The sequence below is a fragment of the Lampetra fluviatilis genome, chromosome 7, assembly GCF_964198595.1.
Source record: "Lampetra fluviatilis chromosome 7, kcLamFluv1.1, whole genome shotgun sequence".
Classification (NCBI taxonomy): domain Eukaryota; kingdom Metazoa; phylum Chordata; class Hyperoartia; order Petromyzontiformes; family Petromyzontidae; genus Lampetra; species Lampetra fluviatilis.
In genome coordinates, this window is record NC_136281.1 from 9,991,548 (window position 1) to 10,135,726 (window position 144,179).

Below are 144,179 nucleotides of genomic sequence, written 5' to 3' on the forward strand. Positions count from 1 at the left end.
CAAAAAAAATTAATGACTCGCAAATTACTCAATTGGAATACACAGCAATCTTTGCCCTCTACTGTGAACATTTGGAAAGATTGTCCTGCAAAAACATATTGACACTCAGTGAAGCTTTCCTGGGTAAAAACAACTAGAGTACAGAAATAAAACATATCTTCATATACACCGCCATTTTAAGCACATGAGTAGAATGGTCACGGTTGGATTGCTTTGTAGTCAATAGATGTCCTATTGAGCCAGTTTGTAGAGATTAGTTCTTTGAAATCATAGCAGCATATGGTAAATGCATTACCAAAATAAAGAGGACAATGTAAACCGCGTTACATTTGTGAAAATAGATAATTATGCGCCAGTGTCTTGGGCCGAATCATAATTTCGAACACGATGCTTAACTAAATTGTACATAAAATGCATCTTTTAATTGAATCAAGCAGCTTTTTTTTCCCTGAGATAAGAAAATGTCATCAAACTGCCACGAGGCAATTAATTGGTAAACACACGAGCAGATTGGTTTCTTCACACTTCTCTCCTCATAACAACGTTTAGTTGTCTGCAGAATGTATCACTTCCTTGCATGCCATCTCCCCTGTGTCTTTTAAGACAACCCTACCCAAGACATACTGAATATAATATATACATTTTCACAACTTTTAAACATTTAACCGTAACTATCGATTCGTCCAGGTGGCTCAGTGGTAAAGCGAGCGGCTCGTGATTGCAAAGTTGTGGGTTGACTCACCCCATCATCTCTCCGAGGTTTATAAAAGGAGTACCACCTTGTGGGGAATTCAACAGTGGTTAACCGATGCGTGAGCACTGTGTCAATGCTCATTTGAACAGTGAATCACTTTGATTTGAATCTGAAATGTTGATTATGCAGAAAAAGTATTGGCTAACAACTAAGTATTTAATGCTAAACTAGGTACACATTGATTCATCAATTAAAATTGATTTGTAGCTGACAGTATACACTTAAAATGGTGTGTGAGATTAAAAGTATGCAAAATATATTGAAAATAACAAAACTATAAACGAGGAAGAAATAAATTATAAAAGTTACAAACAACATGATATGAAGGTGACAAAAGCTACATGTTTTTTTTTTATTGAATACTAAATCCAGCAAATGTGTGAAATATCTTATTTTAATTCAGATAGCCCTTTTAAACAAATAGTAAGCCAGTTGTACAGCAGAAGTGCGATTAGCGTGTTTGGCTCCACCCGGTTCAACATACAGCAGACCCTTGATTATCCGTGCTAATGACGGGAAGGACAGCCGCGGAAGTGTCGAGAGATGGGTTTCCAAGGAGAGGAATGACGAGGGCAGCTTTAAAATCCACAGGGAAGGCACCAGAGAAGAGGGAAGAATTGAAGAGGGAAACGAGATAGCGGAGGATCAGAGGGAGCAAAATGGGCTATGAGGCTCGCAAGTCAAGTGGGCTTTAGAAATGAGAGTTCAGAAGTAGATGTTGGAGCAAAGGATGAGAAAGTAGAGTCGGTTTGAGGTGCACGTGAGAAAAAAGATTGAAGGAATAATGGCGGAAGGGACAGAACATCGGGGAGATGGAACTAGAGAAGAGTGGTGGAGAAGATTGTTGGGAGTTGAAAATAGTTGACGGGGATGTGGAGCGAGAGAAGAGATGAAGGCTAGATAATAATATTGTTTTGCTTTTTTTCAAGTCAGACAAGAAGTGGGATGCGGAGAGACTAATATGAAGCCAGATTGTCGGTTGAGGGAGACGCTTTCTGAAGCATTTCTGCTTTGCACAAGAGGCGCCGTTTTGACTGCAGGAGGAGATCGATCCAGGGTTGAGGAGGCTTGCTTGAAAGAGACCGAGGGGTGAAGGGGAGCCAAGAAATTGAGGGAGGAAGAAAGTGCATTGGAGAGGGTAAAAGATGCTGAGTCGAGATGAAGGGAGCTGAAATCAGTTATAAGAAATGATAGAGATTAAAGAACGTGTTGATCGGGGGTGGGGATGTGAATAATTAAAAGCTTACAGTGCTTTATTACCTAGTTCCATATCGCGAACAACTGCATCCTTCACCCGCTCTCCTGTGGACTGATCAGTATTGCGGTAGTCACGCAACTCCCTGAAGCTATCGCATTCCTCATAGACTTAAACTTGGACGCGTGATTTGCACATACTTGCCATACGATAGAGATAGAAAACCAAATATCCTAAAGAGTATTGAGGGGAGGTCAGTAGCAATGAGGGAAGATGTTAGGAGAGACGTGTGATGGTTAGAAATGGCTTGGAGAGTGGTGAGTGGAAAGGTAAAGATGACGAGAGAGGTTGAGGATTCTTGAGTGGATAATGTAGTGAGGTGAAGAAAAGTGCTGTTAAAAATTGAGGCAAACTGGAGAAATACTATTAATATATTTAATAAGGTCATCTAGTACCACAATAATGTATCATATATGTTATAGTCTGAGGCTAAAATGTATATAAAATGTCCTTCACGTGACCTAAATAGCATTGATGAGTAAAATAGCATTGATTGATAAATCACATAATTAAATATTACTTGTACTTTAAGAAATGTTTTTGAGCCACAGTTCAAATGAAACTATTTTCATGATTTTAAAATCTCGTGGAAATTAAGTTAATGTCATGATATTTTGCAGCTTTGGTGGAATAAATCAAACTCAAAAGGAACTTTTTCAACGTACAGTTTAGCTTTTACTAAAACATGGCTACTCTGAAAGGTGACATTACATAACACATTTCAAGGGTAAATTCAAGAGGATTCACAGTCTCCAACTGCAGTAATAAATATACATGTTTTGTTCTACATGCCAGTGAATTTTCAATTTGCAACCAAGTTTATCTTGTTTGGGACGGAGAGGAAGTTATTACATTGCACGTGACAGCAGAGCTTGACATAGCTGAGCACCTCTAGAGATCTGACGTTTTACCAAGTCGTCTTGTGGCTATAACCTCGTCGGGTTACTGCTGCTCTTTGTTATTCAAAAGTCAAAAATTTTAAGCTCATTTTCAGAAAAATGGACAACAGATGGCAGCTCCACAGCATTGATTTCATCATGATAAATTTGGAGAAACATCAAAACAACGCAGAAGACCCAGCATCTGCTTATTAGTATGCGAGAGCTCTGTGCATTAATGCCAATGATTAATCTCGGCATACTTCATGTTGCCAGGATGCTCCGTGTGCACACTGCATGAAGAAACGTGACTGCTGTGAAGAGCCCAGATTCCATCGAGCCAAGTGAAATGAGCTGATTCACACACCCCAGCAATCCCTGCTATTATATCGCATTGACGCGAATGGAAAAGGGAATGAGAGTTTCCACACAAATGCACCGACCACCACAATCCAAGCGTGCCAAAGAAGAGATATCCCATTAGATCATTGATTGTCTACGTTTTCTTAACAATAAGTTGGCTCCTACGCAATCTCTTCCTATTCTGGCACACCTACAATCACAATCGTTATATGCAAACATGTTTCCAAAAGTGCAGTCGTTCATTTTAATCCTAGTTTAACTAGTTGAGAAATATCCTTTCTTTTCAGACGTTCAGCTTACTCATACTGTAATGCTCTTTCAAGCTTGGCAAAAAGCAGGTAACCACGGGCATGACGTAATTAAACATATTATTTGGGTCTTTCGGTAAAGTCAAATAGATTGTTTGAAAGAAAATAACAAAAACTACTTATTTTATTTCAACCTATCTACGTGACTTTACCGAAAGACCCAAAGAATATTAATTCCTGCAGTCACGAAAACTTTATGTCAAAATTCATGAAACATTCATTTTTTCATATGGGTGTCAAACTATGGTGAGCATTTTAGAAATAATTGTAGACATTATGGTCTCTAACACAAAGGTGCAGCCCTGCAATTGCTTTCTCACGGCACTCTAGAGGGTCATTTTGGCCTCCTCTTTCACTCTGGCCAAACGTATTGGGAGACGTGGGAACACCCACACTTCATCCCACTATTTGCGACCTGGAAAAGGACTCACTGTGGTGTATCTATTTATACACTGTTGTGTGGACACAGGCTGTGTGTTTTAAGACTCTTGTCTGTTGGTTCAACTACCTTTGCTGAAACATTGAACCCGAGACCTCTGAAGTCCAGTTTACTGACCATCACACCATGGCAGCATCCCTCTAGAATAGTGCTTTGTAACAAGTCAGCCCCCAACCCCGGCCCTCTCCCTCAGTCATACATGCGCAGTTGGGCAAACAGACACAGAGACACACACACACAGACATGGAGACACCACACACAGACATGCAAAGACACGGAGACACACACACACACACAGGCACATAGTGACACACAGGAACACTGACAGAGACACAGACACACGCACACAGTTGGGCACATTATTGTGATGGTCGTTGACAGCACCACTTGAGCCCCTTGTTCTCGGTGAGATCAGTATTAGCAGATCGTGAATTCTCTCTCGGCTACAATGCACTCCCACCCACTCAGGCCCACAGTGGGTTTTGGGTTCGGTGTGGATGTGGAGATTGAGCAAGCTCGAAAGTGAGTGTCATGAAGTGAGAGAGGTTGTATCTGGATTTATGAAGGTAATACATTAACCGACTGAGTTTTGGTTAAAAAAAAAAGTGGTATCGCAGTGTTGGTGCTGCATGTTCATGAATGATGATGATTGTATTCAGAAGGTTCTTGTGAACAACGCATACAAATGATGTTGTAATTTTAAGGTAAATTCGATTAAAATTTAGTTCTCAAAAAAAAAAGCAAAGACATTGCTTGAAATGGTAAACTTGGGGGACATAATGGGAAAATGCAGGTATGAATTCATAATGGCACCTTTATTCAATGTGTTATTTTTAGAGTATAAAAAATTGTTTACATTTCAGATAGAAAATGTGTACCATATCGCTATTCAATATGATACAGAATTTAAAACAGTTGTATTCCTAGTCTAATGCTGTGTATGCCACAAATGTATTATATTCCGTGCCATATAGTGGTATACTACTGTGTATGGCACTATTATCTGAGACAGTATTTCCAACATCTTTAAAATGTGACATGCTAAAAAAAAATGTGAACAATATGCTTCCACAAATATGAGGCAGATGCTCCCGCCATTATCTCAGATACAGACATTAATGGAGAATGCATGAAAGTAAAATTGATAATGTGAAGATTTTAAAATTGGCTGATTGAACTTTTGGGTGAATGTTCATCTTCACACATTTACCGCGCCCCTTACTAAATGAAGCATGCTAACGCATCAGTCAATATTCCATGCAAGTGCAACATAGCATGACCATTTTAAATATATCTGTGATGAAACACAAATGCAGAGCATGAAAGAATCACTTTTTTCGACTTGATTGCTTTATGGCATGAAATTGTTTTTTTACTTCAGATAGAGTATACCTTCATGAATTAATGATTACCACTGGCACCATAACAATTTCTAAATGTATAATTCCCAACAGCCATTGTGGTTACTGAATTGTTAAAGTTGACCAAATTTTAAGTCTTCAGGTGTGCCCCCAAAATTCATCAATTTTTGTTGATGGTCACCAAGTCAGTAATTTTCACGCATGCCATCAACAATTAATACTTTACAATGCGATTCGCTGAGATATCTAAGTTAACATTTCAGGTACACTAACATTTTAGGGCAATGCGGTGGCGAGGAGATGCTATCTCCCTCGCTCGGTACGCGAGAGTGCGTGGGTTCAATTCCAGACTCTGATGATGACTGTTGTAGATTTGGAATACGTGTGTTCTCTCTCTCCCCTGGTGGTCACGTGATTTTTCTCTGGGCCCTCCGGTTGTGACCTTCACATTTAGAAACAACGTGCATTTAGATTATTTGGCTGCTCCTATAAATTCCCACTTCTTATTAACCACTTTAATGAGCTATCATGTAGGACCAGGTCGCCTCTGAAAAATAGTTCAGTGGGCTTTACCTGGTAAAATAAAATAGTTCAGTTTAGGTAATTCATAAACAGGCTAAGGGTCAATGTTTAATAGTATTGTTACACGTTAACAGTTTAGTTTGCTTATTTTAAGCATTCGAGGTCAAAGTCAAAAGGTTATCATGGCCAATACTGTACTGCTGATGCACTGCACCACATCATTGTTTCCTTCTCCTATATACCATAATTTGTTGTAGTCATGGTCGGCTATTGCAGTATCCCACGTGTGACCTTTGGTCTTCCCCCTCGTTGCTGACCTCTGGGTGCTCACTCCACTGCCCGCCTCAGTAAGCGGCCCTCCTCCATCCTACACGTGCCCTTTCCATCCATTACAATTGCATCTACAACACTGTCTTGACACATTCTATGCATTATAAAGCTTCAAGTTGCTAACCCTAAATTTTACAAAAGACTAAAATTGCTCACCTTGTAAAATGACATGAAATTCATAGAATCTACTGCATGCACCTGTATTTAAAGACCGAAAGTTTAGTTTCTGTGGGATCTTATTTTGTTTGTTCAGCATTAGACTAAAAGCATCATTTACAACGGCAAAACTGCTATCGTGCCGTGAATTAAATATATTGATTTTAACTTGAAAAATACTATTGCAATTATAAAAGCGTAATTATGTAACATAAGTATCATCAACTTCGTCATGCAAAAATGGTTAACAAATTTTAATGGTAATTTGGTATTATGCTACGTGACCTACTATTGTGCAGCTGATTAAAGCAGCTCACATTAAACAACCCAAGGACTATATCTTAATTGGCATATGTTGGTGTACCAAAATACAACCTAATTAGTGATCCTTTGCTTTTACTTCTACATACGACGTGAAGAAGAGACGAATATGCTGATGTCTGCATGCAGCATGGTGACTGAAGTGCAAGATTTATGTTCCTTGCATAGTGCCAGAGGCATCAATTTGCTCCTGAAAGAAATAATGGGGGGCTTTCTATTAGCGTGGAAGTTGGTTTTATTTAACAAAAAAATGTATGATTTAGTTGATGTTTTTATATTTATTTACAAATTTTTTTTTATCTGAAGGTCGAAAGGATGTGCAGTGAGGATACGAGAATAATTGGGACCCAAACTGAAAATCTACTGCAATACTACAGGTTTATTCATATCTGTGATGATATGTATGATCTTCTTGGTTCTTTCGGTAAAGTCACGTAGAAGGGAAATAATAAAATAAAATAACATTTTTTATTATGTTTTATTTTTATTATTTTATTAAATAATACTAACATAATAAAAATAAAACATTATATAATAAAATAATAAAAAGAAATCATTATTTTTGTATATTTTATTTTTATTATTTTATTATTTCCCTTCTACGTGACTTTACTGAAAGAACCAAGAAGATGAATCCCTGCAGTCACGAAAGCTTTAAATCGAAAAAATACGTATGATATTGGAAAACAAGATAATGTATTTCAAAGTTGAGATGTTGACATCGGACTTTAAAGAGATAATTAATCTAAATTGCACCATACGCATGCAAAAAAAAAGATAAATGCAATAAACCTACATCAAACAAATTAACCAGAACTTTACCATATTTATCAATATCATTTACATTGGTAAAGAACACTTGATGATGCGTGCCAACACCAGAGGAGATGATTGACTTGGCAGAGTTAAATGAAAAAAAAATTCCCTCCTCACTTTGAGGCACCGACAAGGTTGAATGTGACCCAAGCGACTGACCGAAGGATAATTAGAATCCACGTGCCGTGAAAATGGCTGGGATTTGTAATTCCCTCCCGACACCTCAGATGGCCAATGAACCATGGAGAGGAGCCACTTTTGAAGGCCGATGTGGATGACAGATACAAATGAGCATTATTTATTGCCGACTTTTTTTTGTTGAAGCTCTGGCTACAATACAAAGGCAGAGGATGCAAGAACCGACTGATACCCATAAGTACTAGCATAGTAATGAACGGTTTTAAATAGCATACCGTGTATATTTAATGATTGAGTCTTAATTTTCGAGCCATCTGTACTCTTGATTTTATGACGTTAAAACCGTGTGGGTAAATGTATAACGTACTCACATTTTAAACAAGTTTTCTATTACTTCTGTATGCAATTTATTGGAATGTACAGCCCTTTGTCAATCCACTGCTGTGGATAAAGGCCTCCCCACACTGTTTGTCAAGGGCATTGTTTGACCATACTTCAACACCCTGCTTAGTGTGGGTTGGTGAAAAGTGACCCAGGACCAGTTCGGATATCACTCACGACTGAGAGCTGTGGCCAGGAATCAAATTTACGTCACCGAGTTCGCAGCATAGTGTGCAAACCACTGTGCGTTAATATTTCCAAATACCAGCTTTATATCAGGGTTTGGTGCAGAGTTTGTTCACAATGCCATAACCACGAAAGATAAGGTAAGAGTCCATAGCAATGCACCACACTAATAGCGACATGTTACAAATACCAAGTGGAGTGGGTTTCTATATCGTCGTTCATGTATAATGTTCAATTTCATGATGCATGAAAACAGCAAAATGGATCTCAATGATATAAAATGTTGATAGATCACTATCTCTTCCTATTACATTTGCCATTCATGCATTATCTGTGTACATAAATGGTCAGATATGGATATATACTGATTACTGTTAATTCACCACTCCTAGATATATTCCATGAATATATTTAGTAAAACTGTTTATATAGCTCAGGTTATGGCGTCATGTATTATGATCAAATATATACTATGTCACATGTTTTAAATACAATTGTACAGAACAATTTTTCACATTTCATATATGATACTTACAAAGGACTATTTAAAGGTTTAAATTTTTGTTAAATGTTTCGCGATCCATTGAAAGGATGTTAATAATGATTACCCCGAGACGAAGGTACATTATTAAGGCTATTTAAGTGCAGTAGGTGTACTGAGTTAAGACACGTAACATGTCAGGTATATGCAGATAATAATTTTTTAAGCTATTCTCTCACATTTGAATATCTAATGAGACCGTGATGATTTTATCTCATGGAAACAAGACAGAATCAATACAGTTGCAAATACATTGCAGGGGTGGACAATGATTAATTGCAGTGTCTCAGGAACACATGTTTATTTATTAATATAAAATCACAATAGCCATTCCCTTCATTGCCATTATCACGAATCTCCTTCCAAGATATTTCTCCACTTTTTACCCTTCCAGAGGCATCTAGGCACTTTCCATGTAACACACTGCTGTCTGAGACCACACGGCTATCAAATCTGACCTCGTTCTACTCTCACTTCCCAAAGACCTTTGGATGATGTGCATCAGCTGGAAGAAATCATTAAAAAAACATCCACCCGAATCAATGACATCAACAAACAACTGCAGTACTTCTTGTTTCAATGTTAGCTTTCTACAATAGAATGTACAACGAGCCTGATTATTGTTGAAACTGCTGAATATGGTAATTGTCATTGGAAGTTATATTTTTTGCATCTTTTAAATATTTTTTTATGGTCGCCAGCATCATCACCATTGTCAAATGTAGGTATTCGTTCTCCCTGCACGGTATACCTACTTCAAAGATCAGTCCACTGATGTTTCAAGACTCGCTCAAAAACACAATGTTACTGGTGGATTTTGACTTTCCAGGTCAAGAGGCAAAATTTGAGTGCTTCTCAAATAATTGCCAGTGAGAAGGGGGTCATGACAATTAGGGATGCTCAGGGCAGTTAGAATTCCTTTCATGAACGTCTCTTAATTTTTTTTCATACAATCTAATGTAACAAAGGATAATTATCTGAGGATATTTTAATAGAATATGAGGTTATCATATAATCACATAATACAAGTCACTTTAAAAGTGGAATGTTGTAAGGAGAGGGTTAAAGTACATGCATTGTATTGTTCACCACAGAGGCCCACTGCATAACTACTTTTCAAAAATTAAGGATGGCCTATAACCTTTAGAAGATGTTAATACATGCACCTGAATTTCACGTTTGTTTCTACTGGTGGCTAGTACTATAACCTGCCTTGAGAACTCAATATGCCAGACGTGGGTAGCATGACATGCATCACCACCATTGCACCAGGCGTTATTTCAGCTATACATGTCCACCCTAGACATGCACTGTGAAAAACCATCACTGTTGAGAGATACAGAAAAGGATACACACACATCACGTCCAGTTGGACATTTTTCAAAACAATCTGGCAGCTTGTATGACCTATGTTGCTAACTCAAATGACGTATGGTTTATCCTCTGGAAGTACAGAGCAAGAAAATGTTAACACCAATACAATTCATAATTGATTTCTGGGTCAGATCGCATAATAAAAAACTGTGTGTTATACACCCTCCTCCACCCAACACAGCCAATTAATAAAGTTGTCACGTGAACAGACACGCCAATGTATGACTGCTTCAGCACACGGCGTGTTGTTGCACAGCAATGCACAACATTTAACAATTGTACCCATGACAATTTTTAAAGGTCGAACCCACTTGTGAAATGTTGTGGATCACTCTTCAACGCACCGGTGTACTGAAGCAGCCATACATCGGCACGTTTGTTCACATGACAGCTTCATTAATTGAAAGTGGCAGGTGGAGAAGGGCATACAACACACTTTTTAATTATGCAATTTAACCCAAAATTCTATTATGAGTCATTGTGTCAGTAAATAATTAAATATAAGGGCATGTTTGTTACAGATAACTAAATTAAGGTTGCTTACATTATTGTTATTATACTCATGCAAAGCTTATTTACAAGGTGAACCTATTTGTGTTGGGAAAATCTAATATACTTGCGAATTGTACATTTTCGCAGGACACGGTGATATTTTTTTATTAATTTACTTTTTGCAGGGATATCACATTTTCCTTATCATGATTTTCCATGTTGGTCTTGAAACATTAAGATACACCTTACATGATCATTAAAAAAAACATGACCCATTTCGAAAGTGTAATGGTTTCTTTAATAATGGGGAACAGATGGCAAACAAGACATGATTTCTTCTGTATTTTGGGTGCCACGTGTTATGATATAGGTACAGTTAAAGCAGTGCTAGGGCAGCTACTGAACCATGAATCTATAGGTGCTCATGTTATTGCCTTTTTGTCCTAATGTTCTGACATTTAATTCTGATTTTTTTTTCCTGAATAATACCTATAATGACTAGTAATTTGTATCTCGTCCTTGTAGGCATGTATAATGTTTGCATGGCCTAATGCCATGCAAACATACCACATACCACGAATGAGCAAAATTGGCATCATTATAAAAATCGTGTTGTATTTTAAGGAACAATGCACTGTATTTACAAAATAATATTAACATATGTAGGATTTTGTGGAAAACCAGTCTTCTGCAAACCCCGACTACTGAAGGGAGGGTAATTGAACTCTGTATTAAAAATTCTCGATAGGCTTTACTGCGTTATCATTTAAATGCAAGTGTGAAGTTTGGCTCGGAAAACATTACAGTTATCAGGCCTGATGTTTTGATGGGGGGAGAAGTGGTGCAGTATGTATTTTAAACTGATTTCGCATCGTACGTAGCAAACCACACTATTTGAGGTGTGGTAGTTAGCGGTGCGCTATGTACCCAGCAACCTAATTTTCAGTCGTTTCTTGTTGCAGGAAGGGGTGCAGGTCCAGCTCAGATATCATTCACCACCGACGTGGTTGGTAATACTATGTAACACAATTTTTGTTCCTGGGTAGTAAGTGTTATTTCGTAATTGCTTATGTCTAAAAAATATAGAAAATGGCTATTATTCCCCACAAACTTTGCTTTTGTGGCCAGGACAGTGATATTTTGAAATTTACCAATTTAAAACAACAACATATGAATCAAAATTAACATGTATTTATACTAAAGTAATAAAAAAATTACTACAAAAGATTTAGAAGTGAGTAGTTTTTCGAGATTTACGATTATACTGTAAATCACTTTCAAGAATCAGCTCCCAAATGTAGTCTCCCATCATGTTCTCGTTATACTTTCCTTGGTAGAGGCGTTCAAAGTCCAGTATATCCTGGTGGAAGCGCTTGCCTTGCTCCTCCGAGTACGCTCCCATGTTCTCCTTGAATTTATCAAGATGAGCATCAAGGATATGGATTTTGAGGGACATCCTACATTCCATTGTGCCGTAGTTCTTCACCAGAGTCTCAACCAGCTCCACATAGTTTGCGACCTTGTGATTGCCCAGGAAGCCACGAACCACTGCGACAAAGCTATTCCAAGCCGCTTCCTCCTTACTAGTGAGCTTCTTGGGGAATTCATTGCACTCCAGGATTGTCTTTATCTGTGGTCCGACAAAGACACCGGCTTTGACCTTTGTCTCAGACAGCTTAGGGAAGAAGTCTTGAAGGTACTTAAAGGCTGCCGACTCCTTATCTACAGCTCTGACAAATTGTTTCATAAGACGCAATTTGATGTGCAGTGGTGGCATCCGCACCTTCTGGGGGTCCACCAGTGGCTCCAATTTGACGTTGTTCCTCCCCACAGAGAACTCGGTCCGCTTTGGTCAGTCCCACCTGTGGTAGTGTGCCTTGGTGTCCCTGCTGTCCCAAAGGCAAAAATAGCAGGGAAACTTGGTAAAACCGCCTTGGAAACCCATCAGGAATGCCACCATTTTGAAGTCTCCGATGACCTCCCAGCTATACTCATCATTCTTCAAGGCATCAAGCAAGGTATTGATGCTGTTGTAATCCTCTTTGAGGTGCACCGAGTGAGCCAGGGGAAGAGACAGGTACTTGTTACCATTATGGAGCAGCACGGCTTTGAGGCTCCTGGATGAGCTGTCAATGAAGAGGCGCCACTCATTGTGGTTACAGGCGATTCCGATTGCCTCGAACAGACTGGTCACATTGTGGCAGAAGCAGAGCCCATCTTGACAGGTGAAGAAGCTGGAAAAAGGTTGGTGATGCTTCCTCTGATCTGCGACTTGCACACTTTCATCCAACAAGTTCCACTGCTTGAGCCTAGACGTCAAAAGCTCGGCATTGGACTTGGTGAGGCCAAGATCTCTGATCAAGTCGTTGAGCTCTTTTTGGTTGGGGTAGTATGGGGTTCTCTCCTCAGCTCCACCTCTGAAATTGCCATCTGGATCTACAACGTCTTCCTCGCTCTCTGACTTGCTGCTCTCTTCTAAAGACGGCTGCTCCCTCTCTGGAGGAGTGGGTACGGGGAGCTCATGGCAGTGTGGCACCAGGGCAATGGATGAAGGAAGATCTGGATACGTGATAGCAGGTGCATTCTTGCCAGTCCGACGTTTGAAAGGGTCCAACCATGCCGAAGTAGCAGTTGCTTGAGTGGTCAGTGGGTTCCCGCCAAAATCTTGGGATAGCGAACTTCATGGCTCTCTTTTCTCCTCCTTTCCCCACATTTATTTCACCCATGACTAATGTGTAAGAGATTCTCGCAACATTTTTCACCCACATGATATATTTTTTCAATGACATTGAAAATTATAATACATTTCAAAATTGAAAACTTTTACAATTTAAATTTTTTAAACAAATTTTATAACATTAAATTCCGAGCACCAATTGTACATCTTACCTTCCAGAGTTTTTTTGCATTGTTCGCAGGTGAAATGAGTGAGGTGCCCAGGGTTTGTTTTGATCCCCGACAGGCATGCCGAAATATGTCTTCTAGGCCTCACACATCTTAGCAGATGCTTCCACAGTACTTTTTCACTATTGTCTTGATAAATTGGCAGCAGACATCGCAAAATGCGTCTGCCAGATGCTTGCAGCCTCTTGATGCCATCTCAGAAAAATGCAGATATGTATCAACTGAGGCAGCTGGAGCTAAATTTAACTGGTGGGCTTAAGGCCCCTGTATTTATACTACTATTAATATTACTGGAAAGTTCTAGAATGTTCTAGAAGTGACTCCAAGTTTACTCAGCATTGAAACTATCTGTAATGTTCTGGAAAATAGGTAAATTTCTAAATATCATTGTCCTTGTCACAAAAGCAACGTTTATGGAGAATAATAGCCATTTTTTGTACTTTTGAGGCATAAGCAATTAGGAAATAACACTTACTACCCAGGAACAAAAACATATTGTTACACTGAGCAGCCTGAGTGTGAATATAATCACACTCAGGCTGCTCAGTTCATAGCACGGTGTGCAAACCACATAATCAGATTGAATTGGCAAACGTGGGAATTGAAGTAAGTCCACTGGTGGTGAGAGGGGTGGGGTGGGGTTAATGAACGACTAACAAAAGTCTCGCCTTAATATCAGTAGCGGCAGCAGTGTAGTGTGCCCTAATGGCCGTGCGTTGCGTGCCCATGTTCGGCCGCCACTCGAGATCTGCCATTCCCATCTTCACATTCCTCACTTCTGTGCTCGTTCTCATCGCGATTATTTGCGTTTTGGGGGACACCTCATCTTTTTATTTTTTTACTCACCATCTTCAGCATCCTTCATGGACTCACCTTATGCTCACTACTCTTAATCTCTCCCCCTCATCTCATTATTCCCCTCCAGGCACTCTCTGCTCCAGCAACCAAGACCTTCTGTTGAAGCCCGCAGTAAATCTTTGCTCAGTGAGCGGTAGTTCATTCTCCCATGCTGTCCTGTTTGCAGCTCCCTTCCCCCAGACATCCGTGCTGTCGACCCACTGCCCCTGTTCAAGTCCAGATTAAACAGTGACTTTTTTCTCTCCTTATGACTTATTGCTTCTCTATTGAATCACACTTTATGCTCAACCTCTAAAGATGTGGCCTCATTCAGATGTTATATAAATCGGATTTGCATTGTATTGATTCGCAGCCACAGCAAACATCCGTACAAATGATATCTGAACAAGTCCTGCCTCCCCCTGCTTCATTTAATGAACCCTCTCTGACCATTGTGGTGAAATATAATGAAACAACCCCATGACCAACAGTAACAGAAGGCTTCCATCCAGCAGCGGATTGACATGGCTTTAAAAATATCTTTTGGTAGAACTTTGGGGTAAAAAATAAATACCAGATTAACTATACACATTGAAAAAGTGAAATGGCTAAGAAGGTGTATCATGAATACATTGGTGGTGTCTTCATAGGTAGACAACAAATACAAAACCCTACACCGGCCAGTATAGATTGAGAGTTCCTCATCTTGTTACCGGCATGTTACTTACATAGCTAAAACACTAAAGGAATGTGTAAATAAAATGTACAACACATTAACATTTAGACAATAGCTGATGTACAAGAATGACTGCTTGGTTTTAAGAGCCTATTCAGACAGCCACAGTAAAGGGCTTTACACAATTTTAAAGCATCAGTGTTAAAAATATCTACAACACTGGGTTTTTATGTTTTAAAATTGTGTTCAATTAGCTGAATGGATGAAAGTGTCCTTTTTAACTAGATTATTCAACACGCACGCTGCCTTTTATTTATTGTGCTCTATATGTCTTTTGAGGTCAAATATCACACGCGAAATTAGGCCAAGGGAAGATGTTTGCCCACATGAATTATTTAACGCCTGCTGATATTTTGAACGCAAGCTGAGACACCTTCGCTTGGCCATAGGAGATTATATTTATCCTATGATGTACCCAGGGTGCATTCGACCTTTGCCATCTTAAGAAAGAACTTTCATATGTGGAAGGGTTCATCGGCGGTACAAACTTAAATTGCAGTGCATCCTAAAATGGTATTGATGACCATCACTCACATTTAACCGTCGACAAACAGCGTAACAAACAACGTGTGACTGTAAAGCTTAATTGAGAATGTAATATGCTGAAATTTTTTTATTTTACAACCTAAAAAACACCACTTTCATCATTAGTTTCATTTTGTCAACTCACTCATGAACGTGTTTTTTAAAATTAATTTGTTATAACATAGTAATGTAAGCTGTCGTATAGGGCATATAAATAGCTCCGAATGACATTGATGAATGTAAGGCTGCGAAGGAAAATGTACAGAGATACTCAATGGAGGCCTAATTTCCCACATGCTAGCCAATTAAAAATGTTGTCAGCTCATGCACTGCATATTCTTTTAAAATATAAGTCGAATCGAGTATTTGTCACTTTCTACACAATAGTTAGAGCATGTTTTTTGTGCAAATTATCCAGACCAAGTTAAAAACAGGAAATAGCATTTTACGTCACCGAAAGGGAATAATACGATTTGAAAAAAAAATTGTGTAAAAGGGATAAAGCGACAGCGCATACTCTTTGGTTCTTTCGGTAAAGTCACGTAGGTAGAAAAAATAATAATAGATCACGTCGTTTCGAACGCCACACTAGCAATCGTCTTCAGGTGGGAGAAAGGAGAGGGGGTGAAGACGATTGCTGGTGTGGCGATCGAAACGTCGTGATCTATTATTTTTTTTTCAACCTACGTGACTTTACCGAAATAACCAAACAGTATGGATTCCTGCAGTCACGAAAGCTTCAAATCAAGATTCGACAGTGCACAGTGCATGTGTAAGAAAAAAGTCAGTGATTTCCGGCTCAACTGAACAATGAGGCAGCGCTCATCTTCTGTTTATAGTTCTTACCCAGTGGTGGAAATTCCACTTTCCTATGGTGAGAGCAAGTCTATGTATAGGACAAGTGACCATGCTTGTGTATGATGATATATATATGTCTTCCACAAGATGCTTGCAAAGGACTCGACCATGAAAAAAACGTGTCAATGATGATCATTCATGCATGAAAATTAGATCAAAGCATGGCATTTATCTTCATTGTCTATGAATTATGGCAATGGTAATATAAGTGGGCACACGGGTGGGAGACAGTATCTGCTCATGGCTCGCCTTTTATCATGTTACCTTAAACACAATTAATACCGTCATCTATGTGAAATAGACTTCGTTCATTCGAATCCAGACGTGATCAGTAGAGCTAAATGCTGAAAAAAGGCCCTTTTAAAGACCAGAATCCAATTGGACGAGGTCTCTGAGTGAACCAACAAACATTGAAGGACTTTCAAGACGATATATTGGGTTTTTACCCTTCTATCCGGCAACAAAACTGACACCTTTTTTACAAGGAGTCATGTTTGCATAGACCACAATACCTGCAGTCATAATACAAACAAAAAACATAACTCTGATAATGTGCACTGTCCTTGAAGTTGATTGGTCCACACCCGAGACGGCTTTCCTTTTTGGCGTCATCTGGTCCAACCCATGTGAGACTAGGCTCTAAGGAAAGCTGTCTCGGGTATGGACCAATCAACTTCTTAGGACAGTGCACATTATCAGAGTTATGTTTTTTGCTTGCCTTATGACTGCAGGTATTGTGGTCTATGCAAACATGACTCCTTGTAAAAAAGGTGTCAGTTTTGTTGCCAGATAGAAGGGTAAAAAAACAATTATCATATTTTTACTGGCAAATGAGGTTCCAATGGTGACTTTCAAGACCTTAGTGTGATTTCCTGGCCAGACAAAAACATTGACGTGTTTGCCTTATAGGAGACAAACGTTGAGGACGGCACACTTGGACTTCACTCACTCTAGCCGCAAAGCATGGACGCTCTTCAGCATCCTCTGGTCTTCAAACCCAACAGAGCACAGACCCCCAGAATCCACAGTGAATGCCGTGGCTTCCTCCATGTCCTCTTAAAAGGTACCAATCGACAAGCTCAAAAAACAAGTGGTCTGAAAATAATTCACCATCACCTTGTGTCAACTTCTGCAAGCAACCGATCCAAGAAGATTGTACACTGTTGCTGAAGTGTAAGTGGCCCTCAGGCCCACAAAGTAAAACAAGGGATAGGGGTACGATTGCCTGTGTCCTGAGCTCCTAAAGAACATGAGACTGCAATAGACAACAATGTCTTGCAAACCTCTTCACGATCATACAGGCAAAACCCTGAAAGAATGGAAGCAAGTCAGAAGTCATGTACATTCTGAAACCGAGAAAGCCACAAGACTCGCCCCCTCTAACTACAGACCAATTAATTATCCCTCTTGTCCTCTAAGCTGTTATTGACCCCCAACTGCCTCCCGAACGAGCCGGATTTCAAGCTGGCCTGACCTGCTGCCTTCGCCAGCCCAATCGAAGCTGGTTTTCAGTGTCAATAGAAAACTGGCACAGCAGTGATTCACCTCTCTTCTGCCTATGACACTGTTTGGCATCATGAACCAGCTGCTGAATTTGACCAGCATTATCAGGTGCCGTTCTAATCGCCACGATGTTCAGCAACCATACTTTTCAGGGTAGATCTTGTTCGTAAGCACAGCCACAAGACAACCGAAGAATGGCCTCCATCCAAGGCTCAGTGCAAGTGACCTGCCATGTACATCATCTCACAACTTCACATTTACAGATGACATAGCCCTAGCTGAACAGAACATAAAGCTCGAGAATATTGCCAATACTCTACCAGCTTATCTAACTTGATTGGAGGCGTATCTCTGTCACTGGAATCTCCGACCAAATCCTTCCAAAGCCACCCACAAGTGATTTCCACCTGCACAATCATGCAGCAGATGCCACCCTTGTGCGTGTCCTTCTGTGGGAGCCCAGTGCACTATGGCCCCACTACAAGATATCTAGGGGTTATCATGGATACACGCCTGACCTTCAACTACCACATAAAACAGATCTGTGAAAAGACCACATCAAGAATCGCCTTGCCACATAAACTTAGGAACGACCTGCGGCACCTCGGCTGATGTGCTGCCAACTGCCGTCCTCTCCCTGATCCACTCAGTGGCAGGGTACTGTACTGCCGGCTGCTCCGGGAGCTCACACACAAAACTGTTAGATCCACAATCAAATATCACAATGCGCATAATTTCTGGAATACTAATTTCAACACCAACCCCCATGCTCCCTGTTGTGTTGAAACATTCAGTCACCAAATATGCGCAGAAACACGCAAACCACAAGGAAGATGGCGATGGATACCCTGCAGGAGATCTTCCACGTGGCCGGACGATGGAGAGAGATGACGGCAAGCAGCGATGCAGTCCGGACCCAAGAATCCACACACGAACTCCGAGCCCTGGTCTGCCCGCGCGTATATCTCCCCAGGCGCGGCTACGCTCTGCCTCCGGCCACGCCCTCTCGTGGAACCTTCGAGCAGGTTCCCGGAGCATCTCGACCAACCCCGCCTATTACCTTTGCCCCAGAGACCTCTCCCTTTCAGATTGGATGTTGTCTTAGCAGTGCCTGTACCCGTGCTTCCCTTGCCCAGCCAGCAGGTGTCATTATGTCATTACATCAGTAAAACTACACAAACTCTCTCCTGAAGACCTCTCGTGACTAGTAGACCTCGTTATTGGCATGTAGCTCCTGGAAATATTACTTGCTATAAACACGAATACAATTATGGCCATATGGTAATTCTGGATCACGAAAAAAATGTGCCTTCATCTAGCAGTGGATAGATCAAGGCTATTGATGATGATACTGTCATTGTAATGCTGTGTTACTAAAAAAAACAGAAGACCTGATTATAAAAAGCAGTGTTAGAAGAATTAAGCTGAAGCCCACATCATAAACTATTATAATATTTTAAAAATCTCAGAACCCATGTGAGAAGTTACTTCTGGTAATGAAAAGAATACAAAGATTCACCTTTGAAAATTAGATACTGATATATAATTGTAATGCCTTTTACTGCCTTTTTATTGACATTTTTGTGTATGTCTATTTAATTGAGGACTTCGTATGCATGGGCAATGAGAAATAAGCCTAATCACTTGTAAAAAAAAAAACCAGTGCAGACACTCAAGCTCATGTTATTAAAAGTACAGTTAGTGAGAGTTCTAAGACATGCTTTGATTTAAAGCAGTTGTTTAAAATGGTATTTATTTCCATTGCAATCAATTGGATGATGATCATGCAGAAGCAGTTTTACCCCACATCTGAGCATTGTAGTGAATTGAAAGAAAAGTATGAAATGCAAATTGACTTAAAAAGGCACATTTTGAATCGTTAACTAAATTTAGAACTGTAATACAGGGAAATGTACAAAGAGAGAGCATTAAAATTTCTTGAACAAGTCAGGGTTTACAAAACTATGTTCAAGGGCACCCTGAAAGAGATGGTTTTGGAATTAAAAGGAAACTGTGCAAAGAAATTTAAAGAAGAATGTTTTCAATCAGTGCAGATTACCCATTACATCAAATGAATCAGACACATGGTCACTGACAAATACAATTAAACCAAAGCTGGAGAGTATTCTTGGATGGATGCATGCACGGATAAATATACTGACAGAGAGAGGAGCAATGAATCAGAGAACAAACACAATTAAGTTAGAGACATCATATTCATCATATTGACTGTAAAAAAAAGTAAGTGGACTTGGGTCAATGGACCAGACCGGTGACAAAATAGCAGCCAAAGGCATTCCGGGACCATGTGAGATGGTGACAGCATTGGAAGGCATTCATCCTACAGCAGATTAACCATGGCTGCTGCTACTGATGATGATGACGATGACTTGAGGGAGATAACCAAGACAGATGCATAACCACATCGTACAAATGCCAGTGTTTGATGTGGTGTTCGAGAAGGATAGCGGTGAATTTATAGTGTCAAAAACAAAGGGTGAGGTCATAGAAAGCAAGGTGAGAACTGTTTAGAGAGAGAGAGAGAGGCTCAAAAATAAACCAGATCTTACAGGGTCGTGGAGGACACCGGCAGAGGTGATTGTAAAGGTGAAGGACATGCCCTTTCTGGGAATCTATTGAACAAGAGAAGGTTGCAGTTTTGGCAGAAAATTTCAGGCGAGTTAGAGACGTGGGAAAATGTTTGTGGGAAGCTGCTTACAACAATAGTTGTGAGTGAGACGGTATCAGCGGTGGGGGGGGGCGGTGGGGAATGTGTTAACAATGGAGGATGGCTGCAGAAGCACGTAGCAAGAAACCAAAGCACTGATCCATATGATTGCAAAGAAATTCTGGTAATGAGGCTTTGTGTTCCAGGTGGGGATTATAGGCTTCAGCACATGGATTCCTGACGGAATGCAAAATGACGAATGAATTCGTATTAATGGCAATCTCGTTAAAGGAGCCATTCTTTCACCAAGTCTCTCAAGCGTGCCGGCAATAATCTGACTGTGGTGTCTCCACTACTCTCTGAAATAAGTATGCAGACGATCCCGAAGTCAGTGTGCGGATTTTTAATATTCCATCATAGGCTTATTCCGCATATTCAAGGGAAATTGAATTATGCCATATATATGTTTTGGTAATTTGTACGTGCCACAGATGGACATGGGATGGGATGCTGCCGTGGTGTAACAGGTAAGCAACAACGGACTTGCAAGTCGGACTTCGCCGGTTGAATCCGATCCACCAGCCAGGCAGTTGAAACAAACGGAACCTCGCCCTGTCCAACGAGCAGCTTAAATGGACAACACCACAGTCGATCGGTAGGTCACATGTGGTGGGGTAAAGTGGGGTACTCTCACATCTCCCCATACGCCGGCCCAGTGTGGAAGAAGAGGTAAAATACCCTTAATTCGGGCTCCCTAGAGCTCCCTCTAGTGGACGCCTTCTTCTGCAGTGTCATGAGTAAGCAATTGCATGGCTGCATCTTTAGCTTTACGCGAACACATTAAATAAATGTAAAATAAATACATTTATAGAACTATCAATATTGTGTGATTATTTGAAAATAATATAAAGAATCCTCAATCAATGCTTGATTTCAATCTATATCTTTCGACTTTATTTTATAGTAGTCCATGGTATAAGTTTCTAAAAATTAGTGGCTTATGTTAATGCATTATACCAATGACTGATGAACAAAACATTGGTATCGAACGATAATTCCTCTTCAATGGTGCGAAACACACTTAACAGTCGATCAATGTGTAGTGACATAGACTTGGTCACTACGTAGCATAGCGCTGGTTACTGACAGAGAAGGGGATCTGCAGTTGCAGCTGTAGATCACGTGATAAACCAGAAAGAGAGATGTAGGGGAAAGGTCACAGAGGGGGCACGCGAGGGAAGCCCGGGAACCTGCTAGTAGGTTCTAGAAGGGGGGCGTGGCTGGGACGGAGCGAGGCCATGCTTGGAGGATAAAAGGGGACCCCGAGCGGGAGCTCGGGGCTGTTGCCTGGAGTGGGGTCCCGTCGTGCTGCTGGAGTCTTCGTCTGCGTCTTCACCTGCTCGGCTTCATGCAGTCTGCCAGCTGTCCTGACTGGGAGCTGTAGTTACTCTGTGTGGACTGTGAAGGCTGTTAATAAATAGAGTGCCTCCTACTCTTAGTGTCTCTGAGTCAGTCACTACAAATGTATGAAATGTGTCTTTCACTTGATGTGGAATCCTTTGATGCAGATGTTTCTTTCGTAAATGAGAATTCACAAAAGAATGTAATTAGTTTGCCAAAAGAAAATTATTCTTATCTCTATGATATAACTTGTAAAGAGAGTATATAATTAAACTACACTTAATAAAAACGTTAATTACATATTCGATTTTTGCAATCATGTAGCAGTTAAAGCATAAGATAGATACAGTTAATGTTCTGAAATGTAAAAATTGTATAGTTTTGATCCTATAAAACAAATAGGCTGCTCAAGTGTAAGAGCACATTTTACATTACAGTACTGTGCTAAGACCAGCAACAAAAAGTTTTACGATTCCACAGGGAGTCGGAGATGAAAAGCAGCTGGCCTTGAAACACTACTGAAATATTAATGTGGGTTTCAGTCAAGCAATGCAATGTTCTATGAGAAACACTGGCTCTAGATCGCATTACAAAAATAAATGGGTGAGCTTTGCATATCATTAATGTACACTAATTTGCATTTAATATTATCATACTGTGATGATTGAGCCAGATCTATGAGAGACGGTGTTTTTCTTTTTAAATAATGAAGTGTACAATTGCTTATAATTCTTCCAACTTAAAGTATTATTCATACATTTAAAATCAGAAAATGTAATTACCAAGGAAAATAATGTAAATAAATTCCAGTTTACTTTACTGTAGTAAGTGTAAAAGACAATTTTTTTTTGGAATAAAAATATGCTTTTTTATTCATTCACATATCTTTTAATAGGGATTTTTCAACTTAAGTAAAAAAAGCCTCGAACTTATGAGTATCATTTATTTATTTAACCGTAAATAAATCCACGTAAAGTACTTATCAAAACCAGTAACTTATTTAAATTAATGAAACTATATATTCTCACAATACAAAAGGAATAATGAAAAACATACTAAAGATCCACTATTAAATATTGTATCATATTACTTTTAGTGTTGCTATTTGTGTAGTGTTGTATTCACATGGACACTCTTAACTGTCCACCTGTGTCACTTTATTTACCTTGCATCCAGTGGATGCTCCGCTCTTTACACTAAACACACACACCCTTTGTTCTGAACTCCCCGACTTCCCCTTACTCACCTCCGCGCAACCCGTGCGCGGTAACCACTCTATCTCCCCTGCTATACTCTGCTATCCTCTCTCACTATCCTAACTCCCCTCGCCTGTCCTGCTTCCCTTACACCTCCGCCCACGTCCCTGCCCCAGCAGGGGATCAGCCAGCACTCCCAGGCGTCTTCTCCACAACTCTTGCCTTCATCCCTGGATAACCAACCCCGTGTAGCTCCGCACACTCCCTTATATATCCCACTTCATGTGGAGTCCTCACTTACCCCCCATTAAGCTACCGCCTCCATGGTGACTTCGGCATGCGTTATCCCCCAATTATTGCCTCCATCTCCTGCCTCCCCGGCGTCTACCCCATGCCCCAATGCTCACACCTGCTCATCCCCAAATGCACCCAATCAATCTATGCTTCTCCCCGTGAACATTTCTCTTTAATGACGAACGGCGTGCTCGCGGCGGGTCCCGTGGCCCGGACTCAGGCGGTGGCCCAGTTGGCTTGTCCTGGGGCGTCAGTCGTTGCGATCCTGTGGGCAGAAGAGGACATTACTCCCGATGCGTAGTCCCCTGGGGTGGTGTGTTCAGCTCGTCGGACGCATCCAACACAGGCCATTTCAGAATGGGGGATGACGCACCGAGACATGACGGTAAACATCTTTTGAGGCGTGATGGGTGTACTAACCAATGATGTCGCCCGACTTGAATGCGAACACACTGGGATCGTCGAACATCTACGACCTCAATGGGACCCTGCCACGGGCAATGTAGCTTGGGCGACGTGCCTACAGGTACCTGAGGGCAATGAAGCCATGCCCTGTCTCCTACCCGCCATGGGTCACGTGGCGGTTGTGTACCTCGCAGCCGCTCGTTTGCCACCTGCCGCTGGACTGAGTTATTTATGGCGGCCTCTAGAGCCTCTCTCAGCCGGTCAAGGGTCACCTGCATGGGAACTGGCACAGTGGATGCCTTGCCCGGTGGACGCACGTCTAATTGTACCTGCATGGGGGGGTTCAAGTTCCCTACCATACATTAAAATAAAAGGGCGAAAACCCCGTCGAGGCATGGGGGGCCAGCCTATAGGTGGCAAGGACATCCGGGATGTGAAAATCCCAATCGGACTGAGCCGAGTTTACCTGCTGACACAACATGGATGTCAAGGTCCGGTGCAATCGCTCAACCATTCCATCTGTTTGTGGGTGGTAGGGGGAAGTCCGAATCTTTTTAGTGCCCAGGGAGTCACACACCTCCTTCAGTAGCTTGGAAAATGTTTACCCTGGTCAGTGAGCATATTTTCCGGGGCACCTTTATCAAGCACATACCCCTGCAAAAAGTCCTCATTTATGGACGCAGCTGACTGATCAGACAAAGGCCACGCCATTGGCCAACAGGTGAGATACTCATCTCCGACCAGCAAATATTTGTTACCCCTCTGGGTAATGGGAAACGGTCCCAAAATGTCGAATGCCACCGATTCATTCAAGCGGGACACCGTTGTGGACTGCAGTGGCACCCTGTGTGGTTGTGCAGGTGACTTCCGATGCATATACTCTGGACAAGCCTTCACGAACAGATACACATCATTGTCCTTCCCTGGCCAATAGACATACATCTTTAAGGTTGCGAGCGTTTTCTTGACACCCAAATGTATACATTTTTCATGCACCGTGTGCATAAGTCTGCCTCGTAGGCTCGTGGGCACCACTAAACATAAACGTTGGAGCTCTACGTCCCATTGTAGGAGGAGCCCCTCACTGAGCTGCAGAAAAGGGCGCCCCGCAGCACTCGGTTGTCAGGAGGCACAGCGTCGCAATTTCAGCAGGGAGGCATCCTCAACCTGGAGCCGTCCCCACTCGCTGTGGTTAAGGCCTAATATGCGGTCGGCCGGTAGCGACCCCTGATGCGCTGATGCCATGGCCTAAATACTTCACCAAAGCTTGCAACAAATGGCATTTTTGCGGCTTAAATTTCAAGTTTGCATCACGCACTCGGGAGGAAACAGAGCGTAGCCGCTGTAAGTGCTCGTCAAAAGTGCGACCTAAGACAATGATGTCATCTAGATAAATAAAGCACGATCCCCATTGTAACCGAGATAGAACCAATTCCATGAGGCGCTGAAAGGTGGCCTGCGTGGAGTGAAGACCCCATCGGGAGACAATTTAAATGAAACAATCCCTGTGGGGTTCGGAACGCCGTTTAGGTCTAGATTCTGTGTCCAAGGGCAGTTGCCAAAATCCGGACAGCAAATCGAGGGTTGAGAAGAACCATGCACCAGATAGAGCATCCAAGGAATCGTCCATGCGAGGAAGCGGGTATGCGTCTGCTATGGAAATTTTGTTGAGCTCATGGAAGTCAACGCAAAATTGCAAAGAGCCGTCACGTTTAATGACCAATACAATGGGCGCCCCCCAAGGGCTGGTGGATGGAGAGGCAATGTTTGCAGCCAACATCTAATCCACAGCCTGACGAACACATTCCTATTTAATTGGGGCTCATTCTGTGAGAATTTAATCGAATGGGAGGCGAGTTCCCCATATCAATATGGTGCTGCAACAGGGTGGTCCAGCCTATGTCGTATTTACCATTGCTAAAAACGTCCCAGAATTCGTGCAAAAGTTGCCAAAGGCGCGCTCGCTGCTCTGTTGATAAATCCCTGTTCTCCACACACAACCTCTGCATTCACGCAGGTTCGACATCACTAGCAGGCGAGACATTCTCCACAACACCTGACATGCACGCCATTCGCTCCGTGCATTGAGCTGCCGTCGTGTGTGCCAACACGGTGCCTGCCTGGATAACTACCGGTGTATGGCCCGCATTAACCAATTGGGGGAAGGGATCGTGGTTTGCCGGCACGACAGTCAGTGCCCCCACTAAGGAGTGTGTTCAAGATCCCAGCCCGCACTGATCAGCATGGTGAAGTATGGTCAACCTCTGCAACACCCCATCCCCCCTCTATGGTATGGAGAGGCCTTACGTGTGCAATTGGCAGAAAAGATACCCAGAGCACACAGAATACACATTTTTTGACAGCTCACTTTCACTGGTAAGATCGCTCCCTACCTCCAAATGGCAGTGAGAGAATGATGAAGACCTCATAAAGGTTGGCACACAACAGTCCAGAATGTAAAGAGACACAGCGCCAAAGGTCATTTCACCGAGTAAAATAGGGAATAAAAGACATGAATCCTTTGAAAGTGCGTGCTTATTTATAAATAATGTATATTGTACCGAGCTCTACGGAGAGTGAACCTTACAAGATAAATAACACAATTCGACCATGACTTATCCACCTGTACCTGAACAAACTTGAGATGTCACAACTATTGATACTATATAAATCTAAACTCTATTGTATTACAAAACTGATAAAACAGTAAAACTAAACACTTCCCACACGGTTATCCGGTAATTAAGTGAAATGTAGTTCAGATGTACTCGGTTAAGGTCAAGGTGCAACCCTGAAATATGCTTGCTCATGGCACCGCTAGCAGAAGGGCTTCCAAGAAATGAAGCTCAAGAGAGCCCCTGTAGAGGGTGGTTGGCCTACTCTTCCATGCAGGCCAGACATCTGGTAGAGGTGGGTGTTTCCACACTTAACCCCGCCAAATGTGACCGAACGACCGACTTAACTGTGGTGTGCCTATTCGAGCTTCTGGTGGACTGAGGTGGGGAGATTTAAGAAACTTGTCCCATTATTTCAACTGCCATGCCAGGGGACCAGGAAGACCAGGAGAATGACTTGGAAGACGAGGATAATGAACTGGTGACCTCTGAATTGTAAGTCCAGTGTGCTGACCACTACACCATGGCAGCATCCCTCAGCTGTGCTTTGCAGCCATTGCCACAGTGCGGTTTTTATCCTTGGTAAATGTTATGTGTGCAATGACGCATCGATTCATTGATTAATATGAATTCCTAGGCTCATGATACATGCATGAAATTGCACATGAAAAAATCCACTTGGGTTCTCTGCATTTCACTACGTAAAAATATATACTTTTAATAAAGTTGCAAACCTTGTTACAGCTATCATAAATACTACTTACACTTAAACTTAGTCACTAATATCTAACAAATTGAGAATCACTAAAGGTAACTTTGATGATCCGACCAATCAATGTACGATGCCGCATTGGAGACTGACACCACCAATACCTAGTTTTGATGAAGTTTCTCTGTTCACTAAAGTTCCTGTGCCCGATACCATTGAAATAATTAAAGAATTGGTCCAACCAGGACTGAATGCTGATGTACCAGCCCTGGTGAGACACTGCCTCACCAATACATACTTCACTTGGAATGGAACATTCTACAAACAAACTGAGGGCACCCCAATGGGTTCTCCCTTATCTCTGGTTGTGGCCAACATTTTCATGGAAAAATTTGAGATGGACGCCATCCAGGCATCCACTCTACAACCGTCCTTTTGGAAGAAGTACGTGGATGACACGTTTGTCATCTGGCCACATAGCCGACCGGCTCTGAAACTATTTCTCAACCACATGAATTCCATTCACCCAGCAATCAAATTCACCATGGAGGTAGAAAAGGATGGCATGCTACCCTTCTTGGATGACTTAATCGAAAAGAGACCAGATGGCTCAATGGACACTGTCTTCAGGAAAGCCACCTATACGGATGCCTACCTAAAACCTGACTCCCACCATCATCCATCCCAGAAGAATTTCCTCATCAAAACTCTACACCATAGAGCTCGATGTATCTCTGACAATGAACACCTGATCAGTGAACTCAAACACGTACACCCGGCTCTCAAGGCAAATTGATACTCTGACCACACTGTCTTTGAGTTGTACGCTTTTTGGCGTCATCTGGTCCAACACCAATGGAGACTAGGCTCTAAGAAAAGCTGTCTCGGGTGTGGACCAATCAACTTCAAGGACAGTGCATATCATTATCATCATCAGAGTTGTTTCTTTTTGTTTGCATTTTGACTGCTTGTGTTGTGGTTATTGCAAACATGATGCCTTGTATAAAGGTGTCAGTTTTTGTATCAGTTGAAAGGTAAAAACCTATTACTATGTCGTGGGTTTGCTTTTAATTTCGATTTTTGTTTTCTATCCACATGACTTTACCGAAAGAACCAAGAATACCACCAATACTGTTACCTTGCGATGAGCCATGCTTACCAGCAGAGGCCCCAGACACTTCAGAGAAGGTTTTACCACGTATTGTCGTTGACTGAAAGCTTTTTTATGCCCTAAATAATGGATAACGCTTTTATTCTACGAACGCTGGCAATGGAGACACGAGTGCTAGCAATGCATTGGGTCACAAAAACGCAAAGACGTTGAGAGAAACTTCTTACAGGATCTGTGCCAAGATCTCAAAAAATACTTTGGTGCCCGTGAGGGCTTGTTGACAAGGACGACTGGAGAGAATAACTAAGTTGTCTGATGACTGGCCTTTGTAAGGAACCACCTCATTGCAGTTATTGCTTATGATTAGCCTGAAGCGGACTTTTGAAAATATTAAAACTTCGGGTGTAAAGTAAATAAAAAAAACCTGATGCATTTCCGTCTGGTATTGGTCTCAGGGTAAAACAAAAAAAACTATAAATATCATATATATATATCTATATATAATACCTGAAATAATTATAATGTGTTGGGCTATTGCCTCTTTATTTCACAATACAAAAAAAAAATTTCATCATTTTATTAGTTCAGCATTACTTTGGAGTCAGGACTTTTCCGTACCTACGTTTGTTCAGATGATTATTGCTCACGTGATAATGCAGGCTTAAATTTTCTTCCAGAATTATTATTTTTACTTGCACATTTATAAGGCCCATGCAGAATATCAATAGGAAATGGCATGGCATTTGCCTTGTTAAACATTTTAAACACAAAGCTCCAATTAGTTATAAAAAAAATAGGACTTAAGTGCCAACCCTCTATGTCATTTAACGTCAAATTCAATTGCATGTCCAAAGTTTCTTTTTGTGGATTATATTTTGCCAACTATTTGAAACACTCACAGTTTAAGTTGTAATTCAAAATAAACTGTTTTGTCTGATATCTAGAAAGCCTCTATGCTTCTTTTAATATGCTTTTTTCTAGCATCCTGTGTGGGGATGTTTGGGCTAAATGAGATATTTGTTTTGTGGAAATTAAACAACAAATGCATGCTTGTAAGATAACACTCAAGGCTCAACATATAGATTAATTATTCCATTGCTGTTTTTCCATCTACCGGCCTACCTCACAACCCAAGCCTAACGTTGCCACCAAAATTATAACAAGGCTTAACTTCCAATGTTCGACAAGATCCGGGACATTCATGCTGATTTGATCATCAGTTAAATAATTCGACAAAATAATGAGGAAAATAATTGCAATAAGATAGCAATTGGCCATGATGTTTTTGATAAGGCAGATCGAAGTGTTGTCTCCAACATTTTATTTAACATTTTCTTCCCTTCTATGATACATCTTGTGAGTTAACGTGGCTCTTTAAAATGTCAAATTGATGCTGTCGATTATAACATGTGTGCCTTACAATTGGTACCACGTTTTAGTTGTGTATTTAATGGCACATCGTGCCATTCAGTACACACATGGTGTTTCTGATATTTTTAGGAAAATGAAACTTTTCATGATATAAAGTGCTGTGTTTTCAACATTTAATTAAACAGTATTGAATGCTTCAGTGGATTACTATGCTTGCAAAATATGACCCAAAAATCCAATTGCTCAACAACATATACATGATTAAGACGTGACAGTTTCTTGTTATCAAAGGGAAATTAAAGCATTTGAAAATGTTAAATGCAACCTTTTTTACTTTGTCATAATCAAATCAGTGCTGTTTTGATATAGTTGATGAATGTCTGAGGATGTGGCATTGTTTTTAACATCTCATTTAACACAGTGCAGAGGATTCGTCTGCAAGCTGGGCTGTGTCTGCGGTAGCAGTTGCATTGGGGAAACTAAGCGACATGTCTCGGACCGTGTTCGTGAACATGAACCAGGAAGAACACAGCGAGAGAGCTGTTACAACAAGAGGTTATATATGTGGCGAAGGGCAAGCAGGCGGGGTCTGAGCTGGAAAGGAATCCATCCCCGCACGCAAGCACGTCAGTTGTGTTAATGGGGAGATTAGGGTGAGAGAGATTAGGGAGAGAGATTAGCATGAAATGAGCTTCCGTCGCTGGATAAGAGTATCATCCCAGCATATGCGCACAACAGCAGTGTTAATGGGAGATTAGCATTATGTTTATGGGAGAGATTAGGCAGAAAGTTTAGGGGGATTAGCAAGTTAATGTCATGTCTATGTGTAACTCTTAAGTGTGCTCTCTTTCATACGGATATGAATTGAGTAGCAACTATAAATCGATGTCTATATTTTAAATCCAGCTTCTGGGTTTGGAGGACAATGAGTGAACATCAAGTGTGCCCTCGGAGATCACTCGCAGTGGACATGAGTTCAGGATATGTTCCCATTAAGTATGTAATAAACGACTGGACCACGATGTCTGGCTCAGTGTCCTTTATTATTCGGTTCGTGCTGTACACCCACACGGCTGTCTTTACTCTGTAGCTTCTCCACGGTGCTGACTCCAATGTCGGCCCGATCCACAACAGCAGCTCCGCTGCTGTTTCTCTCACACAGCCCCCCTTGGCTGTACTCGCTGCTGCTCTTCTCCCTCCGCAGCTCTCACAGCTTCTTGCTCTCTCTCTCTCTCTCCGCAGCTCCTCCTGGCAGCCACACCGCTGCCTCTAACAAGCAGCCCCCTCTCTCTCTCTCTCTCCGCAGCTCCTCCTGGCAGCCACACCGCTGCCTCTAACACGCAGCCCTCCTGGCTGTCTCCTCCCCAGCTGCACACCACTCCGCAGCTTCCTCTTATCTTCGGGGTTGGCTCCCGATGGCCGTCGGCGCCCCCCCCTCTCCACACTTGCCCGCGTGGCCTCACTCTTTTCCGCTCACACCCCGACTGCCTTCCCCTTCCGGTTTACCCGCTTAAGGCCCCCGAACCTTCCCCCCACGTCACATGACTCCACCCCCCGTGACGTCACCTCCGGAAGGTCGCTTACGCCCGCATTACACCACCCTCCCCCGTAGAAAAATCCCAGCCGACCTCGGCTGACCAATAGCAAATCGTAATGCGGCGAACCGAGCTTCCCCCCCTAAAGGACACTAAGCATATAATGTAACAACAAGAACAACAACAACGCAATTCACATCAACGAACGTACAAAAGCATGCAATAAATACAACTGTAAGAAAAAAATAACAAGACAGCAACAATCAACGAAACGTAAGCGATTTGGAACGTGTGCGGGTCGCCGGCCCGTCCCGGACGGTCGGCGGCCCACTCGCAGAACGGGAACGCGATGAAAGTCGAGGAATGACAGGGGGTAATCCCCCTGTCGCAGCTGGAAGTCCACCGACGTCCCGTGTCCCTAAAGAGTTAGTCTTGGGCTTGTCCTGTGACCGTGCCCGCAGCTGGGTCGGAAGAGCTGCAGGGCTCGAAGGTCCCGCAGACCTGGCAGGCGTCCTCCGAGCAGGGCCCCTCGTCCCCCGCAATGTCACGGCCGGCCTGTCTGGAACAGGTACGACAGGCGCTCTAGCGAGATCAATGGACGCAGGCAGGGGAGAGTCAGCAGCAACAGACCCCGGCAAGGCAACATTGGGGGATGACGCATCATGTAAGGGAGCAACATATGGTTTCAAGCGCGACGTATGCACAACCCAGCGACGAGACCCAATCTGGACGCGTGCTGACTGTGGGTTGGGAACCGCAATGAGGCGTACGGGACCATGCCAGGGTTTGTGCAATTTCGGCGAGGTCCCCGGACGTACCTGTGGACAATGAAGCCAGGCTAGGTCCCCAACCTTCCAAGGGCACTCCCCCTCAGACCGTCGCGCATATCGCTCGTTCCGGGCCTGGGCTTTGGCCGTAGCCACGCGGGCATTCTCCCGCGCCTCCGTGACTCGGCGAACCGTGTCCTGAATGTATTCAGGAAGTGGTTTACGAGGTCCCTTCACCCCAGTTCCCAATTGCACATCCACCGGCGGCACGTTTTCCCGACCATACATAAGGTAAAACGGCGAATATCCTGTAGCCGCATGAGGCGTCATCCTGTACGCCGAAAGCACCCCGGGGATGTGCAGATCCCAATCTGATTGTTGTTCACTCACGGTATGGCAAAGCATGGCAGACAATGTCCTGTTCAGCCGTTCAACCATACCATCCGTCTGCGGATGGTATGGGGATGTCCGTACCTTCTTAGTCCCAAGGCCCGCGCACACTTCCGCCAATAATTTAGAAGAGAAATTCCTGCCCTGGTCCGTGAGGAGTCTCTCAGGCGCCCCCTTATCCATAATATACCCAAACAAAAAGGCGTCGGTAATGGCCGCGGCCGACTGATCGGGCAACGGCCAGGCCATCGGCCAACGGGAGAGGTACTCAACCCCTACCAGCAAATATTTATTACCCCTCGCCGATGGTGGAAAAGGTCCCAATATGTCCAGCGCCACCAATTCATTGACTCGAGACACCTGAATCGACTGGAGAGGCGGCACGTAAGGATGTTTCGGCGGCTTACGTTGTGCACACGCAGGGCACGCGCGCACGTGCCCTACGACATCTGTCGCCATGCCGTGCCAAAAATAATGACGTTGCAACGTCAACAAGGTCTTCTGCACCCCTAAATGTAAGAGAGTGTCACAATGGAGGGTTCTAATCAACTCGAACCGCAAGGACGTTGGTACCACCAGGCGCCAACGTCCCTGGAACCCCTCCCGCCACATAAGCAGACCATCTCGGAGAGCGGTTTGCGGCCCCACAGCCGTACTCGGACTCCCATTGTCCTTAGCAGACCGCTTCCGCAAGGACACCAATGACTCATCCATCATCTGTTCCCGGATCCAGACAGACCGCGGCAGATTCAAAACCCCGTCAGCCGGTCCCGGTTCCATCGGAGTGTCCGACTTCTCGACGGCCAACGTGAGCGGCTGAGGGGGGTTTGGAATCGGCGAACACCTATGCGTCCCCGACTCACATTTACAAGGGGCGCGCCGCGGTAATCTGGAAAGTGCGTCCGCGTTCGCATGGCGCACTCCCTTCCGATGTTGAATTTGGAAGGAAAATTCCTGTAGCGTGTCCAACCAACGTGCCAACTGTCCGGATGGCTGGTCAATTTTAAGGGCATATTGCAAGGCCGCATGATCCGTACGCACAATAAAAGAACGACCATAAAGGTATGGTCGAAATTGCCGTAGGAAAAAAACAACCGCCAATAGTTCTCTGCGAGTGACACAGTAGCGGGTTTCCGCAGGAGACAAGACTCGGCTACCATACGCCACGACACGCTCTACACCCCCTTTAGACTGTGATAACACCGCCCCAATACCTGTGTCACTCGCGTCCGTATCAAGAATGAATGGGTGATCGAAATCGGGATAATCCAATGTTGGGGCCGTGGCCAATAGATCACGCAGACTCCAAAAGGCCGCCTCCTCCGGCTGTCCCCAAACAAACTTCCGTCCTTTACCCGTAAGGAGATGCAAAGGCCTCGCAATCGTCGCAAAACCCGGCACGAATCTTCGGTAATACGAGGCAAATCCCAAAAACCGCCGAACATCCCCCACGGTGGCCGGAGTCGGCCAATCCCGGACGCACGCCGTCTTTTCCGGATCCGTGGACACTCCCTCAGCGCTCACAATGTGCCCCAAATAGCGGACGGACCGTTGCAGTAGGTGACATTTCTTTGGTTTGAATTTCAATTTGGCAGAACGCATCCTCGTGAACACTGTCTCCAGCCGCGTCAAATGTTCATCAAATGTGCGGCTGAAGACAATGATATCGTCCAAATATATAAGACATGTCTCCCACTGCAACCCCGTCAAAACGAGCTCCATCAATCTTTGAAATGTAGCAGGGGCCGCATTCAATCCCATCGGGAGACAGTTGAATTGAAATAACCCCTGCGGCGTACGGAATGCGGTTTTCTCCCGTGAGGACTCGTCAAGGGGAAGCTGCCAAAATCCCGAAGAGAGGTCCAGTGTGGAAAAGAACTTAGCCCCCGAGTCAACCAAAATGCGCACGTCCACACCTTGTATGGACCCCGGTACAGTGGACGAACCCGTAGCGGCCGCGACAACTCTCCGTGCCAATTTGCGCCACTGCGTAACTGAATGAAAAGGCCCCGTCGATGGCCTTTCTTTAACAACAACAATAGGATCGCGCAACACAGGTGGTGGGTGAGGTGGAAAGCCTTGCCGAGTGTCTGGTGCGTGCCGACATGCCTGTTTCGGAGGATCTTTAGCCGACTTGACCGGTGCCGAGGCCTCCTGCTGCGGCGGAGCCGGGAAGCGGGCCCAGCAGTCTCTGGCGTAGTGGCCCCTACGCCCGCAGCGGAAACATTCGGCCTCGTTGCGCCGAAACGCAGGCCTCGCCTCCTGACGGCCCCGTTCTGGTAGCACCGCGCGCGGTCTCGGCCCGCCGCGTCCCGTCCATGGAGCGGAGGCGGCCGTCAGTTGTTGAGGGCCCCGGTCATCCGGAACATAGACGGCCTGCGCAGGGTTCCACCCCAGCGCCTCCCCTTCTTTGACGGGCCCCCCCGTCCACGCCGTCACTTGTTTCCAGCGACGGAGGTTGAATTGCGCATCGAGACACTTAGCAGCCATCCGGGAAGTTAGCTTCTCATGCCCACACACAGGCATGGGGATCCCTAGATCCCGAGACAGCTCCAACATTTTCCCTAATATGAGAGGCTCAAGCAGGTCCTGTGGCGTCTCAGGATAAGCTGCCATGGCCAGCTCCAGCACCGCACCCCTGAACGCCACGGGCGACTCCTCTGGTGCTCGTTGTCGTTGAGCGAATCGCCGATGCGCATCATCTGGTGGCTCATAAGCATCGGCCATTTCTTGAAAAACACCACATAAAGTTGCCTTCTTATCGGTCGCTATGGAACGGAAGAATCGGACAGATTCGTCGTCCAGGAGAGTCGGCAACACCTCCAAAGCCTCCGCATCGGTCCATCTTGCTGTGCGTACCGCCGCCAAGAAGCGGCAGGCGAACGCGCTCCAGTCCCCACCGACGGAAAATTCTTTAACCGTTGTAAGGTGGCGACTCCGACTCCTCTTCCCGCCGTCTTCCAATGGTGGTGGTTGTGATGGCAAATTCAAAATGGCGTCGGCCCGCGGCGTGGCCAAGATGGCGGTTTGGCGCCACGGAGCGCGCAAAATGGCGGCCTCTTGCCGCGTGGGCAATGGCGGCGGCAGGACAGGCAACGTGGCGGCCCGCGGAGCACCACTTGCATCCTCCATCGTCCCTGGCGCGACGAGATGGCATAGATGCGCCAGGACGTCCTTAAGTGCCTCCAGTTGTACCGCCATCGCTTGCCATCGTTGATCCGCGTCTGATGATGTCGACGGACCCGCCACCGCGCCAACATCCTCCACTCCCGTTCCCGTGGTCGCCTCAGCCGGGCTCTCCTCCACCACCCCAACAGGATCCGTGGTTGGGGGGAGTTCGTCGTCGTCGGACGAAGAAGCCGATGCAGGCGCCGGATTAACTTTCTTCCTCACTTGTTTCGACATGCCGTTGCACTTCCGACACCAGTGTAATAAACGACTGGACCACGATGTCTGGCTCAGTGTCCTTTATTATTCGGTTCGTGCTGTACACCCACACGGCTGTCTTTACTCTGTAGCTTCTCCACGGTGCTGACTCCAATGTCGGCCCGATCCACAACAGCAGCTCCGCTGCTGTTTCTCTCACACAGCCCCCCTTGGCTGTACTCGCTGCTGCTCTTCTCCCTCCGCAGCTCTCACAGCTTCTTGCTCTCTCTCTCTCTCTCCGCAGCTCCTCCTGGCAGCCACACCGCTGCCTCTAACAAGCAGCCCCCTCTCTCTCTCTCTCTCCGCAGCTCCTCCTGGCAGCCACACCGCTGCCTCTAACACGCAGCCCTCCTGGCTGTCTCCTCCCCAGCTGCACACCACTCCGCAGCTTCCTCTTATCTTCGGGGTTGGCTCCCGATGGCCGTCGGCGCCCCCCCCTCTCCACACTTGCCCGCGTGGCCTCACTCTTTTCCGCTCACACCCCGACTGCCTTCCCCTTCCGGTTTACCCGCTTAAGGCCCCCGAACCTTCCCCCCACGTCACATGACTCCACCCCCCGTGACGTCACCTCCGGAAGGTCGCTTACGCCCGCATTACAAGTATATTGTGTTTAGTTTGTTGTCTTTGTAATTAGTTTGTTGTCTTTCCCCCGCACCTCCAATTAACACGGTTAGCTACGTACATTGCGTATGAATTTCAACACACATATTAGTCCTAAAGAATCTTTGTAAATCATAAAAAGGCCCATATTTGAAAATATGTATACATCTATGAATAAAGAATTTTAATTAAATTAGGCAATGCAACATTTTTGATGAAACATTTGATAATCATATCTCCATGTCACAGCATTCCATCCATATTTCACCTATAGAAACGTGAAATCTGATTATGTGTGCAGTAAGCACTAGGTTGTTGCCATGTAATTGCATTTGTGCCATAGCATCATGGCCACCACTGCTGTATGTTTAGAAGTGTTGTACAGCAGCACTAGGGTAGTGGTGCAGTGGTTACCGCACGACGCGACAAAACTGGGGACCTGAGTTTGATTCTCAACCACAACTCGAATTGACCAACATGGTGAAGTATGGTCAGTATACCCCTGTGGCTGGTATGACATGGGGATGCCTTTATTCAGCAATGCATTGACAAACGGCTGAATTTATTATTATTAAAATAGCAGTAAAGATAAAATTTCCATGAACAAATAATTGTATTCCATGCCGTCTGACTGACAGGCATGTAACCCTGACAACAGCAAAAAATAAGTTAGAAAATGTCTGATAGTTTGAGGCAGGCAAAAGCAATAGAAGCAAAAGTGTTCAGGGAAACATTAAAGTATTAAAGTTAAATTTAGAATCGTGAAACTTTCAAACGGAGACAGGCAGAAGTAATATTGCTTGGATTGTTCAGTAGACAAGTGACATAATAGCAGTGTCAGCCACTGAAAGTATGTTCAAATGAGTTAACGATCAGAGTCATCTAGCAATGTGAAAATTATTTGTTTACTAAACAATCAATTTAATATAATGAATAAATGCATAATGGGACAAAATGGAAATGGGCAGTTTGACATGAAACCCATGGAAAATGTACCGTTATATTGTACAATCTGTCAACAGCGATCATTTTAAGTTGCCTCAAAACGAAGCAAGGCTTCAAATCTGGTCCTTATAGGTCGGTAAGAAAACTTTAAATCAAGTGAGAGCTCATTGGAACAAATTGTCTTTTTTAAGATGGCCTGTCAGATTAGTATCATTTATTGGCCAAACAAAGTCTCAGTTCAATATAATTGACCGTTAATCTGTCTCCTCCCCTCCCCACCCAATGTTATTCCAATCGTGCAATTAACAATTTTTCTTAAGACTTAGAATCCATTCGAAAATATAACAGAGCAAGGCACCAAGAGAATGGCTGCAGAAGAGAGTTTTAATTTGACTTCTACAAGGCCGTTCTTCCAAGTGGCCCGTGTATCTATTACACGTCGCCTGTGTATCCATTAAAAGCAGGGGTCACACTTTCCCATAACACACTGCTCTGAGATTGTTACATATCTGTCTAATCATTATGCTTAATGATCATAGCTGTGATATAGTCACTGCTAGCTTTGAATCAAAATCAGAACCAGAATATGTATTTATACTGGAGGAATCCGATGAGCTATGAAGCTCTTTTTCACAGATGTCCAGTAGTGTTCACAGATGTCCAGTAATGAACATCTGTGAATTTCCTCACTCAAGCTGTGAAGCCTGGCAGCTCCTCCACAATCTAGATGCCTCAATATCAATAGAGCACAGACCACCAACAACCAAAGTGAATGCCATAATTTCCCACATGCTGTCCTGTTCAGAGGCACTAATCGACAAGCTCACCAAACAAGCTGTCCGGAAATAACTCACCATCACCTTGCGTCAACTACCACCTTGTGCAATACATCTAACCAAGACCGTATACTGTCGCTGAAGTGGAAGTGGCCAAGCAGGTCCACAGAGTCAAACAAGGCAAAGGGATACGATGGCATGTGTCCCGAGTTCCTAAAGAACATCGGACAGTTTAGACAAGAATGGCTTGCAAACCTCTTCACTGTCAAAAACAGGACATACAAAATCCCTAAAGAATGGAAGCAAGCCAAATTCATTGCCATTCTGAAAGCCAGAAATCCCTACAGCTACAGGCTAATATTCCTCTTTTCCTTCACCTCTGAGCTGATAGAACGTGCCATGCTTGCCAGACTTTCCCCCATGATCAACCCCCAAATGGCTCCTGAAAAAGCCGGATTTCAAACTTTCCTCACCTGCTGCCTTCACCACCCTCATCAAAACTGGCACAGCATTGATTTTACCTCTCTGCTGCCTATGTGGCGTCATAGGCTGCCACTGAAGTTAGCCAAAATCAGTCGATATCGTTCTGCTGTACACCTAATCGATGCGATGCCCAGACACCATTCTTTCAGGGTACAACTCACTGGTAAACACAACCACCCGAGAATTATGAATAATGACCTCCATCAAGGCTCAGAACTAAGTGTCACCATTTAACATATATAAGTGGCCTGCCATGTACATCATCTCGCAAGTTCATATATGCAGACGACATACCTTGAGAACATTGCTAATACAATACTCTAACAAGTAAGGACATTTAATTGGAGGCATATTTCCATCACTGGAGACTGAATACATACTTCCAAAACCGCCAAGGGTTTTTCACCTGTTCTTTTGTGGTTGCCCAATATGCTATGAACCCACTCCAAGATATATAGGGGGGGTTATCAGGGAAAGAGTCTGACCTTCAAGCCCCACATAAAAGAGAACTGTGAAAATATAAAATCAAGAACTGTCCTGCTACAGATATTTGCAGAAATTACCAGGGGTGCCTCAGCTGTTGAACTGCGAATTGTCACCCTATCACTGATCTACTCAGTGGCAGTTAATTGAGCTCCAACCCTAATCCGAGAGCTCGTACACAAGACTGCTAAATACACAATTAAATAATGCAATGTGCATCATAACCAGGACACGGAAACCAGCACCAATATCCTGGCTCCCTGTTCTGGTGAACATCTGCCATAAAATATCCACATGAAAACTGCAAGGGAGTTTACACATTTTTCCTGCTAACGACAACCTACCCATCAACCATAAAATCATCAATGTACCGTGCCACTGATTCAAGTCACTGTCCCCCATCTATCACTATCCTAGAATCCCACCCAGATCCGGAAGAACACTGGCAAATAGAGTTGAACAACGTGGACGTCCAGAATAAACACCTAATTCTCGACCCAAACATCGTCGCACCTCCGGGCTTTGATGTTCCTCCTCATAGACACCAATGTAACCATCGACCGCATCAGAGCATCAACAGGAGGCCGATGCACACATCTCCTTGATAAATGGAAAAATATTGACATAAGACACAGAAGTACGATCGGGGCCATGCAACCCAAACTTTGGACCATATGGTAAACCACTGTGGTCTATGCTCCTTCAAAGGCGGAATAACAAAACTACATGAACTCTGTGCTGACGCCCTCTCGCCATGGCTAGCAGATCTCGACACTTGAATGAAGCTCCTGGATATATTGCCACACACAAGAGTGGAACGGTCAAATTAAGTTCAGAATTAAATTGTATTTGATGAGGGTATGTTTGTGTAGGACTTGGTAAGCGAGCTAAGACCACCAGCTCACCCTGTTTGAGAATCCTGTTTTATCACGGATAGCTGATAAACCTGCATTGGGATCGAGGATGTCAGGTGCGGCAGCTCATTTGTCATATCACTCAGCCATCTCGCCATCTTGAGTCGAATGAAATGTACTGTTAATCGTTGTTATTATTTCTCCAGTATTTTTGAATCTCACTCTTCAATTTTAACAAAGTGAATATTAAAAACTGCAAAGTGCACCATGAGCAGGGCCACATGGTGCACTTTGGTGTGTGTCATTCCGTGTCAAGGTTATGAGATGTATATGGTGCGTGTGCAAACTAAATGTTGAATTGTCTAAATGGTCCACGGAGGTGATATTCTAAAAATATCTGTATTCTCCATCATAAGCACTATGCAATTAATATGTGGTGGAGGGGGGGAAAGTAATTTCTCAATGCTTGTTTGGAAATTATCTTTAAGTAGACCTCGCTGTAACTGCAATCAAAGTCATGATAAAGTCAAAATCTTTGCTCTAATTTCTCCCAGTGGTGTTTAAAAAATAATTGATTATGGAAGCACTGGTACGTGAAGAGGTAATTTTGTATAAGATATGCCTTGTATGAGATCTACATTGTACAGTATATTATGTATTCAAGGGGCAAGTGTATTAAAATGTATGCGATGAACACCAGAAATCTATTATTACGGGATATTTTTCCTCTACTCTAATACACTTTAAAAAATAAGTAAAAATGTATCTTAATATTATTACATGTATAGTAATTTAAGCATTCACAATGTTTTTCCGTGGAGCAATGACAACAATTATTGATGACAATGATATATCACAATGTCATATGTATAATTTTATAAACAATTCCACTACATTTAATTGAGAAAAGCATAAATTCTCATCTTTAATGCATTACATTTTCCACCTTTCAGTGCAAGAAATTGTGTCCGTACGGCATATACGATAGCATTCATTTATAAATGTGCTACTATGAAAAACTTTGCAAATATAACGTAATTAAGCCACTGGAAAATGTGACCAGTAGCTTTTCCTTGACATGTCTCACTGATAAGCTAAATCCTGTGTGATCACAGTTCTCAATATGCTTGGGGGTTGATTCTGCAGAATTATGGCACGAGAGTGAGCGAGTGACCAGGAATCTTCATCAGAGCCTGACGACACAGCTTGAATCGAAAAACTAATTTTTCTTTGATTATACCAGGTAAAGCCCACTGAGCTATTCACTCTCTTTCAGAAGCGACCTGTCCACACAAATGATAACACAACGAAGTGACTTATCATGTGGAAATGTATAGCAGCCAAATACTCTAAACGTGTGTTTCTAAATGTGGAGAGAAATAGCAGAGTAAAATCCACGTAACCGCATGCAGGGTCGGGGTCGAACCCACGACCTCCTGTATAACAGGTGAGGTAGTTAACATCTCGCCACAATGGCGCCATGAGAAGAGCAATAATTTACAAAATATAATATGAAAAACATGTATTACCATAAAAAAAATTCACAAAGTGGCATTTCCATTTGTGGTAAAGTAATGAATCATGCTTTTAGAATATAAACAGTTGCCTTATAACGTTAGGAAGCAATATCAAGAGATAGAAATGAATGGTTGCATAACATTGTGTTGACTGAGAAAACTCGACTGTGAACATTATTGAAGAATACATTTAATTCAGCATCTATCACCAGTGAAAAACGTATAAAGCATCGCTTAACATAGTGATTTCGTGAACGCAATTCGTACAATTAACTGCCTCTGCATTGTTAAACATTTTAGGCCAAATAACATTTAGAAAACATGCTAAAATAACAATATCTACTTGTATAGGGCAATAACAATAATGCCTTAAAGGGAAAACAATCATGAATAGTGTATATATTGTGTCCTATGCTTTGCAAACATACGTACCAAAAACATTATTTACAAAGAAATACAATTAAATACAATAACTACGACAGTCAGACGATGTCACCTGTGTTATAGCATCTGAGTCATTGTTGGCAGCAGGCAGAAGACCCAAGGTCATGTCAAGACAAAGTGTATTTGATGGCTGCATTGTTATTATTATTAATTCAAAGTGAAGATGACCATTGGCATCAGTGTTCATTTCTCCAGCAAGTGACTTCTTTGTGTGGACTATTTTGGGACGTAAACCTGACCGCAGTATAACGGTGCCCTGGGCCATTTATCCTATGAAAAAAACATGTTGCAGTTATTACTTAACCATTACCATCGAGTTGGCATTGATTCCAGATGCTCGGGGCACCTGTTTTTACACGTGCAGCTCACTTATGTTAAAGCAGCAGCCAAAGCGGATGAAAAATGCTTCTTTAAACCTTTATCATAACCTATCTACGTATACCCTTTAATAATTTGAAATTAGTCACATTGTGACCATTCAAAATAAATTAGGTGAATCATTCGAGGACTGTGTATAATTTGTATTTAATTTCTGCTGTGTGCACATCTGTACAATTCCTGGAACATTTACTGCTTAATAACATGTGCAAGCATGACCTTTCATTTAATTGCTGATGCTTTTCTCTGGGTGAATTATTATTATTTAACGAATACATTTGCAATATTTCTGAATGCAGTAATGTCTGCTTTACCTTGTGTATTGTTTTTCAGAATATACATTTGTAAACATTTTTTACAAATGTTCATGCTCTTTTTATATGCGCAAGTCGTATTTATAATGATTGACTTTTTTCTCTTTAGGCACTTCAAGTGAAAAATTAACAATAGTGATAGGTTTTTACCCTTTCAACTGGTACTAAAACTGACACCTTTATACAAGGCATCATGTTTGCAATAACCACAACACCAGCAGTCAAAATGCAAACAAAAAGAGACAACTTTCATGATGATAATGATATGCACTATCCTTGAAGTTGACTGGTCCACACCCGAGACAGCTTTTCTTAGAGCCTAGTCTCCATTGGTGTTGGACCAGATGACGCCAAAAGGCGTACAACTCTGGGTAAGCATTTACACTATGAGACCTCCTTTACCAGTGGCAAAATATAGTGATAGGTTTTTACCCTTTCAACTGGTACAAAAACTGACACCTTTATCTTTTTGTTTGCATTTTGACTGCTTGTGTTGTGGTTATTGCAAACATGATGCCTTGTATAAAGGTGTCGGTTTTTGTACCAGTCCAAAGGGTAAAAACCTATCACTATATTTTGCCACTGGAAAAGGAGGTCTCATGGTGTAAATTAACAATAGTTTATTTTCTCGTGCAAAGACTTAATTACGGCTGTAATGGAAAACGTGAGGGGGGGGGGGATTAAAAACTAATTTTATAAGCATTTATTCAATTTCAGGATAGGGGAAATATTACTTATTTTTAAACATGTTGAAAGACTAGCGCCATGTATTTGAAAAAAAAAACGCATGCACACAGAACAATATTGGAAATGGAAGTTATGTTAAACATAGTATGCAGCTTAGTTGCGTGATTTATATTTTTTGCATTAATTAGGGTGGTATCATAATGGAAATGATTAACATTATAATGAGTTTCGTCAGTTGGTTGTTTGACTATGCTTCACCATGTTGGTTCATGCAGTATGGTGAAGCGGCAGCTCGGGACCAGTTCAGATATCTCTCTTGCTATTGGCGTTAGCCGTGCGCAGGGACCAAACCGAGGGTCACCCAGTTTCAGAGCGCAGTGCAGGGAACTGCTGCTCCGTCCATCCACCTCTCTGACTCGGAAAAAGTAAACACATTGACATAAATCTTTGTTGTACAAAAGAAAAGTCACCATGTACAGAGATGCGCGATACATTTGGTACATACAGTACTAAGGTTGCATGACATTTAGCCCTTGCTGATTTACATCGTTTTATTAAGCGAATGTCACATTGAATATACAGGTGTAGAAAAATATTCGTTCTGAGTAAACTTTTGGTTTTCCTTCTCCACCAAGGATAACGCGTGATCTAATTTCAACATACACTGTAAAATGCTGAGATTAAAAATTCTTCCGGGCTCTTCGTCAGATTATTTATAGGTAACTGCTTCACCATCCAGAGCCCATCAGTAGCGGGCCCTGAAAGCTCCAGGGGGCCACGATCCATCTACCACACGCACTTCCCTCCCTGTCAGCGCCTTCAGATCGATATTGTAACATTGACGGAAGTGGAAAAAATATACTTTTATCTGCTTACGTTCAATGCAAATGGAAAACAGTGTTACATGTTCTCGTCTTGCACCGACGTATAATTTCGTTAAAATTTTAGATTAACAATTACAGGCGAACATTTTTCCGTGATGAAATCCTTTGCTTCGTGTATTTTAGGATTTTTTTGGCGAGTATTTAATGACAATTTTAGGAAAGGGACAAAAATATATCATTACTTTAGAACCCTTCTTGTAAATACAGTAAATATGAATGAATGCATTAACCGGGTTTATTTTAATATTATGGCTTTATAATGTTGTTAGTATCTTTATGTATTAATATCCATTGTTTAAATATTATAAAGCACTTTTTTAGGTGAAAGGGGGTAACTTTCAATGCTATCAGAACGAATTAAGCCTTTAATATGTATTTCCTATACTCGCTTAACGACCGGTTTCGTGGAACCAATTACCGTCGTTAAGAGGGGGTTCTACTGGAGTCATTTTGTAAATCCTCACCTGGATGAGGGCCTCCCTATGTCAATGCGTGTCGTGGGTGATTATTTGACCGTGCTTCCCCACACTGGGTGAGTGCGAGTTGGTGAAGGTGGGGCACAAAGAAGCGCAATGCAACAATAAACTTTGTTGCATGCCCTCTGCCTCTCACCACAAAGGCCTTCACAGCCTACTGTACATGGTGGTCACGCATCCAAGCACCATCCAGGCCCAACCAGAAATCTGACAAGATTAGGGACATTCAGCATTATTTAGATATAGCCATTGGTGTATGTAATCTTCACTAATTAATTTAGAGTGATGGAAAAGTGCCACAGTGCTATAAAGCTTTACAAGGATATCGACCAGGAAAGTCCTCCTATAAATATGTACCTGCTGCTGCATTGTGTATGCTCGGGAAAGGAAATGGCATCCGAACCATGCTAGCAGCGGCCATCCACAACCTTATATTCCACTCTTAAATAACATGCATTTAGAGCATATGGTCTGATAATAATGACAATAATTTTCCCAGAAAAGCCTCATGACTATTTTTCAGGAGGTTCCTGCATTGATATGTTTAGCCATTGCTACGCTAATCAGTGTTTGGCTTCATGAGGGTGGAAACTGGAGAACCCGGAGTAAATTCACACATACGAGAGGGTGACACTACATACGACTGTCTTCTAATCACCACACAGCTCTATCCCTGTGGCATCTGGCAAGCTTCCGTGGTACCCATCCAAGTGGTAATCTGGCTCAACTCTGCTTAGCTCAAAAGATCCTACGAGATTGGCATACTCTTTGGTTCTTTCGGTAAAGTCACGTAGGTAGAGAAATAATAGATCACGACGTTTCGATCGCAACACAAGCACTCGTCATCAGGTGGGACAACCACAGCAAGAAAAACTGCTGCCGATCTCTCCAGTTTCTGCCCTGCTTCCCCCCCCCCCCTTCTCTCTTCCCCGCTGCAGCCGACGTCTCCAGTGCTGCCGCAGTGGTCCACTTTACTCCAGTGACCCGGGTACCAGAGGTCACAATCAGGTACCCGATACCCGTACCCTACCCGATACCCGGCTCCGAGTACGGGTACCCGTTTGCGACCCTGGAGCGGCCGGGTACGGGTAAGCCGTGAGTCACTGGTGAGTAACCGTTTGTCACTCATTTCTGGTAGGGTATGGGTAGGGAATGGGTACCCGTACTGGCCGGGTACGGGTACCCATTTCCGACCCTGGTGCGGCCGGGTACGGGTAAGGAATCAAAACCCGTTTGCGACCTCTGCCGGATGCTGCTGCGGGGTCCACTTTCTGCCCCGCCTCCTTCCCTGCCCCCCTTCTCTCTCCCCCCTACTGCCGAGGCCTATATAACCTCGTGCCACGACAGATCTCTCGCCTACTTCAGCTCGGTTTTCCTGCTGTGGTTGTCCCACCTGATGACGATTGCTTCTGTTGCGATCGAAACGTCGTGATCTATTATTTCTCTACCTACGTGACTTTACCGAAAGAACCAAAAAGTATGGATTCCTGCAGTCATGAAAGCTTCAAATCGAGATTGGCATAGTCATAGTGATTTATTCAACGACACAGGTCCTAAACTACCGATGCCTATTAGATGCAGGACAGATCCCACCAATACCATTAATTCCCAACGTATGTCAAGTCACGTAGAAGGGAAATAATAAAATAGGAAATTATTTTATTATTTCCCTTCTACGTGACTTTACCGAAAGAACCAAGAATATGAATCCCTGCAGTCACGAAAGCTTTAAATCGAAATGTATAAGGAATTATAAGCATTATTATAATAATTATTATTTGGGTTCATTCTATTGCTCTTTTTCTGCCTTTACAGCAAACGAAATAAAAATTGTATTGGCAGAGTGTCACATTCAATATATTGTCCATATCTTTGGGACCCTTTTTTCAACAAATTGTCCGCTTTGGATGAGGAATGCCCAGCAGCAAGGATGACGCCGATTAAAAAATTGGAGGTGATTGATGTTATAAAGATGACCGCCAAAAAGTAGAGGAAGCTGCTCAGAGAACCACCACGACACCTTTAATCCTGCCAAGTGCCCAGTGCCAAGGCTACGCTTTACATCTAGACAAATTAGATAACAGTGGCGACATTGAATTTCAAGCCCCTTGCCATAAGGGGTCGGTCGGCTGAAAGTGTGATGCCCACTATGTGATAAATCTACCGGGTTTAATTCGTTACATCTTGAGCAATGTTGAAAGAGTGTGACTTGGCCAGGCTCTAGGATAGTGTCACAGTTGTCCACGTTATGAATGACGGCAAATCCGAGCGTTAGAAGTGATAATTAAACTTCACAATACAGGGCAACACATATATGTATGAACATATATGTTGTATATTTCCTCTGTATAACCCCGTCACTCCATATGAATCATGTTGACTTTACTTTCTGCTTTTAATAATTTAAATAATTAACTTAAAAGATAATTGCCAAATAAACTTCAAAATTGATTTGGCCCATTAATGAACTTCATGAATATTAACAAATGTAGCCATTTTAGACATTAATGCAGTAAATATATTTATATTGCCAAAAGCTTTACCATTGCATACAGGACATTCATAAAATATGATTCCACGTATATACTGAATATGATCATTTTTGTGATTAAATGCGATGTTTTTCTTAATGGAAAGAAATTTTTATGAAATCATTGTGGCTTTTGAGAATTAAAAACATCTGTTTTGCTCAGGTTACAGTATATACATCCGATATCAGCGGTAATCAGAGATGCATTGGCAGCAGAGGTGACCTTGAATCTCAGACAATCACTGGCATTGCACATCCTTTTGCTGTACGTGCCGACAGGGCACACAAAAGCACTGCTAGTCTACAAACAAACAAATACATCAATATCGCATATTTTTTAAAATTAACGGCATCTTCATTATATATTTTTCTGGTAGGTGTATGATGTGTGCAAGAAAATAATATTTCCAAAGCATTCTTAGTGCTCTGTAATATTCACCCAGTGACCCGAGTTCGATTCCCGGAATTCAGCGGCAAGCTAGCATCAGCGGCAAGTGATACGAGAACCGATCCCACCCTTCCCCGACATCACCAACCCACACCGACCAGTGTGGTGAAGTATGCAAAAAAGACTAATCGACACAGTATGAGAGGCCTTCATCCATTGGCTGGAGTTGATTTATTCCGTGATGCGTGTCAACCCGTTTGCCATCAGGGAGTAAAATGGCAGTCTCTACCACTTTCTACCTTCAACTCGGGTTTCACCTCTGTTTTACTGGAGTTCATCACGAGCTAGACTTGCACATGTTATTGGCTCAACGAGGCATACGAGGGGCATGAGAAATGGAAACTCCCATGCTCGTCTGGGCACATCAGTATTTTCGCTTTCAGGCTTCGGTACACGAAAAAAACATCATAACCTCGTCACGCAAAGATGAAGACTATTCATCTTGCCTGGCTTCCCAGGCCTTCTGCTCATGTCTCTGGATATCCGTGCAAGTTGTGACTGCCTGATTTTTACTGATGTCGACTATTCATGAGCAAGAGCATTCATAATGAGCCAAAACATTGTTTACAGTTCTGTATACGAATCTGTGGGATAGGCGCGTTATTTGTACAGTATATTAGAAATGGTGAGATTTTGAAACAAGGTTTATGGATCGTTAATATGCATCGAGGTGTAAATTACAATGTTGGGTGAAAATTACAGGAAAAATATTTTGACTACTTGTAAAATGTGCTCAGCCAAGTGGGAAATAAGAAAAAAATAACACAACACGACACATGCATGGCAACCCATCTGAATAGCACAGTGGATTTAATAGCGTCAGTCCGAACAATGTGATTCGTTTACTATCAGATTACCTGTCTACGTGCAATTCGTTATGGCTGTTTTTAGTGATAAAAAAATGTCTTCCCTGTGAATCGTTCAATAAGGGTTTGCATTGGCGTGTACATTTCCAGGGAAAAGGAAATTGCCATTCTAGACCCATATATTCGGGAGAGTATCATTGCCTATACCATCTGGCAGTTCCGCAGAATTAGTTCAAGCAAGAGCCTGACTCTGATGAAACTTTGAATGTTTGAACCAGTGCATAGATTGCGCGCACTGTCTTGAATCGATGCTGTTGAGATGTTGCACTCCCAAAAAGCTGTTGAGCCAATGGGTTGAGAAAGAAATACTTTTGTTGTTATATAGAGAGACAGGTATATGAGGGATATATATATTGTCTGCCTATCTATTTTGTTATTTATATTCTTCACAACGATATGAATTATTATTTTGTGTAATGTATAAAGCACAAAATCATAAACCTCACAGGAAAACGTCATATTATAGCTTATTACAAGCATTTTAGCACAAAATGTTTATCTACATTTTTTAAGCACCCTGTAGTCGTCCTCTGCAATAATTATGTTTTTAAATAATAATGATCATTTACATTTATAAAGTGCATTTTATCCATAGATCGCAATGCTGTGCTCATGTACCACAAATGCCCCTTGTAAAATAGCCAGGAAACTGGCTAAACTGGATCATCTGTGCAACAAATAAGACAAACTTGAACTTAATTTAGGTTAAAAATCATAATACTAAAAATCATTTGTCAATTTACTGCTGAACGCCTCCCCTGCAATGTCAGTCAGGGGCATTGTTTGAACATACTTCGCCAAAATGGTCAGTGCAGGTTGGTGAAGTTGGGAGAATCCCAGAAACAATTCCAGTATCATTCACCACTGATGCTAGCCCGTGGCCAGAAATTTAATTTGGGTCACTGAATTCGTACCAGAGTGCGCTAAACAACACTAACAACTGGACCACTGCTCCATTACAAAATAAAAAAATATATAACTGTCAAGTCATCATGGAAACACTACAAGACTAGAAATGTCACGCAACTTAATTTTACAAGCATGTAATATCTGACAATTTTTTTAATAGTAAAAGTTAAAGAAGGCCTAATGGAGGTAACTTGATGATGACAATTTGAATGTTGAAACTATTCTCTTAAACTTTGACATGTCCATAAACAATGTTATGCCGAGTTTCTTCATGTACAAGTGGTCTAGGAAAATGTTCAATTTCACTGCCATAATCTACTTCAGTGAAATATAAATTTGCCACGTTAAATGACAAGATAAGAATATCATGAGATACCTACGAAAATGAAAATCAACACTTATACCGAAGTGATACAATTCTGAAAGTAGTTTTTATATGTATTACTGTATTCATATTAAATACTAAGCTGGCATGCCTATTTATGCTCTAAGTATATCTTTGCTTTGAGTTAAATTTATATTTTGTTAGCATGAAAGGATACCCATTTTTAGAAATGCGAATAGTACATATCCCTGTTAAACTGCTTGTTAAAAACTCACCAATGTCAAGGATCACCTGTGTAGATTATATATGGTCTAATTTGTGAATCAGACATATTTTTTGTTTCAGATCTCAAAATTTTATCCATACCCCCACCCCCAGAAAACATTTTTGAAATGAGGCTTTAAAAAAAAAGCTGACAGGAACTTTGAAATTGTGCATGTTGTTAATGTTTCAGGTATGTCCGTTTATCATCCCAATGGAAATGATTTTGAAAACAAAACAAAAATATTTTGTCAGGCCAAGGATTTTGTTTGTTTTAATAGCATATTTACTGTCCAAGATAACAATCAAAACATTTGCAGAGAGGATATTAAATGTCCCTTATAACTGCCATTTATTCTTCGGTGTAATCAGTCAGTTTAAGATGATTACAGCATTCGTATTTAATTACTTTATATTGTTCTCATTATAAAAAAACTGTTCCTTTTATAAGCTGTAACCAATTTAATAAAGCATGATTTACAAAAAAAAATTAATGTATTAATCCATTATTCATTAAAACAATGTTTCATCGTGAGAAATATTTATGCTTTAACTGTAATTGGAATTCAACACGTAGATATATATTCGTGCTAGTAACAAATAAAGATCATCAATGTTTACAGGATTCTAAAAGTCACCAGATAAAATAAAATTCTAGCTTACCAAAGTGATGCATCAAAAATTCATCCAAGAGAATCGCCTCCACTTCTTCTCTCAATTAAAACACATGCGCACAATTCCCCAAACTGTGCAAGTCATTTACGAACAGAAGTTCCCAGCCTTCAATTACGGATGCGTACGAACCATATATATCTTCATATAACCCAATTGCCGTGCACTCTTAGAATCAAACGACAAAACACAACTCGATTACCATGAACCACAGTGCAGTGCCAGGATGCGTTGTTGGTCGAGCAAAGTCGTTGATGGCTTCTGTGGGGTAGATAGGAGAGATTATTTACGAGGTCAAAACGAAACAGACCACGCAGGAGATAAATGACAGTCCTAAAGTAGAGCAGCCATGAATCTACCACCGCCTCACCCTGGTCTCCATGCAGCCCCCTCTGCTGGCCTTCCAATCATATTTGGTTGTCACTATCCGTTGCTCCGCGCTCTTCTCATTGTTTTCAACAGATACATTACATGCCGACATCACAACTACAAAACGTTCTTTTTTCCCGAAAATGTCTTTAACAACTGTATTTAAAGAAAAAAAGACTATAGCCCAACTTGTAAAAAAAAAGAAAAACAGCCCTCTCAACCTGATAAAATTACCCAACATAGTAAAATACATTTACAATCGATGTCGCCTTGTAAGGTACTCTGAATTGCAGTGGTGGCACAAAATTCCAATTTCAGGAGACAAAGATTCAGTTTACTTTAGCAGGTCAATGTGTAAATATTTTCTCAAGCCAAATATCCAGGCCAATATTTACCTCATCAAGATGTCCATGTAAAGACAGCTATGTGCTCTGCTGAATTGTTTTGCAGCCCAACTCCAGCCATGTTAGTCCAATTGCTAAATTGATGGCGAACTGTATTTGTACTGCTAATTTACCCAAGGCTAAATTTACCCATCCATTATCAGGCAATTTACCTGCCACCAATTATCACCTGCTTGCATGAGCTCAGAGTAGATTAAATCTCAGTTCTACCCATCACACAATCAAATACTGCAAAGAACAACCCCCAATAAACACTATCTCAAGTATTTTCAATATTCGGTACTTGCAATAAATATCATTGTGGAAAGGTTGTGACAAAACAGACATTCACATTTATTTCGCTGGCTGTGGTAGGTGTGGTAAGAGGTTAAGCTGCAGTCCCACAAATTTCTTGCTCACTTCATTGCTCGCAAGAAAGTCCTTGACTAGATGGAGCTCTTGAGTCCCTCTTGGGGGTAATTTGGCCTATTCTTCCATGCTGGACAGACATTACAATAGGTGGGAGCACCCACACTTTACCTCACCACACGAGATCTGCCGATCTACCAACTTCGTACGATTTTTAGGGTAGGTTTTTTTTCAAAACTCGCGAAAGATGAATAAGCCTCTTGATTTGTGTTATATCTTGTGTACAGTAGAACTTGAAGAGTATGACTGATATTACTTTTTGTAATATTTGTTGTTGTATTACAGTTTACAATGATAACATTTCAATAAAAAATAAACACATTTGTAATTGACGCCTTCGTGGCAATGCCGTGAGGTATACCAGCAAACAAAGACCTGCTGTAAAATACATCACGTGACTCTCACGATTACATCTGGGTCATAATTGTAATTAGCAGCTACATTCACATAGTAACAGGCTATTAAAAAAATATCCTGCACGATTTCTGAGTTTGCACATCCACATCAATTTGTAAACGTACGTGCACAATCATACCAAAAACATCACGTGGCTTTTTATAATTGATCTCAAGTGCTACAAATTAGAGGAATGGTAAACCAGAGCAACATACCTGCCTCTCGCCAATAGCTCGAATGAAACAATGTTTAAACGAGCTAAACCGCATTTTATATGCGATAATTTCGTGAAATGTCAGGCATGACATTTGAACATATTATTTTAAAGGGCAGTCCGTTTTTTTGTAAATTAGCATTTCATAACCACCTTTGAATGCTTACAAGTTCTTAGAATGTTACCGTTTCACACACTTACAGCAACACTTTTACTACCACGAAGCTGCAGAGTATTGAACTGGTACACACATGATGAGCAGATACATGTCATACTCACAGGTTTTTTCTTTGCCATACATACTTGTTTTGAATGGCAGGTCTTCTTTGAGATAATCCAGCGATTCCACATTCCCATGGCAAAGACCAGTGCATCCACAGGTGTACCGCTGTTGGATTTCCCAGAAAGATGTGCACATTGTATTGGATTGAAAGCTGACGAGGATAATCGTCAGAGTCCACCATCGACTATCATTTGATATCTCAACCTTCCGGTTGTGAGTCAAGCGATTTGACCAGAACAATAGGAAAGGTTATTTGTGGGCCTCAGGGGCTGCTGGGTCCTAAGCTTAAATCAACTTGATTACATAGAAGCACCGTGTAATATCCGTGCTGCCCCATGGAACCAAAACCAATTTCAGGTACTTTCGTTTTCTAGAAGCACCTCCCAATTGTGTATGAGAAAAAAAGTTAATTATTGCAGTCAGTCTCTCTACCGAGGCGTCACTTGATGCATCAGCATTTTGAATAGCACAACACAGAGAATCAATATTTTCTGACAAAGGACTGAATTAGTTGGAAAACCTCACACAATAGGCCCTACAGCCAGAATCCTGGTTAAAGAACTGTCAGTCAAAACACTCGCTTAATTTTTGGTTTACCAGTTAATGAAACAGGAAGAATTTAGATTTAAAAACAATCAGGAAATAGTTAATAACAAAAATTAGATCAGATTGTCCTGTGAATGCATTATTTACTTTTCGATTTAAAGCTTCTTTCGTGACTGCAGGGATTCATCTTCTTGGTTCTTTCGGTAAAGTCACGTAGAAGGGAAGTAATAAAATAATAAAAATAAAACATAATAAAATAATTCTCATGACGTTTCGGCCACAACGCAAGCAGCCGTCCTCAGGTGGAGAACAGGTCCGTCAAGTAGACAGAGTCTGAATGGCACGCTCCAGGCTTGGAGCGACTATTTATGCTCCTCCATCCCAGCATAAATAGTCGCTCCAGGCTTGGAGCGACTATTTATGCTGGGATAAATAGTCGCTCCAAGCCTGGAGCGACTATTTATGCTCCTCCATCCCAGCATAAGTAGTCGCTCCAGGCCTGGAGCGACTATTTATGCTGGGATGGAGGAGCGTAAATAGTCGCTCCAAGCCTGGAGCGTGCCATTCAGACTCTGTCTACTTGACGGACCTGTTCTCCACCTGAGGACGGCTGCTTGCGTTGTGGCCGAAACGTCGTGAGAATTATTTTATTATGTTTTATTTTTATTATTTCATTACTTCCCTTCTACGTGACTTTACCGAAAGAACCAAGAAGATGCACTATTTACTCTTTTAACCAGCAGATATATTTAACACTACGCATGAGTTCTGAATGTAATTTTTAAGAGCGCCTATAAATATTGTCTGTGACGTGAAAGTGAAGCTCTTTTTTTGTTGTCATGAGGAGAAAATGAATACATTTGCAGGTAATTAAATAATTTCCAGAATGATCAATTAATTAAAACTTTTTTTAATAGAGTGTGCATTCCCTGACAGCTATTAACACGAACTAAACGTATTTTTTTCCTCTCCCTGGTCATGTTTAAATTAGCTTTTGTCAACAATTTGTCACATTTGTTTTCAAACGCAGCTTATACAATGTCATTTAATAAATCCATAAATAACACTTGCCTCTACAGTTCCTCCACATCTGCACTGTGCAATAACCCCCAGCATTCACGTATTATTTTATGCTGTCTTGGAAGAATGCTATTCTTGGACTTCAAAAAAAAACTCTCAAGTACTCCAAGCCTATACCTGCTGCACAGAATATTGCTGATGGGCCTGCGATGCAAGCTCTTCCTGAATCCGTTTCATTGCAAGTGTGTGAACTTTTTAGGAGCTCAACCAAGTCAATTTTAAATTACCCGACACAAAGACACCCTCGCTTATCAGCTGTTAACTAAATCTTAAAAAGACTTGTAAATCTCATGAGGTATGCCAGATCAATAGGCTGTTACATCCCATAGTCCAGTGTCCTAGCTATATAATTAAACGGGAGGGAAAAGTCTGTATATATATAAACAAAAATCTCAAGACAATATATCACAATGGAAAGCAATTAAAAAATTGTTCAACTAAAATTATACTCTATACATGGAAAACATGTACATAAATTTCGATTTAAAGCTTTCGTGACTGCAGGGATTCATCTTCTTGGTTCTTTCGGTAAAGTCACGTAGAATGGAAATAATAAAATAATAAAAATACAACATAATAAAATAATATAATATCATAACTTTATTATTTTTATTATTTTATATTATTATTTCCATTCTACGTGACTTTACCGAAAGAACCAAGAAGACGTACATAAATGTTCAGCCCTCAATACAATTGACAGCTGGATGAAGACCTCCTTCCTCAAACGTTGTTTTGTTTTGCGAGGATTGTTTGACCATACTTCACCACATAGCTCAGTGTGGGGCTGGTGAAGTGCTAGGCAAGTGGCTGAATGGAATCATCAATGTAATCAACCAAATGAACTTCATTTCCGTTTTAAATTACTCGGAATATTTAAAAGCATCTGTCAATCCTCTGATGGAGGCCTCCCCCTGCAATTCCCGTCATGGGCGTTGTTTGAACATACTTCACCAAAATGGTCAATGCGGGTTGGCGAGGGGGGGATGGAAGCCCAGGACCAGTTCAGATATCACTCACCACTGATATTAGCCTTGGCTAGAAATCAAACGCGGGCCACGATGTTCATAGCGCAACATGCGAATCCAAACAACATTTGCTTCTATATAAGATATTACTAGAATATCCTCACGTCAACCATTTTAAGTCCTCAAATCCACAACCATATGGCAGTATCAATGCCACAATAACGATATGTTACGTGATATTTTTTTTTAATCATAAAGATCACCTAAACCAATCATAGAAAAAAAGCACACACATAGCTCCTGGGGGAGTTTACTTACAAAGTGTTTATCTGCTTTATTATTAACATTCAATACCAGACACACAAACGAAATCAACAAATGTTTTTGTTACTTAAAAATAGTGCTGCAACCATTCATTGTAATTCATCAAATATGTTCTTTGCTTCCATCATTTAAAGGATAGTTTTATCCAAATATTCACACCACGGGTGATGTGCGCAGACAGGAAGTACAGACACGGAGTTCCGGATTCAATTCCGAAAAAAGGAAATGTCAGCATCTGCCAGGCCGAAGGCAATCGGTCCAATAGGAGAAGACAGCTCCACTAATTTACAAATTGTATTTTTCCCTTCTTTCAGTTAAGTAGCTCTTCATTGTTCAATCTTGTGCCATTGCAATGTATCGTAGAGACAGGTGTACAGGTATGGTAGTAAATTGTTCTGCTTGTGCCTGTGATTGATTTCCTTAAAAAGATCAGCTTCACAAAGGAGTCTATATATATATTAAAAAAGCTGCCCAATTCAATAGTAAAACACCACAGTGATTCTGAGAACAACATTACTTATCCCCATTGTACCAAATGCACCGATATTGATATGACAACAACAATTTTGCTCCCCCATACATTGACGCAAAGCTTAGACCAGTTGAATTCGTTTAACCTCCAAATCCAGATAAGTGTTTAATCAAACACAATTTGAATATTTGATGGCGAGATTATACAGCACTATTTTTAGTGTATAATGTGAATATTTTTGGGTTATACTGTATGCCCATTTTCTGAAGTCTGTTGATCTGATGTAGGTTTCGTTAAAATTCACCACAAGCATGGTCACCAGAGATGTGCCAGCATGTTGTTGTAGTTACTGACGAGCTATCGGCCACATTTACAATGGGAACCACCAACCCGAATAGCAAACCACTGAACATACCCAAATATGGATCAGGCCTAGAGCAAGCTGGAAACTGGAAAATGTAATCACAAGCATGTCGGCGCCGCCAGTTGAAAGTTTAATAAGGCTTGGCAGTAACTCCACCACTGTCTGAAGGGTGCCTTATCCCGGTCTACCATTGCTACAATGCTGAATACAAAGCAGACAGATAATTAATGTTTAGAATTGTCTTTATTACAGATTAGTCAAAAATGAAAGTTAATGTGCAATATGCGTTCCATTTTGTTTGACCACTTTAATGGGATTTTTGTAATTAATGATCACATTTATATGTACACATCAAATGCACTCAATACGATGCATTGCTTTACACCAATAGTTCCGTACAATACGTAAAATTATTGTACAAAGATAAATTTCAATAGACAATGTTTACATGTGTTAAGTCTCTGACCATCAGAGCTTACAATAGATTTCTTTAAAAACACCTTTAAGAACATAATCGCTTGCAGGAAAACTCAGGACATCTAAGCTGTCACAAAGCATGTTGTGGGCATTTTCAGTTTCTGGCCTGACAGCCATCAGACGGAGCTTTCTGGCATCCATTCAGGCTGATCCTGTGCATTTTTGATAGAATCCAGCTCCTGAAATAGCAAAACCAGGCCATTGATGGAGATGCTTCTTTTCGGTCGAGTGCCCGGTTTCCCAGTGTGAGCGAACATGCCGATATCCAGAGACAAGCTACGTTTAGGTCCAGAAATTGCCGGAGTGCGGGCCAGTTTGTTTAGAGCAATCTCTGGCCAGCCATGCAAGAGCAGCGCCTGCTTTGTCTGAAGAACAAGGCTGGCGTGCTTAGAGTGGCTCACGTTGTCTGGCTTGTCGCGCTGAACGTTTCCCAGCGGATCTCGCTTGGGTCTGCACTTCGTGCGTCGCCTGCGCTTGTGGGCGGCCGGCTCGTCGACATTGCTTTGCGGTGCTGGCGCATTAGAATCCTGTCCCTCAGGGGCAGGCTGACATGAGGCAGATGACTGGCTTCGTGTGGAGTCGCTGCTTGAAGGCTGCCCTTCCTCCTGCACCATAAGCTTGCAGCTGAACTGGTGCTGCTGCTCTCCCTGGAAACCCTGAATCTCTCGGGTGGGCGCATATACGCTGCGCACCTCGGGGATCTTTCCGGCAGATGGATTGGCACACACCTTGTAGCGTATCATGAGGATAATGATAAACACGAGCAAGGAGGCCACGATGATACCACCGATGACGATTATCATGGTTCCCCCGATGAACTGGCTGGGCATGGAGGAGCACTGGATGTACTCTTCTTCAGTGATGAAGTCGATGCAACCCAAAAGCCTGGTGGCTGTCAAAGATGTACTGACGTCATCGTATATAGCCATGACGCAGACATCATACATAGCACCAGAAAGCAAGTTGTTGAGCACAAAGGACTTACTTGAAGACGGCAGCATTCTAAAAGACAAAAGCAGAATGCAATGGCATTTTATGACAGTTGCAGTATTTTTATGGCAATCATTTTTTACCTTAGTATTTGAGAACATCGCAAGACAACCATGAAATCAGCATCAAACTTCGCAATATCATGGACATACATGAATTAAAATGTAAAATTCAACAAAGTGCAAAATGTCAACAATTATAAAATGTTGTTAAAATCGAAATGGTACAGATGGTTAAATTGTAATTCCATGTTTATATTGCCACATTTCTTGTTGTGTTTTACGATCTAGTGCCAAGTGCTGATTTTGCAAAATACTAAAATAATGAATAGCAGGTCTGAAATATTAATGATTTCTGGGACAAGCAAAAGGCGCTCCTGCAATCTGGCACAAATGGATTGTGCAAGGCTGGAGGCCATGTTTAGGAAATGTCCCAGTGTTTTATATTTCACCCTGCAGTTTCTAGCGAATTTATAAAAATAAAATAATCCCCACTTACGTAACATAATCCGCACTAATAATAATACAGTAATAATATTTTTTTTAAATAAAGCCAGTGGCCACTGAATATTTAAACAATCCTGCAACCGGACCTCCACTGAAGTGCACAATCTGTCTGGCACACAGCACATAACGCAATTAAGCTCACATTAGGCCTGAAAATGTGATACTTAAACCTACACATTCCAGGAAATACTACATCCGGGAATGAATTGCTAATGATAAGGGTGTGTGTGCAACTAGCATTCTTTATTACTGCAATGACAATATTTTTAGCTAATTCAGCCAATTACCAGATGTATTTCTGCCATCACTTGATTGGCACTTTAAAAGATAAGGACCATTAGGGCATCCTGCAATTCGAGCACAACCCAGAAAGGGGCCATGGCGGCTGGGAGAATTGCATCTCTTATACCTTAAACATTTTATCATGACAAGAAAATCCATCTTCAAAGTATAAATCATAGACTAACTAAATAATGTTTCAAAAGGGTAAAATGAGATAATTATATCAACTAGCAAAACTATTTGCTAAACAATGCATAATGCTCCTGTTGTACTTGTAAACAAATGTATGTTTTTCAAAGTGCATGAAAATATCAACATCAGAAGTAGGATGATTCACTGCTGTGGCGATGTGATGAATTGTCATGATTCACAATCACAATTCGCTTCAAGAATGTATTATTTTCTTACCACTGCGGTAAATGGTGGCATCTCTAATCGGTGCCATGGAGAATTTCACCAGTTACATACAAAGCTTATGAGTTGCATTCCATCAATCCTTATAGCATTCGTTAGATATATTGGGAACGTATTAGTTGAACATCATTAATTAATTGTTTATTTAATACAGCGTTCCATCCCGAATCAAATTATTATTGTGTATCACTTAATTACAATATTAGGCCTAATAAGGTTGTTTTATTAATTAATACTGTGGCACCGTTGTCAACCTAAACTTTGTACAGTATGATCCACACGAGGCTGAGATTTAGTAACAGTTAGTCACAATTGTCAGAAACAAGATAATGGTGGCAATAAATACATCTTTCAGGAGTTTTGGCAAGATAAATTACCTCCAGCAGAGAAAATTCAGCTCTGAAGATAAAATGAGTTTAATCGCATGGATTTGCATTTTGGTCACACAGATGGTATGGAGGGTAAACAGTATTTTTTGCAGAATATGAAACCAAAAATGAATACCGAAATAATTAACCAACCCGTATTCTTCCTGGCTGATGTAAAATGCGCATTAATTTATGTATAATACATAAACACAACCGTTAATGGCAGTGTTCTATGGAATACCACGTGAAAATCATCTGTATGTCATTGCGATTATTAAAATTATTAGGATACATTCCACTATTTACTATTGCCGAGGCTAACTAAAAAACATTTTAAAATATAAACATAACAGCTACTGTTTTTGATTGAAAACATGTTTCTCTGAGATTTCACACATTCACATTTCCTTTCCTACTCATACGTGTTTTTTCATATAAAGTATAATCCTTAATAGTTGACCAAGGCCGTGGTAATTACACTGCTCTATGTAGAGATCAGTAATGGAAGTTTTAGGTAATTGTGGTTATAGTTATAACGTCTTTACCCCCCCCCCACCCCCCGCTTTTTTACAAAGATAACCTAAAACGTTTTGAGTGAATATTGCAGGTTCAGATTTTTGCGAGTTATTGTTTTGCCGGCTAGATGGGTCAGCAGAAGAGCAAAGGGCTCAACAATTGGAAGCATTATCAGTTGAAATCCTGGTTGAGGGCCCATCATCATCCCTTCGGGGTCAATAAAATGTATAAATAGATATTCTAAATGGGGGGGGGATATAAAAAGTTGTTATCCTATGGATGGACTCACCACCCCCGCGATAGGAATGTGGAATTTCCATCACTCTATCCAGGAAGTGAGCACTGCATCAACGCTCATTTGAGCAGGACATCACCGCTCATTAGAGCAGGACATCACGATTTTTAAACACATTTTTATTATTTTACACGTATTTAATATATCCACTCCCGTAAATATAAAAGTGGGGCATCACAGTTTACACCATTACAAAATGCAAATCCGTATGTCAGAGACAATAAATGTGCCTAGTCAGGAAAATGCGTCCACACCTACATGACGCTCAGCATTATTGTACCAATGGAGCAAAGTCCCATTTGCTGGAACTTGTCATTGCAGTAAATCATCATTTGGGAAGAGACATATTATAAATATTGTTCCTGAAATGAATGCACAGTATTCTGCAGTGCATTGTCTATAGATTTCTGTCTGTGTCATACCTAGATTGTAATTGTAATGTTACACGCACAACAGCACAGCTGTAATGTCACTTGGATGCTCGTGTTGAAAAACAATATTTATGCACAATAAAAAGGATGTACTCTATAATTAGAACCATCTTGTTGTACATTATAAAAGAATTATTGTATGGCATTACCGTTGGTAACCTTATCAAGAGAGAATAAAAAATAATTATGCAGGATTCCCTTACTTGTAATGGTGTCGTTCTATATTACCATATATCAATTAGTACATAACACTAAAATTAATGTATGTCACAGTATTCAACAGTTTGGTATCATGCAGTAATATCACTTTCTTAATTTTCTTAAATTTGAAAAAGTATATATAAAAAATTTACTCAACTTGTGACATTCAAAAATCATGTTCTAATTACTCCATACTTATAGTCGAACGAACACTGCCGATAAAAAAAAATCTAAATTATTAATAAAGATCACATGAGCTAGATTGAGTAAGAATGTCTACAAATTGAATAATTCATTTGACGATAATGTTAAATGTATAATGCCTATGACATTGTTGAACGTAAAATTTGAAGTGTGCAAGTCCAAAAGAAAAGAAATGAACGTATAAATTATATTATAAAAGTATGTTTTTGAACTGTCCATAGTGTTTGAAAGGGAAAAGAGACGGAGGTTGAATAATGGTTGTATTACATTGAATTATAGCATCCTCTTTACCACGTAAAAAAAAATGCTACGAAAACTCCTCTTTTGAACAAAGTAGTTTAAAGTAGAGTCGTTTTACCATTTATTTCCCACCAAATGTGCTATTGGCATCGTGTCATGAGATTAAGTATCAAACTGGATTTCCCAAAGGGCAGTGTATGTCTTTCTGTTAAATAACGGCGCAGAGCAGCGCACATCACCGAGCTACCTGTGATCTTCCATCAATTGACAGTTGGTCCATACAGTAGATGGCAGCACGTTCCTGACCCACTCCGCATTTGAGAGCAGTGTTCATCGCATAACTAATATTTCATTATCTCAGCCGGAATGCATTCAAGTTAAGTGCAGAACCAAAATTATGTGATGGGAGTTTTATTTATGCAGTCATTCGTGACGGTTCCACCTGAAGACAGAAGCCTGTGTTGCCTCCGAAACGTCGTGATTTTTATTTTATTTTTATTTTACTTTTATTAATTTTAATTTTTTACCTACGTGACTTTACCGAAAAAACCTAAGAATATGGGCTGAAACCATTAACTCACGACACTTGCGAACTTGGTTGAATGACAGGTGGCTGAAGCCTGTGTTTGAGGCAAAGGTCTCAACATTGCCAACTCGGCTCTGACCTTTGAACCACGTGAACGATGCCATAAAATAACTCCTTAAAAATAGATGTAAAATCCCATTCCAAATGCCATTAAATCCAGTATAATTCAACAATTGTTGGTTAATTAATATAAAAATAAAACTTTTAGAAACAAATGTGAATTTCAATTTCTCAAAAAAAAACGTTTCGGGTCAAAGCTATGTAATACTGTAAGAGTTATTTGTTTCAACTAAATATGTTATTAATTATCTTACTTCTTAAAATCGGAGAACAAGGTCATGCATTTTGACTTGGTCTCGCACGCCCTGCACATAAGATCTCCCATACTATACATTAATTGTGTAATGCATTTGATAAAGATCTAATACGACTGGTCGGCCTTATTCATTTTTTTAATTGCAATGAGCCACCACTTGTTCCATGTCACACGAGCAAAGTGGATGGATACGAAGCCTTGAGCAAATCCAAGCTGCTCCCACCAACCCTGTCTTTATACCACCCATCACCATCTTTCTTACCAAGTGGCATTTCCCAACTTATTGATTATAAGAGGACAAACATGGACTACACACTCATTATGAGCACTTGCACTTTTACCACTGCTGTGTTGCATAATGCAACATTATTCGTACTCACTAGGAATTGGGTTATGGACTACAGCTATGAAGTGCAGCTATGGGGTGTCGTCGCTATGGAGCATGCAGATGGTGCAACTGCATCGGGGCCCAGGCGCCAGAGATTGGGGGGGGGGGGAGATTGGACAAGAGACTCCCCTTAATTTTATTTATTGTGCCAGGACCCATGCCAACCATGCTAGGCCACTGACTGGAGTGACCTCATTTGAATGGGTTAGTTATATGAAGAAATGCAACAAATTTGTACTCAAAATAACAATAACATGCTTTCATGGGAAATGCTTGACTGTAAAAAATGATGTGTTTTAAAGTTGGCACCATACGGCCTCGAACAAGGCTTCTAGGTCACTTGGTACTACGTCACACGATCGACATCTTGACTTGCCTATGTGCCAAAGGCAAAAGGGGCTAACCCTCAGGAGGTCCTTTCAGTGAAAATGGCCTAATCAGCAGCTCTATAGTAACGAAATATGGAGTCATGCCAGGTTTTTTTTTTCCTTTGCAGTTTATTCGCATAGCCTGCTTCATACGCCTGTTATATGGCAGAATAAAAACGTAACATCTAGCTGTATTAGTCTTGTGGCCAATTCTTCAGAAAATACAGCAGTAAACCTCGCTATATGGTTTTCTGTCAGTCCATTGATTGCAATGGATAACACCAAACCACAAAATGATTGCTACAATATATAACAGAATGCTATGGCAACCTGTCAAAAAAGCTTATTTCCCAATGTACTTTATTGCAGTACATATTCCGTAGTGGTTCTGAAAAAAATGCAGTCAACTGTTTTTCTGGCAGCAATGCCATTTGTGATGGGGCACATAGACGTCCAGCTAAATAACCCTGTGAAGGCGCGGGCAGTAAGTTATCAAATGTATATAATGCATCATGTGGAGGCAGAAATGAGGCCAAATTTGTTTAAATTAATAACATGCTTAACCTCAATTATATGATTGTATAAAATGGTGATCAATGCATGAAGCCATATTTCCCATCAAAATCTAGTTGTGATGTTTTCCCTTTGCATCACTTACTAAACTGCACATACATCAGCTGTATGGTAAAACAATCATGTTGGACTCATTAATAATTACACATTGCGACATGCTTTAAAGCATCTGGGATTAAAAGTGGCCCAGTGCATGAGCTAATGCCCTGCTCAGTGCTGTGATAAGGAATGTAAGTGGATGCATGAGATAAAAAAAACAGTGTGAGAATAAAAGGGATTATGGATAAAAAAAAACGTTTGAAATATGTATTTTTAAAAGTACAACCAGTTATGAGTTATATGCAGAAGTAATTCAATAATATCCAGACGATTAAATGGAATATTGTAATATAGCATTCCAACTGCTGACTGAAAAGAGCTTCGGTGATACAAAGAGAATAGTTATTTCAATTGCATAATTTAAATGCCCAGTGAGTATTTCCCCTTGGTGGCCCATTTCCATTCATGAAAATGGCGAAATGAAAGTACACTGATTTTAAAACCGATACTCATTCCCATTAAAAGACCCCTTGAAACGTAAATTTGTACTCTTTTCCACCAAAATACCATCCATTAGGATTCACTTGAACTTGCAAAGATATCGGGAGAGAAATACGTGAGGATCATCTCTTTTCTGCTACATTTTCAATCGATAAAAAAAATTCCAAAATATTTGGACAAGATATTTTCTAAATATTCACAACAAAATCACATTGGCATTTGATTTGTGTTGTGATTTAACATATTAATGGTACATATGAGCATCTTTGTGACCATTTCTGCAGCAACAGTTAGCCAGTCAATTTCATTTGGAGTAGTTTTTTTTTTTTAACACGTAGGCATTCACAACCAATATTATTCATAATAAAGGTTTTTGGGTTTGATCGAGCACGTATAATGTGTCGTAACCCTACAATCAGTAAGGGATGTCACATAAACAACATTCGCCAAAAAGTTACATCAGCCCACCGGTATGTTGGGGAGTAAATCCACAAAATTCACAATTTGAGTACAAATTGTAAATGTTGTGGATTGACGCATTTTGTTTATGTGACAAATCCCTTACTGATTGACTGTGTCGGGTGATGGAGGGTTATGACACATTTATACTTACGCGAAGAGAGACGGAGACTCAAGCTATCCTAAAATGAACACAATGTTGCAAAAATATTTATTTTTTTGCAATTCATCACATCGCAGGATCATGAGAGATGGTAGTGACTTTGGGAATCCTTATTCCAGCAGCAGACTGACCATGGCTGCTAATGATGATAATTTAATAACCTTTAGCTCTTTAACTTGTTACACTGTATTTTATTATTTATTGTGATATATATCATCAGTCTTTTTACGTGCAGTAATTGCAAGCTTTTAATGTTTTGACTTGTTTTAAAGTGAACCTGAGAAACTGCATTAAAGCAAGCAATTTACCAATATATTAAATTATCTAAAATAACCACCATGCTCAAGAGTGAACTTGTGCTTATTTGTGTGATGCATCTCATGTAACAATGAAAACTGTGGCAATGGATTAATCTCATGCAAAATGATAGAAGATTCATACCTGTACATCAAGGTATCATCAGATGAACTGTTGTACTGTATTTGGTACATCCGTACACTGGGAAGCATTTTGCTGGCAGACCATTTGATCACAGCGGAGTTGGATGTGACATCCAATGCTGCCACTCTCCGATTCTGAAAACCCTTTGTGTCAGAGGCATTATTTGCCGCATTAGCTGCAGGCTTAGTGGAGCCAGTGATATCAGAAGAGCCTGGATCTGGCTCAGGGTGAACATTGTGAGTAATATTGCTCAGGTGAGGAAGGTGAATTATGCTAAGCTCCACAAAGGTTGTGGATTCACCAGCAGGATTTGACGCGATACACGTGAAGGTTCCATCATCCTTCGTAGTTGTAACTAAAATCTCCAGGGTGCCATTGTCATGGACGACTGTTCTGGTGGTGTTGGAGATAACCTTTTCATCAGGTGAGATCCAGTGGACCCAGGGATCTGGGTCACCAATAGCCTTGCACTTTAGCGTCGCTCTCTGGCCTTCCAATACTAGAAGGCGATGAGTGTGGCGAGTTATCAGTGGCGGCTCACAAACAAACTCTTCTTCGGGGATGGACCAAAAGTACTTGCCTACCAAGGCCTGCGGAGAAGCACAGGTCTCCAGGTCATCCTCTCGTGTCAGTCGGCGCAGCCACAGCAGCTCGCAGTTGCAGTGCAGCGGATTGCCCCCGAAGTTGAGAACCAGCGGAGGTGTGTGATGAATGCCCTTATTCGCAAACAGCTGCAGGCGAGTAAAAAGTGGATCTGGGGGAAGCTTTTGAAGCTTATTTGATGTCATATCCAATCTGGCGAGCTTGTGAAGATGTGAAAATGTGCCGGCTTCAATATAATCAATCATATTGTGATCAAGGCTCAGTGTGTGCAGCGATGTCATTTTTTGAATAGCTTCCCAGGGAACTTTCTCTAAGTTGTTGTAGGCCAAATCGAGGTCTTCCAGGGACATCAGAAAATCATCGAAGGCTCCAACGGATATGTCACTAAGCTGGTTGTTGCTTATAATCAGGTGCCTGAGGTTGGAAAGGCCTTTAAAGCTTTTGTTTCCAATGTGGGTCAAACGGTTGTAGTCAAAGTGCAAGAAGGTTAAACTGCTCAGGTCTGCAAATGCATAAGGGGCTATTTGGCTGATAGTGTTTCGGGAGAGAGTCAAATCCACCATGAGAGTCATGTTGCCAAAGTCTTGCCTCCGCACGCTCGTGATGAAGTTGTCCCCCAGGCGCAGCTCAACCGTCCGTCTGTCGATATTGTGTGGGACAAAGAGGAGCCCAATTTTAGCACAAACAGTGCTCAGAGACGGTGACAGGTTCTGGCAGATGCAATGCGTCGGGCATCCGAGGGACGCGGTCACCAGCCCAATAACCAAGAAACAGAGCTGGGCAGTTTCCATTGTTTATCAGGTGAGAAAATCTGTGTGAACACAATGAAAAACACAGAGTTAATAAATGTGCATTAGTCACGTACATATATATAATCGGAAATATTTGATTCCACAAAACGATATAGTTTTTAAAATAAAACATGACAACATATCTTAAAACCTCTAAATGTCAATTTATGTACAGTAGATCGTAATAATATCAGCTATGTTCTTGGAGGGAACAGTAGTTAGCACACTTCACTATGAACCCATCAATCCGAGTTTGATAATTATTGGATGTGACTAACATGAGTGGCAAGTGATATCAGTACTGGTCCAGCCCCTCTCCACCCCTAATCAGTCCCCAACCCCCACCCCCCATGACCTAGAAGGCATACGTATGGAGGCTTTCACCCAGCAGTGGGTTGACAAAGGGGCTGTAATGTGCATGCCCAGAGTTAAGCATGAATGCCAACGCTGTGATTTTTCTCCAATCAAATCTCTTGTGTTCTTGTGAATCTTGTTTTTAAATGGCAGTTACAGCAAATATGTATGACAGGTCCTACATATTCCAGATCGGCTCTTGTGAATTTCCAAAAGTGCATGCAGAAACTGAATGTCTAAAGAGCAGCTTTAACAGGTTAACACTGGCACATAGGATCTATACAAGGTGCCACAGCAGATATAGTTCCAGCAATAACTCACTTATCAGAGATCTCTGGCATTGTATTTCAGTTAATGAATGTCGTACAAGACGATAAGGACAGCTGCTGTTATCTCCTTGCTGGTACACAGAGACAAAGTCAGGTCATCTGATTGGGGAGTTGTAATAATGGATGCCGTTCGGTGAGGCCCTTTCTTATGAATTTGCCAAAAAATTGTCACAATCAGTATAGTGATATAAAAAATATTCTTCCAATAACCTTTAAGAACATTTAGTCTTTTAGTTGCATTCATATGCTATCCCAAAACAACAGAAGGCTTTGCTTTTTTTATGGACTCAATAGCATACGCATGTAAGAATATAGATATTTTCTGATCCTAGACTTAAACCACATTATTATTGGCAGATAAAAAGTCAAAATAATATAGGTTCATTAGACAGAACAAAAATTGGTACCATACGAGTCAGGGTCAAAGAGAGAGATTGGGAGAGGATAAGACGGCAACTCACATACGACTGAGAGGACCTCGGTTGACATTTTTTTTCTGGGCCTCTGAAAATCTTTCCATGGCCATGACATGCGTTGGCAAATTGTCAGTTGAACCAGTTTGTGTTTAATAAAATTTGTTCAAAAGAGTAAATTACCACCATTTTAAATTGTGATTTTTGTTGTTGTTGTTGTAAACAAATTCCTTTTTTGCTGCCGCAGGAGGTAGAAACATAAATATTTGGTCAAGGACAATGAGCTATTTGGGTTACAACCCGCTGTGGGACTGGGTAACTGGTTGTTAAATAGTCAAACAATAATAATCTCAGTGTCTGGAGATTTTTTTTTTATTTCACACGTCTCAGCTGGTGATTGGTATTGTTGATGCGCGTTACAATCAATGACAATCGTTAACAATCATTAATTGTCTTAATTGTGTTTTATAATGAAACATCAAATAAGTACAATAATAACTATCTTGTTTGAAATAAAAGTAGTTAGTTGTCCATCTGTCGCAGCTCAGCTTAGCTTACCAAGATGAACAAATGCACGAAAACCAACAAGTATTTTTTGGTTTTAACTACAAAAATATATAGTGTTTACGTGCTAGTTTTTACTTGCTATATGAATCCAGTAGGCAAGTGACTTTAACACTCATGGACAGGCATCATGGGCACAATTTATTATTGCACAGGACAAGTCAAATAACACATTTATAATTGGTCTGCATATTACTACTATAAATGAGCCAAGAATGTCGGTTTGTGTGTAACGTGTGTGACGTCACTCCACATGCCGCACCCCTCCCCCCGTCATTAATATTCATCAGTGGGTGGATTTTTACACTCACGCAGAAGGTTAATCGGAAATACTTTTTTTTCGCAAATTCGCTTTAAGTTTGACGTTTCTTCATTGAAAGTGAATCTAATAAATAATTATACGCAAGCAACAAAGTGGATTTGGTGTCTTTGTTTCTTCAGCACTTGAGACAAAAGGTAAGTATAATTTATGCTTCTACATTATGGTAAAATCGACATTTCTCGGTGATTTGCCAGATATTGTATCGAATTCCAATTAATTTCAAGCCCAGCGACCGAAAGCAGAAGAGAATAAAGTATCGGAACAGTGAATTTGAACAAATTGAAGGTCAGTTATATACAGTGCTACAGTGACATGAAGTGAGGTGTTTTATGATGTAGTTTTGTGCAATAATCACTGCCATTAATACAGTGCTACAGTGAACTGCAGTGAAGTGTTGGATGGCATTCTTTCGTGCAAGATTCACTGCCATTAAATTTACACAGGATACAATTTTTTTTTTTCGTAAATATTACAGCTTCCGTCCTAGGACGGGCAAACAAGCTAGAAATTAATAATGCACATTTTGTAATATAGTTTTAATTTGAATAAATCACACATCAACATTGCATTAATAGGTGATGACAGAACAATTTGAGTTCAAATAACAATACCTAATTTAGCTTTATCAACTTGTTCTCCTTTAGCTTTACGATATTAAAACATATCATTCATAATTTAATTGCATTGCCACGTATATAACAGAAATCTGTTACCTAAAAAGTAGATGCATTATCTGCAGTGGTTATTTATACATCATGTACGAGTACAGTATTTTTTTTTATTGAAAACCATTTTTCTAGGACGCAAAATGTAAAGAAAATATGATGTTCTTCGTGTGCTTGTGTAATTCATAGTCATACAGTACATACAATAGTGTCAGGTGATGTATTGTGCAGTCATTGGTGACTTGGCTGAGACCATCAACTTGCTGTTTTATTACCAGAAAGGATACAAACCTATTCTTATTTTTCATACTTTGATCCTGGCAAAAAGGTGCTATAGATATAACTGCTCAAGCCGAGCTATAAATGCCCTGATACGTGCATTGGTTTCCTACTGTTCGCCTTGTGGCATTCTCTGGTCTGACATTGTAGCTTTGTCTCACCAAAGAAGGGTGCTGTAGGCCAATCAATTTCAAAGACGATGCATATATTAACAGAGCATGTTTGTTTGAACGTTTTTTCACAAGCAGTGCAGACTTTATTCCTTGCAAAAGGTACATATTGTTGTTTGAACATCTTACCACCTGTTTTATAGCCAAAACCTATTCTTATTTTTCATACTGTAGGACCCTGTTTAATGCAGCTGCCTGGATGCAAACTCAGGCATCAGCAATGCCAGCTCAACATATACAAACTCGTATTATCATCGCGTCGATAATTCCTCTTGTCTTCACTTAAGCAGGAAATTCCTTTTTATTCATTCTCCAGGCAGTAGCTCCCGTTATCGACACAAAGATCAGGAGTCACCTGGTGGTGGCAGTACATTCACCCTAGAATCTGCACCAAAGTGCCCCTAAGAGGACTCGATCAGTCCATGAAAACACCGATTGCAGAGCAGATCTACAAGGTTACATTTGGCATGACATAAAAAAAAATGTGGCAGGCATGTTGTTAATGATTTATGATTATGATGGTTCTGCTGTTGATTATGATGGTGGTGGGGTGATGGTCGTGATGAGGACAGGAAGTAAAATGACTTATAACCATCGTCATCACGCCGTCACTGAAACGTCATGATGTTGTCGCCACTGCACTAAATTAACGATATTAACGTCAATACATGAAGTGATCACAATCGGTGCTTAATTCACACTATTATCCACACTCAAGCACAGATAACAGGAATTACCCAGCATTGGGGGTAAGTTCACAAAATTGCCTGCATTTCACCATGCGTGTTCTTGGTTCACAAGATACCTCTATCTGTAAGATACGAGAGTAAAGAACATAAACTTTAAATTAAATTATAAGCATGATTTTCATTTAATGCCAAACCTACAGATATGCATATATCAGAATATTTTAGACTGTAAGAATCTGATGAGCTATGAAGATTTGTTTCACAGATGTCCAGAAGGGGCGGGGATCAACATCATTTATAAGTGAATAATGAGTTAGAATTTCGATTTAAAGCTTTCGTGACTGCAGGGATTCATATTCTTGGTTCTTTCGGTAAAGTCACGTCGAAGGGAAATAATAAAATAATAAAAAATTAAACATAATAAAATTCTCACGACGTTTCGGCCACAACGCAGCTCTGTTTCTTCACCCGACGACGGCTGCTTGCGTTGTGGCCGAAACGTCGTGAGAATAAATTTTTTTATTTTTTATTTTATTATTTCCTTTCTTCGTGACTTTACCGAAAGAACCAAGAATAATGAGTTTGAAGTTTCCAAAAGCACTCATACCTAGTCTCGTCCACATTTTTACTTCACTATTTTGATCCCAATCAGCCTTCAATAACTGTCCTATGTATACATACTCTGGCGTGTTTTACACTTGTGTTCCTGTGACAAATATCTTCAAATTTGGAAGACTGCACTTTGTAATAAAAATCAAGACACCCAATGTCAAAAGAACATTTTTAATCAGAGTGTATTACATGTTAAGAACACATGGATCCAAAACATTCACATGGACAAAGAAAATGGAACATCTGAAAAGTGTGCAAAGAAGAATAGAAATGTGCATAGTTAGAACTACAGAGACGCAAGGAGAAAGACGTGGATTAGAGACATCACCTTTAAGATAAGTATGTGGGCAAGGGACAATGGCTGGTCGTTGAAGTATAGTTGGGGCGCCACGGTCGTGAAATGTTAATTACCTCGCCTGGTATACAGGAGGTCGTGGGTTCGATTCCGACTGTGATGCCTGTATATTTGGATTTTGCATGCTCTCCCTGTGGTCGCGTGGATTTTTCTCCAGGTCCTTCGGTTTTTCCCTCCACATTTCGAAAAATTTGTTTAGAGTATTTGGCTGCTTTTAATTTCCACATGATAAGCCACATCGTTGAGCAGCTATCATGTGTGGCCAGCTCGCTACTGACAAAGAGCTACATAGCTTAGTGGGCCTTACCTGATAAAATAAAAATAGAGTCGTTTCAGTTTAGCTTAAAGCTAATGCCAGAGTGGCAGCCAAATGGAGGGAACATGCCTGATAGGATGTCCAGTGTTGAGACAGAGTTCTGGTGCAGAAGGACTAGCATTTTGCCCGTCCAAGTACGGGTATATTGCAGTAAATCTGAAACTTACAAGTGAAAAGCAGACTGCGACGTGATATTCATTGCATTAACGCGTGTGCAATTTGTAAGGCTGCAGTGACACAGACCTATTTCATTTAAAGGTTATAATCCCTTGTTCATCATGGCGTCCTTTTTACTTTGATGTCTCAATAGCGTGACGGAGATCACGTGACGTGAGGGTTCTGCCTTTGTTGTGAGGGTTGTAAGTTGACACAGAGGAGGCGGGAGGAGGCGCCTCGGTCTCCATGTGGAGTGACGTCAGCAGCTAATTATTATGAATGGAGGGGGGGGTCCATGTGGAGGACGTCACCTGTTCATGATTATTAATGAGGGGGCTGGTCGACGTGGAGTGACGTCACGAGCGATGCACACTGACATTCTTGGGTCATTATGGTAGGTAATAATGGGGGGGGGGGGGTGACCATTTGGAGGACGTCACCTGCTCATGATTATTAATGAGGGGGGCTGTTCAATGTGGAGTAAAGTCACTTGCTCATGAGTATTAGTGAAGGGGGGAAGAGTACAGTGACGTCACCCGCTCATGACTATTAATGAAGTGTGGGAGGGTGTCCATTTGGAGGACGTCACCGGCTCATGAATATTAATGAAGGGGGCTGGTCGACGTGGAGTGACGTCACGAGCATTAAGGGCATTCCTGGGTAATTATAGTCGGTATTGTCACATTGTGAGACACTGAGGAGATGATAACGGGTTGGGAAGGCCTTCATCCAGTAGTGGAATGACCATGGTTGATACATTTTAAAATGCTAAAATAATACCAACTATACAAGGTATTCTAATAGGGGTTTTCCCCTTTTTTCTGGCAACAAAACTGACACCTTTTGCAAGGAATCATGCTTACATTAACCACAATACTTGCAGTCAAATGCAAACAAAAAACAATACTCTGATAATTTTTGGTACAGCCGATAGACGTGCTCTCGACTACTGTATTTAATTTACATATTGTATTTAACATGCACGTTGAGGATGTATTATACAGTGACAGATGCGTACAATATAATTATCCATATGATTTGTATGTATATAGCATCTAAATTCAACTATCTCAAGATGTTGCAAAGAACATGGGTGTCCTGGGGATAAAATGCTTATTTAATTACGGGAGAAAGAGTCGCTCATAGGCAGAGGAAAATAATGGTTTTGAGCCTTGACTTAAACAAAGGCAAGGAGTTGACACCACGGATGGCAGGGGGGAAGGGCGTTCCAGATAAGCAGGGCAGCAGAGGTGATCGAGCAAACTCCCTCCGATGAGCGTTAACATTGATAACAGCAGTAATGAACCAAAATAATGGGAGATATATTCTCTGCTGCCTGAATGTATTCCTTTAGGATTGTTGCCAGATGGATGCATCATTTTACACTAATGTCGAGCATGCAAAGATAACAACATGACAGGCCACTAAGATTGCTATTGGTACCCAGCAGCGTTTGGCGTAATCAGACATTGGGGGGAGAGACCCAGAGACGTGGTGGTGATAGCCGATTGCGCCCCCCCCCCCCACACCTTTTTAATTTATAAAATCCCAGTGATATGACAGGAGAGATGTTGACAGGACAAAAAGACAAGACACGTGGGGTTATTTTGTTTATTTTAACAATGGAATTAAAACATAATCGTGTATTCTTTAAGTTAATATTTGATCTATAATCATTATTAATATAATTTGTTCTTCTTTCTTTTAAGATGACATTTAAAAATGGAAAGAAAACTGACTAAAAATACCAAGTTCAATTACTTTTTCGTATACTAAAGAAGGCAACTGTAATTTAAACAAAAAAGTCCTGAATTAATTTTAAAATAAAATTGTATGCACGCATTAATGTTAATGAAATTCAGTTTGAATTGTAAAAAAAAGAAATAACCCTGTGATTTGTTGAAGCAAATATACTACACCGACATTTCCTGATTTTGGGCCACCCTGTCGATTCAGTGAGGCAAAAGAAATGTAGACAACAATATAGATGTAGTGAGATAAGAGGAGAGATAGACATGAGATTATATATCATCAATATGCTAATTGTTAATTAGCATGTTACGTTTATTAGGATTTGAATTTGAGATCATATTTTTGGACACATTTCTCTCATAAATCTGGAACCCCTTTATTTACTTGGGGCCCTGGGCTTTTGCTTTTCTTTCTTGGGTCTCATGCTGTCCACTGCTCATGGTTATATGGAAAGGGCCACTTGCAAAACTTCATAAACTTCATTAAGTACTTACCATTCATTATTTAACCAGTTTGTGATATGTATTGTTATTATTCACAAATCATGGTTTCCCCTTACATGGTCCCCACACCATTCCAAAAAACATTTTTTTTCACCGTCACTGGTATTTTCAAAGGGGTTGTTTTCAATGACAAGTGCATTTTTCACTACAAAAATCAATCTTATAGAAGTGGAACTGCTCCTATATTGATCTGTCATATTAAATCCCATGTTTGTTTACAAGACAAACCAGACAATTGGTGTTATTGGTTTCATTACGTGAAGTAAAAATATTTGCTCAGTCGGTTTGTTTTTCCCTTTGATCATTTGCATAAGAACATTGTTCTTTCCCATGCACTTATGCAATTAAATCTCTACTTCAAACTATCCAACTCAGGTCAGGATTGACTTCAAACATCAGCTCCATCTTACATTGCAATGCCATTTTAAAAAGGTAATTGTCGAGCCCTGCAATTTGTTGCTCGTGCCACCACTGGTGGAAGAGCTTCGTCTAGAGCAGGGGTCGGCAACCAAAATAACAAGAAGAGCCATTTCTTTCCAATTCGGTACAAAATTCAGTATTTCAAGAGCCGCAGTGCATCTGAGTACATACTGTACATACGTACATATCGTCAAGAAGCAGCCCGTAAAGAGCCGCATGCGGCTCCGGAGCCATAGGTTGCCGACCCCTGGTCTAGAGGGAGCTCCAAAGAGCCCCTCTGGTTGCGAAAGGTTGTGAAATAACACATTGACATCTATTTCACTGCCTGTGGTAGAGGTGTGGTAAAAGGTACGGATGCAGCACTGAAATTGCTTGCTCACTCCTTGCTGGCAGAAGGGCCTCCATTAAGGAGGTGCTGGGATAACGAATCAATCCTGCGACCTCTGGATTGCAACTCAAGTGTGCTATTACCACGCAGCATTCATAATGTTGTTTAAGTCCTTGTGATTTAAAATATATAATAATGTATATTTTTAGTCCTCTATATACGTACGTACTTGTTAATTTAACCTGTCACTGAATGTGAAGCACTCGGAGCACTGTGAAAAAACTGTTCTTCCATATCACCAGAATGAATACAGCCATTTTTATCTTTAACACCCACAAATCACACTTCACAATGCATTGCATTTACAAGTCTACAAATAAAACACGTGTAATTCAAATGAAAGCAGCTGTGTTTATGTAGCCAGCTGGATTGTGTTATTGCGTCGTATGAAAACTAATTTTTATTCTCAAACTGTTTTAGCTACCGTTCCTCCATACAAATGTGATCCTTGGTGTAAAGGTGCATATGGAAACTATATAAATCATGCAGATTTGCTGTTTAATTAAAATACAAATTTTAAATGGAAGAAGGCATATTTACTCAAAAAATTACTGCACACTGCTTAGCATGCCATTATCTTGTATAATATTGTTCATATAAAAAACTGTAATCTGTATATAATTCAATGAATTCAATACTTATTTGCTGAACGCCTTCAACCTGGTAAATCCTTAAAGCAGTCATTCCTTCTTTACATAATACATTGTGAGGAGGCAAAAAAAGGTTTACAATTATTTGAAACTTTTGTTTTGTCTTTCTCTTGCTATGGTGTTAATATCGGAGGCATTGGCCTGACTGTGGTGGGCAGCAAAATGAAACTCAGATGGAAATTACTTTTGTTTACTAAAGCCTTTTTGAGAAATGGCTGCCCTCATGGGCCTCCAATATGAGCCGTACTCGTCAACCATCTATACAATTTCACAATCAGGCAAACTTTAAAATGCACTAAATCCATATCGCTTGTCATTCACAAGTTTCCATCTTATTCTGAGCCATTAGTCCCATTGCTGATCGTGTTGTATTTTTTCCATTTGGTTATTTTTGTATATTTTCTCTATCCTTACAGACTCGGACTCACATATAGAGACTCACCTACATACACTTACATGATATAGACCTACATAGAGACCCATAGGCTTATGTAGTAATACAATTACAAAAAAAATCCCACGCCAACTTCCACTTTATTATATCAAGCTGAAAGCTATTTAGAAATAAACGATTAATATTTTTCTGCAAAAAATGTTACTTCAATTAAATCATCCTGTCCACCCAGTGGTATAATTGGGTTAGTTGTTCAACGGGTCATGTGTGGTGCAGCAAAGTGTGGGTACTGTCACCTCCTCAAGCCATCTGGCCATGGTGAAAGAGTAGGCCAAAATACCCTTTAGGGGGCTCTCTAGAGCGCCCTCTAGTGGAGACCCTTCCACCAGTGGTGGCGTAAGCACACGAGTGAAGGACTGCACCTTTACGGAGAATGTGAAGCTTTGTTCCAATGTGGGAAGAAATATGCATAATTAAGCTACAAAGGTACACGCAGTGACAATAATGTTCGACTGTCCTTCGGATATTTGAGAGGAAAGAAACAAGGCTTCACCCATGAATCATAGCAGGAGAGGCCAAGTATCCACCATATTCTGTTGATGTTGGGAAGCGGGAGTGAGGGGGAGAAAGGCAATGAATCTTTTACGCTTGTCCACCCATCACACACAAAGCCCCTATAAGATTGAGCAGTCTAGCTGACAAATGACCAGCCTTGTTTTCTTTTCTTGTTTTGTCTCTTTCTTTTTAGCGCACTTGAAGGTCCCCGTGCTGATAAATAGCTACTGTCATGAGCCTTAACAAAGACGTGACCCCCAGAGTGCCAGTTAAGAAGAGGAGCAAGATACTGTACACCGACGCATCATCGATGAAGTAACACCACGGGCTGTGGTCGTTACTGTCGAGCCAGACACAATCGACTACATATTCAAGAGCTGCTGAATCCTACTTAGGGTGCTGTGATATATTGATTTGCGTGGGTCGCCTCCAGAGTAATGTGAAATGAAATGTATACGGTCATCCTGTAACTGACAACGTGATCTTACAGCTTGTTATCAAAAATGATTGAAAAACGTGACCGTCTGAAGAAATCTAAAGGGTGGCGTATACACGCTTTTCTTGTGCGCATATACGCATTACATTTTGACGGAGTTACATTTCTGCTGTCAGTGTATGAGTGAAAACAATTACCCCCAACATTCTACAATCTCTCTATAGTGTCCCCATCAATGTAAATTAGAGTTGAAATTGACCACATGTGATTGCAACATTTTAATGAAATGGATTTATAGATTTCTTACTAATTACTATAATTATGGCTGATAACTGAACAAACACTATCAACAGTTTAAACGTCAGAAAAACTGGTCACATATGTCAACATCTGCAGCCCTTTATCAACCCACTGCTGGATGAAGGCCTCCCGGTGCATTGCAGTCATGGTTGTTTGATCATTCTTCACTATGCTAGTCAGTCCGGTTTGATGAAGACAAGAGCAGAAATCGGTATCCATTAAGAGGTATTCTTTGGTTCTTTTGGTAAAGTCACGTAGATAGAAAAATAATAATCAAATAAAGTTAATTAAAAAAATAAGAAACAACAAAAAAACACTAATGTAGACTGTAGCCTGGTTCTTAACATTGGTGAGCGTACTGGCAGTCTATTATGTAGACTGTAGCCTGGTTCTTAACCTCGGTGAGTGTACTGGCAGTCTATAATGTAGACTGTAGCCTGTTTTTAAGCTGGTGGGCGTATTGGCAGTCTTATGACGTATAAAAGGTAGCAAAACGTGAGCAGCAACGATTTATATATGTGGCCAATACGAGTGAATTATTTGATAACCTACGCATTTCAAATGGTTACCGCATAATTCACTGTTGTTGGCCACATATAAAGGAATTGGAACGGCTAAAGTTTACGCCACCTTAGGGCTCAAGGGGCATCGACAAATGATATATCTTGGCTGGTCTGATGGACTACATGGCTGGGAATTGTCAGGTTGATAGCAGTGTGCTAACTACTGTGCCACCACTATAAATGTAGATGTCAGCATTATATGCATAGCTAACATACCTTGCTTGTTTATTTAAAAAAAAATTGCCATGAAAGTAAAGCATAAACCAAACATCGAGTATCATACGTTATTTCATAGGAGGACGAATGATATACGAGGGAGAGAAGGGGTTGGGATGCATCAAGGACAGAGACAGATTATATGACCCAAAATCTTCTTTGGTGCTCAGCATGTGATTGTTCATACACTTATCTGGCACGTATGCAATGGGTTACAAGGATATGCACATTGTGTGGAATATTATCGAATTAAATTTTGTTGAAATTGTAGTATGCATTATTATGAGAATGTTGCGTGGTGGAATATGGAATTTTAGTGGATCCATGTACAGTATCTAGAATTCCTGAAAGTGTAAATACAATCATATGTAGCCAATTAAGTATGGATCAACGCACTTTGCCAAGCTAATTGTCTTCCTCATCCTAAACGATCATGGGAAGGTCACTATAAATAGTGTTAACAATAAAAAGGATTATCAGCTTATATTCAATGGGCAAATTAACTATCTTAAACAACCAAAAGCTATATTGTATTCACTTAAACTAATGAACATGACATCTTAGGATTTATAACCCCAGGCACAAAAGCTAAAACCATTCATTACTAACACAATTTAAGGGGGAAATGTGCTATTTTTGACAAACATTGATGAACGGATCATGCATAAGTATAATAAATAAGTGGCCGTTTTGAGTTGTGGGGTAATGTGTGACAATTGTTTTAATAATTTTAATCAGAACCATGTTTAACCACATGCAAGCAACACTACGATATGTAAATTTCTGTTTATTGATATTTAATGTGATAATGGTCTGCAGATTTGTATTCGGCCGATATATTAACCCCTGCTCATGTGGTCTTCGTAAGCGCTTAAGCACAATTATCTCATTTGGAGATAATTTTTTTCTGTTTATTTGAAAACACAACTGTGTTGACAGAAACATCCCTGGAAAAAAAAACATCCATTTGCAATTAATTTCTCGGAGGACTACCGCACGGCCGTATGTTGCGATCACAAAATCTTGCTTTTCCCAAAAGGGCTTTATCGGTCTATGCTTTGCATTTGCAATTGAAGCAAAGTGCACCAGCCATTTTCAGGATTATCATTCATAGTTGCATGTATTGACCTATTTGACATTGAATACGTAAATAGAAGCCTTTGTAAAATATGCAGCCATCTTTCTATTTATTTTAGAATTAAAAACATATTTTCCATGACCAATGATTAGGCCATATTTCCCAAACATATCCACACGTGACAATATTTTTTTTTTTACAATTTATGCGGGTACTTTAAGAAAACTGAAACATTTCCATGCTCCACCACAAAACAAACACAAACTGAATGCAAACATTTTTTCTTCCAAGTCAATATATACATTCGAAAAACACACGCAATCATCTCGACAAAAAAAAGAATGTACATGCGTGAACATTATTTTCCATGGGAAAAATGCATTTTGGGCATTGAAATCGTGCCAGTTATAATGATGCTGCTGCTGCATTGGCGGCGAAGATGCAGACAAGATACATTATTTACCTGTGTAGAGGAACATTGAGGCTGGGTTGAGATCAGCGAGCTGGCGGTGGTTGCGGATGTTTGGGTCCTTTACGCACGAGAATTTCCCATCGGTTCGCGCGCCACTCCGCCGAGCGCAGCGAGAGACGAGCGCGACACGACAGCCCCAGCGGCTTGCAGAAGCAGCAGCAGAAGCAGCAGAGAATCCGACAGCAGACCACTACTACCACAGTCAGCACAAAGTCTGCGACAACAGGGGGTAGGAGAGTGACACGGAGAGATGATTTTGCCGTCTTCACGCGAGGGGCTTCTCAAACCTCCTTCACTCGGCTCTTGCTGCCGCTGTCCACAGTACTACCAGCGTGCCCGTCGTCGCCGCCGCAGTCTTCAGCATTTCCCAATTTCGTTCTCAGCTTTTACCTTCGAGGCGCAAATTGTTTAACCGCATCGGCGTGTCCCCACATGTTGGTGCTTACGCTTGTGCGAGACAGCACGCACGCACGCACAAAACAAAACTGTGAGAAGTCGGAGGGTGGAAATGGTAAGAGAGGTTAGTGTAGAGAGAAAGGAATAGGAAGGGGGGGTTGGGAAGAGTGTGGGGGGGGGGATTGCTGCTGTTTTTCTCCCGTCACCACAACAGCTCCGGCAAACCTCGGCGAGCGGAGAGACGGCAGGGCGATCGAGAAGGGGGGGTGGGTGAGAGAGCGCAAATCTGCGCAGCGATCACCGCCTCGCCCCCTCTCTCTCTCTCTCTCGCCTCGCCCTGCCCGCCCCAGATGCGGCGGCGGCCAATGGGGGTGGGGTGGGGGGCCCCGGTGCTTCAGGGTGGGGTGGTGGGGGGCCCCGATGCTTCAGCTCCACGGCCTCGCACGGCGCGGCGCAGCGGCCCCCGTGCGGTGGCTGCGCTGCAAGTGTAAAAGGCGTCGCGTCTTCAACGGCGCAGAGCGCTTTGCAGGATGAATGCAGCGGAGCCACGATTCCGTTGTGTTTTTTTTATATATTCCAAACGCAAGCACGCACGTCGGACACAAGATGCCACCAACCGGGCCACCAACCCGCCCTCTCCTCCTCCAACAACTCCACGCGGCCGCATGCTCATTCAGCCAATGGAAAGCTGTAAGAGGCCATGCAACGTTGCAACTAATTATCCCTATCCGGTTGTGTTTGATAGGAGATCCTGCCCGTGATTAGGATTACATGCACAATCGATGATCGATACCGCTTCTGTCGAGATATGTTTCCAAATTAATACTTGTCTAGTCCCAGAACTGTACACTAAATTATGTTGTGAAGACCAAGCGTGGATGCAGATTTACTGTTCTTTCAGAATGGCAATGGGCTTCATGAGTAGCACAACGTTTAATCATCCTAAATGTCTTATAATAACACAGCTCACACCAATTACATTTTGATTTCAGGCAAAATGGCTTCATGTGTTTGGAATATTGTAATACAGTGTAAAGCATTGGGCTTTAGCGTTGAAAGGTTTAAAAAGAAAATATAATTTCTTGCCAATACAAATTTTATGGAGGTTTTAGTACAATAGCGTATATTTTGTAGATACTTTACAATCAGTGAGCAAAGAAATGAGGCTCTCCATGAGTCAATCAAATTCACAGCCAATTTGCTACATTACAGCTTTTAAAATAAATACACTTTCAGTATGCAAACACTGCCCTCTAGGTTACCATGGAAGACAATATCTAAATTAAACCCTTTATCGCACATAAAGCATCTGCAACCTATTTAACATGTGAATAAAAATGCTTTTGAATATTTCCACATTTCGGGCCACATATTGGCCATATCTGAATTAGATACATGGAAGGAAATATAAGTGCACTGCAGTTAGCATGAAGAACTTGGCGTGCATTTGCAACGGAGCCATGAATGGCTACATTATTCAACAAATTACTAAAGTAATTAGTTTTGTGCATCGTTGAATAAACATTCTTTGCTGGACAACCAGTAAGCATGACAACCCCATCATCCTCAGGAGCTCAACGCCCACACACACACAGAATAACTCTGGTGTCTGGCTAAGATAAGGGAAAGCCAATCTAGTTTTCTGTGGGGTTTCAGCCTGGAAATCTGTATCCAGTCTGCTCTGTGGTACCTTTGTTGCAGTCATTAAAGGAACAATTTATGCTGCACACTTCGCGGGTTTAGAATAGTTGGGGGGAAAAACACAAAATGAATGTCACTTAAATTGGTTTCACAATTCTATATATTTTCCATTCCTCGCCAAAGATATTCCCTCTAATGATAAAAGCATTCTAAACTTTTACGTGGAAATGCATTTCAATCTACGCATATATATGTATAAGGCATATCATCACATTTGAATCTTCCAAAATATGTAACAAACACGCTCTAAGTCAATATAGTACCGCTTGTTAAAGATAAGGACAAATACATTTACATCATGATGCCTCCTTTGCCAATACCAAAATATACTAATAGGGTTTTTCCCCTTTTTTTCTGGCACCAAAACCTTTTACAAAGAATCATGTTTACATTAACCACAATACTTGCAGTCAAAATGTAAACAAAAAACAATACTCTGCTAATTTATGCATTGTTCTTGAAACTCATTGACTGCAAGTATTGTGGTTAATGGAAACATGATTCCTTGTAAAAAGGTGTCAATTTTGTTGCCAGAAAAAAGGGGAAAACCCCTACTAGTATATTTTGGTACTTGCAAAGGAGGCCTCATGATGTAGATGCTTACCCCGAGCTCTCATTGCTCTGATGGTGCGTTTTCTTTGAACTGTGCGCCTTTGGGTGTCATCTGGTCGAACACCATATGAGACTAGGCTCTAAGGAAAGCTGTCTCTGGTGTGGACCAATGCGTTTCGAGGACAATGTATAAATTATCAGAGTATTGTTTTTTGTTTACATTTTGACTGCAAGTATTGTGCTTGATGTAAACATGATTCCTTGTAAAAAGGTGTCAGTTTTGTTTCCAGACAAAAGGGGAAAACCCTATTAGGACAAATAGTAGAATAATGCGTCTACACAATTATTCAATGGTTGTTCTCATATGTAACAATTTGTGCAGCCGACATACTTATTACTGGCTAGAAAAGAGGAGAAATAATATTACTCAAAACATACATTGCATCAAACATGACCAATTAACGTCACGGCTGATGTAAAAATACAATCTTTGTTAAGCATTTGGAATGCATTGCACAAAATAATTAAGGGAGTGTGTTGGCAGTGCCACACAAGAACCATTTAAAAAAAAACTCACCTCTGTTCTTTATCTGTTGTACTTTATCTGTTGAATATTCATAATGTAATTAAGTCAGAAAGATCTTCTTCTTGGTTCTTTCGGTAAAGTCACGTAGAAGGGAAATAATAAAATAATAAACATAAAACATAATAAAATAATTCTCACGACGTTTCGGCCACAGACGCTGTCTCCCCGACAGACCTGTTCTCCACCTGAGGACGGCTGCTTGCGTTGTGGCCGAAACGTCGTGATAATAATTTTATTATGTTTTATTTTTTATTATTTTATTATTTCCCCTCTACGTGACTTTACCGAAAGAACCAAGAAGATGAATCCCTGCAGTCACGAAAGCTTTAAATCGAAATTCAGAAAGATTTGTTTGAAAAGATAATTTTTGGTTGCTATTGGTTATTCCATACCAACATTGTTGTGGAACAATTTTAGTAAGGCCCAGTATCGTAATGAAGCAAATATGAACCATAAAACAACATGATACATTGCGACATCATTAAACATATATTGAGTAGTAAAAGCTGGCGAATGTGCAGGTCTGGATTTGTCTCCTGACGTCACTTAGAGGGAGCTCTCTATAGAGCCCTCTAGATGGTATTTGGCCTACTTTTCCACACTGGTCAGACATCTTGGAAGAGGAGGGAGTACCCACACTTTACCCCACCACACACGATCTGACGATTGACTAACTCACTCTACATTTTATATATTCAGAATACGTTTAATGTTAAGATGCACGTATTACAAAGCTTTACAGTCATTCAAAACCCTGACAACTATTTATATACTGTATATATTGCATCCACCACAGTCGGAATAACCAAAACATATGAATATTCTATATGCATCTACTGAAAGTAAAAGAAGCAACATCAGAACATAAACCCTAATAAAATGTACATAAACTTTTTTTTTCATTTCACAACATTTTTTCACGCTTACAACATGCATACGTCACCCTACATGTGGCCAAATGTAATTGTGTCCCGTGAGGGCTTGCTGTATGTTGCCATCTTGCCATCGTTGTATAACCGTTTTTTTACGCAGTGGTTTCTAGAATTCTAAAAGTGTACTCAACGCACTGGAACAAACTTGTGCCTGAGGGTAGTGACGTGAATCATGGGGGGGAGGGCGCTAACGTTTATGTGAGCTGAGCCAGCGTCTCTCAAATGCATAGTTCAAGTCCAGGGAATTTTTTTTTAAGTATTGCTGAGCAATAGAGAGAATAATTTTTTAAAATATAAAATTGGTCCAATATGTGAACTTTCTACAGCCTCACGCAGCTCAGAGAATGAAGTTAAAACTGTATAAGACAGCACACTATCTCCTTGCACACAAAGTGCCTACCAGGGATAGGTAATGGAAATCTACTGAATATACATCAAGAGGGATCCAGCTGTGTTTTCCTGGAGTCCTTCTGTGCTCGGAATTGTTGCTGTGATGGCAATGTGGAATGAAAGAGAGGCCTGATCTGTAATGGATTCTTGTTTCAAGATTAGAACATTACAGGGGAGAAAAAAAATATATAAAACTATAGCTTATGATGAGAGTTGTAATTTTGTGAAATTGAAATTTAATAAATATACTTGTGCTATAATGTATTGCACTGTACATCAATATATTTATTTTTTAAACGGCAACACTCTTTTTTAAACAGGTGAAACAATATTTACATTAATCAATTACTGTAATACCATCTTAAGCATCATGGTTATCAATATGATTGCAGAGGTTTTCTAAAATACAATTGTTAAAGTCTACTTAATATGCCGGATTACATAAAAAAATATATATTTTAATGGGTGTAACAGTGGTGTAATTAATAATTCAGTTTTTTTTTTGTAAAAGTGCTATTTCAATAGATCAATCTTTATTGGATGTGCCAATATCGGCCTCATTAAAGTAGGATTCAGTGCACATTATTTCAAACCAGTAATACTGTCTTTTCCCAATTTTATTTCAAATGTGCTTTCAACAACATGATACAAATTATCCATTTGATGAAGTAGATATCACACAACTACTTCTGAGATCCCTACAAATTATATTTTTTTATCCAAACGTATGTTTAATTTCTTTCACACCGTACGTAGCCAACCGTACTAATCAGAGGTCCAGGGGAAGGACAACAAACTAAACACAAAAAGCAATTCTAAAGAAATTCGTTTTCAATTTAGATTTAAAAGTGCATAGCTCCGGTGGCTTCCTAATATCAGAAGGAAGAACGTTCCAGACGGCCGCGGAAGCGTATCAGAAAGTGTGTGAAGTAGTGACCGTCTTTGCTAGGTGGTTATCCAAAAGCCGCTGCGAGGATGACCAGAGTTTGTGACGGTTTATGCTCATTGAAGATATCATCAAGGAATTGCGGCTAATTTGTGGCAAGCACTTTGTGTGTAATTAGTGCAACCTTATCATGCATATGGCAACCGGAAGCCGATGCAGCTCAGCGAGCACAGATTCCTCTTATGATTATCCAGACGAAAGCGGTGAACTTTCCCACACATCCTTGTGGAGACGGACACGTGTCACAAGGCAGTCTGATGTGATCATTTATTGTTATTCTCAGAGCTGGAATTTTCGGCAATTAAGTTAAACATATTTTAGCCATGACTTAAAGCCTTCGTGACTGCAGGAATTCATATTCTTTGGGTCTTTCGGTAAAGTCACGTAGATAGGTTCAAAGAAAATAACAAAGTAACAAAAAAACTACGACGTTTCGATCGCAACACAAGCGGTCGTCATTAGGAAAGGGCGGGGGGGGGGGTGCGATCGAAACGTCCTAGTTATTTTCTTTGAACCTATCTACGTGACTTTACCGACAGACCCAAAGAATATATTTTAATCAGACTATTGTGTGTGCGCAGTCATTGTTGACACGACTGAAACGGACAACTCACTACATTTGAGAACCCAGTTGAGTCTCGGTGGCCAAATCCTGGATTCTAGTGCAGAGTCTCAGCGGTGCCAGCTCAGTACTCCGACCACTGAGCCACTCGGCCACTTCCAATTAGAATTCAAACTCACGTTGGGGAGTATTATATTTTATAATAGTATTGAGATAAACTATGCCACAATCCCGGCCACGAAAGAAGATAAAACAGGGGCACAGCATTATTGCCGCCCACGAGGGTTGTAAAATGTTAAAAGATACGTTTCACCAGATCGTACTACCTTCCCAAGCTGGAAAAAATAATAACATTTCGCCATATGGCAGCACCCACGAGCACAAAAAGAGACATTAAGAACATAATGGATTATAGATTCGTTTGAATATTTTCATGAAAAAGCAGCAGTGGTCAACACAAGTGGTATCAATAACACGGCTCTTTAATCCTCGCGAGCACAGCGAGCAGGGATGCGCGTGCTCGAGCCGTAATCGTTATTGGGAGAGCGGCCACTGTGATTATTGAAGCGTTCATAAATCTCTGGGATGAGCAGATGGTTTCTTGGAGGATGACGCAGAGGATGGCCACCGAGCCAGACCACACGGGGTTAAAATTGTGGCATGCCGCACACTCCAGCAGTCCTCGTGGCTCGCGGAGACCGGGGTGGGGGGGGGCCGAACAGTGGGACTACATCGAGCAAAGGGCCCCCCTACAGCCATTCCCTGCGGAAGACTTGGCAATCAATGTGGAAATTTGAACCTGTTAACACATCTGCTGACGAGCAGTGTAACTGGCAGCAAGAAGAAAAAAAAACAGCAAGGAGGCATATAAATAAAACAGCAGCACCCACAGCAAAAGGGACAAGTGTCACAAAATCAAGATTTATGGGGAGGAGAAAAAGAGGGTAGGAGTTAAAGAAAGGACATTTCAGGCCTGGACTGCAACATACTTGCTGCCGGAACATTGAAGGTCATTTGTAACAAAATCCGTTCCTATCGCAGCATCACAGCCATATAAGCTGCAATCATTTTAGATGTATCTTATTTTGAGATGTGCGCATGTGTCGTGTGCTTAGCAGAAATATGTATGTACTTACGATATGCATCCCCGCAAGCAAGATATTTACAAATACTGTACTGCGTTGGCTTACTATTGCTAAAATCTATATCCTCAAATAATTACACGGCTGGAGAATGTCACCATTATATATACACCTTTGCAATGACTTGAGTCTCTTATTGACTCACGTTTTCATTAAAACCAACATTTTGTGTGGTGACTGGAATCCTAATGGTTGTTTTGGGGGGGGGGGGGGTTCTGCCATAATTCACCTTTCCATAGACTTTGAATAAACAGCTTAAGCATGAAAGGTTTCCTTAACTTGCTTTTGAACATCACAGTTGCTGATAAAATATATTTATAGAGCAAAATAGACAGAGGTGTTTTGTGGTATAAAATGTGGTGGTGAGGAGATCAAAAGCCATTCAGAGCATGTGGTACACCATGCAGCACAACACAGGAACATCAATTTAAAGCAGGGTTATGGTCCAAAAGTTGCCTTTTGTAAAGTTAAGCAAACAAAACTTACTTAGAAATTTCCACAAATTATGTTTAGCAAACTTTTAAACACATTCATAATATAGGGACAAAAAAACTTTAAAGTCATTTTAACAATGTGAGGTCGTTTTGACAATTTCAATCCCTTGCTATTGGTTAATTTATGGCTTTTTAATAGTATAGCTGCCTAGGTGGGGTTGTGGTGAGAGTGTTTGACTGACAAAGCAACGTTGCATTGTTTCAACATTCAGCCAAAGGTCAACTCAGTCAATTGTGCCTCCAGTGTCGAGGAAGGTCAACAGCGGTTGTCCTCGGGAAAGATTGGCCCCTGCCAAAGAAGTATGTGTGTTTTATATCTATAGATATAGTGAGAAGCCTGATTCAATGAATAAATGAGCATGAGAAAATCTAAAGGCAGCTCAGCATCCACTGAGAATGCAAGAAAACATTTGAGGGAACATTTACTTTTTGGAAAATATATTCTGCCTCTTGAGAGTTAGCAAGTTCTTGTTACTCATTTGCATTATGCAGTCAGACGGCATGAATTAGCTGGGATCTTAGTGGGTTTGTATCTATTGGAAGTTTACCATATATTGAGCCAGAAGCTAAAATAAATATCTGAAATTTATTGTAAATAAGGTCTGAGCTCCACGGATATGCTGTGCTTGGGGGAAATAAAGATCTATTTTTCCAACAGATTCCTGATCATTACCAAGATATCCAGATTAAATATTCACTCACCTATAAATAATGCAAACAGCATTTGCCGAAATTGAAGGCGATTTTCTAAAAGCCATCTAATCAATCTAAAAAAAACACGCAAGAATCTGTCAATTTTTCAGCTCACTTTGGTAAATCCACATCTACCATTGATTACTCGGGGGTGCCTTGATATAACCGATAACAGATTATTGGATACATCATCATAATACCTGTATTCCTCAAGTTATATAGTGAAACTTTTAAAAATAAATAAATAATGAACCTATTTTTTTATCATGGTGATAACATAATGAACATTTTGGAAAACCATTACAGGTAGTAAATTCGTTTAAAACGAGGCGCTACAAGACTCCTAAATTGCTTTACATTGTGGTGTCTGAGATCCAGAAAGTATGCTGCTGTGAACACTTTTTTTTAAAGCTCTGAAACATTATCACGAAATACGTTCATTTCTGAAGTATTATCTCACAAAGCCACATTAGCTGTGCAAGACCTACGCGGCTGCTAGTTTGCTCATAAAACCCATGAAAGATGGTTCTCGAACAACATTTCAGCATCCAGTTGCCAACCGACCAAGCAGAGCAGAATAATACCTGTCAAAAGGCGTGAGAATATGCAAAGCCAAATACTTGGAAGAAATCAGTTTGCAAATTGTTTGTGTATTCTTCATGGGCCAAAGCTCTCCTGTTTTCCACGCGATCTTTTTTGTCTTTATTGTCTCAGGCTGTCACTGTGCGTGTGCATCCTCTGTAGCCTCGAAGTCCCTTGCATATTCTCGTAATGCTGATCACATTTGGCACGGTTCTATTTCTGTACTTTAAAGGCAGAAAGTGCACATGCTATATTTAACAATGGCACGACAGTTTTTAATTAATACCAAATAAGCATTACCATTAATACAGGTGAACCTGATGTAGAATGATCTGATATGGGCTGATGTAAGAGTTAAAGACTTTATGTAAAAAGTAACACGGTATTTTTTTCAAAGTTATGACTGTGTCAACGTGGATTAAAATGCTTTATATTCCATCATCGGACATTGGCAAGGCAAGACGGATAATAACAAATGATTGCACACACACAAAGTCGACTGGAGTAGCAGGTAGACGATTTATCAGCATAAGCAAAACATTGTGCTCCATGATAATTGTATTTTTACCCTTTTGTCTGGCAACAAAACTGATAACTTTTTTTACAAGGAGTCATGTTTACATAGACCACAATACCTGCAGTCATAATGCAAACAAAAAACATAACTCTGATAATGTGTGCACTGTCCTTGAAGTTGATTGGTCCACATTCGAGACAGCTTTCCTTAGAGCCTAGTCTCACATGGTGTTGGACAAGATGACGCCAAAAGGCATTATGACTGCAGTTATTGTGGTCTATGCAAACATGACTCCTTGTACAAAAAGGTGTCAGTTTTGTTGCCAGATAAAAGGGTAAAAAAACAATTATCACATTTTTTACTGGCAAATGAGGTTCCAATGGTGTATTGTGCTCCATTTTAAACTTAAATTTTTGATATTTTACATGACAAAACAGACATTTGGAAATGCATTTGCAGTTTTAAAATTTCATGTGCTGTTAACACGGTAACTTTATAAGAAACTGCATCTCAAAGGGGTGGAGGTTGGATGGGAGGCAGGGAGTGTGGCAGGTCTAAGATACAAAGGTCAGAGGGGTGTGAGGCCAGAACATGTTTTATATGAAATCCTTTAATACATTGCATTTGAGATATAAACACTCAATTTGTGCGATTATTCTGCAGCAATATTAATAATAATGACAACAATATAGGGATATAGTCATTTGTCAATGCTTTGTATGGATGCTGAACTTCTTTTGCACCATACATAACCAACCGTGCTAATCGGAGGTGCGGGGAAGGACAACAAACTAAACCCAAAAAACAGTTCTAAAGAAATGCGTTTTCAATCGAGGTTTCAAAGTGCATATCTTCAGTGACTGCCTAATAACGTTGCAGACAGCCACAGAACTGCATCTGAAAGCGTGCTATGTAGTAACTGTCTTTGTTCGATGGATATCCAAAAGCCACTGTGAGGATGACCGGAGTTTGTGTGATGGTTTATGCTCCTTGACGAGATCAGCAAGGTAATGTGTTTCATTTGTAGTAAGCACTTTGCGTGTAATGAGCGCGATCTTATAATGTATTCAGTCGGCAACTGGATGCCAATGCAGTTCAGCGAGCTCTGAATGAACATGGTCGGATCTTGCAGTACTCGTCTAAACATAACTTCCTGAATGAGGGCCTCCCCATACAATGTGGGTGTTGTTTAGCCATACTTCATAATGCTGCTGATTGGTGCATGGAGGAACCCAGGACCAGTTCAAATTTTACTTGCCACTGATGATGTTAGCCATGGCTGGCAATCAAACTTGGGTCAGTGGGCGCTGCAGTGGCGAGATATTAACTACCTCACCTGGTCGTGGGTTCAATCCCGACCCTGACCACTGTATATTTGGAGTTTGCATGTTCTCCCCGTAGTCGCGTGGATTTTTCTCCAGGTCCTTCGGTTTTTCCCTCCACATTTAGAAACATGCGTTTAGAGTATGTGGCTGCTATAAATGTCCACACAATAAGCCACTTCGTTGAGCTATCATTTGTGGCCAGGTCGCTTATGAAAAGAGCTATATAGCTCAGTGGTCCTTACCTGGTAAATAAAAATGATAATAGTTTAGTTCATAGCGCATTGCACTAACCACTTCACCGCCACTCCCCACTCCTGATATTATCTACAATGAGAAAACAAAATCAAAGTGAGAAAAATACTTACAAAAAAGTTTTCATTTCCTTACCGCAATACCATGTTGCAAAATTGTAACTACTTGCACTTGGGGTTAATTGCTTGGCTCTTGGCTAATAATTAACGTGTTAAAATGTACTCGTGTGGCACACACAGTAAAAACAGCCCTGATTAAGGTAAACCCAATTATATGAAGTAATTAATATCTTGCCACCTGGACAGCAACAAAGCTATCGAGTCGGCTGGGTTGCAGGGCTTTCAATTGAGCCTGAATTAGTTCACACAGCGCTCAGGAGGTCTGTGCGTGCCACACGTTGACCAGCGTGGTGGGTCTTGTACATAAACACTGCCAGCTGCCAGACCCGACTCCTCGCCGCAGTTGGTCAAGAATACTCACACATTAGACACTGCTGTATGAAGTAAAAATCCATCATCATCAGGAGGGGGAGGGGAAGGGGTAGGAGAAGGAGGAGGAATCACCTCCTCTTTACAGTCCTAAGCTTGTGGTGGTGGTGGTAGTGATATGGATATGGCGAGTCTCAACGTAGCTTCCCCACAAAGTGGTACTCAATTTATCGAATCCGGACGGATGATAGGCTGAGTCAACCCCTAACTAGGATTTGAACTTGCATTCTTCCGATTCCAAGCCACTTGCTCCATCACTAAACTACCTGGCTGGATCCATATAGAACATTTTTATATTTATGACTTGTTGTAAGTATCGTTTTTCATGTGTTTATCAGATGTATAATAAAGTTTTGAAATTCAATATGTGTTACCTAATCTATGCAGGTGCATTCCAATTTTCCACTCAAATTGAAATGGGGAGTTTTTTTGTCTCGCTCTCACAAAGATCTGATTTCATTCAAAACCAACAATGCACCCTTGATAACAAATTTGATTCATGATGTCTCTAAATGTAGCACCGTATTGCTCAATCAATTACCAGATCATTGTATTCAACACCCTTGTTAATTTTCGTATTGAGTACTTCCACGCTGAAGGATAATTCTGTCATGTAATATGTGAAGGGAAGAGGGGAAGAGGAAGGCAATTCTGAGACAATATGAGCAGCTGGACCGGGCTCTACATGAGAGAGACACTGAAGTTCGCAAAAGATGGAAAACATCTGTCATGAGCATCAACCCTTGGTTACGAGGGTGACACTATTTAGACTTGCATATACTCCAATCTGTTTGTCTGACAATTCCATGCACTGATATCATCATCAATGATCAGGGTGGGCAAAAAAAACCACGTGAGCGATATGGTGACGAGGGGCCTTGTTCATTAGGCTGTAAAAACGAAATATGGTGCACACGGCACATGCATGTGCATTATACGCAGAGCAGAGTATATGCAGCAGTAATCCCATTGTAAAGTTCATGTAATCTTTTTTTTGTTAACGTGATTACATTTCAAGGCTCTTGAAATTGCATTGCACAATGTTATCTGTCTGACATACACGATCGTAAAATATTACACTTTTCTACAGCCAGGAGTTAGTACGCATGTTGTCTGGTCGTTTTTACACTCAGATGACCTCAATTAGGGGCCGGCAAATAAACCATGCAGCCAGTTCCCCCACTCACTGTCACAACTCCAAGGCCACGTCTAGATTTGACCATTTATTTATTTAATAATTCGGCTGTTTTTATATAGCGGCACCACATTTACTTTCATAGAAATAGAATTTATGAATGCAATATTAGCTGAAAATTGGTTTTCACCGGTTATAATTCAAGGTAAAAAGAAGATTCAAAACGTTCCATCACAACTATTGCACAACCGTTGCCAAATTCGTATGCCACTTCTGCATACATCCTTACTTCAAGACATTGGAATGCCACAGGAAGGCATAACAGTCAGGGGAAATGCATTCTGTTATAGAATACATTTCACTGTAAATATTAAAGCTTATTATTAATGCTGTGCATGTGCCTGCTTATGATATTTACGATGGCTCAAAGTCGTTTTTGACAGATTTACGCACCTCCTCCTACCCTTGTGTATTCTGGGTACCCTGGATTTTCCCGGTGATGCGTTTGTGTGATTTTTTCCATCATTTATTGTTTGCCTGACCTTCACTTTTCCCCTCTGCCAGGCCCTAATCTTAACCCATTGTCACGTGTATTGTCCCACCGCCGTAAGTCACGTGTCAATTATTTGATCGTCTATTCTCTGGAATTGGGAATTGAAAGAAAAACACAAAGAGACAGCGAGGCACTCTCTCTCTCTCTCTCCTTATACTGCACAGTAAGCAAAATAAAGAAAAGTTACTTTTTTACTTATTCACGTTTGGAATGAGATAATTACCCAAAAGTAAATGTCAAAATGACTACTAAACATGGTTAACTTTCCCCCGGTCTTGTAACAATCATTAAATGTCCAAACAGCTCTTATGCTCAAAATTGTAATGGAAACAGCATACCATGTTACACACGATTTGTCTGAACAAACTGTAACTGTGTTCTACCAATATTGATTATTGATCACAAAATATATAATAATGGCTATAATAATGAGTGCAATGTCCGTTATGAATTTATTGGACCCAAATTAACGTATGAAATGCACACCAATTTCAGAAATAATTAATATTCGGTTATTACTATAATTTTAATGTGGAGGGATTCATTAATTCGTTTAATTATTTAATTGACTGATGTGTGTGTTTATCGTAAGGTACTTACAGACATAATTCCTGTACATAACCCAAAGAGTTAAGACTACTGACTGCAGTTTTATGATACATGAATGTGCTGATTACCAGCTTGTAAGGGAACTTTTACCAGCTGAAACTTGTATCTTTTTTACTGGCCAGTGTATTTAAGTGCCTCGTTTTAGCTATAAAAGTTGTGTTACGTGTTGCCCATCATGTAATTAACACTGGGTTTTAATGACCCTTTTGATCTATAACTTTCTTGCATGGATGCATGGCCAAGGGTGGATTCCTCGTACTTAACTTTGCTGAAAATAATATGGATCGTGCAATCCACTGACATTTGACTGAGAGCCGAATCAATTACAAGCAAGTTAATCAAATTATAAAATAACGAGTATCACACTCAGCACATGGCTCCGTACTTGGTGTCGCAACTGATTTTACCAAAAAAAAATGACACCATGAATGTATTGCATTGAGTTTACTTGTATTGACTTGTTAAAATGCAATTGCAGTATTGTTTCCTCAATACATGTTAATACACTTACAACAGCATTGCACGTACATTTAAATAACAGAAGTAGGCACTGCTGTGAAACCACAATGCATCCTGTAGGGTGTTAATATTTGACACATTTCTTTCCTGAAAGTACGTGTTATGTCAGCGACTGCATGAAAATGCCATTGAAAATGTATATCTGTTATGGCAGTCCACTTTATCATCCAACTACTCCGTTATGAGGGATAGAGCAGTGGTGCATCAGGTCGTGCGATGGACTATGAACCCGAAATATACTAGAGTTCACTTTCCTGCCGAAGCTAACCCATCGGTTAACCGCGGATAACATTGTCAGTTTGCAATATCTCTGTATCTCTGCCCCTCTTCACCCACCGTACCTGTACCCAAACAGCATGAGGTGGCCCTTAACCAGCAGTGGAGTGTCACAGTGGCTCTCCGTGTAGCCTGTTGTCACCAATTAGGTCTTCTTCATGCCGTCTTCAGAAGACAAGCACAAGACAAGGATTGTTTAAGGATCTCGCTGAAAGGTGGAAGGAAGGGCAAAGATGACAAATTGTTTTGATCGCTTCCAATCGAACACGGGTCATAATGAAAACAGAGGAAAACAACATTAATTCCCTCGGCAAGGCCTGCTAAGTCAGGCTGAGGGGTCAATGGAGTGCATGGAAAAGGTTATTTTTAAATCACCGCTGTCCTACTGCTCCTACTTTTACATGGAGAGAAGTTTGTGTATTCACCCCTTGGACATCTAATCCATTTCCATTAAAAGCTAAATTACTTAAGTAAAAAAACACATCTCTTGCCACTGATATTTTGACAGCTTCCACAATTTTGATTAATGTTTTTAAAAAGCACTCTTTTCAAATGACAGTCCATTGAATGCAAAGTAGATATGTGTTTATTTGCTGTATTGTTTCATAATGTTTCAACAATTGTACAGCCAGATGATGCAGCACCAATTTTATTTGAAATGACTCAAGGGTAAATTTGTAATATACATTGAAATCAAATATTTTTTGCGGGGAAATTGATGTTTGTGTACACTGTATTTTAAAACACAGTTGTATGCTCTAATTAAGAACGTAATATCCAATAAACATGTGTGTTTACATTACGCCTAACTAAACATGGATGGCCAAGATGAATTACAAGGGACAAAATACTTCCTGACATAATATCCACGGAGAAGATTCAGCAAAGGATTCAGGTATTGTGCAGGAACTGGATGGATCATTATTTCGCAGGATCATGAGAGATGGCGGTGGATTGGGGAGCCTTCATCCAGCAGTAGATTGACCATGGCTCAAGTTGATGATGATGATGATGAAGGAGGACGAAACAAAACGAAACTGAAGCCTGAATAAACACAAGTGCCCTTTGGTATGCCTTAAGCATATACACGCTTCACCATTTGAGTCCAGCACCGGAAATTGTCTGAAGCCTTCATTGCTTAAACTCTTGGGAAATGCATTATTGCAGCACCTATTTGTCAGCACACAAAACATTGACCTCACCTGAATGACCTCAAGAATAACCTGTAATAATAAAGCCTGCAATTATGGCCTAACGTGATTTGCACTCGGAGACTATATGGAATAGTATAATGCATATAGAGTATATTACTTTCAGTAAATACTGCAGTTGTACAAGGTACTTTTAATTTGAATTTTTTTGTTATTTTCACCTGCAAATAACACGGTATCACTGAGCACTCTGAAGGTGAAATATCACGTGCGCTTGGTTTTCTGAAAAAGGATTAAGTGTAATAAGTGTACAGTGTACTTCATCATCATCCATGATCGATTCACTGCTGGATGAAGACCTCCCCACAATGCAGTCATCCCTCATGAACCTGTGATGCCAGAATGCGTCTCACTCCTGTTAATCTGTGCAGTAGTTATCCTTTCTGACATTTTGATGCCATTTATATCACAAGTCTTGTGCACTGGCCATCATTCTTATCAAGTCAATATGATGTCTCCAATTAACATTTGTTTTCATCCTTGAGTTACTCTTCCTGTCTCCTTGACTATCTATTCCTGTAGCTTTTGTTCCATTTTCGTTGTCAATGCCCAATCCTATACCATCACATGTAACATGCTACTGATTGAAAAGTTTCCTCTTTAGGGCAGAGCTTTTGTATATTTGTTAATTTAAATTACAAATATTATTAAATACATGTTCGTATAATTTACATACCGAGCACAATTACACGTATGTAATTATTAAAACAAAAATGTTGTTGCAAAAGGAAGTGCTCATCCTGACTAGCATTTACACTGTGCGGTGTTAAAAACAAACAAGCTTTAAACTCCAACAACAAAGTCATAACTTTGTCACAATCGGTCACTCATTGAGACTGCAAGAAACATTACCCATCATGAATAAATATCGACTAAACTCTAACTCATACTGGGTGAGAACTCACTACTACGTTTAAAGACATGTTCATGTTCTTGGTTCTTTCGGTAAAGTCACGTAGAAGGGAAATAATAAAATAATAACAATAAAAGATAATAAAATAAAGTAATATAATAATATAATAATTATTTTTGATATTTTTTTATTACTTTATTATTTCTCTTCTACGTGACTTTACCGAACAAACCAAGAAGATGAATCCCTGCAGTCACGAAAGCTTTAAATCGAGACATGTTCATGGTTATGTTTTATATTTTTAAATGTTTAACCATCCCTGAGAGCTCAAACTCAAGACTAAAGGATTGATTTATGCACAGAAGCAAATTGCTTTCCTGTCCTTTGTATAAGTTTAAGAAAATGGCCAGAATTTTGTTTATAAACGTGGCTACTTTTCCACTGAATATGAACAGAAACTACCTTTTCAATAACCAACTAGTTAACCCCTTTAAGTTAAGGTACTATACCAAATCTTGATAACTGATGACATAAGATCAGGTCGATGGCACTTATGCCCCACATTTAAGTCAAGGACACGTTAATAAAAGCTACACATTGCACATAATGTCCCCATCATTTTCTAATTTTCCTTAAATGGATAAAACACAGTGTAGCTAAACGCAATTGTGAGTGCGTGTGTAGGTTTTTTAAGAGAGGGAGGACAAATTCCCGATTGTGCCTCACTGCTGCTATACATCTTAATTGGTTGTGCATAGTGCTGTCGTGGATAATTACATTACCAGACGAGCTTAAAAAGTTACACAAGCTAAGCACATACGGTCATAATTGTTTAACAATTATGTGCAGTATATTTATTAGACAATGTAAAGGTGTCGATTTATTGTGACATTGATGCATGAAAACAAATCTGTGAATTTTTCAGACCGGATGGTGGAGGTGAATGCCTCTCGTATGAACAAACAACAAATATACCATGTTGCATAGTTTAGTAGTCATTGTTTTAATTATTATAAATTGCCTGGAAGGTGGAAAGCAATTAGTAACCTCTATTTATTTTTTTCCCCACTTTGGACTCCCAAGTGAAGACTGACTTTACTGTTGCTTCAAACACTTGTTTTTTTTCATCAAATCATGAGAAAATAACCGAGAGTATACTATCCTGCTGAGAGCAGCAATTGTAAAAGTGATAAAATGTGGCTCTCGTCTGAAGTGAGGCCTTCCGAATACGTGAAGCAGTTAAAACTGTCAACATTAGTAGCAGCCGCCATTAAATAACTACTGCTGGATTAAGGCTTCCAACAAGCAATTATTGAAAGTCGACTGAGAATAATGCTATAAAATGAAATAAAAAGACATGGATAACAGCAGGTTGCAGTGCTTTTGAAAAACAAAAGTTAAAGCTTAAGACATATTGCCACTTATTTTGCAGCCTTGTGACCTGGACACTAAATAATATATGTGTGTGTGTGGTGGGGGGGGAGTTCGTATATAAATGAAATACTCATAACTGTCATCATTAACACTGCATTACCACAATACAAAACTAAACTAAATGTACGAGTATATATCTCAGAAGTACAGTAGCTAGTTTAAACATGGCGCCCGCAATTTCACGGAAGACTTGGCTCTACTTACATACGAAACAGCTGCGTGTATCTTTATTTGGAGTAATGAGCTGCATTAAGTTGTGCTACTCTCGATGAGAGAAGATCTGGACAGGTTCGCCAAAACAAGTAAATATCACTGTGGCATCGTCCATAAACATTTAAGTTATACTCATCACATATTTACTAATGGCCATATTATTTTTTTGAATTCTAGGAAACACAATAAATGTTACATGCCATGATGATAATAATAACAAGTATCCATTGCTTGCCTTTTTATGTGTTAATCAATTGAAATTATATGAAAATATTTACCTGCTATGATCTCCCCCCCCTAATCCCTTCATACGAAACTTAAGATGTCCTTAAAGTTACGTGAAAATTAAGAACAGTGCCGCGAAAAGTTTCCATCGAGACAATAAGGCAATCGTAAGAATGATTACAACCGATCTCACAATTAAATTCCCGGGGGTCTCGTAATTCATTTGGCCAGATCTGATTACAATGGTGTTGGGATTTACAATGTTCTCTCAAGTTTATGTTCAACACATTCCAATTAGCAAGTTCCATTTTTGCTTTTTGGTACGTCAGCACTTGTGACATTGCCACTGTGTCAATTGAAAGTGCATACACCCAGCTTTTTCACATATTGAATTCTGGCAGAGACCATGTACTGTACCATCGCTTTTTCTTTACAACAGTATGATTAATGGTAGGTTTTTACCCTTTTAACTAGTACAAAACTGACACCTTTATTCAAGGCATCATGTTTGCAATGACCACAACACAAGTAGTCAATAAAGCAAACAAAAAGAAGCAACTCTGATAAGGATAATAATATGCACTGTCCTTGAAGTTGATTGGCCCACACCCGAGACGGCTTTCTTTAGAGCCTAGTCCCCATTGGTGTATGTATGATTTTTTTAAATAGTCATTGTTTACTGCCCTGAACACACACAGCATTGTGAGATGGGGTGGAAAATAGAGAAAACTTAAAAGAGTAGCACTCAATAAATCTACGGCAATGTTGGGTGGTAGTGGTTCCAATTTGGGAAATAAAACGCAAGGCTGAAAGAGTAATCGCATTGAGGAATGTGTGCCCCAATTCCCTTTCCAAAAATATGGTATCACAATTGGATTTCACCTTATTCTAAATAAAGGAACTTATTGATTTTAGCGAACCCCCCATACAACGAATTAGGCTTCAATGCTCAATCTATTCCTATCTCTTAGAATTTTGTGAAAATGGAATAAACATTATGATGACGAAAAAAAAGCTAAATTCATTATTTGAGCTAATACTGAACTATATTTTATCCGGTTGTAAAAGCAAGTTTTGAATTTCATTACATATCTTTTTTTATAACTAATTTTAAAGCAGGTTGCAGCTTCGCCATCATGCATGAAAACTATTACAGCACAGAAAAATACAAGAGAAGCAGCTACAACATAAAATTCCTCCCAGCGCATTTTCCTCATTTTATTTCCCTACGACACGCAATTTATTTATGTAATTATTTTATATTGAGCTACTTGTTAGCCTAATAGGAACATAACTGACCCGCCTTCCCACCCGTGCAATTTTATGAACTCCCACGATATATAGTCATGGTTTCATTTAAATACCTTATTGATTTGCTCTCCGATGTGTTTTCTGATTGTGTTGTTCGGCGTGATGTCCGATGTTTCACTCCCAGCACTTAATTCAGTTGCTGAAGGAAATCCCACAAAGTCAAATGAAACGCCAGGCATAATGCCAAACAGCACACGACACAGCTAGAAAATACAGCAGCACAGCCACGACAGCTATGTCGTAGTATTTATTGATTTATTTTTGTAATTTATATACAATTTTATCTATAGTGTCTGTATTAGCTGTTCTGTTTTGTGTGTCTCCTGTGCTATCGGTATCGTTTTCTCATCTGATATTTCTTGTCTGGACTCTTACTCTGATTTGTACCGGTACTATTTGTACTATCCATCTGTTTGGTACGGTCACAATTGTTCTGTCTCATTCATTCAGCTCATTAGCCTAAGGGGAACACTTGCACGAAATTTGCACGAATCAAATATAACAGATTCAAACACATGTGTTTAGATGTACGTATCCAGCTCCATAGCGTGACCTTGTTTGAAGAGGGGCATACACAAATACCAGGGGATAGGCACAACAGCGTCAATGTTAAACAAACATATATGTAATTTAAATCATTAGATCTACTTTTGTCGACCGTGAATTCTGCTCTAGCTTTCACCGGCTAAACATATGGGGAAAGTCTGTGAGACAAATTGCTTAATTGTCCTAATTTTTGTATTCTCCAGCCCCTTCTAACTATTACAGACAGTCTATTCATGAAATGAAGCTTTAAAATGTAAGGAATGTGGCTGAGCCGTCAGCAGTTAGGGTGTAAGAATTGACTAATTAAAGAGATTTCCTTTATCTTTAACCACTTTTATGAGTGCCTTCCCACCCTATGTGCCGATTAAAGTTGTTTACATGGATATCCTTCATATCCAGTATTAGAATGATATATGATTAGTCCCATAACTAAATAATGTATGGCACATCAATCATTGCTGCATAAGCTATACTGTATATCATCATGTAGACCTGTTGCAATTAACGCCCCTCGCAATTCCATGCCGTGTCATGATTTTAATTAAAACATGAATATATCTTTTATATAAAGAAAGAATAGATGCTTTGTTACATGACCAGAACAAATCTGTTATTTTATTAAGTGCTTTAAATGTGTATTTGCAAAAAATATACAAGAACCATTCAATAATATTGTGATGGTCATATCAAATCATAGTGGTATGTAGGTGGATGCAGATTGTTTTGATTGGTTTACAGTGTTGGCAGATATTTAAAAATGATGAACACATGTATGTTTATAGACTGTTATGGAAAGTGCTATCACAGGGCACATCTATTTGAATTACTGTGGCGCACCTCCGCCGGGATGCCGTAACGTCAAACCAACTGGGAAAAATCCGAGGAAGTGTACATCTACCGTTAAACCAAGACCTGCTCAACCCTCCACGAACCCGTTTGAGATTCCGGAAAACCAATCTGAGAACGCGTGAGACAATTGGATGAAGTGGGGTCAACTGAAGACCGCTGGCAAACACTGTGGAGTTTTATAATACAGTTTTTTCTTGGGTTAGATCACGTAAATATAAAAAATAGTGAATGTTGTGGATTTTCTCTCCAACATCACCGGTATGCTCTACTAGTAACGAATTGGCAAGTTCTGTTTACGTAACAAACCTTACTAATTGGCTGTCGGGTGGTGGCGGGTTTAACGACACATTTATATTTCTGTGCTCTAACCCAAAAAATGTATATTATGGATGGTATTGGTCGCGAAAGCCTGCGTGTTAAACTAACTGTGCGGTTCTGCAGAGGTTCCAAATTAAAGCATCATCGACGATCCCACCATTTCTCCGCATGGCTTTAATCTGCCAAGGAAACTATATTGGTCAGAACAGCAACTGGTCACTGCACACGCCTCTTCCACAAGTGGAGACTTAAAGACAACCCACAGTGTGACTGCGGCCACCTGAACCAGACAATGGACCATATCACGAACAACTGCATCCGACACGTGCTCTCCGGCGGACTGAGCAGTCGCACTGCTCCCGAAGCTATCGCATGGCTCACAGACTTAAATTTGGACGTGTGATTTTTCACATACTTGCCATACGCTAGAAGTTGAATAAGACTGTGCCACATGAGGGAGGTGGAGGAGCCACCATTTGTCCTGAAAGGATACCATTTTCTAATTTCCAGATGAAATGATCAGGAGGCAGCCAGGCCAGGTTCACATACTTACTGCCACTTGTGATTTTGTATGGCCACAAATTTAACCTGGTTCAGTGGGACAGACAACTTATGCTACCACATGGCACGCACGCACACACGTGGGCACGCAAGGTCAGTTAATAATTTACAACCGTATGATGTAAAAAAAATACGTGATCTGTAAAAAATAGCAGACTTCACTAAGCCTAGTTTATTTGTATAGACAATTGTATCACAGCTTATCCTTTGATCCCTGTGTTTTCCTTTTCCAAATGCACCATTCATATTTTTTTGCAGAATAGATAAATGCATCTGTACTAAAAAGTGAAAGTAATTACCAGTGTCTATTGTGCATAGTTTGATTTTAATTGTAGTGTGTTTAATCTTCTGGTAACACAGCATTCTCCACAATGAAAACTAAAATCAAATCATTGGAGTTGTATTTGATATCAGTGAGAACCACAGCAACAGATATTTAGTCAGTTCATTTGGTGAATGAGTGAAAACGCAATTCAGCTACATAATCATATCAGCCAACAGCTTTGAAAAGAGTCCTCTGTGGTGTAGCCACTGTCCCCTCTGATCTGTGCACCAACACAGCACATTATAAATGTTAATTAGAATCTATTGCCATCTTACAATTTGGCTTATCAAACGGGAGGAGATTATTTACCAGCATCAATCTATCGAAATAAAACTATCAACTATTTAGGCAAATATGACACTGACACCTCAATCCACTTGTATTTGACCTTTAATGTTAATTGTTTAATAACATCCCTGGCTGGGTAAGTAACTATCCTGTTATCCTCTAAAGCATTTTTTTTATTATAAATTAGTTAATTCGCTTTAAAAGTCAATTTCAGCTGCTTGGTTATAAAATGAACCAGTATTCAGGAATAAATACACTTGTCTTTTTTATCATCTTTCCACATTTGTTTATTCACTTGGCATAGGAGAAGGTAAGGGGGATTTTCAGAACAGATATGAGGGACCTACATCTATCGGCCTACTGCTATTGGATTCAAATTCAAGGTACGCTCGTCTCATCCCCCATTTTGTTCCCCTGACAAAATTGTGAACACCCAGTACCGAACAGATTGCAGTCAGTTCCCTCGCCGATTTATAACTTGCGTTCTCAAATTTCAGTGATAGAAAACAAGTTCAGTTACTCCTAATAATAATAATTTCAAAAACTACTTAAAATCTGTGGCCTGTGCTCATAACATTTAGGTAATCCAAAACACAATTAGTTTGCAATTAGATTGATGAGGGCATGTATACGGGTATTTTTAATACTCTTACAAAACAAATATAAAGAGCACGTGCTTGCCCACATGTGAATGGTATGGCACATTTCAAAGCATGCATAAGAAAACGTAAAATTAGTTTTGCTGTGCCAGCCAAAAACACTTGCAATAAAGGCTCTGATGTATACATTAAATGTGATGATAGCCACATCCAGCGATTTCGTCCTCTTGTAAATATAATGAGGGAAAATATAGACAAACAAAATTACTTTAAAACATGTATCGATTACATTGCCTTTATGCAGAATAATTTACAATAATGTGACATTTCAGGTCATGTCCCTTCTTCGGAGTAGAAGTTATTAACAGTTGTGGTTAGTTTTTTTAGGTTTCTACTTGTTCAGCACTGCCAATGCAGGCCCGTGAATATTTGTTTGATTGTAAACATTCTGTACATTTTAATTGAGTATTAAAATCACATGTATAAGCACAGCATAACTGGATGGTAAGGATAGCCAGTGTTTGTGCCCTTGTTGCAAATGCGTATCATCTCAACAAATCCACCCCATGTCGGTGTGCATAGCATTTGTACACATGGATATAAGTCACTGTGAGTATAATCTGTTTATCGGAAGCATGTGTGAAATCCCACCAGGGCATGTCCGACAGCACAGCTGTCATCAAATGGGCCATGTTGGAATTACATCATCATGCAAAATATCATTTCTTTACAAAGAAGAAAAGTATTTTCTCTGCCCCATAGTGTTCCTTTTGTATGTGTTGTGTCGGATGTTTTTCTTTCAAAATGCAGCATTCCAAATGCGGTTGCCATACCAAGTATTCACACACATCGCTCAGAGTATAGAAACAGATAGTTACAATTCCGTTTTCTTCAGCACATCCAAAACAGACACCACCACTCTGGCTGCAGATTGATGTCCATTGAAATGTTTGGTTGTGAGAACTGCGTGCAATTCAAATGCATTCTAAAAGTATTTTCAATCTGCTGTGCAATGATAAGCCAACATTTTGTCACAGGTTACAATGTTTGACAGAAATCCAATTGTCTCCTAAATCATACCGCAAAAACTGCAGCCCACTGGACACTTGTTAGAGGAGATTTTCTTTACCCTAACCACCAAATTCTTCTGAGACCCATTTATTTAACAATGTCAAGTGTCAATCAATGCTTTTGTCTTAGATCCACAAATTTTTTACGAAAATAGTGTGCTCCAACACTGCGGTTTTTGATTAACTCCATCTCCTTCATACAACAGAATGTTCTTCAAAAAATATGAAATACAGAAAAATACAACAAATATTGAGTACACATTATAATAAGAATGTGTATTATGGGGCAAATATTAAAAGCGGATCAGGAATAAAATGAGCGAGAGTAGGGTTGAAGTTCATTTGGAAATCATAAAAACGAGCATACCAATTTACTTACGGAGTAAAGTTTTCAATCAATGAGTATTACCTGCTATGGCATGGATCAATAACATGGACATTGATAAATATATATTTACATCTTTTGGAAAGTACACAAAAAGCATGGAGTGATGTGTGCAGGGAATGGCACAAATCAGTTTGTAGCAAAGTGGGCTTAAGAGATCAAGGCTGATGGATGAGACTGGCGACGGAATAGCAGCTGTGGGAAGACATTGCCCCCAGGAAGGGAACCACGGCAAAGATGGAGCGTGTGTGCGGGGGCCAGATAGGTTGTGGGGACCATGAAAAGCGATGACATGGGGAGGGAGGCCTTCATCCAACAGTGGATTAAACATCACTAAATTTGAGTTCAATTGCTTCTGGTTATTGTTTCCAATAATTGTATTGCCATTTTGTATTCTGCTTTATTATAGTATTTTGTTGGTCGTTATGGTTGAATGTTTAACATTGACATTCACCTTTAATGTTTACCTCAAATCAGCCTTGAACTGTGAGAGAACAAAATACCTCTCGCTGGATGCTCAGCTGGTAACATATACGTCGATCAAAACATCAATACGTTCAAATTGAAGAAATGTAGGGCCAAGTGTCATATCTGTGTACAACAATCATTGCTCAATTACAAAATAATTGTTCAATCGTATAAAGGGTATTGTACTAACAAGTATCAGGCTTACTTTTTCATTTGTCCATTTGACTAGAAAATAATTGTACAGCGATAAGTGCGTTGGCCAGCCGACACCCCAGGAGTGCATCACGCTGAACAGCTCTACTGCTTAACAGTCCATGGTGAAAATAATATAATAAAGATCCCATTATACCAGGTGAAAACCAATTAAGATGACAACACTTTTTTGCGATGGTGGTCTGGGTCAACAAGGGACAATGGCTTAGAGAAATGACAAGTTGCGGAGTCGTTTTATGAAGTGGTAATTAAGCATACAGAAGTTGGCGTTTCTCGATATTTTACATAAATATCGGTATACTGGTGAACAAAGCGTGACGCAGATTGCATGTGAGAGGGGTAGCAGCATTGTTAGAGGCATCCAGTTCATGTGGTTCAATCCCGAGGCCCGCTGGTCTCCCAGGGCAACGATGGGCAAGTTTCTGAACCCTCCACACCAGAGGTCGCAACCGGGTACCCGATACCCGTACCCTACTCGAAACCCGGCTACCTGTACCCGGCCAGGTACGGATACCCGTTTGCGACCCTGGTGCGGCCGGGTACGGGTACGGGTAGGCCGTGAGTCACTGGTGAGTAACCGTTTGTCACTCATTTCGGTTAGGGTACGGGTAGGGAACGGGTACCCGTATCCGACCGGGAACGGGTACGGGTACCCATTTGCGACCCTTGTGCGGCCGGGTACGGGTAAGGAATCAAAACCCATTTGCGACCTCTGCTCCACACCCCGACTTTGTTCACCTAGCAGTATAAATTGGTTCACCACAGTCAGTCCAGCAGCAGTTTGCATCTGGTGGGGTAAAGTGTGGGTACGCCAAACTCTTTCTCAAATAAATCTGGTCAGGATCGAAGAGGAGGTCAAACACCCTCGAGTGGAGACGCTTCTACAAGCAGTGGCTTGAGCGTGAATTTACAGGGCTCCACTTATCTATTTGCCTTCTAGAAGGCCCGGTGTGTGGCGAGAGAGGAGAGTGACATCATGCTGGTATCCTGAATCTGGCCAGCAGGAAAAAAAGCCACATGATGCAGTGCAAGGGTTATAGGTTGTGGAGACAAGAGCTCCACCTTTTATTGATGGGTTGATACATGCTTTCCCTTTTGCGTTTAAATTGTGACCTTTATTGTACTAAGAAAAAAGTGTCTCAATAGATCACAAAGTGTGCTCACCTTTGGCAATGGGGTATTACGAGTTTGAGACCAATTAGCAAAAAACTCAACAGATTCGTCAATAACACTGTGGCCTTAAAGGAAATATATATATATAGCAGGTGATGTTTCGGGCAATGGACCTTTTTCATAGCACATAGAGAGGCCAGAGAGATCGAGTGAACAAGAGCTGGAGACAGCACTTGTTTACACCGTGGGGACTGATGAGAAATAAAAATAAAATTCTGCTGACCAATTATTAAATTGGCATGGTAATGATTAAATCTGTCTCTTTGACTTCTCTATTTATGTGCTATGAAGAAGGGACATTGCCTACAAATTCCACACATTTTCCTTTTAAGGACAGAGTTTTACTGACAGACGCGTGGGTTCGTGTTAATTGTGCCGGTACACCACTGTCAACGGAGCTTTGTCAAATATGTTCAATTTAGAGACAAACTCGTTTTACATTGTCCTTGCGGATAAAAAAAAAAAAACCCCTTCTCAGTTTTAGTAAAGTTAGCATGCCAAGGGACCAAGGACTCACAACTGGACACTGCGGTGGCGAGATGTAAGCTACCTCGCCTGGTATGAAGGAGGTTGTGGGTTCGATCCATGACCCTGACACCTGTATATTTGGAGTTTGCATGTCTCTCTCCCTGTGGGCACATAGATTTTTCTCCGGGTCCTCCGGTTTCCCCCCCCCCTCCCACATTTATAAACGTGCATTTAAAGCATTTGGCTGCTATACATTTCCACATGATAAGCCATTTCTTTGAGCTATCATTTGTGGCCAAGTCGCTTCCTGGTAAAATAAAAAAATATATAGTTTATGAGTTTAAATTTTACAGGTAATGCCTGCAATGACCTAAATGAGATTAGACAGCAATTGTCAAGCATTGATGAGATATCTTCCCAATTGGAAATTTACATAATCCTTAAATGCTTTCCATTAAAGTTGACTCATCCATTATAGAGACAGAAGTAGGCTTGAATTGGAGCACACAAATGATCACAGGTTATATGATGTAGTCAGTACAGTATTACAAATAAAACAAGAAACTGTAGTTTTACTGTTTTTTACAAGGCACACAAGGAAACTGTATCATGTACAGCATGTGAACTGGGAGCACTTTAATGTTTGCGATGTGGACTTATAAACTATTTAAACATGTGGCTCTTTGTAAGAAGACGTTTCAAAAATTTCAGCATAGCAATGTTGAATTCTAATACGGGGGCGTTTGGCTGCGTGTATCAACGTGTATTCCCAATCGATGGTGTCTCAGGGACGCGTGAATGTGACTCTCATTGTCTCCACCAAGGCTGCTGGATATTAATGCCTTTGATGTCTATGTAGCAAAGCTGTTTCCAAATCAAAGGTTCAATCTTACGGTTTCCATTTAGCTAATGTAAAATATTGCTATAATCCATCACGCGTGGATAAAACAGTGGAGCTCCACGTGTGCAGCTGGCATGTGTTAATGGATTTCTCACTGTAAGAAAAGTGAGTAATTTTTATTGGCTCTATTCACACAATGACTTTTCAATTTCCTTTATATATTTTTTTTTTATAAACATATAAAGTATATGGATATTTGTTCCGATGACAACATACATATTAGAAGTAATGTGCATATTATACATGCAGGACAATTGATTTTACATGCATCCATTTTAGTTATTGCTGTTTTAGTTTGTAATTTCTCAAAATATTTAACATTTATTATGTTATTTTGTACTGTTGCAAAATACTGCTAAAACATATATTATAAAAGTATCATTTTTATTTGACATTAAGTAGGTGTTCACGACCAATATTATGATTCATAACAGATTTTTGGATCAGATCGCGTACGCAAAATGTGTGTTGTACACCCTCCTCCACCTGACACAGCCAATTAATAAAGTTGTCACGTGAACAAATGTGCCAATTAATTACTACTTCAGCATCACCTGTGTGTTGAATGTTGTGAATTAAATATTGTGAATTGTTCTCCAAACACCGGTTTGCTGAAAGAGTAAAAAGGTATCACGTTTGTTAATGTGACAACTTTATAAATGTGCTGTGTCAAAAACGCCAGATAATCACATCATTATTTAAAACAGCTTATTTTTGCACATTCTGGAATGACATGTTTTTAGGTGTTATATGGGGGGTTTGGTGTTTAAAATCTCTTTACTATGTGAAATTGTCATAATTAAACAAAAAAATAGACAACAACTAATTTCCTCCTTAAAAAGTTACTGTATTTACTGTACCGTATTTACCATTCCAATCTTGAAGACTCTGCAAGGTGTGATTTATATACGTGCAGTATTTTCATTGTTTAAGTTGTCGTATGTAGTGTACAATATACTTTACATCATATTTAACACTGAAATCAAGCGTAGCTGCTGATTTTTTTGTCACGCACACAGTGCCGAACGCCAGACTGGGTTACAGCCTTTCGAGCGATTTTGCTGGTTTCGCCGGATGGAACCGCCGAATAATGTTGGAAGCAGCCGGATAATCGCGTACCGGATAATATATACAATTGATGATCAGCTGTATTTGGTTTTAGTGATATGACTCAAAAATAAATTATGAATTTTATTTTTCATGATCCTTGTTAATTTTTACGATAGGTCAAAAAATCTGCCACTTTGTGATAACGTGTATATAAATGGGGTTCAGTGCTGTTGTTGAAAATAGAAACAGGAATATCCATTGCATAATGGAAGGTAATGTATAAAGCAAAATATCCCCACACCTTTGTTCCGAAATTTCAAACATTATGGCCCCGATCACACAGGATACATTTTAGACAGATGGCAGAGTGAAATGCTATACCTTTCATTGAAAACATTTAACACGAAGTATACATGTACAGCCTCTGCTTCAGAGATGCTTGAAAGGTTAAAGCTATTGAATGCTGGGGCTTTGTGATGAATCCTTCAGGCAGGTCTGTGTGGTGACATTACAGCTAGCATTTAACTTTAGGCTCAAACCTCATATGTGGATCTTCATGATTTTATGAATGAGCATTAAGATCGTCCCCAATTACCAGGTAAAAAAATGTAACGTGTCCATTTGTATGCGCCCAACAATGGTAAACTGTGTAATTTAACCGTTCGGTTTATTGTAATTTTTTATATTTCATTGAGTATTGGTCTCCTGTCAGAATTGTGATGGGCTGCCCTTTCACCAAGAAGAAATCCCACCTTATAATGGAAAATGTTCCTTAGTTCCCCCATAATAATAATACAATTCTGGCATTCTGTTTATGTGGCAAGTTGCCATCTTTTCACAAGATTTTTTTCTGATGCAGGCACATAGCCAGCCGTGGGTGGTAACATCCAAATCTGAACTTTGGAAACCATCACTGTTGGCACAGCGCCAATCACGATTATTATAGCCCCTTTGTCAATCTAAAAATTATTAAACTATCTTTTATTTTACCACGTAAGGTTCACTGAGCTATATAGGAGCTCCTTTTCAGAAGCGACCTGGTCAGAAATGATAACTCATCGAAGTGGCTTATCAAGTGGAAATCGATAGCAGCCAAATACTCGAAACGCATGTTTCTAAATGTGGAGAGAAAAACTGGAGGACCCGGAGAAAAATCCATGCGACCACGGGGAGAACATGCAAACTCCAAATATACAGGAATCAGGGTTGGGATAAAATCCAGGACCTCCTGTATACCAGGGGAGGAAGTTAACATCTATTACTGGATGAAGGCCTTCCTATGCTTTGCCGATTGTGAATATTTTTTACCTTATTTCACCACAAGGCATTGACCAGCACGGTCAGGTACAGTCAAGCAAAATATAGTTTTTTTGGGTTAAATCACGTGAATATAAATGTGTCGTATATGTATAAAAGGTACAGTCAAACAAACCCCATGGGCTTGTATGCCTTCGTTTTGTTTGCTCATAATTCGCTACGATGATCAGTGCGGTGAAAGGGTGAGTACAGATTTCACTTACTACGGATCTCTAAGTCAGGGTGGCCAGGTTCAACGCACAGTGTGCGAACCACTGCACCACGGCTCCACCCGATGTGAGTATTAGCTTTTAGAAATTCAACCACCTCGCAATCTAATTTAATTTTCGTTTTGTAACCCATACTGTACGTATACATATTTTAAGAGGGGTAACGGCTGAGCAGTGGTGTTTACCAAATAAGGCGATACACTGAAGCCTTTTCAAACATTTCTCCTGCACACACAAAGGGGTCAAAATGCATCCAAAATTCATAGGGGTCAGCCGGAGCCCTCATATTTGGGCTTTAGTAGCTCGTTGAAAAATGTACGACTGCAAAATGTCAATAATATGGCATCAATAATATGGTGCTTAAAATCGACGTGTTTAAAATATAAGGGCCAGGCAAATGTGCATCACCAATCAAGGGGGTCGACAGCAGATATTAGGATCTCAGGCACATGGGACCATTCAATTTTCAATCTTGATTCATATGCGTCTGTTGCACATGTAGTGTATGAGTTTTTTTGCACGTGTTTTGAAATAAATTACGCCAGACTGAATGCTAATGTTTATAGCGATTGTCAATCCACTAGAGAAGGCCTCCTTTAGCTGAGTTGGTCATGGGATTGGCTTGACCATACTTCACCACGCTGGTCAGTGCAAGTTGGTCATGGGTGGGGCTGGACGAGAAGGACCGGTGCAGATATCACTTTCCACGAAATTTATTTTTTGCCAATAATCGGGAATTGAACACAAGTGACCAGGTTCATAGCTCAGCGTACAAACTGCAGATAAACCACTACCACTAGATAGCTGTATTAAAATAATGAACATATATATAAAATGGAGGCAAACTTTTAATTGGATAATATGAGGTGGCATATAAAAAAATATACTTGATTAAAATAAACCAACGATTTTGGTGCGTACCCAAAACCTGAACATTGTGTGACCTCCGAACGGACAAATTCAATGCGCGTTTCCATGCGAATCTTCCGGTATGCGCACTACAATGCTTCCATTACGGACAGTACCTTCATCCAATGCCCACAGTTGCTGCATTTTAATCAAACAAATAGTGCACACGATTGATCAGAGCACACTGAGTCCATATTCTCGTACAGAGAATCCCCCGAAGCCTTTAGAGGCTTGGTGATAAATGTAATGATAAGTTAAAAAAAGATGATCGGCTACAACTGCATCAGCATAAAGAAACAAGCAATTCAACAATCTCCTAACAGAAATATTTCCAGCCACACTCCACATTGAGGCAGAATTTTGGGGGATCAATTGTGATGGGCCCTTTTATGGGGAGTACTCCTATCTCTTCCATCACGTCTGGCCATCATTAAAGAGTACATTAAACTCCCTTTAAAAAATGATAGGTACCCCTATTTGCAGACGTGCAAATGCTGTGCACAGGGCTGACCTTTACTCCGAATGGACAAATGTCACACGAAGAACTTGTATGGCCATAAAATATTAGACATTTTGTTTCAATCATTACCATACCTATCAATAATCTACCCATGTTTAATTTATATGAAATACTATGCCACTTCTAAAGGCAGCAATGCGTGATCGAAGCAAAATTATAATTTTTGGATTTACCTCCAAACCATACACTCTATGTAATGGCTATCCCGCATCCTCTTTTCAGCAACAACCTATATCACTGTAATACATTTGCCACTTGGGTGTCCTATAAAATTCGTATTAACAAACACATCTGCGAGTGGAAAGTCATTTTATTTTTTTGTGAGGACGTCAACCGTCATTTATTTGCTATCAGATACGGGCTCCACCTAATAATGAATTAACCTTTATGGATTTGGACGATATGCACACATGCAACCATATGCACACACACACACGCACAAAACACGCTCTGGTATCTTCTTGCAGGGCCAATGTTACCAATTTTTCTCAATCTAATGCTTGCACCAAATAGCATTTCTACCAATGCAAACATCACCACGAAGCCTGCGGGCACTGCCATGGGCAACAAATTCCGATAACGAGATGTGTTGGCCTAGGCGCCAAATCACCCATGGCATCCACATCCATAACCCTTAGCCACCCAGGGTTTGTGAAGGGTTACAGCAAAGGCTGACAGCAGATGCTCAGAGAAACATTTTTGTTAAAACCAGCGAGTTGCTGCAATGAAAGGGGTCTTGACCATGCTTTCTGAACTGATAGGGTGCAACCAGGCTTCTTAGTGACTGCTGGAATACAAAGCCTTTTAAAGGACACGCTTAGGACCCACGGTTCACAGGCTCTGCTCGGCCATTTAAAATGGAAGATGAGACTCAGATCTAGATTCAAGGCTGACACGACCTATGGGTCACAAAATGCAATCTCTTTGGTGGGCAAGGCTGAAAAAGAGACACATTGTAATGTTGCCAGGTATAAAATGCCCCTTTTTGGTAGAGTTCTCATTCCTGATATGGTGCTGAGTGTAGAATGCGTGTGTTTTGCTCTGATAAACGTGTCTTATGGTATGTGCAGTCCAAAAAATGCACGGGGAGGATTTTTTGGCCTACTAAGCAATCCGCAGATATCTTGTTACAATTCAAACAAGATACTGTGTGGGCATAAATCGAGTTATGGTCAAAGTGTGTCTTTTCAGAAAATTGTCTCTACCTGATGTACAAAAAGCACTCACTGTGTGTAAATATAGATTACAAAAAATTAATACTGTACTAGAAAATGAAAACCACACAGTGCATGGTATATCTGGTGTTAGGTCGAGTACATTTCTACTGAAAAAAGAAATTAAAGATTTGTATGGGCAATCATTAAGAACGTAGCACCATATAACCAATTTCACACTATAAATAGCTCTCTATTGCCCTTTGCCACTCCTCTGCCGGTGGAGAGCCCTCCATACAACTTGCAGGTTATTTGATCATTCTTCACCACGCTGGTCTGGTCGGTGTGGGTTAGCGAAGGACGGAGAGCATGAATGCAGTTGCATATAAGTCAGAGGTTGCAAACGGGTTTTGATTCCTTACCCGTACCCGTACCCGGCCGCACCAGGGTCGCAAATGGGTACCCGTACCCGGCCGGGTATGGGTAGCCGGGTATCGGGTAGGGTACGGGTATCGGGTACCCGGTTGCGACCTCTGATATAAGTACAGTACAATAATGCATTTTGCCCTACGTTAACATGCACCAAAGTTAAATTTCCATAAATGGAGACCTATGTTCATGTCTGTCTGTCTTCTGATAATATAAGCTGGAAGGATGTCTGAAAATCGCTGACATGATCTCAGAAGTCTTTAATTTTTGGATAGTAATTAACTAGAAAACATAATTATTCCAACATCATCAGTATTAACATTCAAGCATGAGGTTATCTCTGCTGTAAGGTTATCTTTGCTCAAGATATATATTCGTAACTGAAGAAAAAGTGCACGTTAACAATTAATACAATAACTTCTCATGAGCGTGGTCAAAAATGAATAAATTTAATAGAGGAGTGGAATGTTTTTCATTTTCCTGAATTATTTAAAATGGTAATTTTTTTACCAATTATTGACTCAGGCAGAGCATGATTCACCACCATCTGTGATAGAGTTATACTGCACTAGAATAATGCTTGCCTTGCTCTCTGCTGTTGATAAAAGGACATGTTATTGTTCTTATAATGATTTCATGATATCTTTGCAAAAGATAAATATTCAGGTATCATAAAAGTATTCAGCAATGACAACAAAATGTATACATTCGGTGACCTCCAAAAGAGATACTGGGTGTTGGATTGAACATGATTGCTGCTGATAATGATGATGAAAAATAATGATGCACATTAATAGGAGATTGTTGAAATGTCCTTTATAAATAAGGATATTTAACTGTGGTTTCATTTCAATCCAACAAAATAAGTGCAATGTTTTATGCAGAGTTCAGGAAATATTGCTTGATAAAACCAAGAAACACATTAAAAAACATAATTTACAGTAATAAATAAATTTTCGATGTGATATATATATACATCAATTCATATATTTTATTCATATAGCTTTGGTTAGTACAAAATATATTAAAATATTACAAAGGAACAGAGAAAAACATATAAAAGGAGTCAGACAGTTTTAAGTGGAAGCAAAATCTAACTTCACTGTTTTCTGCAATGGCCGTTAAATTGAGGTCATATTTAATGAAGACGAAAAAAAATTCCACCAAAGGTTTAAACACTGCAGCATTTTGTTAATCAAAAGGATTTTACAGAGATTTTGCCCAATGGGTTGGAAGTGAACCAGGTGTCATTGAAAAGGAAAAACTTACATCAACATCCATCACATTGTCTACATGGCCGGTGTGCAGCCACTGGATATTGTTGGTGTTATTGTGAGCCTTACAAACAGGCCGGGTGGCTCAGCAGTAGAATGAGTGGATCGCAATCAAAATGCTGTGAGTTGAAATCCTGTTTGGGGGGCTGACATTTATCTGGGGTTAATAAAATTACGACCGCTTTGTGGGCAAGTCAACAGTGGTTTCCCTATGGGCAGACACCCCACCATGGGAATGTAGAAGTTCCACCACTGGATGTAAACGTGAGATAAACACTTCCTCAATGCTCATGTGAGCAGGAAATCAGTTTCACTAAAAGCCAAAATTATTCGTTCAATCGCTCCATTATTATATCCATTATTATATTCTTAATAATAGTCCAATATGCTTATTTTTTACTCACACACGCTACTGGGTAGCTCAATTGTATACTCTAGCGTTGAGTGAAATGTACTCCTCGAGCAAAATAAATACAAATTAAAACTCACAATAAACATGAAGCAGGTGCTAAAATTGACAACTCTGCGAGATAGCTGTTTGAAGAATTACTCTCACGCAAGCCATTTTTCATTTGGCAATTCAGAGATAACCACTTCTGTTTCTTTCATGATTTGACACGTACATTACATGATGCTAGGTGTCCTGCACACGCCTGTGACATTATAATTTGTGTTGTCAAAATAGTGAATACTCTGGTAGCACCGTGACTAGCACAGTGTGGATGTAAATGAATGGAAAATGCAATGAATGTTAACACGTTTTGACTAAGTGTATTGAAGTTTGAGCATACATTCTAACAGAAGACATCAATCACGAATGCAATGCATGGAGAGTTCGATTACAGAGCTGGATTTTTATGCAAAGTGGGCAGCATATAATCCTTTATGCCCCAAAAAGCATTCAAGAAAGGAGAGGTCTGGTAGTTGTTTTAATAATTGAGAGCAATTCTACAAATTTGCCTATTACACTGTCAGTACATTGGTCTGGCCTTGTGAGCAATGTCATAAGATACATAATGTCTTCAGAAATTATTATAAGATGTGCATGTATTATATGATGCCATGGAGCATGACGTTCAGAAATAATTTCACAGGTAATTCATATTAGGCTTATTTGGATATAAATAAATGAACATTTTATTTTAAAAATCGAATTTGCATTCCTGCAGAATAAAATATTTGTTTACAAAAAGCCAGAGTCATGTTTCCCTTTTTACCATCGGTAGCAAAAGTATTTTGTTCGTGGAACATAAACATATTTTACTCATGAACACTCATTACATGTTTTTCCAACAGTAACCTCTCCAAACATGTTTATGTATTTTACAACGAGCTTTACAAACAAAACAATAATTTGCATCCCCTTCATTTACAGCCCTTTGCTGGATGAAGGCCAAAGGCCTCTCTCTTGCCGTGTCAGTCATGGGGATTTACTTGACCATACTTCACCACCATAGACAATTGCGGCTTGATATAGGATGGGTGAGGAAGGCCATAACTGGTTTAGCAATCACCTATCACTCGTCACTGATGCTATCCATGGCACTGATGCTATCCATGGCCGGGAATGAAACTCAGGTTGGAGTGGTTAGCGCAATGTGTCAACCGCTGCCGCTCAACTCCCTCAATGCATAAATGTAGATCTTTAGAAATACGCCCTACATTATACTTGAGCCATTGTTTAAGTTCTCATTGTCAAATTTATGTGGCTATGAAACCCATATTATGGACCATTTAGTAAACCACTATTGTCTACGCTTCTTCATTGGAGGAGGAATAGCAAAACTACACAAACGCTCTCCTGAAGCCCTCTGGTCATACCTCAGCATATTAGCACACGTAAGAATAGAATGTACGTTAACGTCTTTTGTCTCATCTCTGTTTGGATAAAACAATTTGTCAGGCTGAGATCACTAAATTGAAAACTAATTTAATCCCTAAATGAAAAACTCATTCGGTGTATGTTTTATTCTATACATGTATTTATACTCTTTGATTATTTATTTACAGTCACGTAGAAAAAATAATAATAGATCACGATCGTTTCGATCGCCACACAAGCGGTCGTCCTCACCAGAGAACGTTTCGATCGCCACACAAGCGTTTTTTTCTACGTGACTTTACCTAAAGAACCAAAGACTATGGATTCCTGCAGTCACGAAAGCTTCAATTCAAGATTACATGTATTTAGTTAGCCCTTTTTGCAGATAGCTGATGTTTGTAATCTATCCGATTTGCCAAAGATCAAAAGTAGTAATCCTAAGAAATCTGACACCAGTTTCTACAAAATACATTTCTGCAATTCAAAATAAGCCTATATCTAAAATATGTGACTCAACGCAACCCAAATATAAAAAGTAGAATTATAGTATTGCAATTCCTAACGCATGCCACTGATAGCAGAAGGGCGCCCACTTTAGGCAGATTTAGAGGGCCCCTGTAAAGGTTATTTTGGCCTACTCTTCCATGTTGGCCAAACATCTTGGAAAATGTTAGAATGCCAACATCTTATCCCGTCACACATGACCTGTCAGTCGACTGTTGCATTGTGGTGGTGGTATACAATTATAAGCCAGTAAAAGGAAAATACCACCAGGTTACATATACACACCGTTATACACATATACGTATAACAATAACAGCAACCTCCATTTGCCACTGAGTGGCTTTGTAATCACCATGGCGCCGGTGCCATGCGAGGTGCACTTTGAGGCTACTTTAAGTGGTTCCCAATGTGTGGTCCTCAAAGCCGCGGGAAGTGGTCTACAGAAATTGTGCAGAAACCACCATTGAGAGAGCAGTCGCTTCAATTTGGAGAAAAAAACTTGGGCTTAGGTAGTTTGTGAAAATTGTGCGAGTTGACATTGGGTTTAGAAGATTTCGGGGAACCACTGCTCTTCATAACGGCTTCATTTGTCACTCAAGCAGCTCTCACATCTCAGCCGCTAATGGCCACTATATTTCATCACCATTGTAACGTTCTTGAAAGGAATCAATAGGGGAAAGGTGATTTTTTTTTCCCCCCAAGCCCTATTTAGACTTGTTTTTGTGTGATACCTGCATTGGCAATGATGCACAAGCACAAACAACAACAAAAAACTCAGCACGTGCGTCAAAAGCACTCCTCCTCTCAAAGGGAAAATATAACATGCGACATGTCGGGCACCTTCCCCTTATTCATAACAAAGCCAGTTCCGCCATTCTAAAAACAAGACATTGACACACAGATATGGCTATGTCAAAGCCCAGATCTTTTACAAAAAATGGCATGCATTAATTTGTCAAAACAAGAAGGTGCTCTAATCTTGTTATATATGTGCAATAAAGGCTTTTTATTAGCGTTTCTGTCAGTAGCTTAATTAGCGTGGGGACAGGGGATGCCTGCCACACCCCCCACCCCTGGTGACCAAAGCTATGAGTGGGGGCCCCTTGACAACCACCATGAGATGTGTTTTCAACAACAGTGTAAAAGAACAACAAACATATTTTGCAAAAACGGAGCCCCCCTACAGCATTGAATGTTCGAGACCGTGAGTGTAAAGATGTGTTTAACACGTAGGCTTTAAGGGAAATATATTAAACATGTTAAAGAAGCACTAAGACTGAATGGCAACAATAAGGCTCAAATTAACAGAGCATTGAATGCAAAATCAAGATTGAACAACAATGCAACTGAAAGTGATCAGATTATCAAAACAATTAAAATACCATATATCTCGGGAGTTACTGACGAATTAGGCCGTGTTTTGCAAAAGAAAAACATTAAAGTGAGATTTGGTACGGTACACAAAATTCTAAAACTAGTGTCTTGCATTTTTCGATTTAAAGCTTTCGTGACTGCAGGGATTCATATTCTTGGTTCTTTCGGTAAAGTCACGGAGAAGGGAAATAATATTTTGTGACTTTACCGAAATAACCTAGAATATAGTGTCTTGTACAAAAAATGAATTACCGAAGTTATCAACAGAAGGTGTATATTGGGTTAATTGCTTATGTGGTAAGTGTTATATTGGACAGACGGGACGTAACATTAGCGTAAGACTAAAAGAACACCAAAGGAACATTAAATTTTCCCAAACACAGCTGTCAGCAGTGGCAGAGCATGCTTGCCAACAAGGACATTCAATTGATTTTGATAACGTTGAAGTGTTATGCAGAACTAATTATGACTGGCCAAGATTAGTTAGAGAATCAATTTAAATTAAGAAGAATTCAAATAGTTTTAATCGCTGTGATAGCTATAGACTCAGTGCAGCCTGGAAGCGTATTATTAAGTAATACACAACACATATTGCAATTCCTTACAGGTGAGTCACATGCTAAGTGGCTGATTACTGATCTATTACATAATTACATACACCCCCAAAAATGATGACGTCATCCTGCACAATTTAAGACCGGAAGCAGGTGGATGGCCTCACTATTCTGGCAAATCGCCCGAAAATGCTGGATGTAATTTCCAGCGAAACGTCCTACTCAAATTGTAAATGTTATAGATCCACTCTTCAACACACCGTTGGGCTAAAGTAGTGAACGATTTGTCTTTGTCAACGTGACACATTTTTTACTGATTGGCCATGTCGGGTGGTGGAGGGTTGAGACACAATTATATATAACGCGATCTAACCGAAAAACCTTTATTATGAGTAATGATGTGATTCGGCAAGAGGAGCCACGATAAATAGCCTAGGTGCGACCATGCAAGACAAATGAAATATTGGGATCCCACCTGAACCGATTGCTGTACCCCCTGAGCTGATCGTGTAGTTACCCAATTTTGTTTCATGTTCATTTTATCCCCAAAAATAACAAAGAGATTTTTGTTTCGGGTTTCGTGAAATGCCGAGGTGCAATTTTTGCAACCGTCGAAGCAATCTTCGTTTGTCCACCATTTGTCCCACACGCACAACGACCTGGCACCCCACAGGCAGCGCAACACTCAAGCCTGTCACGGCACATTGTGTCTGATGGTCACAGCCCTAGAAGTGGCACGAACTTTTGTTTGGGGGGATACAACAGACGACTATAAAAGGCGTGCTAACTCTACGGATTCAGCCTGCATAAAGAAATGTGCCCTCTCAAACATCGATCAGCATGCACGGTCCCATTGTTAATGCCTTTAACCGTGCACGCTTATAAAATATGACGTCAACGCACTTGTTTTAGTTCCTACCGATGGCAACTCGTTGAATAATTACAGCTTTAACACTAACGCTGTTTCAATGATGCAATCGAAAGCACGTGAAGCAATATTTCACCAAAAGAAATCCACCGTCACGAAGAAGCAATTTATATTTTTCCAGAGTTTTTTTTTTGAAGCAAGAATTCACTACCACTCCCCGGTATGGATCATATTGCTACGCTGTCGCTTCATAAATCTCTTGATGCCCATCACAATGACGGGTGTCTCAGGGAGCACGTGGTTCTTTGTGCAGTGTTATGGCAGTAAAAAAGAGGACACGTTGCCGACATGATACTCTAATATGCATAACGTATCTGGCACCCGAGTAATGGAGTTGCGTCTCTATTATACAGTAAATATTGATATACTAGCCTTTTGCCAGTCCAAGGACGGGTGTATTGCAGTAAATCTGAAACTTGCAAGCGAAAAGCAGACCGCGACGTGATATTCATTGCATCCATTCGTGTACAATTTGTAAGGCCACGGTGACACAGACTTATTTAATTTTAAGGTTATAATCCCTTGTTCATCATGACGGCCTTTTTACTTTGATGTCTCAACAGCGTTACGGAGATCACGTGACGTGAGGGTTCTGCCTTTGTAGTGAGGGTTGTGAGTTGACGCCGAGGAGGGGGGAGGAGGCGCCTCGGCCCCCCATGTGGAGTGACGTCACCTGCTAATTATTATGAATGTGGGTGGGGTGTCCATTTGGAGGACGTCACCTGCTCATGATTATCAATGTGGGGGGGGGCTGTTCGATGTTGAGTGACATCACCTGCTCATGATTATTAATGAGGGGGGGGGGGGTTCTCCATGCGGAGTGACACCACCTGCTCATGATTATTAATGAGGGGGGGGGGTCCATGTGGAGGACCTAACCTGTTCATGATTATTAGTGAGGGGGGCTGGTCGACGTGGAGTGACGTCACGCACGCGACACACATACATTCTTGGTTCATTATAGTAGTAAATGTGTTACTCTAACTTTAACACTGCCTTAAATTTGGTCCACTACAATACAGCACTGCACTTGAAGCGTGCTAGCAGCAACCCCAGACATCGACACCACTGGAGAAGAAAGGGTACAATAGCAGCCACCTCGCCCAGTTGATTCGACCTTGCTAATGAAAAGATTGAACAATTAGTATCGCAGGTACGCATTCCTATTATTTAAACTGGAATAAGTGATGTATTCATTGATAATCTTCAACGGTCATGATCTGCCCAATGCTGGATGAAAGCCTATCAGAGCCATCGCCATCCCTCAAAGTATCGCATAACATCCAACAATCCACATACATAACTCCCACACAGGTACTCTTGTGCGTGTTCCCTCTACAACTTTCCACTCCAGCTTTAGTCTTGACCAGCAGTCGTCCTTCCTTCTGACGATGTGTCCTACCAAAGCCCACTTATTTTCTTAAGTCGTTGGCATGTTTCTAACTTGCATGTGTTTCTAAACCACTTTTATATCTAGATTGAATATTTTTGTGTTGAGTTAGTTGTCCTTTCCCCGCACCTCTGATTAGCATGGTTGGCTATGTACAGTGCGAAAGAAGCTCAACATACGTACATATGTTCCTGTTACTCTCTTTCTTAGTGTAGATCGTTCCAAGGATGCACCTCCCATTGCGTTTTTACACACTCTTTAGCTGTCTTCAATTTTTTGTTGTTATTATCCATGTTTTTGATCCATGGCCTAGCAGCTACAGTAATCTACACCAATTTAAAATGAGAGCACCTTGGAGTAAGAGTACATATTTACATTGGCTAGAGCAATAAATAGCGCACTTGTTTTAAGTAAAACTAGGGTAAATCCTCTGGCAATTCCGTACATTTCTCCCCACATTTTTCACATATAACACATGAAAATTAGTTTGGAAATACATTAACAATCAAATTAAATAAAAAGCCATATGTGACAGGAAATTAACTGTTATCTTACACCAAATGGCTTAAATTATGAATGGGGTTGTAATTGAAGTACTTTCTGACATCAACTAAACACCGTGTCAATGTGTTAGTTTGATCGTGGTTACTCAATTATCTCAAACACGTTTTTCCTTTACAGCCTGATTCCTTTCACATCAGAAGCAAAGCGAAATACTGGCTCAGAGCTAAAACATATTTGACCAATTTTATCCATTAATTGCTGATGAAAAATCCCCATGCCATGTCGAGCATGTGTGTTTCTAGGCCATACTTCACCACACAGGTGAGTACGAGTTCGTGAAGTGGGGAACCCTAGAACCGATTCAGATATCACTAGCTACTGACGTTAGGCCCTGACAAACAAGACGTAACAAAGAAACATTGAAAGCTGCATGATTGGGATTAAATTTAGAGACAAAAAGAGGAACACATGGATCAAATAACACGCGTATGTATGTATGTGTAGTGAGTCATTCAGATACACTATTTAGGAGGCAACAACGTTTATTCTACACTTTATGCAACACCATTACACACGGGACTAAATACACCTATTCTCACTCTTATTACGCATAGGACCACAATACACCTATTTCTCTTGCATACGGGATAACTATAATCGGGTCAGAGCAGCCAACGTGCTGCCTGACCCACGATGTCGAAGACGTAGACGTAGCACTTGGATTCCACTTCACCTGCAGACAGCCCCGATTTATGATCGGGGCTTCCCTTTTATCTCTCTCGACGCGGCCTGGCTCCACCCTCGGCCGCGCCCTCCGTCCACAATATTCCCGACGGCTCCAGGCTACACCACACCTGTTCCCTCTCTGGCTCCGCCCTTAACCACGCCTCTTCCGGGAACTCTCTAGACGTTCTCAGCTACTCCCCCCGTGCCCCCTCGTTCACCTTTGGCCCACATTACTCACCCCGGCCCATCACGTGCTTAACCCGGTGACTCGTCCTCACATGGCCCCTACCACCAGCCGCCCCTCACCACACTCTCCCAGTGGCCCCCTCTGGTGATTCCCTGCGGCGCTGGTGGAGGCTGCAATCCCCTACTCTGTCGGTAGGACTGATCAGGCTTACTCCTGGTAGCACCCAGTACCATGCCCACTGAATGGTACTGCACGGTGTGTTAGCCTCTGCGCCTGTTTCAACGGCACTTGACGCTACGCGCTGTCGTGATCAATCAATTTAACATCGCTACATGTTTCACTTCTTTCGCACCGTATGTAGCCAATCGCGCTAATCGGGGGTACATAGATTCACGATGGAATATTGATTGATTGATAATAAAAAGTGGGCCTGGGCAGGACGCGTCGCTAGAAGGGATAATGCTCAGTGGTGGAGGAAAATGACGGAGTGGCAGCCAAACAATGGAATGCGTCCCTTGGGAGAAGATTCCATGGAGATGGAGCGATGAATGCAGCTCGTTTGCGGGTGTTGGATGGATTATTACATCGCAGCACCGTGAGAAATGGCTGCAGCTTTGGGAGGTCTTAATCCAGCAGTGGATTGACCCTGACTGCTGATAAATGGATCTAAATGGATCTAATTGGAATGTAAGATTATGGCGTTTTAAAGTTACTGTACTACCTATTAAATAAATGGTTCCACAATGCACTGTGTATACAAAGTGATAATAAATATGCAATTTGATATTATACTAACTTATATTTCTTTGCAGCACGAGTATATTGATATGTTAATGTGTGCACTACAAATGTGTTGATCATATCTTAATACTCAACTCAAATATTTCGCCGTTATTGATCCGTCTTTATAGGGAATGAAACGGCACCTGACATCTGTCCACAAGCCTTTTGTTGTGCATCATTTAAGCCTTTGTCAGCACCTAGGCATTAACATCAGGAAAGCATTGGGTTCATTTTCAGGTTGCTTTTACAGGCGAAAGCAATTGAAACAACATAGTAGTACCCTTTTATACGGTAGACAATCCATGTCCGAATGCACGCAATGACTCACACGCCCACTTATCTACATACTCACGTATTCATTACAGACACACTGGACTTGCCATTTCGATAAGTGCCACGTCTCGTATGACAAATTGTTTTACAAATCCTACCCCTTGATTCTCCTGAAAAGAGGTACAATAAAGTACAGTAGAGTATCATTGCCAACGCTGCACGGATACTTGGTGTAAGATGCCAGGCTCAATTAATATTGCTCTGTCCTCTTTTACACATTCACTACCACCGTGTGCAACACAGAACATCGAAAAAACTACACGTGTGTTTGTTGCATGTTAGGCTCTTGCAGTCTGCAATGTTTCAATGTCATTTGTTAGGCAATGCTCAATCATGAATCTGCTTTCATGTCTGAATCTCCAACGGCAAATTGAATGTACCTCTAAATGAATGGTAAAAAGGCATCAAAACAAAACATTAACCAATATATCAAGACAGATGTCTGAGAGCAAGAATGAGTTGATCTGCGCTGTCCCCACGGTTCTTTTTATGTGTAAACTGCAATTCCTGGACAGGGCTTGTTAATTTTCACTTATAATTGCCAGGGGCATTTTAATTATGGGTACTTAAATGTGCTAACTATCACGATGCTGTCAATGTAAGATGAGGAAATACCCCCTTCCCATTAATTGTATGCCACGTACAAATGGGTATGCAAAAACATAAAAAAAATATTAAAACGGCAGAAAGCAATCACGTGACCTGGTGAATTATTTTAAGAGGTCACAGTAAGAGAACAGGATCAGGACTTGTACGATGTAAATCGTATTAGTGAAATGCGTTCTCATTTCGCGTAAATTGTATTTTTTTTCAATAAATCAGATGCCCGCCAACTGCTGCACACCATCGTCACTCAGTCTTCCAAATGTAGGTAAGCTAGTTTCTGGAAATCACAGATGTTTTTTTTTCAAAAACATATTTCAGTGAGAATGATCCAGCCAACACCTTGGACACATAAGAAATGATTTGTCAAGTTTGTTACACGATGCAAGTTTACCAATATACTCTCTAATGCTTCACTTTTCCAAAACGGTAATGCTAATGATTTGTGTACTACATTCTAATAATTCACCAAGTATATATATCGGTATCATAATTCTCATTCCTAATAATATTGTTAATAAAGCGCCAATTATGCAAACTACATCTCAAACCACTGCATAGTTTGTAACACGAAATATATTTTATACAAAGGTGAGCGGGATGGCTGCTAGAACTTGCAATTTCCCAAGCTCGCTGGTCCTTCATTAGAACAGTTGGCCAACTCAATGAATAAATGTTTATACGTGTGGGAAAAAAATGGCGTACCTGGAAAAAACCCGCAAGTGCCAATGGGTCAACACTAAACACATTCCTGCGGAAGGAGCTGGTAGGAACGTTGGGTTGCTCGGTCAATAGCCAGGGTCAATGGCGGCGTGGTGTATCCTGCAAATATTCCCGACTGTGAGGGCGGGCACAAGCTGGCGTGAGTAGGTTAAACGTTGAGTTTTATAAGGGCACCACAGGGTGACCAGCCCCTCCCCACCCAGCCCCACCCCTCCCACCCCCCACCCAGCCCCACCCTCCCCACCCAGCCCCACCCTCCCCACCCAGCCCCTCCCTCCCCACCCAGCCCCTCCCCACCCTCCCCTCCCCACCCTCCCCTCCCCACCCAGCCCCTCCCTCCCCACCCAGCCCCTCCTTGCACGACGGACGGACACAATAATCCCCTGCGGGCTGGTGTAACCAGGAGGTTCCTACCAGTACTAGTATATAACATGCCAACACACACTCAATCTACACACGTGTACATTACTCACATGGTAGTTACACAGACAGGCACAGTTCAAACACACACCTGTGCAAGGAGGTGCTGGTAAACAATGGGATAAAAGAAAATTATGGCGATCATTCTGTGTCATAGCCCAGCAGTAGAGTCCGCACCGCATGTTGCAGACATTTTCAGTTCTGGAAAGGAAGTTCGCCCTGGTTAATACTGTGGGCGATTTAACCATAAAATTCGCACTGTCTGCATTGCAGTGGGCGTTAAAGATCCCACAACGTCCTTCAAAGTAGAGTAGGACATTGTGTGCCAGACATCATAGTCCAAATTTGCCCAAAAAAATGTAAGTTACTCGCAAATTACTTAAATGGGAAATACAGCGAAATCGTTGCCTTGACTTTTAAATCTTTGCAGAGTTCTCCTTTAAAGAGAGTAAGGCTTTCCTGTTTAAATAAGCGTTCCAATTATTTATATTACTCTTGTTCTTTTTCCACCACTGGGTATCTATGGTTCACGCTCCTGTTCCTAGCTCTTACATGAAAAAGCACGTAAATATTATCTGGGTACCAACTGAAACCATCAATTATTTTTAAAACTAAACCCCATCAAATGTATTTTTCCTGGTGACTATTAAACCCGTAGTGAATCAGTTACGTGTTTTTGGTACAGCATATGAAAAATACGTAAAATGTCTATAATTCCCTAAACTTGTCCATTAACTACAAATTAGTTCCCTGTTCATTATAATATCACTGGCCTTGGGTCTGAACTAAATTATTTCAAGTCTTGTACATTACTAATAGTATTACATTATGAGAATTCAAACAACATTTTGAACCAGATTACTGTAAAGTATAGTATGATTTGGAGGTTTAGTGGTTGGAATTCTGCACTATGAACCTGGTGACTTAACTTCAATTCCCTGCCACGGCAACACCAGTAGTGAGCAATATCTGAGCCAGTTTCTGGGCCCCCGTTCAACAACCATGGCCAACAACAAAATGTGATGACCAACATGACATAAGGAGGCTTTCTTCCAATATTGGAATAACAAAGGGCTATTAAATAGGAAACTTAAATTAGAATTTAAAAGTTTTAACAATGCACGCAAAAATCTTTATCATATTTGATATTTCATTTTTTATTTCACAATTTCATTTTGAACCGGCACATGATGAGATGAGAAATGATAATGGAATCTTGGATAAGAATGCTTTCCATATTTTCGTGAAATCTAAGCATTTCTGGTAATTATGACATTTTGATTATGGCGCAATTAAATGATAGCATTTTCTTTATCGGCATAGCCTTGTGATTGCTCCAAAGATGAGAATCCTTGTATATTCTGATTGTCTGAAACCATCAGCAAAGGTAGGAATTTTGTAATCTTCGAGTAATGTTATACACATTTTATAATTAAATTCTAAGGTTAAAGCGTTCCATGTAAGGAATTCTGATTGTCAAGATAATTTGTAACATTAATTGGCCTTTGTGAAAAATTAACTGAATAAAACTCGTGTGATAATCTTCGCCAAGAGAATTGCGCACAGAAGTCAATGTCATCACGCACATACTAAGACTCTTCAGATTTTGGCTGCAGTATTTACTTTTTTACATAGAGCGTATTACATTTTTTATCATTATTATATAGAAATTATACTTACAAAGTCAAATAGTTAACTTGCCCCAAATGAACATGGTGCTGTCCGCACCTATTGGTTTAACATATTTTATAGCCAGTGATGGAAATTCCTCTTTCCAATAACGTGGAGAGTCACTTCAAAGACTATGAGCTGCCAACTTCACTCCATGTGGTACTCATATTAAAATCTCTGGAGAAATGTTGGGCTAAATTGACCCACCAACCCGTGATTTGAACTCACAACCTTATAATTGAAATTGGTGTTCTGTAAGTACACCGTCACCAATGCAAGTAAGTATCTTACATAATCTGTATTGTACCCTCAGAGAAAGCGACAGTTAAACATGTTTCTTGTACGTCACGTAGCTGCAGCAGAACAAGGGGAAATACTTAATGGACTGATTACAAATTAACAGATACCAGATGACATTCCTACATTCCACCACATTATGATCAGTGTATGCTTTCATAATACAGTACAGTATGATTTTTTTTATTCTTGTGTAAAAAAGTTTACCGGTACCTTTAAGAATTGTCCCCGGTGGAAAAGATAGATACAACATAATCAGCATTTCAGCTGAATCGTGCCTCATCATAGCTGATTGAAATTTATAATAAAAAAAATGTGGACAGCCAGCTCACGAGCGATCTCTCAATGAATAAATTCAGTTTTTTTTCCAATATGTACTTTGTTTCCAAATCAATGATAGGTGGCTATATAGGAGATATTATTCCCACGAGCATCATCTCCCTGCCCTGGTAAACATTCATAGGGTGGCTGTGCCAAGATTGACTTATACTATTACTGCCGCCATGACCTATCCACTGCTGGATGAAGGCCACCCACCACAACAATACCATCTCTCACGATGAAAAAAGAAAACAAAACTGATTTGAAGAATTATAAACGCATTAGCCTCCGATCACTCGTGTATAAATTGTTCACAAACACCTTAGAGAACGAATAATGAACATTTCAGAGGTTGACAAGTACATGAGGAAGCATGATTCGGTAAGGGTTTTTCTTCTCTTGATGACAATTGTGCTATGCATCAGCCTCGAAAAAAATGTAATGAACATAAAACACCATTATGCTTGGCTTTTATAGACAATGAAAATCCGTTTGATTCAATGGAAAGCTGAAGCAGTCATTCACTGCTCTACCTGAAAATGTTTGCTGTGTTGTTGTTGTAACCTGAGAGCTGAAAAATATGAAAGGTAAGTGCACATACTGGCTTTGTCCAGGAATGCTTATTTATTTACTTATTGTAGAGGCAATGTTGATCGACACTGAAATCTTAATTCTTGCGTATTCAAATTGTAAATGTTGTGGATTTACTCTCCAACACACCTGTGGGCTGAAGTAGTAAATAATTGGTACATTGTTTATTTGACAAACCTCACTGGCTATATCGGGTGGTGGAGGGTTACGACACATATATACTTACGCGATCGAACCCAAAAACCTTTATTATGAATAATATTGGTCGCGAAAGCCTACGTGTTAAACGGAATAATAATCCTAATTTCAACTTGTAACATGCCATAAAGTATCTGCTCACTCTCATACTCTTATATAAGCGCACAACTTTATCTAACTGTGATGAATGCTGCACTTTCTATCGTTTTCATGCAGGGGGCGCTGCAAACATACGCGCCCCCTACATGAACGAAGGAGGCACAGAGACAGACGTTCAATTACGTTGGAATCGATCTGCAGACGGCGGTTTTCTCGCACGGCCAGCTCTATGTCACCTTATTCGATCCCGCAATCCCAAACAGGTGAAAGTCCGCATCGAACCGAACCCCCAGCAAGGCCATCTACTCCAGATGTAAAATGATGTAAGCTTTTAATGAAGAAATAAAATTATCTAATTCAAAACATAATACAATTCAAAGATGTTTCATTTTCAAACTTGTAAACGAAGCATCAGGTGCTTGCGTGAATGCGTCGTTCGTGTGCGATTTTTTGGTGACTTTCCTGGCCGAAGGCCATAAATGGTTGTGAGGGGCGCCGCAGGCGCCACCGAACAACCCCTAACTTAGAGATGTGAACAAGCAAGTACGTAGTCACACGATAACCCGGGGCCAATCATTGCACAGCTCTTTCCCCCGCCCACTCACTTTGGAACCCTTATAAGCAGTTACATTTGGAGACTTGCCCCCTCTTTTCTCTCCGCCTGATGAAGACCGCTTGTGTTGCAATCATAACGTCGTGGGTTTTTTGCTTTCATTATTATCAATTTATTTTTCATTTTCATTTTATTTTACTATTTTTTTTATTGTAGGGTTTTTTGCTTTTATTATTTAACATTTTTTTTATTTTAATATTTTTTTCTCTATCTACGTGACTTTACTGAAAGAACCAAGAATATGAATTCCTGCAGTCACGAAAGTTTCAAGTCAAAATTTGTTATCAGCCAATTAATGAGTGTTTACATGTAGGAGGAAACCAGAGCACTTGGAGAAAACCCACGCATATTAGGGTTGGGACGCTCTATACCATACAGACGGAACGAACCAGGGAATGACAACTCAACGGCCACGGGAAGGGAGTTTTGCAACAATTGTGCAATCCGCCAGCCCTCTTTTCCGAATTGCTGGGTTACAGGCGTGCGCCACGACCGTCCGGCTAGTTCACATAGCGGAACTCCAGAGTTCACAATATTTGCTGTAATAATTTTTTCCCACATTTTATAAAATGGGAAGATTTAATATAATTACATGTTTTTACATTACCTCCTCAATAATCCACTCTGACCCCACCCTGAACCAGCAGGCCTCCTTGCCACTGTGGCAGTGGCCATAATTACCCCAATGCAATCCAAGATTCCCCCTTATGGTGCTGTGTTGAATTTGGCCTCTGTTATCATTTAGACACAGCTATTTGAAAAGAGCGGATCTGTTGATATCAATGTGTAACATAGGATAACAATACTGGCTTTTACAATGTAATATTTTTTTTAATATAAAAGGACATGATTTGGACTGTTTTCATTTTCTGGAGATTAAATTGTTATGCTTCATTTATTTACTATACCAATTTACATTCTGTTTGTGCGTTAAACAGCTGTTTTGTCATTAAAGCAAAATTGCATTTAAAATACAGCATATACATTATACAAAATGTACACTTACAATGCACTGAAATGGCATGCACACCATCTGCCTTTACTTGAAGTAATACAGTATGTTACAAAGAATCACAATGCAAACAAGTAGACGGGGCTCTATGTGGAGCCCTGAAAAAAAGAAAAATTTGCTTCATTAGGTTTTTCATGTTCAATTCTCTCCAACGAAGGTTGAAATCATTCGTGCACGAGCTCTGTGTCGATCGGTTTGTCTGCCTGTAACGGGGAAGCATAATAACTATTGTAAAGATTATTTGATATGAACAACATATTTGTATAAATCTTAAATGAAAAATTTCGTGACGGCAGGAATTCATACTCTTTGGGTCTTTCGGTAAAGTCATGTAGGTAGAAAAATAAAATAAAAAATCACGACGTTTTGATCGCAACACAAGCAATCGTCCTCAGGTGAAACAATATAGCAAAAGAGAGCTGCTGAAGCAGCAGGGTGTTATATAGGCCTGAGATGGGTGCAGCCCAAGGGTAAGTGGGCGGGGTTAGAGAAGGAAGATCGAGGGCACCCCAAAGCTGTTTGGCTGGCCATTGCATTGTGAGAGATTAGCATGTCAACGAAGCTACCGCCTTCTCTAACCCTTACCCTTGGGCTGCACCCATCTCAGGCCTATATAACACCCTGCTTCAGCAGCTCTCTTTTGCTATATTTTGTCACCTGAGGACGATTGCTCGTGTTGCGATCGAAACGTTGTGATTTATTTATAAATTTTCTATCTACGTGACTTTACCGAAAGACCCAAAGAGTATTTTTGTATAAAGTTGTGTTGTTGTAAGGAACTTACCGTATATAAATGCAGCCAAAACGATCAAAGCTGCCACGGTGTAATGGTTATAGTGCACTGGACGGTTCGTTTACATCTCGTGGTGCAACAGTGAGAAACAATGGGGCAGGTTTATGAAATCCCTGCTGCCTCTCTCCACTAAGTAGCACAAATAGCTACACCAGTGAAGAGTCTATTATTAAGCTGGTCACGTGTGGTGGACTAAAGTGGTGGACTCTTCCAGGATGTCTGGTCAGCGTGGAAGAGTAGACCCTTCTACCTTCAGTGACATGAGCAAGCAAGTACAGGCTGCACCTTGACCTTGTAATTGAGAAACGTACCAGGCGGTGACTCAGACCGCCGTGCGGTTTGTACGTTCGAAAGTGCTGATCAGTGCATTCTTGACTGAAATTTCAATGGAATCGATAAACCGGTTCCTAAACATCCAAAGCGAACATCGAGTCTGAAGACAGTTACTAATACCGGCGATAGTTTCATGGCCCTTATCGTTGTATCTCGCCTTGGTGCAGCTTTCTCCAGTCCAATTCCCTAATTGTAATATTTGGAGATATTGCGTATCGACCATACAACATTTATTCTCGTGCATGTATCATGAACGTATCAATTATCATTAATTAATAAATAGATGCATTAAACTTCGATTTAAAGCTTTCGTGACTGCAGGGATTCATCTTCTTGGTTCTTTCGGTAAAGTCACGTAAAATGGAAATAATAAAATAATAATAAAAAAAATTCTTATAAAATATTATTTCATTATTTATAAATGTTTTATTATTATTTTATTTCCATTCTACGTGACTTTACCGAAAGAACCAAGAAAATAGATGCATTGTTACATGCCTAATAACTGACCATTCGAGATGTCGTTTTAAATTAATGCATTAAGCTACAAGATTCTGTCGGACTCTTGGCCGAAATGAACAGGAGAGCATTTTACAGCCCACGTTTTGGCAGCGCGTTCCCTCGGACTGCTGGAGTGACTCAGGGTTGTCTGAGGAGGTTCCCAGTGGGAGGCGCCGATGGAGACCTCAGCTACACATATACACACTGCACGGTGCACACACGGTATATTGCTACCAATTCAGCAATGCTCGTAAATTACAAGCAACTGTAACTGTAAATAAATTGCTTATAATAAATCAACGCCCACTGCATCGCTCGGTGGGGGGGGGGGCTCGGCTTTGTGGACCCCCACAGAAAGCCGATGGTGAAGACCACCCCAGGCAGACAGCTGGATTGAGAGGTTGTGAGCGTTGCTGCACACTGATAGTTTTCCGATGTGGTGGGTTTTTTATCCGCTGAACTCTCTTTCTTGTTCGACATGGTGTCCGATGTTTTGCTCCGTGCGCTGGAAGCTTCTTTGTTTTCCCAAACAACGCACGAGCGTTACAACGCGACAACGTATTTAGAGAGCTGCTATACAGCACAAGAGCCAAAAGCAATACAGCACAAGATGCACTGATACAAACGCCACCGTGCTGGAAACACGTGCTTTAAAGCACGCGTATGAAATCGCGCATCTAGTTGATGGAGGTGGAGTGGTGGAGCAGTGGTTAGCACACTTCGTTATGAACCAGACAACCCTAGTTCTGACTCCAAGCCACGGCTAACATCGGAATGGGTTCTTAGACCCTGCCTTCAGCAAGGCACACTCACCAGCATGGTGAAGTATGGTCAAACAATCCCCCTGACCGACAAGACACGGGGAAGGTAGTGCATTGACAAAAGGGCTGTTTATGATATGCATAATTACGGCAACTACTGCTGCGCACTGAGAAAAGGGTTTGCAGCATTGATGGCTGTTATTTTACATTTCGTTTGCTTGACTGTTACATCCCACACACTTCAAGCAGCTTTACATAATTGTCCCTGAGATATTACGCTCGGTGTTCAAACGTTTCACCAAACGCTGGGGTATGTTGATAACTTCTCTGCCGAGACGAAGAGCTCTCGCAAAGTGCAAAAAATGTGAGCACATGGAAGCAAAGTAACATATCTGCTGAGTTACTTAGACCATGAATTTTAATGAAATATGAATGGTGCATGCTGGCCTATCTTAAAACATCAATGTGCATTAATAAGTTAGTTGTAACATAACCCCCCCCCCCCCTTCAAACAAAATAATTCGTTTGATTTATTAGCGCAGTTTATCAAGACAAGCAGTATTGTCAGTATTTTTAAATGTGTTATACAGCAATTTGCTAACTTGCACTGACCAGCATGGCGAAGTATGGTTGAATAGCACTGGGCCATGAGGAATGGCGATAGTGTGGGAAGGCGTTCATCCAGCAGTGGATTGACAAAGGGCTGTAAATTATTATTATCATCAGGCTTGTGCTGGTTGCATTGGGGAGTTTCACTTTCAATGTTGATGAGATTCTTGACTTAAAGCTTTCGTGACTGCAGGAATTCATATTCTTTGGGTCTTTCGGTAAAGTCACGTAGATAGGTTCAAAGAAAATAACAAAAAGTAACAAAAAACTACGACGTTTCGATCGCAACACAAGCGTTCGTCATCAGGAAGAGGGGGTTAGCTTCTAAAGGTAAACTGTTTATAAAGGTTTCAAATAGGCGTCGCCCAAATGTCAGCAGCCAATGTAAATGTAAGTGGTGGGCAGCGGCGCTGGTGTGTTTGCCCACTAATCAAAGGGCTGCCCAGTAAAAATTTGCATGATAATGTAAGATCGTTGAGCGGCCTCCACGGCGGGTGCCCTGAGGTGGCTATGTTAATGTGAGAGATTAGCATGTTCATGTGAGAGATTAGCATGTTAATGGGAGATCGCAAAGCAAAAAAACCTCGAGCTCGTTGAGCACGGTGGCTGTGTTAGGGTGATAAATTTTACCTGTTAATGTAAAATCAGAGAGCCAAAAATAACAACTAACATCGGAAGGTGGTAGGATGGGAACATCACAGCCAGTTATGACTTAAACTGGTTGATAACGTCCTTCCAATGATTGTTAAGTTTATACCCATCTTCTCGATTGAAATTGTGTTTGTGTCTATATATATGGATAGCTTCATGAACGAATCTTTGTTGATAGCCAATTGGTTTGCAAAGTACCTTCGTCTTAGAGAAATAAATTTCACGTGAGCCCACCGCATTAAAACAATGATCAGCCACGGCCGAGGTATTGGCCCTATCGAAACGTCGTAGTTTTTTGTTATTTTTTGTTATTTTCTTTGAACCTATCTACGTGACTTTACCGAAAAACCCAAAGAATATGTTTATGAGATTATTAAAGGCTAATGCCATTAGTGAGATAGTCACGCAGATTCAATTAAGCAACGCCAGAGACACGAAAGAATAATCCCAACGTGGATATTAAGCATGTACCATAACACAGCGGGCAAATAATGCAGGTTAAAAATCAGTCGTGGCTATTGTCCTCAGCATTGGCTGCTTCCATCCCTGAGCCTTTGCTTGTTGCAGCAGCAGAATGTATTTTCAGGATGCTCACAGCACTCTAATGAGCACCACCACAAGAGAGTGCATTGCGCACGACTTATACACGCAGATGCACACACGAGCGGAAGATGCGCACAATAACGTAAACGGTGCCCCTAACCATAGAAAGAAACTCATCACCATCATCAGTCATGCTCAAACCAGCGCCGAATGAAGCCCTCCCAAAACCGCTGCCATTTGTCACAATTTTTGCCACAATTTTGCCCTGGAATACGGTTTTGCTGTTTAAAATGCATTCGATTCCTTGTTTGCGTAATATTTTATTGTAAGTCTTAGAGAGTGGCAGCCAAGAGATGAAAGGCAACCGAGAGTCCATTCACCGGAGAGATGGAGTGATAAAATCAACTTGTGTGCAGGTACTAGATGGATGGATTATTACATCGCAAGGTCATGAGTGATGAGGGCAGCTTTGGGGGAGGGGACCTTCATCCAGCAGTGGATTGATCCTGGCTGATTGTAATGATAGGTTTAGGGAATATGCTCTGTGCGTATGTCTATCTATCTCTTCGCCAAATCTCGCAAGCGTCCTACTCATTTTTTGTACTGTGACTAACACTTTCACTGTTACACGAGGGCACGGATGGATTTGGGACTGTGGGGGCGGGAAGATGGAGGACGGTGGTTTCTAAGGAAGCCTGTGCAGACAGCCAAGAGACATTAGGCGAGGGTTGTGGGACTTCCAAGGGAGACAATTTCAGGATGGTGCAAAGAGACGGGAGTGGGATGTGAGGAGCTGGAGGAGACAATTAGAAACACGGTGTTTATAACAGAAAACATTTGCCCCTCTCGTACCTGATTAGTCCGAGGGGATTTTTGGTTGAATGAGGGAGGGGGAATGAATAAACCACATACATTCTAGATTTGAAGCTTTCGTGACTGCAAGGATTCATACTCTTAGGTTTTTTTCGGTAAAGTCACGTAGGTAAAAAATTATAATAATAAAATAATAATACATGAAAATAACTAAATTAAATCACGACGTTTCGGAGGCAACACAAGTCTCTGTAAATTTGGCTGTGACGATCCCACCTGAAGACGGAGACTTGTATTGCCTCTGAAACGTCGTGATTTAATTTAGTTATTTTCAATTATTATTATTTTCTTTTATTATTATAATGTTTTACCTACGTGACTTTACCGAAAAAACCTAAGAGTATAAACCACATACATTTATAATAAATATATATCGGATTAATAAGTGACCATAATGTAATAGTTTAGTTGGATCTTACACTTTTATTCAAATTCAGAAACAACACAATCTCTGCTAGAAAGAAACTCATTTGCTGATATATTACATAATTGGTTGAATTACAACGATGGCGTAGAAGCCCTCACAAATAAACCATTGCCTCTTATGAGGAGGCTGCTTACACTGCAAGTGTACGATCATGTCCGCATGCCATCGGTGTCCTAGACGTTATCGATGTGCTCTGCACACCGCCAATCTCGAACAAGCCTGGCTAAGCTACGTGTCATTATAAGACATTCTAACCAACCAGTTATGCTGCATTAGTTATATGACCATGTGTCTGCTCTCCCCATTTCTCAAACACCATACACATTCCCCCTCCACCCCCCCCCCCCCCCCCCACTGTGCTCACCTCCACAAAGCGTTCAGAATCCAATAAACCTAAACCTTCTCCTACCCACACCCAATCACCCAACCATAAGTATGCCGGTCCCTTTTACTGCTGCGTCTCTCTCTCTCTCTCGCTCTCTCAGCTCTCCCCTGTCATTACCGCCTCCCCGTGCCTCATCATGCAACAACCTAACTCGCCACCTCTGCTAAGGCATCCATCTCCTATGCCCCGCCTGTTGCCTCCTTTAATTGAACATTTTGCAACGTAAAGCAGAAGTTTTGCAGGCACCGCTGACAATAAGCTGCGTCAAAAACATACATTATCATTCGGCTGCATTGGTAGCCACCAATAAACACTGTAGCCGTGCAGAATATCGCAAGGCGCAATCAAAATTGATAACTCAGCACGGAATTACATCGTCAATCAATCGCTTAACACTGAAGTGTCACTACTCCGGCCTTAATGCCGTAATTACAACCTAATTCCAAAGTGCGATGCTTTGCCTGTACACGTGAAATAAAATAATATTATACAACGTTAGCTGAACACGCCTACATTTAAATCAGCCAAAATGTATCATTATTGCGCGATAATGTGTCATGTTTACAGCGTTATATAAAGCCTCGTTGCCTGAATGTCGTGAAACCTTGTTACGCTTCACCCACAACCGCCCGTTCACTTTTGACCTCATCAAATCGATTTTATTTATCCTAGGCCAAAGGTTATAAGTCTTACATAGCTCATAATCAATACCTTCCCTTAGGGTCAGAATTAAAATTATTATTATTGTTTGGCCAGGATAGCTTCGCCGAGTCTCAAGCCTATTGCTTCAGGAGGTGCCTGCCAAGTGTTTATTTGTTTGCAGAAGTGGGAAATGTTGCCGCGTGCCTAATCCCAATCGAGTGTTTAGCAGCTCCTTTTTTCAGCGTTGGAATATTTGGCCAAAACGAGTCAATGTTTTTTTTTGTTTTACCTATGGGAGGAAAGTGGAGAACCCAGAGTAGACCCATCCAAACAGGGGGGAGAAGCTACAAACTCCAGAGAGAGAGAGGCAGTGTAGCCGGTCTGCACTGTCTCCCGTCTCCTCCCGTCATGAATCAAAATGAGGGGGAGACATGTCGGCTAAATAGACGACGACAACAACAATGAAACATGATAACGTCCGGAGACGATGAGTAGGTAACTCTGCGTTGTGGTCTGTCCTCTGGACAAGTGGGCGACTTCCACAACAGCTGAGGACCAGGGGGGTTTGGTGAAACGGCGAAACTTTATGTGAAAGTGTTCCTCACAAGGGCGATTGCGTATCTGCAATAAGTGCTTAGAAACACCCTCCACGTCGCAACACAGCAGCTCAATTCCTCAGTGCGAAGTCAGCCCATATCGACTGTGGAGGTGGGGCTCAGGGTCCAAACCCTGATCACCATTGCCTTTTCTTAAATAGTAATAGCAGCAATAATAAGCTACCCGTAGCTTTTAGCAGAGTGCACAAACTATACGCGTGATTAATTACAGGTGCTGTAGATGAACAACAGCACTCAAGAAAGTGCTTAAAGTGGAAGGTGTGCCACGCACAACATTGTACGAAAAACATATATTTATGCCATCAGTGTGCATTAACGTTGGTAATTACAGTAACGCCATTATGAAGAGAAACGTGAGGTACATATAAAAACATTACATTTCAAGAATAGTTCATTCATCCTTGTGTAATACAGCGCATTCAGACAATGTACATCTGGTTGCGTAAGAATGCTCTCTGGATTGTTATAAATGAAACCTTCCTAATTATTACAAAAATACGGATAAGAGAGCGGTTTCCTTCGATGTATCAACTTGATACAGCAACAATACGCGCCTTATACAAAACAAGCGGTGTATGAGCACGACCATCGCTTAGGGTTCGTGGTGATGAAGGAGTTTGGGCAGGTAAAGCATTTTAAAGCTTGGGTCAGAACCTTCAGTTAAATTCCCACATAAAAGGGAAGTGCTTCTTAACCTGAAATGTGGACTATATCCTTTACTTAAGGACCAAATTGGAGTTGAATATTCCACCCCCACCCCACCATACACACTGCTCTAAGAAAACATTCTAAGTCACTCTAAACATTCTAAGCAAATATCCATGGGTTTTAATACGTTCGTGATTAAAACCGTAAAGAACAATAAGACAAAATAAACAAAAGGGTGTTTTACATGAACAAATATTGAATGTAATCTTCTGTCCTTTGGAGAGAGAAAAAATGCCCATACTCCAAAGAAAACCCCATCTGCGTTTGTAATCATATAATTTATACAACTGTGTATACCTTCAAATATTGCAATCACCTGTTCTGCTTTAATAATGCCTTTCTAAATATGGTAAATGTAATCAGGAACATTCTTTATTCTTATACTTTGAGGAAACTTCTTTGTTTTTATTTGAAAATATGCCTCAGGCCACTCTGTGAGATTGCACATAGTGAATGTTGTTTACAAGAAAGCAGAAATATCAGGGCAGTAAGTGGTCAATGTGGCCATGACACAGGTACACCATGACCTGGCTTTGCCAAGGGAGGCCACGAGATATTTGATACCCACAAATAAACTGATGATACAGCAAACCTTACCTTTTTTACAAAAGGATGTGTAAAGTTCAGATGTAACACCCACAATTCAGTGCGTGCAGACCCATTGAGAATGCTAGAATTAACAAGCTTTAAAATTCACTTAAAGCAGAGGAGTCCTAAGCTATCCAGTTCCAGGACACTCAGTGATGAAACATGCTTTAGGGGGGAAATAAAGAATTAAACAATTCTAAAGAATCAAATTATTACAAGGTAAATTAATTACATTCATAATTATTTTCAAGAACACCTCGTATTTTTGGTATTTGGTGTTTAATACATTCTAAAACAAGCACGTTTAAATAAATAATCCACAATTTAAAAGCATGTATTTTTCATTATTGCCAATTTGTGGAATGTATACCTGCATATTTTCTTGCCATAATATGGTAATATAGAGATGGGTGCATCTTGGTTTAATGTCTTATCCCATTTATCACATTCATATGTTGGCATATTTTCTGGCCTGCAGGATTGCATCAATTTGGCTCAGATGCCCCATCACAACTGGTTAAACGTGACTAATGATGAAACGACTAAAAGGGAAATGGTGAAAAATGAGTATTGGCACACAGGAAATGTTTTACATTGTTAGCCTCTAGCAAATGTAAATGCGGAATCAATTGTATAGCAACCAATTGTTCGAGGCAAAATCAGGTCTGTTAACATTACCTCATGTGCTGTTGAAGAGTTAACTGAAATGTAAAGTAAAATATACATTTTCTGAAATGTGATTTCTGTCTAAATGGTGAAACTCCTCTTTCAAGCAGTGGTGTATGCATTGGATAGTGTTATCTGCATTTGTCCATATTAGTATGCACGCCACGCAGTTACCTGTGGATAAATGCGGATAATAGGACTACATTTTCTGCCACTTTTTTCATAACTCCTCTTTTATCAGCAGAGATATGCAGACAGACAAGATGGCGTTAGCACTTCCACAAGACCGCATCTGGGTGACCCATCCAAAATTTAATGCCGATATAACAGGATGAAGCTACCTCCACTTCCATGTGACTCCTCTTATTATCCGTGGAGAATGGGAAAAGGAAGAATCAATGTATGTAAAAACATTAAAATTAATGAAAGTAAAATAAAACAAAACAAAATAAAATTCGTGTGAATTTTATTTTGTTTTGTTTTATTTTATTTTACTTTCATTAATTTTAATGTTTTTACCTACGTGACTTTACCGAAAAAACCTGAGAATATGAATCATTGCAGTCACGAAAGCTTCAAATCTAGAATCAATGTATGGCTAACGGGAATTTCCACAGGTCAATTACGGCTACAGATATCATGAGATCTTGAAAAAGATGAGTTTTACTGCATAGAGTGTACATTTTAATCATGCCCACATTCACACCGATGTTTGTGAATGCACAATAGTGTAGTAGCTGCATTTCTGCTTAAAAGGTAGATATCCATCCACCGAGTTGTCATAATAAAACTATTTTAATGTATTATTCTGTTTGATCAGATGTGTTAAGCTACAACACATTTCATTGTGGCCCTGCTTGCCAGTTTGTCTCATCAATGTACTTTTATTCGCCGAATGGAGCCGAGATGCCTGTGACGCAAAATTAACACAGAAACCCACGTTCTGACCATCTGTGCTCGACCACATGTGTTGAGCATTTATTCTCTAAATCTTTCGCCACACAGCACACATTACTGTCGGGCATCGTCAGTGGCATCGTCATCTTCAACTCTATCGTCAGCTTCTGAAGATCCCAACAGTAGTGTGTGGCGAAAGCATGAAAAATAAATGCTCAACACATTGCCGAACCCTCCAGATCACACTTGGATCACGAGTGGCTGAGCACAGAGATATGCACAGTTGACGTTGCAATGGCTGGAGCAGGTCATTGAGTCGGATACCTATCCAGGCTTGTGACGAGGCCTACAGAGTAGGTGTGTGACAGTACATCGATGAATACTCATTATTCAGCTCAGGATGCATCCAGCAAACCTCGTAAGATACAATGCTTTTCAGTTCATATATGTTGTACAAAATGGGTTCACGTGACTCATCCCCCCACTCTACCGACGAGAGGCTGATACGTTTACAACCATGAAAAAAATATCGATATTTGAACTGAATTGCGGGACCAAATTGTGACAATTAGTTCATTTGTCAGTGTGAATTGTTGCACCGAAGCTATAGAGAGGATGCTTATCTGACTCTGCTGTTCAGACAGCAAAATATAGGCCTAGTCTCTCATAGTGAGCATCATTATTACGACAAATATTTCAGTATTAAAAAGTATATAAACTCAGATTACAAGAGATTCGCAAGTAATTATACTGGTAGGAACCCACTGGTTCCACCAGCCCACAGGGGATTATTGTGTCCGTCCGTCGTGAAGGGAGGTGCTGGGTGGGGAGGGGAGGGTGGGGAGGGGCTGGGTGGGGCTAGGTGGGGAGGGTGGGGCTGGGTGGGGGTGGGAGGGGTGGAGCTGGGTGGGGAGGGGCTGGTCACCCCGTGGTGCCCTTATAAAACTCAACGTTTAACCTACTCACGCCGGCTTGTGCCCGCCCTAACAGTCGGGCATATTTGTGGAATACACCATGCCGCCTTTGACCTTGGCCATTGACCGAACAACCCAACGTTCCTACCAGCTCCCTCCGCCGGAATGTGTTAATACATTTAGAACTACAATAACAAAATCCAAATTTCCGTAATTTGTCAGAGTACATAGCATACCAATCATACCAAAATTTGAGCAACCATTTCAATGCAGTCTTTTCATGGATTCAGCAACATAACGTGACTATCCAATAATTACACCGCACTCCTCTCAACATTGTCTATGTTCAAGGAAGGTGGAATTGTGAAAAAGGCATCGTAAGTGCAAACTGGACGGTTTTTAAAGGAAACTTGCGCAACAAAAAAACCCATATCTCATGCCAAACATATATAATTATATATGTGTTTTGAGGATTCTAGGAATTTTTAATGGGCTATAAATCTGAAAATACGGTAGTTAGTTTCTCGCAAAAACATGAAGTCGTATTTTCCTAAAACATTTTCAAATGGAAAAATATTGATCGTCTTTATTCCTGGTTGCCGTACAATGAGCTTGTCAGAAGTGGACACCAAATTCAAAATCCGTCTCGACACCCTTCTGCTGGGTTTTTTACGTCACAAATTGCTTTATGATAATTGCGTTCATATAATGGAATTTTAATGAGTAGTTTTTAGGATATGGCATCATTTGTGTTTTATCTTCCGTAAAAAGTTATGCTCTTGGCTTCAAAATAATTACAGGATTATGCCTGAACAATGGAGCAGAGCAGTGGTGTCCGTATTTTGTTCATTTGTCACGTGAAATATATTTCTTTCGTATATATTATGAGGCATTTTTATTGCAATTTCAGGTACAACGATGACACTGTACTGTGACTGTTGTCATTGAAGGGAAATGGAGCAAATATAATTATTGAAAGTATTCATTTCTCTGTGTATGTACTAAAGTCGTATGTGGCAATTGTTTTAACTGCAGCCAAACTATTTAAACGATGGTCATTGGAAATAAATGTTTATTTGTAAATGAAGGATATGCCACCAACATGCAGGGTATATATACGTAACTCCAATAATGTTAGATCATTTTAATAAATGGCTGCAACATCCATTTCCGCAAAGACGTCCGGGAAGTTAAAATGATCAAACGTGCACTTACCTCAAGTTTTATTACAAACAATCGAAACATTCATCTCTACGCGGGCATTAAAATCCATGTATTTTGAAGTCACATTTTAAAGTAAAATATTAAACGCTGTTTTCTTTTAAATTGTATGACCTTTTTTTTCACGCGCATTTCCACTTTTCGCTATCCGTGGTCAATACTCCAGGAAAAATTAGAGCAAGTGAAAATGTTCCAGTTGTTCCATCGTTCATTTCGATGTGGATACATTACTGGCCTGGAGGTTCTGTGCACACTTCAGTATTCCGGCCACGCAGCAGTGCCGGGGCCACGCGAACACAAACAGCTCCCAGCCGTATCGTTATCTCGGATGACTTATACGCGCGCGCCGTGCTCTCACCTCTCTCCTTGGCAGCAATTTGCAGCACTGGTGCTGCATGTGCATTTAGTAATTTACAATCATAGCAAATAAAGGTGCGCTGCAATAGTCTGCAACCTTTTTTACATTGACAGAGCCAAATATGGCAGTTTATTGATTTTTTTTTTGGAGCTACAGGATTCTTCCGTTTACTGCACACTGACATTTTATATATTATTATGGTAAATACTCTGAACATAATTGTACTGTTGTTAAGCTTCTAATATTTTTTGTGTAGAATCTACTCAATTAAAACAAAACTCGTTGCGGGTGTTGATCAGCAATCATTTATGTAGAGTAGTACAGAAATTCACCTAAAATATTGTAATTAAATGAAAAACTGTACATGCAATTGGCCAAGCACTTTTAATATTAGTATGCACGCCAACAGCTAACTTTGTCACTGTGCTGTGAAGATTTAAGTGATCCAATACTCTCGTAATCGCAAGTGCATATCTATTCTATATGGATTGCCAGCAATTTTTTTTCTAAATAGCAAAACGACATCTGGCATTCTATACTATTTGCTCTATATTCTAATTAATCAAGTCCCAATTGTGTTTAGTTTAACGTAAATGATTAACACGTCCTGGCAGGTGTTTATATCACAAATGCAACACCTGCTTAGACATTATTTTAGCAGCAACAAAATTATTCTGCAATAATAATATGTGGAATTAACAATGAGCAAAAGCTTTGGCATAAGTTACAACTGTGGAATGTGTAACTCAACATAAGTCTCACGTCAAAGTGGTTTCTTGCTCAAATTCAGGATGGCTCAGTGCTCATCTCCACTTTACAGTCACGAGGAAAGTCGGCATTCCTATGACACGGACAATTATATCCATAAGATACTTTATGTTAATTTTCTCACAAATTGGTGCTTATTTTATATACCCCAGAGAGATGAAGGTGTAAGTGAATACCCTAATCGGGATTTAAACTCACAATCTTCCAAGTGCAGGCTGCACGCTCTTCCTCTTCGACATCCGGATGGTAATGTTTAAAATACAAGGGACCATTTATTTATATCAGAAGGGATTCTTACGTTGATGTTGCTGCTCACTGCAATGCAAGTGGCAATGCTAACATTGCACAAATAAACATTGGAATGTGGTATTTTGTACCTTGTTTGTAAGCATTTCTTCCGAAGAAAACGCTTTGTGTTTCCCAACTAAAAAAAGTAAAAAAACTCTCATCAATCAACAATGTTCCTTGTTTTGTATTTAGGTGTATTCATTTAAATTGCACAAGCGCCAGATGAGAGAAACTCTTAATGATATGATTATTATTCTGGTCCTTGTTTTTCGTAATTCCTTTTCAAGTGATGTGCGGCTGGGCTTTATTGCAAAAGATGGTCTAAACCTTTTCCATTTCCCCGATATAGTGTGAATAATCATAAACCATTCAAGATGAACCTAAATTCCCGACATTTTTATAATAAATAAA

The 144,179-nt window shown here is 40.6% G+C and overlaps 1 protein-coding gene and 1 long non-coding RNA gene across 2 annotated transcripts; both read right to left on the reverse strand.

Moving 5' to 3' along the window:
* Positions 1–23,788: 23,788 nt before the first annotated feature.
* On the reverse strand, positions 23,789–52,815 carry LOC144933544 (uncharacterized). Its single transcript, XR_013637065.1, has 3 exons — positions 52,789–52,815; positions 50,921–50,979; positions 23,789–23,802 (listed from the first exon to the last, which is right to left on the reverse strand). It is a non-coding gene; the product is annotated as an uncharacterized LOC144933544 (long non-coding RNA).
* A 2,877-nt stretch (positions 52,816–55,692) lies between these two features.
* LOC144933543 (leucine-rich repeat and fibronectin type-III domain-containing protein 5-like) lies at positions 55,693–80,368 on the reverse strand. Its single transcript, XM_078858439.1, has 3 exons — positions 79,641–80,368; positions 65,305–66,718; positions 55,693–58,025 (listed from the first exon to the last, which is right to left on the reverse strand). Exons 2-3 carry the CDS (start codon positions 66,696–66,698, stop codon positions 57,140–57,142), a joined length of 2,280 nt encoding a protein of 759 aa, XP_078714565.1. The 5' UTR covers positions 66,699–66,718; positions 79,641–80,368; the 3' UTR covers positions 55,693–57,139.
* Positions 80,369–144,179: the final 63,811 nt, after the last annotated feature.

Coding starts and splice junctions, on each gene's coding strand:
- LOC144933543 (XM_078858439.1), bottom strand. CDS start 66,698: ATGGAAACTGCCCAGCTCTGTTTCTTGGTTATTGGGCTGGTGACCGCG. Junction 58,026..65,304: donor GATGATACCTTGATGTACAG/GTATGAATCTTC, acceptor TTTGTCTTTTAG/AATGCTGCCGTCTTCAAGTA.